Raw genomic sequence first — 127381 nt, 5'->3', positions numbered from 1 at the left:
GGTATAGCATTGCCCTGGAGCCAGTCACTAGGAGTATAATGCACAGAAGTACTTTCTTAACTGTTTTATAGTTTGTCTACAGCATTTTCTTATGCAAATTCTCCAGACAAAACCTCAAAGCTGCTCTTCATTTTCATTTGTGTATGTACGAGCATGCCCTCTTGTCAACTCGAAAAAATTCATTATACCCGGTAGCCTAGGAGGCCAGTTGTGTTGTTTTTTTTGGCTGCTTGACATCCATAGAGCCTGTGCCCTTATAAACTTGTTTCACCTGTATTTCAAACCGGCACATATTAGCTGCCTTAAACCAAAGCTTACCTGCCCAGAAATTTAATTCAGATTCTATATGGCCTTTATTTCTTACATAAAGGCTGCTTTTAGCGAACAAAGTTTAGCTCACATGGGTGCGGAGAGACAAACAAACATACATACATACATACATACATACATACATACATACATACATACATACATACAAACAAACAAACATACATACATACATACATGCATACACACACACACACACACACACTACACACCACACACTACACACACACGCACACACGCACACACCCACTCACATACACACACACACACACACACACACACATGTACATACACTTTTCAGAAAACAATTTCAGTAAACCAGATAGCCGATTTTTAGCCAGCTATGAGCGCACACATGGTTTTAAAAATTAAAGACAAAGGTTTAGGGATGAATTAAGCCCATTCAGATCTCAAAACTGGCTAAAATTAAAGGACATTTACAGCACAGGTCTTTATTCAACACCACGAAGCTGCACAGCCATACACAGCTATCACCAAGCTGGCCAGAGCTCCATTGGTGCCCCAGACCACTCGCATGGATTGCCATTGTGCTTGGAAAAAGCAGTCAGCAAAAACAGATCACTCAAATCTAGCTGATTTTGATTATGAAATTTGATAGTTTATAAATGTATCTTTGTGTTCTTGGTGAAAAATCAAATCTGCTATCATGGGTAATAAGACCAGTTTTCCCAGACCCAGTCACATATTCAGTTCTCTAGTGCTATGGTGTATCTAGCAATGGGTATTACAATGAACATCCCACAATGGTAGGAGGATTGATTTTTAAAAGTTGATTTTGACCACAGCATATATAGTACATGAGTGTACACAATGTTTTACTGGTTCAATGTATGAATATGAGTTGCGATTGAAAAGGAAGTCAATTGCAAGTGATTAATTACAACAAAGAATTCCATGACAACAGTGAGAACACTGTAACTACTTGTGATTAGTGGAAATTTAATTTGTAGCAATTGATGCTGAGTTATTATACACAACTTAAGATGCAGAATTAATTCTAGTGTGGGACAAGAGGAAGAGGAAAATGACTGGCTATTTGAGTAATGGACAGTTTGCACAGCTACATATTTAATTGCTGCTTATAATGTGGCCTGAGGTGTGGCCAACAATGCAGCAAGGTTGAAGGCATTGATATCAAGTGGCCACTGACTGAAAATGGTAAGCAGTTTAGTGAGCAATTTAAGACAGAGTCATTTGATTGGAATTAGTGTGCGTGGCTATTTATTTGTTGATAATTAATTTCTATGGTACGTTTGCTGACAGCTATATTAGTGGGAGATAATTGTGATCATTCTGGTGTCCTTGTGGGTTGTGGTTATGGTTGCATCATGTTCATGCTTTTCTGCCTTACAAACAAAAATAAATCTGGTGGAAAAGTATGGCACACTTTGGAACTTCATAAAAATATATACTTTTCCCTTTGAATGTAGATGTTGTCATACAGTAAAATGAATGTGATACTATTGGCTTGATCTTTAGTGATCCCCAAGACGTACTTTCAATACATTCATCATGGACTAACCTCAGTTATACTCCTGGTTTCTTTTTTTCACCAGTAATAAGTATGTGTGTATTCATGGGTAACACAGTAATGGTTCAGTTGCACTGGCTATCTTGATAATTGCATATACTTTCCAAGTTAGTGAATTAATAGCATACATTGGTGCTTCTCATACTGTTCATCAACAGGAGGAACATAGGTGAAAATAAAGGTGAATAGCCGCATCACTTTCATTAATTATTGATAGTGTGAGGCACCATTCTTCCTTTGATGTGGTATGTGATAAAACAAGTTACAAACAAGTAGTTATAAAGAAAAATAACAGATCATAGAAATAAAAAGCCACAAAACAAGGGGGATTGCCACTATACTAGTGGACATTAATCCCTACTTCAGTCATGGCTATTTATTATATGTGACTGGGTCTGGGAAAACTGGTCTTATTGCCCACATCAGCAGATTTGATTTTTCACCAAAAAACACAATGCTACATGAATAAACTATCAAATTTCATTACCAAAACTAGCTAGACTCGAGTGGTTTGCTTTTGCTGGCTGCTTTTCCCAAACACAGTGGCGATCCATACAAGCAGTCTGGGGCGCTAATGGAGTTCTGGCCAGTCTGGGGTTGGCTGTACATCACTGTGCTGTTGAATAAATACCTGTATTGTTAATGTGCTTTCATTTCAGCAACCTGAATGGCCCATGACTTGGCCTAATTCATCCCTACGCCTTCCTCTTTAAGATTTTAAACAATCTCTGACCCTCCTCCGGGCCCCCACTTCCCACCCCATTTGGAGTTCATCTGATACAGTCAACCTCGGTATAAAAACTATTTAAATGGAGCTGCTGGCTACTTGAACAGTGAATGCTCTGGAAGGTAAGGAGTTGGTGTAAAAGTTATGAAAATTTTGTATGCATAGCTTTAACCTTTGGCAAGCTATAACACACTGAAATACTTGAAACTGGCATTTCTCGATACTTTTAAATAGGCGATAAGAACAGTTTTCCCAGACTGGGTCACATATACTATTGAGATGCTATATGAGAGGTGTAGATTACCTCCCTCAAGTCGTGGCTTTTTATGTGTACAAGTATAAGTGACTGCTCTATTATTAAAGTATCTGCACAAAAACAGCCAAGCTGTGAAAAAACGTGCGGCCTTAACAAACCTGGGTGAAAAAAGTTGCAAAATCAAAGGTGGCGGCCAACAAATGGCTGCAATGATGTTAATGCTAATAAATTTTAATAATGCACATTATTAAAATTTATTAGCATTAACATCATTGCAGCCATTTGTTGGCCGCCACTTTGATTTCATAACTTTTTCACCCAGGTTTTTTAAGGCTGCACCTTTTTCACAGCTTGGCTGTTTTTGTGTGGATATCACTTGTTTTTGTAATTGCAAGTTCCAAAGCCAGTTTATATGGTTGGCCTTGATAATTCCTTTTGATCATTTCCCCCTTTATTATACGGGAATCATCAAAGACTATGTGGCAAATGAAGAACTGAAATAAGATAAATTTTTGAAGGCACGTATATCTTTTTAAATTTTACTTTTATTCCTAGGATTATACCAGCACCCTTTGCCACCATCCCTAGCACTAAAGATGTTAGTAGTGCTAGACAAACTGGTGCTCCTAGTGAAAGTGGCGGACAGCCAGCCCTGATGTGTAATCTAGCTCCTCTCAAATACATATAGCGCAGCGTAACAAAGAATAACTAATCCTACAACACAGCCATAACATCCCAGGACTCCTTCTGAAGAGACAAGGAAAGAAAGTCTTCTGTAAAATGCAGCAGCAACATGATCAATACCACCAAATATTGAAAATACAAGTGAGGTAAAAGAACCCATCTCATTTCCATAGTACTACGTTGTTCATAGTTGCGTTGTTTCTCACATTCAAAACATCGATAAAGTGAGGATACTTGGGTACCACGATATGAAGGTGCATTAGCATTAAACACTTTAACATCAAAAATGCCTTCTGTGGCTTACCGGCCTCCCCAGAATCCTGATACAGAAACGTCTAAACAAGCTCCATCCTCACCCATTTCATGAAGGCACATATATCCCAATGATAGCTGGACAGGTTCGACTCAAATTAGGAATGAAAGATACCCTATCCTGAGGAAGCTTCCATAACAGAAATTGTTATCAATTAAGACTATGGAGTAATGGATACATAAAACGGTGATTTTTGATTCCATAAAATGAGTATGTCTCTCACGCACCAGCTGTACTTGGCTACATGACACACTTGGTATAGGCTTTTTTCATAATTTTTGTAGAAGCTACTCTAATAGAGCACACATTTTTTCTGAGCGCTTCCAATACAATGCATGTAGAATGTTCTAGAATTTCCACTGATAGATCTACAAGTTCTATGAATTACAAATGTTGATGAACTTTCATTTATAAAGCAGAAATAAATTAAGGTGATTAGCCAAGATAGCAGTGGTTCAGTGGTTAAGGATGCGAGTGTTAGATACGTATGGAGATCCCTGGTTCGAACTCTAGTAAATTTTTTTTCTCAACATTTTTGTGTACCTTTTTATCTCGCGGTGACTGCTCTATTAGAATATCTCGATCCACAATTTTACACATGGTTGGAGATTTTGTTATAACTCCATGACCGTTAGTGCAATTTCTTTCAAACCACAAAAAGTTTACACTACGATAGTTACTCCATGTACAGACCGATTTTCAAGTTATTCTGTCAAGCAATTTACCCTGGAGGTGTGACAACAAATTGCCTTTGGAATTTTGAAAAATTGCGCATAACTCCTTTGTTTTTTGTCTAATCTGTACCAAAATTCGACTCTAAATGTGCAGTATTACACTCTTAATGCCATCCAAATTTTAAGTAAATCGACCAAAGCACGCGTGAGTTATTACGATTTTTCTAAAGTGTGCAAGATGAAAAAAAGAAGGTGGCTGCTCTATTAGAATATTTCGATCCCGCAATTATACACATGGTTGAAGATTTTATTATAGGTAGTGGTTACTGAACTGAAAGCTTTTTTATTTTCACGTCTAGTAGTTTCCCCGAGCATTCGACTTTAAGGGATGCGTCTAGTAGTTTTCCCGAGCATTAGACTTTAGGGGACGCGAAAAGTAACATTAGCGTTAGGGTTAGGCTCGGGTTCAGCTTTGGTTTCTTCTTCACCGTTAGGTTACGTTCTTCTTACTGTATTATAGTGTACATAGTGAGACTACTACGTAAGTAGCGTTTATAAGGTAGAAAAGTAGGGGTAGTGGGTAGCTAGCAGCGGTAGTACAGTGGTATGCCCACTGCTTACAGTTCCAGTAGTCCAGGGTTCAAGTCCAGGTTGAGTTTTGTGCTTTTTTTTTTGTTTAGTGACCCTTTTTTGTCTAAGTTTTACTGTCGGTTCAATAGCGAGCCCAGCTTATTGAACCAACGTTCGGTTCAGTAACCACTGCCTTTGTTATAACTCCATGACTGTTGGTGCGATTTCTTTCAAACCACAAAAGGTTTGCACTACGATAGTTATTCCATGTACAGACCGATTTTCAAGTTATTCTGTCAAGCGGTTTACCCTGGAGGTGTGACAACAAATCGCCTTTGGAATTTAGAAAAATGGTGCATAACTCCTTTGTTCTTTGTGTGATCTGTACTAAAATTGGACTCTAAATGTACAGTATTACACTCTTACTACTAAGACACACGATAGTGAGTCGTGCGGCCCAAGAAGCCGGCGCGCCACACCGTGGGTATATTGACAGGAAGAAAGAAAACGTAATTTTCACACCTTTGTATCTCGGTGATACCTTATCTGATTGGAACCAAATTTGCTGCAGAGTTGCCCGCCGCTTGGGGAGTCCACATTCCAAAGTTGAAGGAAATTGCTCAAGCCATTTCCGAGTTACGAGCTGCCAAAGGTTCGGGATTTTTTCTTCGTTTTTTTTTCTCTTCATGTTTTCGCACACTTGTAAAAATTGCTATAAAATGCAAACACGTACTCCGATCGCCTTGAAATTTGGCACACAGAAAGGGAGTCCAAAGGCGAATCCTAGTATCAAATGTGGTACAAATCCGATGAACGGGTAAGGATTTATGACCAATTATTCGCGTAAAACAAGATCTAATTGTTGTCACGCCTACAGGGTAAACTGCTTCATGGAATGAGTTTAAAATCGTTTTGTGGATAGATCAACCATTGTAGGAGTGCCTTTTGGTGGTTTGAAAGCAATCGAAATAAAGATCATGGAGATATGACACGAAACCGAAGGTGTGTAACAATTGCGCGATCGAGATTCGTGAATAAAATACCAATACTTTTCACGCCTACCAGGCAAACCGCTTAGAGCAGTGAGCTGAAAATTGGTATGTAGCTGGAATAGTCATCGTAGAAAGTCCTTGCAGTAGTACAGAACAATCGGATTACAAACCACTGAGTTATGATTACAAAGCCAACTCTGTGTAGCAAATGCGAGATCGAGATACTCTAATAGAACAGTCACCCTAATAGATAAAACAGTACATAATAAACAAAAACAAATTATCTTACATATGGGCCTCAGCGACCTGCACAGCAATCGGTGCCTCAGCAATGGGACAGTGCAAACTGGACCTGGCACCGCGAATGCACATAATTGCAGACCTCAACAAAGAGAAGCTCAATTTACATCTCAGCCATCCCATCACTATTCCATAGGAAAGACTGTGCTTTGCACTCAAAAGGTTGGCCAATCTCTTATAAAACTGAGTAGCAGCATCACCCATTCCACCAGTAGTAGTAAAAATTAAGGGAGTAAATGAGGCATTCTCTACTTCATGAACCCGTTGTTGGTATTCACGTCTCTTTTCCTTGTCATGACGTCGGTATGCAGAGTGTAGGGGTTGATTTGAGGGTGCACTAGGGTTAAAAATTCTGACATCAAAGTATGACCTCTCAAATCGTCCTCCCCAAAAACCATTAGCTGCAATGTCGAGCCTTGCGTTATCATCACGATTAGCTGTTTTGTATTGAAGGGTCTCACCAGAAAGAGCCACCCTAATAGAACATTCAGCTAGTTCATGACTTACCCTATTAGGCCACTCCAATTGGTAATTATGTTTCTGGTCCTTTGAAAATCAGTTTTAGGTGCGGGCGGGCGGAATTCAGCAACAATGAAATGACTGCTCGATTAGAGTATTTTGTGATTTACTGACTGTTCTATTAGAGTATATCGATCTGTACTATGCACTCTGCCCATTTCTTGAAGGTTTTCACTGATAAAATACAAATTATGATACTTAGATAGTTAGATTTAGCATACTTGTTGCAGCCCAATATTTGTTTCTGGGATCCAGGTTTTTCAAAAAGTTGATGCAGGCATTTTACCGATGTATTTCTGAAATTTCACATTCTCCAAAAAGGGATGCGGGCGGTGGACCAGAAACATAATTACCAATTGGAGTGGCCTTATAGATTTCTATTACATTGCAAGTTATGCTGTAGGGTAATATTGTAGACAGTTCAGCTACAAGCAAGTCACCCTGTAGAGAGTTCAGCTACAAATATATTACTGTATAATTATTACAAGTCACACTGAAGAGAGTTCAACTATCAACAAGTCATGCACCCTGTAGAGAGTTTAGCTAAAAACAATTCACTCTGTAGAGAATTCTGCTACAAACAAGTCTTCATGCAGAGAGTTTAACAACCAAAATCCACCCTGTAAAGAGTTCAGCTTTACTAACAAGCTACTCTGTAGAGAGATAAGTTAGAAACAAGAGAGAGCTCAGCTAGAAAATGTCACCTTGTAGAGAGTTCAACTACAAACAAATCACCCTGCAGAGAGTTCAGATACAAACAAATCACATTGTAGAGAGATCAGATAGAAGAAGCCACCTTGTAGAGGATTCAGCTGTGAACTGATCACCCTGTAGAGAGTTCAGCTAGAAACAAATAACCCTGTAGAGAGTTCAGCTACAAACAAATAACCCTGCAGAGAGTTCAGCTGTACACAAATCACCCTGCAGAGAGTTCGGCTACAAAAAAATCACCCTGTAGAGTGTTCAGCTACAAACACATCACAATGTAGTAAAAGATGCTACCTTGTAGAGGGTTCAGCTGTGAACTGGTGACCTTGTAGAGAGTTCAGCTAGAAGTCACCTTGTAGAGAGTTCAGCTAGAAGTCACCTTGTAGAGAGTTCAGCTACAAAGAAAAGATCATGTAGAGAGTTCACACTGCAAACAAATCACCCAGTAGAACGTTCAGCTACGAATAGATCACCTTGTAGAGAGTTCAGCTACAAACAAATCACATTGCAGATAGTTCAGCTACAAACAAGACACCCTGTAGAGAGATCAGCTTGAAGAAGTTACCTTGTAGAGAGTTAAGCTACAAAAAAACCACCATGTAAAGAGTTCAGCTACAAACAAATCATCCTGTAGAGAGATCAGCTAGAAAAAGTCACCTTGTAGAGAGTTCAGCTACAAAGAAACCACCATGTAGAGAGTTCAGCTGCAAACAAATTACCTGTAGAGAGCTCAGCTACAAACAAGTTACCCTATAGATAGATCAGCTAGAAACAAATCATCTTGCAGAGAGTTCAGCTACAAACAAATCATCCTGTAGAGAGTTCAGCTACAAACAAATCACCCTGTAGAGAGATCAGCTAGAAGAGATCACCTTGTAGAGAGTTAAGCTACAAAGAAACCACCATGTAAAGAGTTCAGCTGCAAACAAATTACCTTGTAGAGAGTTCAGCTACAAACAAATCATCCTGTAGAGAGATCAGCTAGAAGAAGTCACTTTGTAGAGAGTTCAGCTACAAAGAAACCACCATGTAGAGAGTTCAGCTGCAAACAAATCACCTGTAGAGAGCTCAGCTACAAACAAGTTACCCTATAAAGAGATCAAATCATCTTGTAGAGAATTTAACTACAAACAAATCACCCTGTAGAGAGTTCAATTACAAACATATAACCCTATAGACAGTACAGCTAGAAACAAGTCACCCTGTAGAGAGATCAGCTAGAAGAAGTTATCTTGTAGAGAGTTCAGCTACAAAGAAACCATCATGTAGTTAGTTCAGCTGCAAACGAATTACCCTGTAGAGAGTTCAGCTACGAAAAGCTCACCCTGTAGATAGTTCAGTTAGAAAAAGTCACCTTGTAGAGAGTTCAGCTACAAAGAAACCACCATGTAGAGAGTTCAGCTGCAAACAAATCACCCTGTAGAGAATTCAGCTGCAAACAAATCATCCTGTAGGAAGATCAGCTAGAAGAAGTTATCTTGTAGAGAGTTCAGCTACAAAGAAACCATCATGTAGAGAGTTCAACTACAAACAAATCACCCTGTAGAGAGTTCAGCTAGAAAAGGTCATCTTGTAGAGAGATCAGCTAGAAGGATCAGAGTTCAGCTACAAACAAATCACCCTGCAGATAGTTCAGCTACAAACAAGTCATCCTGTAGAGAGATCAACTAGAAGGATCACCCTGTAGAGAGTTCAGCTATGAACAAATCACCTTCCAGATAGTTCAGCTACAAACAAATCACTCTGTGGAGAGTTCAGCTACAAAGAAATCACCCTGTATAGAGAGTTCAGCTACTGTGTAAACAAGTTACCCTGTAGAGAGATTGGCTAGAAAAAAAGAAGGAGAGATCAGCTAGAAACAAGTCACCCTGTAGAGAGATCAGCTGGAAACAAATCACCTGTAGAGAGTTCATCTACAAGCAAATCACCCTGTAGAGAGTTCAGCTACATTTCAAGTCACCCAGTAGAGAAATCAGCTACAACCGTAGGGAATAATTGACATGTAATAAATGTATGTATTATGTATATAATTTGTATATTTACTGATAAAATCAGAATTAAAGTATTTAAAATCTACTTCATCTTTTCTTCTTCCTGTGGTAAAGAAAAAAAGATAGGTTAAAAAAGCCTAAAAGCCGGCTATAGGCCGGCTTTGGGGTATACAAATACAAAAAGAAGCGAAATCTAATCCAAAACAGCCAAGCTGTAAAAAGAGGAGTGCGGCCCTCAAAAAGGCTATGGTGAAAAAAGATGTGAAATCCAAGGTGGCGGCCAAGAAATGGCTGTAATGGTAGGTTAATGGTAAAAATTTAATAACGACAATTCAGGTGAATTTTGTGCCAAGACCAAGCAGCACCAAATTCGCCTGAATTATTGTTATTAAATTTTTTACCATTGACCTACGTACCATCACAGCCATTTCTTGGCCGCCACCTTGGATTTCACATCTTTTTCACCATAGCCTTTTTGAGAGCCACACTCCTTTTTTTACAGCTTGGCTGTTTTGGATTAGATTTTAAGTAAGTTGACAAAAGTACACACGAGTTATTACAATTTTCTAAAGTGTGTGAGATGAACAACAAGAAGAAAAAGACTAAGAAGAAAAATACAAAGAAAATATGACAAACTTTGAAGGCACATATCTCAGTGATGGATGGGTGGATTCACCTCAAATTTGGAATGAGAAGTGCCCTACCCCGAGGAAATTTCCACAGCAAAAATGGTTAATTTCTGTTCAGCCATTATCAAGCTATGAATGCATGAAAACGGCTTTTCTTGGTTCCTGTAAAATACATACTTGTCTGTCGCGCGCCTGCACTGGCTTTACTTGGCTGCACAACATACTATCATGTGTCTTGCTTTTGTCATTACGTAAATGTTCTATTAGAGTAGTTAAACAGAACTCTATATAAATGAATGGGCTTCATTTATCCGAACAAATTCACATATCTGAACACTTTTATGATTGAATTGGCACATAGTTGTTCTTATAATTGAGGTCCTACTGTACTAATTGATATTTAATCACTCTACTTCAGTCTGTGAACAATGAATGAATTAGGGATAAAATGTCAATTATATATATATATTTAGTAGTTATAACATGGCTGCGAGGAATTTTGCTGACATACACCCAAAGCCCGAGGGCCGCAGGCCCGAGAGCTGCAGGTGTATATGTCAGCAAAATCCCAAGCAGCCATGGTATAAGTGATATATATCACTTGGGGCGCACTCACCTAATACCGTATAGCGGGAAATTTTCAAAAGGTTAAATTTTCGAAAAATTCGAAAATAACTATGTGTTTTCGAAAATATGTTTTCGAAAATAGTACATCCCGGCTTTGAAGTGACAATCAAAGAAAGTATAGCTAGGTATATGTATATATAAATGATTTTTTCAAGTGCATGCATGCATAGTTTCTACTAATATCAGTTAGCTATAGGCCTAATGTATTATAGCTAGACACTGGGCCACACACAAGTAGCTAGCCATATATAGCTATAACCACCACATGCGCGCATATGAGCGAGCACGAATGACACCACGAATCTTGAAGTCTATAAGAACCCCAGACACCAGAAATTACTAGGAAAGACTATAATTATCAGCAAAAATCTATCTATATGGGCTAAAAAATGCCATGTACGTACTTAGCTATGGCTCAACGCTACTGAGGTAAAGTCTGCCAAACAACATGGTTCAACCTACAAAGGAAGACCCTAGGATAGCTAGATGAGATTCTATCAAAGCCAGATTGGGCGTTTATCTAGCTATACTGAACAATCAAAGCAGCAAATTCTAGCTATGTACTAATGTGATCAACACAACCACTGTTAGCTTCCTCCGTTAATTAATTATCTACGGTGCGGCGCGGTAAAGAGGCATTGTTTCAAAAATATATTTTCGAATTTCCAATCAAGCACTCTTTATCGAAAATTTAACCTTTCGAAAATTTCCCACTATATGGTAGGTGAAAGAATTAACGAGAACTCATCCCGTTTGTTTCATACAGTAGCATCTGAAAATCGATCATGGATTTAAAAGCGTGGGCTAATAGCCATCAAAACGTTGTCCATACATTAAAATGTCATTAATACGTTACTATGCTTCAACACGCTGTGTTAGAAAACTTGCAATTGTGGGATTGAGTTTATATTGTTATCATTTTTGTACTAAGTTAAGCCAACTAACTTCGCTATTGGGACAGTAGGTATGTAAGTTGTTATATTAAGTTAAATACTTAGGACTGTAAGTTACTAACCTATTTCAATGTAGCAGTAGTAGCTTTGCTGCTCCGTGGTCTGTTCAAAGGCTGATACGCGGTGGGTAGAAATACGCATCCACAATTGCCCAAACGATTATTTTATACCTTCATTATCTTTTAGTAACAACCAACTAGTCTATCTTAGCCTATGTACTAAGCTTAGCAACTACTACAAAATCGAGTCCCACAATACAAAGCTCTATGTCGCTCAATATAACGAGTCAAAGAGCATCGATTCTTTGAACTGGCTGGGTATCAAAGTCATTGGCAAACCGCTTTCCCATGATATTTCCCGGGCAATATGCGAGTTAAACACCGAGCGGCGCCTTTGAACGCCCACGCTAAAGTGGTGTATATATATATATATGGGTGCAGGCATAGACAACCTCTCTTATTTCGCTACATTTTAGCTACCCCCTATTTCACCTTTTCGATCCACAATCCAACTTAAAATTTCTAACATTAATTTTTTCTTTTACTTCATAATTATGACTACTGGAGCTGTGCATGTATTGTATGTATTATGGTTGACAAAAAGGCATGTCGTGGGATGAAGCAACATTGAGCAGTGAAAAAATCAACCCTGTAGCCTTATCCATTGTTGATGGCTGGAGGAATCAGTTAGTCAGGCATCGAAGGGTTTGGAATTAGACTAAAGACATTTTGGGCTTGTTTATGCCTAACCAATACTGCCATGCTGGAAAAGTGAGGCTGGTTTCTGGGTGATATTTTTGGTCAGACAAGCCCAAATTTCCATGATTGATCCCTAATAAATTCTTACTCACACTTGTACTTGTGGACCCTTGACACACAATTACTGTATATATAATATATGTAGTATAGTAGCAAATTGATTCAACAATCAGGCACCCAGTTATTGTACCCCTAGAAATAACACACATCAACTACCAATTTGTTTGTAACAATGCATATATTTCATATGTCACCAATTATTAATTTTAAGTATCCATGCTAGGAATCAGTGCTCTGCACCAAAAAAAACATGAGCAGGAAAGAGTATGTTTTGTGAAATTCATCAAAGAATTTTTAAAGTAACAATGTATGGGAGACCAAAGCATTAAGGTATGTAAACATTACCTTTACATACAGCCTAACAATTAATTTTACAACTATATAATATTATATATTATCTGAACAGTTTCTGAACTTTCTAGAACAAGATTTCTAATAAAGTCTTACTGTATGGTAACATTACCTTCAAAACTAGCTTTATTCATGACTCTTTCAAGCAATGATGTAAATCCAATATTTTGCAATGCTATTGCGAATTTCTTCTGGTTTGCTTGGAGGTCTGACTGAAGCCAAAATTGATACATCTCTGTGCAGCACTGTTCCACATTTCCTGGAAGATTAGCCTTTATGGTGTTTAATTTATTAACATTCAGTTTCAACTGCACTCCAAGATCATACCATTTACTAGCCACCTCGGGTCTGATGCATCTGTTGAACTCTGCCAAATCTGGCAGCAAGCCTGTATAGACACATGGTGTGATATACCATAATGAAAATTAACTATGTTGCAGCATTCAGAAATCCTATATGCACGGAGTATACAGTACTAGGTTTGTGACCCAAAACTAGTCTTTCCCAATATAAAAGTTTGATAGCTCATAATTTTCTAAGCCTTACATGTACATATCTGCTTTAAATTTTTCTGCATAATTTTGTTTTTTAACTGGCCAAGTTTTAAGCCACTACCTTGTTCACAAGACAAGTTATGAATTGTCAACTCATGCTAATGGGATGCTATATAAGATTGGTTCTTGTCCAACTGGGTCATATACGTATGTACATACACTTGTAGTATTGCGGGATATCTTAGGGGAAAATTTAGTTTGTGATTTGGATAGTAATAATCTGTAAAAAAATTCCTGTCAAAAAAAATCTGAAGTATGTATGTCATGGATCTGACTCACCTGAGTGACTTGCCTAATATGTACATTAAAGCTTGAGGGTGTGCATACAATCACAAGGACATGGCAGCCTAATCATTTTATTAAGGAGGAACAATCACTTAAGCCAATGCGAGTGCAATTATTCAATTTGCTGAAATCAAAAATATTATAGATTAGCAGCAAATACTTTCGTAGTTTGCTAATAGGAATATCATAGGTTTGCAAGTGTTTGAAGGCTGTTGCATTATTTAGATATAAAAAGTAATAGCACAATGCAATTTATTGTGGGGACATATACTATACTGTAACAAATAATGACAGTAGAAAATCATGGGTGTATATAGTACATAAAGACCCTTAATTTTCATCAATAATAATGATGTATCAGCACTAATGATGTAACTGTATCTGAATATGTATGATAACTGAGTGTATCAACACTATGGAATCCCATATTTATACATTTCTACTACAGTATCTATACATAAAAGTATAGTAGTGTTGGTAGCTACCTTAAGTGAGAAAATGTTGCATATGGGGAGAGAACAGAGGTATGTATGCCAGAGGAGTTACAAATGTAGTGAGAGAAAATTATTGGCAAGCCTCTCCTGGTAGTGTTTGCTTCAACCATACATCTGCGACACATGGAAAAACTCACACTACAAAGCTGTTTAGCATCAATCTAGTAACATAACTTCCAATGAGGGTTACTCCAAAAGGATCAGAATACCATAGACTCCAGTTGTTAGGTGCACATAGTTATTAAGTGTATATTGATCATTAGGCACACATAGCATACTTGCACTAGACACTTGTTAAGCACATGCATGTAGTTGAAATTCAAGCTCATACTACAAAGAATGGCAGCAAAAGAGCATTAGAACAATCATGCAGTGTCTTGTGAAAAAAAGTTATTTTCAGTTTAGTAGGGACCACAAAGGAGTAGGCGTGGCCCATGGAATAACATCACCCAAAAACCAGCCTCTAATTTCCCTGACAACAATGAGGCAGCATTGGTTAGGTAAAACTAAGCACAAACAAGCCTTCAGATCAACCCGAAATGCTTTCAACAAGTCACTACGGAATTTTTAAAATAATTTATTTAACACAATTTTCTATTGACTGAGTAACTGACTGACTGACTGACTGATGCCTTCAGACAAGCATAGCTCGATAACAGCTAAGGCTATGGGCTTGATGTTTTTCACTGTTCGACATTGCTTCGGCCTGAGAGGTGCCTTTTGGCATACTGCAGTACATACAATGCATTCTTCATGGGCTTACCAGTGTCCTCCTTAGTGTCCCATTCATCTTTCCTGACAGTGAAAAGTTTTGATTTGGCGGTAGCACATGATGGCTTCCCTTCATAATGGAAATCGTCTCTATTTTTCATCATGGCTATTTTGATTGCAGAGGTGCTTTTCTAACAGTTCTTTATTTGTACTGCAGTGTAACGGGTTGAATATAGCTGACAACGAAGCATATTGGGTACTTCACTTTTCAGATATAGCTGGGGCATGTGGCACCATGGTATGTGTGGGTTCACCAGTCATGATAATTATTTACAAAAAAAGTTAACAAACCAGTGCACAAAAAATTTGGAATTTTCAACTAGAGTAGGGACCATAGCATATCGATAAATAGTACTGAAACAAGTTGGAGTAGTCCATGATATTAAATCACAGTAAAACAATAGGAAGTGTTATATCCCCACTGTGCATTTCCGTTATGGTATCTTGAGCACAGTAGGGATATAACACTTCTTATTGTTTACTGTGATTAAGATCATGGACAGGACGGACTACTCCAACTTGTTTCAGTACTTTTTATCGATATGTTATGACCCCTACTCTAGTTGAAGATTCCAAATTTTTTGTGTACTTTACTGTATATAGATATAGGTACCTGTATGGGTTAAAGTTGGGATTTACATGCTGGTGATCATACTCCTTGTTTCAGCTATATATGTAACCAAATGTTTGACAATCATCAATCTACACACACACACACCATGCAGTGAAGTTCACGTTTCACCATGAATGGATAGCCACACCAATACATTACACATTTGCACCACAGCCATGCCACTGATTTGCTTCAGCTGCTTTTCACAAGTGGATTTCTAGAGATGTGTGCCAGCCACTGGGAACGCTTTGGTACCTTAAAATACCACTGGCCAGCTGAAATACATGGTTAGAGACATGAACAACCTTGAACTGTTGCCCAGATGTTTTCTACATACATTTCTTTCATTTTCAGTATCACAGATTGTCTTGAGAGCCCAGCCCAATGTGAAGGCTGGAGACACCATATGATTCACTTGGCCATTTTCTGTTCATATACTGATTGCTGGTTGGCTGCTTACTACCTGGTTGGCTGTTTACTAGCTGGTTGGCTATTGACTAACTGGTTGGCTGTTGACTAGCTGGTTAGCTGCTGACTAGCTGGTGGGCTATTTACTAGCTGGATAGCTGCTGCCTAACCAGTTGGTTGCTATCTAGCTAGTTGGTTTGTTACTAGCTCGTTGGCAATTGACTAGCTGGTTAACTGTTGATTAACTAGTTGGCTGGTAGTTAGCTGTTGACTAGCTTGTTGGCTGTTGATTAGCTTGTTGGCTATTGACTAGCTGGTTAGCTGCTGACTAGTTAATTTGCTACTATCTACTTGTATAGTTGGTTGTTGACTAGTTGGTTGGCTGTTGACTAGTTGGTTGGTTATTGACTAGCTGGTTGGCTGCTGACTAGTTGGTTGGTTGTTGACTAACTGGTTGACTATTAACTAGCTGGTTAGCTGCTGACTAACTAGTTGGTTGCTCTGTAGCTAGTTGGCTGTTGACTAGCTGGTTGGTTGACTAGTTGGTTGGCTATTGACTAGTTGGTTGGCTACTGACTAGCTGGTTGGCTACTGTCTAGCTGGTTGGCTACTGACTAGCTGGTTGGCTACTGACTAGCTGGTTGGCTGTTGACTATAACTGGTTGCATGCTAGCTGGTTAGTTTCTGTTGGATGACTGTAGCTGACTATCTGATTGACTAATACTGACTTCCTTCCTAGCTGGCTCACAACTTTTTGAAGTTTGAGCTGTTTTGTGCTGTAGTAGCTATTCATATGCAAAGCTAGTGATGATACATGTGTAGGTGACCATAGTGCAGATAGGGTTAGAGCAACAGTAGTATGAGGCAGTACAGTATTATAAGTACCAGCAAATAAGTGAATATTGATATGAGCATCAAGCATATTCAGTCATCTCCTGAGACAGTTGTCAGTGATGCCTAACTATACCAACACCGTGCTTGCGGGTATAGCCGATTTGGCTACTATTGTTGAGTCAAAGTAAGTATCCCAGGCTGTGGCAGCATAAACAGAAGCAAAGCCTCTAATGAAAGTGAGCATCTAGAATAGAGGATGGAAATATTCCTTATTTAAAGTAGTCAAGAGTAAAATATTTTTAATACAGTCCAGAATAAGTACTATGAATGTACAAATATTCTATAACATAGTCTAAGTGGTGCCATAGTAAAGGTACACATTACTGGAGAATTCTGGTACAATGATAATTGTGAGCATGCATCATCAGCAAAACTATGATACATATTAATTTTTCCAGCTTATCACCTTTCACCATCCTATGCAATTGCAAGTACAAGGGAAAAGGATTCACCATTGATTGTATTTTGTGCATGCAGTATGAAATGTATTGTTTACTTCACAAACCCATCAGGTGTATAGGTGTCTAGCCATTCAACATACCTTTTACCCTGACTTAGCACCACAAACGCATGAGAAAAGCAACAGAGTTATTACATGGACACATATACATGATTGCATGAATACATCAAATGAGTACAAAAGTGATATTAAACATTTATCACCTAACTTTTACTCTTAGCTTATTGTATGTCCTCAGTATAAAAACAAAATGGACATACTATCAACTATGCACACCACCACAAGTGCAAAAATCCATGAACATCATAATATAAAGAGTGTTTTAACAATCATTTGCACTGATTGTAAGGTGAATAAATCAGGATTTGCTTGTATGTGTAATAAAGGGGGCATGACCCGCAATGGCCCAATATCCAAATTTGCTTGTTATGCATTTCTCTACTTCTGTGCCCAATTTGGTGCTTTTTTGGAGGGTTGCAGCCTTTTTTCACTGCTTAAATGTTTTGGCATAGGTATTACTTCTTTTGTAATTGCAAGCCCCAAAACCAGCCATAGACTGGCTTTGTGGTTCCTTTTAACTTGTTTTTCAGTTTTTTTTCTTTACTTCAGGATTTTTTGAAGATTACGTGTTAATGCCTATATCATTAAGTTTAATTGAAACTAAAATAGATTGATTATCATGTAGCTACTAGGGTGACTTATTGCACAAATGAACCCTGTACAGGGTGTTACACAGCCAACAATCTACAGCAAGATCTATAGGATAATTTTTCAGGGCTGCAGTTGAACACTCCACAGTGTGACTTCTTTGTAGCTGAATTAACTCTCTGCTTGGTTGAATCACAAGAATACTAAGAAGAAAGATATAAAGAAAATAAGATGAACTGTATCTCAGTGATGGCCTTCCATATTTGAGTGAAGTTTGGAATGGAAAATGCCCTACCATAGCAAAAATGGTTATATTAAGCGATGGATATGTTTAAACAGTATTTCTTGATTCCTATAAAAAGAGCTGAAAAATATACACTTGTCTGTTGGATGCCTGTACCAACTGTACTTGGCTACACAGCATGTTGTATTCTAATAGAGCACATTTTTTTCTGAGCACTTCTAATAGAACACATGTACAATTTTCTATAGCAAACTAAAATTTCCACTGATAGATCTATAAGATTATAAAACCTTACCATTCTAGTGTACATGTACTAAATTAAAACTTTCATTTATAAGGTAGAAATTAAATGAGGTGAGCAACTGACAGCAGAGGCAGAGTGGTAAAGGGTTTGGGCATATAGGGGTGTAGGTCCCTGATTCAAACCCTGGAGAAAACTTTTCTGATGTTCTTTTGTGCACATTAGTTTGTACTCCTCAGTGACTGTTCTATTAGCATGTGTTGGAGGTAATTGTGAGTGTGTTTTGAATATCCTAATTATGGTTTTTCTCTTTTAGAAAAATACGTAAGAAACGGGTAAGAAAAATTAAGATAAACATTGAAGCACACGTATGCCTCAGTAATGCCTTAGTGGATTCAACTCAAATCTGAAATATGAGGTGCCCTCTCCTGAGGAACTTTCCATTGCAAAACTGGTAAATTTCCATTCAGGCACCACTGAGCTACAGATGCATAAAACGTACCATTTTTTGGTTTCCGTAAAGTACATACTTATCTATTGCGCAGGTGTACTGATAACAAATATTTTATGAAAATGTTACTCCATGCTCAGTTATCCACGTGGAGCATTTGTTACAGTGGAAGTGACCATCAAGTAGGGAAGTAGTCTTCACACATATAGTACCAAGTTGAAGCAAATCAGCCCAATGATTCACCACAACAGCTATGCACTTCAGCCTTTCAGATTTGTTCTTCTTTATGCAAACTTTACAAAAATTGCTATAAAGCACAAGCATGCAATTTGATTACCTTGAAACTTGGTCACACCAATAGTTGCAAATCTAGGTATAAAGTTTAGTATAGATCAAGTAAACATTTACAGAGTTACTGATCATTGTTGTTTTCTTTTAAAAACTGAGTTCTAGGATTTTTAGACCATATTTTAAATGTACAAACACTGATTGCAGTATTAGATGTATGTTCTATTAGAATGATATAGATTTACTGTAATACGTGATTTAGTTTACAACTGTTCTGTTGTCACTAAATTATCACTATTATGCTTGTAGAGAGGAAGAAACATGAATAACTAAAGTTAGACTCTATTTAGGCTGTTTTGGGTGGGTAATAAATCTCATATACTCCACCTTGTTTTCTAATATAATCTACGCCTTCAGGCACAATATAACATATGCTCAAAATCTAGGTTTATCCAATCGCTATGCATTGTTCACATGCAGTGATTTAACGAGAGCTATTATTTTGTCACGTGAGGACGCATAGTTGCCATGGCACTAGTATTATTGCAAGAAAACCAGCCGCTCTTGCCGAGCCTACAGCAGAAACAGCCGTGGATGAGGTAAGTAATCTGAGTGTAATGTGAAATAGAGTCTAAAGCAGTTATACGGGCACAATGTGGAGTATATGAAATTTATAAACTCTCAGGCCCTTAGTAGCGCCCTCGCTTTGCTCATACGCTACAGCCCGGGCCTTCGGGTTTATAAATTTCATAGACTCCACATTGTGCCCGTATAACTATTATGTAATTCCTTATGCTTGGGGGTTTGCAAATACAAAGAAACAAACAAGCTGTGCAAAAGGTGCAGCTTTTCAAATGCCTAGGGTTTAATAAAAAGTTGTGAAATTAATGGTGGAAGAATGTAATTATGTTAATGCCAAACTTTTGACAGCATTCTCATGTCAGTAAAATTAATATCATTACTACCATTAATTTAATGAAAGGGCCACACCATTTTCACAGTTTAGTTGTTTTGATAGATTAATAAACCTTGAAATAAATCTATATACCTACTGTGTTGCAACACAAATCCACTAAATACAGTATATATTTTAAAAGTGAACTCAAGTTGCTCGATACTGCCATGCTACATTATTTCACAACTTGGCTATTTTGGCATGGTTGATTATGCAACAAATATATGAAGGCATATAATGGGCTAAAGAAAGTAGTTAAATTTTCCTCTTACTTGTAACAACAAGTTCTGCAGAGGACACATCACTGTCTCCATACTGGTTCTTAACAATACACCGATATGAACCTCCTTGTTTCCAAGTTATATTGTTAAGGTTGAGAGTGTCTCCAGTTTCTCCATTCATCTCTTCTCCATTATGTTGCCACTGGTAAGTGAAGTTCTCTTCTCCAATGCCACTCACTGTAGTAGTAAACTTGGCAGATTGCATTGTATTAACACTCTGACTGGATGGTAGTATATTTAACCTTGGTAGACCTGTACAGCAATGCAATATATGACACATGCCAAATTGATGTTGTGACAATCAAACTGCATGCATATTTGGATGAAAACCACTACAAAACTAGTATTTTTTAAAAATTGTTAATTTAAAAATGAAGTAGGGATCTATGCAATAGAAAGTAGTTAAACAAGAGATGAATGATGGTGTTACAGCATAGCTCAATGGGAAGTCCTTACTTTGGCATTGAACAAAATAATAATAGCTAATGTGCCAAAGTAGGGACTTTCCCACTGAGCTATGCTGTAATACCATCATTCATCTCTTGTTTCACTACTTTTTATTGCATAGATCCCTACTTCATTTTTAAATTGACAATTTTAAAAAAAATACTAGTTTGTTTAGTTTTTTGTTGTGGCACAGCTGCTACAATGTAACTTGTATTAGTTCACTTGTATTTTCCACATCTGTAGGTATGGGGTAGGCTTGTGCCTATTATGCCGGCATAATTTTGAGAATAATAGGTCACCAATTTCGTGATAATAATTCCGGAATAATAGGATGATTAAAGGCATAATTTTAGAATTATTGATGTCCACGGGAATAATCGGTGGAATTAAAGGGCATGTCTATTCTTGATTAGCTAGAAGAAAGAATTAAGCTACTAAAAGTGATATATAGCTGATGTAATTATACGAGTGCTGGCTGAAAAGGAGGTGAAAGCCTTTAAAAGATCGATTTACTCTTATAGAATGCTAAAATACTCTAATAGAGCAGTCAGATCATGACTAGCTACAGAAACTAAATTAGAATTATTTTGGAATAATAGACTAGACAAAAGAATAAAAAAAGAATAATAGGTGAAAATTTTGGGAAATTCTGGAAAGAATAATAGGTAATATTTTGAGCATAATAGGCTCAAGCCTAGTATGGGGAAGGCAGATACCATCACTTATAAACACCTTGCCCATTTGCTCAGTGAGAAGTGGAGTTACCCATATTCTGTGGTTATGGGCAGGCTTCGCTGTAGTTTGGGGTTCTCTTTGCTGCACATGTGCATCAGGGGATTGCGTTCTAGATCCAAGCATGCTATGTACCTCCGGCAGTCGAGGTTGCTGTTGCTGAGGGGCACCTGTCTCCTTTAGAACAATAATGTAATATACTAATGTGCTTGCTTCTTTTCCTTATAAAAATAGCTATGTTTACTAATATGTAACTGTTCTATCATACATGACTGTTGTATTAGAATGACTGTTGTAATAGAGTGTATCTTGAGTCAGTGGAGTTAGATAGACTAATAAGGAGTGAGGTGATCTTGTTTACTGTTATGTAAATAGCTAGATTGTTAATAGATGGGATCTCCGTACTCTTTCGCTATTAGTCCACCAATAGGTCTTTATTTGGTGGGCATGGTTGCAAACCTATCGTGAACCGGATCCCAATCATGAAGCTGCAGATATCTAGCAAGTATACCTCTTATAGTAGTGCCAGGACTGAGGCACTTAACTGTGGCATCTAAATATGCTATTGAAAGAAAGCATTGATACGGAATAAACGCCTTAATATGGTTTCGTTGGATGAAGAAGAAGACAAGCAGCCTGACTGAAAATAAAAGAAAAGACAAGGCGCAAAGGGCCTGCACTCTTTAGAACCCCAAAAGGCACATCCCACTGGTGAGTTTATTATTGTGGTGTAAAATGGTGACCATGCACTGCTTCATTTAGCCTCTAGTCTTGCGGCTGTGGTCAGTGAGGCAGTGAGGCAATGAGATAAAATGAGTTTTTTCAATTTTAAAAAAATTCTATATCCGGCCACCTGTAGGTGTTTTGCTATATGTAATGCTGTATTATCATACAGTACAACAGTGCTGAATAGTAGGGACCACAAAGGAGTAGGCGTGACCCACAAAATAACATCACCCAAAAAACAGCCTCAATTTCCCCTAATGATGATGAGGCAGTATTGGTTAGGTAAAACTGAGTCCAAACAAGCTTTCAGATCGACCTGAAATGTTTTCAACAAGTTGCCACAGAATTTTAAAAGCAAGTTGCTATGGAATTGTTTTAAAAATTGATGATTTTCCACTGACTGACTGAGTAAGTAACTGACTGACTGACTGATGCCTTCAGACAAGCGTATCTCGATAACGGCTAAGACTACAGGCTTGATTTTTCACTGTTCGATGTCGCTTCAACCTCAGAGATGCCTTTTGGCATATCGCAGTATGTACAATGCATTCTTCATGGACTTACCAGCATCCTCCTTTGTGTCCCATTCATCTTTGCTGACAGCGAAAAGTGTCGATTTGGTGGTAGTACATGATGGCTTCTCTTTATAACGGAAATCGTCCGTAATTTTCATAGTGGCTATTTTGTTAGCAGAGGTGCTTTTCAACCAGTTCTTGATTCGTACTGCTATGTAATGGGTTGAACATAACCTACAACAAAGTGCAGTGGATACTTCACTTTTCATCCGGACGATAATTAATATAACTGGGGTGCGTGGTACCATTTCTTTTGGTATGCAGGGATTGCAGAGGTTCTTTTTGAACAGCTCTTGATTCAAAATGCTGTGTAATGGGTTGAAAATAGCTGACTACGAGTGTAATGGATACTTCACTTTTCAGACGATAATTAACATATATAGCTTGGGGGTACGGCACCATTTCAGGTGCAGTATGTGTGGGTTCACCAGTCAAAATAATTATTTACAAAGAAGCCAACAAACATATACACCAAAAAATTTGGAATTTTCAACTAGAGTAGGGACCATAGCACATCGATAAAAAGTGCTGAAACAAGTTTGATATTAAATCACAGTGAAACAATAAGAAGTGTTGTATCCCTAATTGAGCAACTCTAGTCAAAAATTCCAAAATTTTTGGTGTACTTGTGTATTATATGGACTAGTACTATTCCGTAAAGGTGATTTTTGTCATGCAAAATGTCTTTAGGATGATTTTTGAAGGAAGAATTTTGGGCAGAGTGCAAAATTTTCACTAAGATCCCTACTTAAACGGTACTATCATACCATTTGATTCAATGTTAGGAACAATCGATGTTTGTAAATAAGTAAAGGGAAGGACTGTTGCTGTGTGCAGTAACTCTAGGTTTATCCACAAAAAAAGTAATGGTGCTTGTTTATGGTATGACATTTAACATTAAAAAAATTATATCATGGCATCCTTATAATAGCCTAAACATTTATGGTAATCAAGACTCATGGTAGTGAGTCACGAGGTCAAGAAGCACAACAAAGGACGCGCCCACAATAATAAACACCCGACCACTACTATGAGTCATTTACACGAGAGATCGATTATGCAATCTTTTAAAATCCACATGGCGAAATCTCAGCCTTACTAAAAGATTCCACCTCGAAACCAGGGGCATGTAACCTTTGTATAATGAGTAACTACCACACGAAAAGTCAGGCGAATTGTTGGAGTAGTTTGTTCCATCTCCCATCCATTTACCATGCGTTAATTAAATTATTTATTCAAATGTGCATCGTTCTTTTTTTCATTTTCTTCATCATCGCATCCCATTGGGGCGATTTTCTTTCAACCATGAAGTCGTATTGTAAAAAGGCTGCGGCTATCAGGGGCTTTTTACACAATGTATCTGTACATTTAATTTCGCTAAAAGTTGTTTGTTAGTTTATGAGATCGCTTTTGTGCTCTTTGAAGATTTAAACTTGCCGCCATGACGTCGAGGTGTGAGGCGCCTGCCTTAATTCCCAAACAGCGTGAAAGTGGGCAAGGCCATTACATTAGCCATAGCGAGTTGGCTGATTTGATGGACACTGTGCTGTCAACTCCGGGTTTAATTATGAGTCCAGTCACCGATTTGTTTTAAATTCGCCACGGTGTGCCTCCACTGACTCGTTATAGCGTTACTCCCCCATGCAGGGCCGTACCAGCATATAGCTGTTTCATACCCGCTGTAGTGTTGGGATACAGTTGAAGTAATTTACTGCTACATTACCCGTGCACGGCTCTGATCCTGCTCCAGCCATTCAGTGCCGGTGAAACTTCGATTGTTCACTACTGAAAAGCCAGCATCAGCGCATCACCTTTCATTTACAGCCCTTGTTAGACCCTCATGCAACCACCCACCATTATAAAAACTCTTTAATGATAGCATGAATATACTGTAATAGTAAACGTTTACATTATGATGATCCCATAAAATAAAAAACAATGACTACAATAGCACAAGAATCCAGATACACTAGTGTTTGGCCATGAAGTCCACCAAGAGTTCATAATATAGTAGTGGGGTCTTGGTACCACAAATTAATGATTTGTCCATTCACCATAAATTCACCCACCAACAGTCACAACATCAGTATCCACCCTGCAAATACAGAAAGGGATACAGTATATGGTAAAGCACAGCTAACTAAAAAAATGTAAATATGTATAGTGTGTGTGTAGCATATGTGTGTACATACTATTATTCAAGTTGAGTATGTGTCTGGGCCAGTTCTTCAAATCCAGGACCCTGCCATTGTCCCACAACTAATATGCACTACACACATACACCAACATTCCAATTATACTCACCACATGTTGTAGTTGGACTTCAACAAGTGTACTTTACAAAAGTCTTTATTGTCAGGAGGTCCTACATAGGTTCCTTGGGTTGATCAGATTGAGGCAGGTCTTGTATGGGAGGAGTAAAACAGTGTGACTAACACCTATACAACATGAGCATTACATCATTTTATATACATTAAAGTGGGCATCCCACATAGCCATTCCCAAGATGTATTATTCGGAGCTGGTAGCAGTTGATGACCAATTTTGTAATATATTACTTGACTTATTTTGTGGTTCTCACCTATGCTACATTTTTGACATAACAATTTTTGTTGCTAGGAGACATATAAACTAGGAGGGACTAATGGTTATAGCATAATGGTAAACAAGTTACAACAGCAAAGGAAATTTTATAACCAGCAGTCATCTAGTTGATAGATAAAGGCAGAAGATTCTCCAGTCCTTGTTTAAGAATAAGCACATTAGCTGCTATAAACACAACAAACACAAGACAGCCTAACTGTTAACACAAGGTTTATGATGCAAACTCATTATGCACCTACCAATGTGTTGCCCCACCACCCCCCTTGGATGTAAGTGGGGTTTTGCAAGGGGAATTGACATGAAACTGCTGCCCCACTATGGGGGACAATCTAAGCCCCCAAGTATTTTTCTACGCTATGTCAAATCCCGAGTAAATCCCCACGTTGCAACTGGAGCCAATGGGTGGGGATTTAACACAATAGGTTTGCCCTATATACCATGGGGCTTTTAACATTCAGTTGTGCCCACTATAGCCCCATATATGCCCGAAGGGAGGGGTAGTGGGGCAATACATTGATAGATGTACTACAGGAGTAAATAGATTAAGCCTGTACCTTGCGGGCCTAAGCATGTTCCTCTCCTCTTTTGAAAAATAATCTTTTATTGCCTGGCCCTAACTGGAGTTTGCCTGACACCTTCAACAACACAAAAATTAATGCTGTCTAAAATGGTTAATTTAGCTTCGACCATTGGCAAACTACAACACTCAACAATTATATCAGAGTATACATAACTCTATATATCTGCCCAGTTACTATATAGTAGGGTCCATGGTTGTCTCAGATCTGCACATATTATCATCACATCAATCGATTGATGCATCGTAATTATGGTATACTGTATGTACGCATTGAGCTGAGCCCTCAAAAACATTAACTTATTAGTTTTGTAGTATTGACGTACTTGCTAATCATTCAAATGCCTGACACATTATTTATAGCCAAAGATTTCACCATACACTAGAGGAAGCCATAAAAGTATATAGCCTTATAGCCTTTGATCAAGGGGTAGTCACCTCCATACCACCAATTGATGCACTTGCGACCGGGATCAAGATTTAATCAAGTGATCAAGGGGTATATTTGCAGTGAATCAAGCGATCAAGGCATCCACAAAAGTGGCGATCAAGCACCTTTGAAAGCTAACTTTGGGCAACACGAGAATTTACTAAGCTTTCATGGTTGACAATCAAGAATCAAGGCTCTTGGAAAGATGAAATCAAGTGATCAACGCAATATTTTGGCAATCAAACTTCTTGATCCCGGTTGCGAGCACATCAATTGGCGGTATGGAAGTGACTATCCCTTGTTGATGGAAGCATTTGTCTGCTCTTGACAACTTTGTTGTCATCACCAACCATCTGATTGGTTGAAATGTTGAGAAAAAATCTTTCATTTTTTGCTGTTTTCTCACTAGGGTTCAGCTCAACTTGTTCGCAGTCTGACCCACACAGCCGCTAGAACAAGCCAGCTGCAAGGATCTGGCCTACAAAAGCATAGATAAATAATCCCAGGAAGCTACTATGGTGTGGGGGATTCCTGTCTAAAATTACGACGGTAGTTATATATATCCGTTTACAATGACTTATACACAAACTTACTTGGCAATTCGTTAGGAGAATAGTGTGATGTATTCAGCGTCTTCATGTCCATTCCGAGGCATACATTCAGCAACAACTCGCAGCCAATTCGCCTCCACTTGTTACGCACAGCGACTAGTTATATCACCAACCCACCGCTTCAGGAAGAACCATTAAGATGGTAGCCTTGACTTTGTCACTATCCCTGGTTATTTTCACGTGAAACATCACACAAAATATCACGTGAGTCCTTGAGGGAAATTTGAACGAGTTTTCTCTTAGCAAGTCACTTTTAGTAGTGCTTCTAAACACTGAACTTGAAGCTTTTGCTGATTTAGCTAGCTGATCTGATACTGAAGCTGTTATTATGCATGCATGCATGTATGCAGTGTCTCCTATGTAATATAATAGCCAATCTTCAGTAACTGTATGTTCTCCATTAAGTCCATTCAACAAAAAGTAGTGATATCCTGTGCCAAAAACAGCCCAGCTGTAAAAAAAGGTGAGGCCAAGAATGCATAAGTACATGTTCATGGAGTAACTACAACCAAAAGACATGATATCAAAATCTGGCCAAGAAAGCATTTACAGTATAGACACTTTTATGCATTCGTTTTCTATATGCTTCACATTATCACATCCAGCTAGCTGTACATATGTGCTTGCAATATAAACAATACTACTGAGACGATAAAAGATGATTACACTGCATTGTTACCAAAATTAATTTAAATAAAAATTTACAATTGGTTTCTACTTGGCCATCTTTTGCACTGTATATTAAAATAAAAAGATGGCCAAGTAGAAACCAATTGTAAATTTTTAGTTGAATTAATTTTGGTAGCAATGCAGTGTAATCATCTTTTATCATCTCAGTAGTATTGTTTATATTCCAAGCACACATGTACAGCTAGCTGGATGTGATAATGTGAAGCATATAGGAAACGAATGCATAAAAGTGTCTATACTGTAAATGCTTTCTTGGCCAGATTTTGATATCATGTCTTTTGGTTGTAGTTACTCCATGAACATGTACTTGTGCATTCTTGGCCTCGCCTTTTTTTACAGCTGGGATGTTTTTGGCACAGTACTGTTTAAGTACCCAAAAGTGAAGTGCACTACCTAAAATGCCACCTTTAAAAACCATCCTATATAGAGACATCTTACGCAAAATTATTTGCAACACACTTTATGGGGTACCACTCCAATTGTTAAACCTATTGCTTATTGGTGTATTGTGCACCCCTTTACTAGAGTATGGATGCCAGCTTTGCAACCACAAGAACATTCAGCTGCTGGAAAGGATCCAACATTGTGCTGCTTGTTGGGTATATGGTAGTAGGTGGGATCCATCTATTTCTACTTGGACCAAACCATCTGATCAGTGTTTAGAGGAGTTGGGATGGCCTTCATTAAAGTCACACCATGACTACCTTTCAGTAAGCCTTCTTTATGACATTATTCATAATAAAATTACTGTTAAATTTAATGACTTTTGCTCCTTTGTATATTCATGTACCAGATACCATTCATTTTGTATAGCTCTGCTACAGTCTATCATCATCTCATTCCATTTCTTTGTTTTTGGTAACACACCATTTATCTGGAACAAGATCCCATTTAGCATTCTATCCTTATCCAATCGTGATGCTTTTTGTCATGCTGTTTTGAGTGTTTTGGTGCCATGTAATACTTTGTTCGTGTTGTATTTTTGTAAATATGTTTTCTATTACATTGTTTGTATGCTTTTGTCCTTTGTATGTATCGAGGAAGCACCCTTGTGCAGGCCTAGCCTTTTGGCACCACATCTTCCTCTTCAGATAAATAAGATAATAAAAAAACTAGTATATTAAAAATTATTAAATTAAAAATGAAGTAGAGATCCAAGCAATAAAAGTAGTGAAAGAAGAGATGAATAATAGTATTACAGCATAGCCCTGAGAGAAAATCCCTACATTGGCATGTTATAACAATTATTTTGTTCAATGTCAAAGTAGGGATTTTCCCACTGAGTAATTCCATCATTCATCTATTGTTTCACTACTTTTTATTGCTTGGATCCCTACTTCATTGTTAAATTAATAATTTTTAATATACTAGTTTGTTTGTTATATGTAGTATACAGCTATACACGTGTGACTGTGTCACTATTTCATGTCTCGGTGCTAGCATTATAAATATCTAGATTGTTCAGAGGCATGCTAGATCACTAACCATCCATAATGGATCCAATCTTAAGATTACAGCGATTTACAGGTATTTACCAAGCATAAGCACTTTAAATAATTTTGTGTCATCTAAATCGGGGGGGTTAGAAAACCCAGACCGGACCGGACCAAAACTCAATTCTTGAAGTAAGCCAATTCACACAATAGCTATAACATACAATTCACACAATGGCTAGCTATAACATACACTCTTCACCTTGTAGCCACTCTGCCAAGAACACAATTAGCTAGCTCATGATGATGGCTCAGACTGCAACAGTGATTATGCACAAAACTTAATCTACCATAAAACAACCTAGCTAAGCTAAACTACTTTACTACATTTCACTATACAATCACTACAAAGCTACAGTACAAGCTCTATCTGCTGTGCTCAAATGTTACACACATGAGTAACCGCCAGAATTTATTAGAATCATGATATACAAAGTGAAAGGAACTAAGATAACAGCAAACCTTCTAACTTATTTAAGGAATGGTCATAGATGACTGGCTAAACTAAGAAAGATAAGGTAAGTGCACCTAATTCCAGACAGTTCCTAACTCCGGACACTTCAAATAACTATTTGGCATCATATCTCCAAAACTATCTACAGCTTTTACTTGAAAATTGAGGTCATTAATGCTTCATGTACGATGATGCTGTGATCCTAAATTCAGCTTAAAAGTCCAGTTAGATTTTCCAAACGAGGTGGTTATTTATTGCCATGTGTGGAAAAATTATCAAAGATTCTTTGATAATTGCTGCTTATTCCCAAACTCAAAGAGCTATCTCGCTGATTTTAATACAGTGTAGAGGAACACCTATAACTTACGAATGTACCAAGTTTGGTTTGCTAATAATCAGCCAAGCACTTGCTATGGATGATTTTGTAAGAGCCAGTCTCATTGATGCAGCATAAATATTTGCGAAAATACTTCTAGATTTGAAATACCCATAACTACACAACGAAAGGTACTATAACTCTCAAAATTGACTATGAAGTGGACAATAGATGCAAGTTAATGTGGCAGTGTTAAAAATTCGAAATCAACTTTGGAAGTGCTGTTTCAGGCATGATAAAAAGTGTCTGGAGTTAGGAGCATGCATGAAATTTACACATAGTTGAATTTTGAAATGCAGCCCCTTGACAGATAGAGATATTTTGATGAAACTTACAGGAATGATGTACCATAGGATAGGCTTTATCACCACATTTTAAGGTTTAAATAATTCATTTGCATGGCGCAGACACAACACTGAAAACAAAAACTGTCCAGAGTTAAGCACACTTACCTTAGGCTAGTGTGACACAAAGCTATATGCCCAGGGTAGCTAAATAGAGATTTCTGGAGTAGTAAGGTTTTATGATTTAAAGCTTACCTTGACATGTAGCTACAAATACTCCATTACTCATTTTTTTCCATTACTCATTCATCACCACTGAAATATGTTTGAAGGTTTGCTTTTATCTTAGTTCCTTTCACTTTGTATATCATGATTTTAATAAATTCGGGTAGTTACTCGTGTGTGTAGTACTTGAGTACAGCAGAAAGAGGTTGTAGCCTTGTAGTGATTGTATAGTGAAATGTAGTAGAAAGTAGTTTAGTTCTTAGTTAGGTTGTTTTATCAAGGATGACGTTTCGTGCACAATCACTGTTACAGTCTGAGCTATCGTCATGAGGTAGCCAATTGTGTTCTTGGCAGAGTAGCTACAAGGTGAAGAGTGTATGTTATAGCTAGCTATTGCATGAATTGTATGTTATAGCTATTGTGTGAATTGGCTTACTTCAAGAATTGAGCTTTGGTCCGGTCAGGTCTGGTTTTTCTAACCCCCATCTAAATCTGCTGCTCAAGGAAAGTGTTGATATAGTAAATTGACACCTTGATATGGTTTCAATGAATGAAGAAGAGGATGAGCAGCCTGATTTAAGATAAAAGGAAAGATAAGGCACAGAGGGGACACACTCGTCGGAACCCAAAAAGCACATCCCACTGGTGAGGTTGTTATTGTGGTGTAAAATAGTGGTCATGTGTTGCTTCATTTAGCTGCCAGCCTTGCGACTGTGGACAGGCAGGCAGGCAAGGCAGGCAGGCAAGGCAGGCAGGCAAGGCAGGCAGGCAAGGCAGGCAGGCAAGGCAGGCAGGCAAGGCAGGCAGGCAAGGCAGGCAGACAGGCAGGCAGACAAAACTCAAGTTTCGATAATTTTTCAAAAGTCTATATCTGGCCATCTGTAAGCGTTTTCTTGTTTTAATGCTGTGTTTGATGTTAGATGGACCAATATTATTCCGTAAAGGTGATTTTCATTGCGTAAAATGTCTCTACGATGATTTTTAAATGCAGGATTTTAGGTGGCGTGCATCACGTTTGGGATCCATACTTATCAGTACTACCATACTGCTTGATAGCAAACAAAATTAATAGACAAATATCATCTTTACTGAATAATATTAGTTCATCAAATATCAAAAAAAAAGAAAACACTTATAGGCGGCTGGATATAGAATAATAAAATAATTACCAAAACTCAGATTTTTGTCTGCCAGCCTGCCACAGTCGCAAGGCTAGAGGCTAAACAAAGCAGTGCACGGCCACCATTTTATGAAAAGCAGTGCACGGCCACCATTTTATGAAAAGCAGTGCACGGCCACCATAATTTTTATGCCAAACTCACCAGTGGAATGTGCCTTTTGGGGTTGTGATGAGTGTGTGCCTCTGTACTTTGTCTTTCCTTTTACCTTCAATCAGGTTGATAGTCTACCTCTCGATGCAATAAAACCATATTGAGGCATTAATTTTCCATATCAACCCTTTCATTGAACAGCATATTTAGATGCCACAAATTATTTAAAGCACTTATGCTCAGTAGATACCTGTATCTTCACAATAGTTTCAAGACAACACCCATTAACAATCTTGGCTGATAAATAAACAATCGAGTGCGGGGACCACACATCTTAATAATCAATTTACTTGATCACAATGAATATAGCTTTATTAATGCTAGTGCAGTAAAGAATTTGTTGAAATTAAGACAATCTAACATAAAATCCAGCAACAAACTTTGGCACAACTCAGCTACGTATATTGTTAAAAGCGCTGATCAAAGTTTTCACAATTATTTTGAAAAGTTGTGGAGTTATATTGCCCACACTAAACATGAGTAACAAGCCCTTGATCAAGACGCTCTAATAGAGCAGTCACACATAATACACAAAAAAATTGCTAAGACTACATGTATATGATAGCAAAATTAAAGTGGGACATGTTAACTTACATACCAGTAACTGTTAGTTGAACAGGATCTGATGTAACACTACCTCCATCATTACTAACTGCACAAGAGTAGGTGTTATCATCAGATGACCTCACATCTGGGATCACCAGGGTATTGGTGTTTATTCCAGTCACTTTACTAGGAAATGACCCTGATCCAATTGTCCATTGGTACTTCACATCATCACCAGTAGCAGAACATATGAATGTGGCAGTTTGTGTGGGGTCTGCACTTTGCGGTGATGGTGGTGTTGTAAATGTTGGAGCTGTCACTAAATTAGGAAATACGTGACATTGTGTATAAATGATATTGTGAGATGTTATATATATATATATATATATATATATCCCTTAACTACTAATAATGCAGCATCTCCTATTATAATATTGCAAACCCAACATCCTAGGTATGCTATAACATTGTTCATGCATTTAAATGAACCAATGCAACTATCCTTAAATGGCCACACCCTTCAAAAGGAAACAAGTTGATGTTGTGCTACTTCTAAAAACCAGGCGCCATGCAGCTAGCTAACTCATCTGGAATTAACTATAGACAGTATATGCTACTATGAATTAACCAACTATGTATTACTATTTTATAATAGGGTTTAATTTTTAATTTTTGTTATGCAAGACTCAAATATGAGTGTAGTGCATATCAAGTTAACGTACACTTTAAATGAATTTATAGAACTTTGCGTGGGCGAGATCAAAGGAAAAGTGTCCTTTAAATTTCATAAAGTACACTCTCAGCCGGCCAACTGCTTCATCGACCACAAATAGTGCTTTATTGCACCGCAAAGAGTGCTTTATTCGTTCAATAAAGCACTCTTTGTGGGCAATAAAGCACAGTTGCCCACGTGCCTTAGTGTAGGCTAATAGCCTACGGGACTCGCGCCAGTACAACTAATCACCCAAGCCGGTGAAGGCTGATAGCCTCGCCGCGCTGAGTGATCAATCACCCCAGCCAATACGAATTCCACCACTGGATTGCTTTTATAGACATACCTAAATGCTTTGCCTCGTGCTTTATTAGCATCTCGGCCACACGCCTCATACTTTATTTTTCATATAGCACTCACGGCTATGCTTTAACATATACGTAAAGTTAGGAGAATTAACTGTTTCTTCAGACAGAGAGTTCCATAGTCGAATAGTTGTGGGTAAGAAGGAGTGATAGTAGGTGTAGTAGGGGTTGTTTTGGGTTGTGCAATAATATTATTAGCTAATTCTCGTATTTTGTAATTCATGAAATTTTCGTAATTCGTTCAATTACGTTGCTATGCACTGCTAAGGAAGCGTTTGTTAAACCATAGATAATAGAGTACATAAAATGGATAGGAAACGCAATAACGTGACATCACAAAATACGTACGAATTCCGTGTATTACGTCACGAACATATTCGTTACGCTTGCTGCGCTTGTATCAAAGAGAAACAAATTGTTGTAACGACAGAATTGTGTAATCAACGACTGTGAAACTTCGCTACAGTGAACTCAAGTAAGTAATCGAGGGAACTAGGATGGTACCAACCCTCAAGGAAATTATACGCAAAATTAAAGGAGATTGAAAGTGAAAAAAACGGCCCAAAAATTACTTTAAACCACTTAACTTTCTTCGTAAATATATTCTATCCTTGTAACTGTGATAAACCTATTCCTTACCACTTAACAGGGAGAACCAGAGGAAATATCAGAGCAAAACAGGAACTGTTGCTTGAAGAAGCGACTAAGTATCTTCCATTATTTACCAAAAGTTTAAACCACCTTGCAGTACAACGCAAGGGTAAAAGACTGTGTTGGTGACATGCCTAGCTTACCACAAGATTCGAAAGTGGAACCGGCTATACAAGAAGCGGTATGGACGAGGCATGAAGGAACTATGAGCGAAAGTATGATGGCATGTAAATATCACGGTTTTTGTTTTTTATTATTATTAGCACTTTACAGTGACCAGCACTGAAGGTCTGACAGCAACATGTGCAGCAGCCTTAGGATTACCTAACCTAATTTCAGGGACTTAGACCTAAAGCGATACGCTTTGTTACAAAATCTACGGTCTGAATTCTCTCGCCAAAATCTCTCACAAAGGCCTCAATACTTGCTGTAATCTGTTGGATTACTATTTACGCTGCTTAGAACACTAATTTCCATGCTTGAGCACAAAACTGTTTTGTCCTTTCAAGTCACGCGTAACGGAAATCAAACCGGAAATCGCTTGCATTTCCTATCCCTTTTACTCTATGATCTATGGTTAAACAAACTGCCTTTATCAACATATTATGCACAGAAGTATCTTCTAAACTGTTTTATAGTGTGACTAACGTGTTTTTTCCCACAAATTCTCTCGATAAAGCCTCAAAGCTGCTTTTCATTTTCGTTCGCGTACGTAATGCACTTGTCAATTTCATGCCCCACCCCCCATCCCCAGGCGTCCCCACACCCCAGGTGGGGATTCGACATTGCTTCTTGTCCCCACCCCTGGGGCAATTTACAGTTGTCAAATTCACTGACCGATTTTCGGTAGTTGCATTTCTAAGCAATAAATCGCACTTGCTATAATTTTACTAGCTAGCGACAGGGCAGGTTTATTACTAGTCGCATACATGAAATATTCGCTTAGTCATCCTTAGGGTGTTGTCAAATCCCCTACTATGGGGGTGGGGACATAGTGGGGATTTGACAGCCAATTTTGCCCCAGTAGTGGGGAATTTGACACTACGATTTGTCAAATCCCCCGTATTCCCCCACCATCCCTGGGGTGGGACATACCATTAGGGAGAGGAAGTTTCCATAACACGGAGTTAGGATACTACTGTGTACTACTGTACTCTAAATGATGCACATTTTAGTAGTATTACACAATTAGGCGGTTAACACATTGGAGTGATCTGATTGACAAGTGCATAAGGGATATGCCCCCTTTCAACTCAAAGCGATAGGCTATTCCTGGTAATGTACGAGGCCTGCACCGTTGTTTTTCAGTTGTTAAACGCCTGAAAGCCTCAAGGGGGAGGTAATCTGAGGAAAGTCGCCACACCCGTATTTCAGTCCGCCCATAGATAGTAGAGTAATAAATCTATTACCGGACGGTCCTATTTCTGGACACCTGTAGTTGCCAAACCAAAGGACGACTGAATCTGATAATTGCAGTGTAGAAGGCCCAGTGCTAGAGTGCTTCGCATGCAAATCTCAGCCCAATTGCTTAAAACACGTAGGAATACGGAGCAAAATTATCTGTCCAAAAAACAATCGGTTATCGGACAAAAATATCAATACTCCGGACATTGGGTCTAAACTCTGCAAACGAAAGATCCGATTTCCCCCAAACTGTGGGGTGTGTAACCTCAGTCTATGGTTGTATGCTGACAAAAATCTGGAGACTCAGCTATCCACCAACTGGGAGATACAGCACTATGAAGCTGACGTGTTTCAGCGTATCAAGACACACGATAGTGTGTCGTGCGGCCCAAGAAGCCGTAGCGCCACACCGTGAGTATATTAACAGGAAGAAAGAAAACGCAATTTTCACACCTATGTAGCTCTGTGATCCCTAATCCGATTGGAACCAAATTTGCTAGAGAGGTGCCGGCCAGCAAGGGGAGTCTACATACCAAATTTGAAGAAAATCGCTCCAGCCATTTCCGAGATACGAGCGAACACAATTTTGTTTTAATTTCTTCGTTTTTTTTTCTACTTCTTCATTTCGCACACTTCACAAAATCCACCATAAAACACGAATGCGTGCTCCAATAGGGCTGAATTTTGGCACACTTGAAGGGCTCATTAAGGCGGATCTCAGTACCAACTTTGGTAGGAATCCGATGAACATTCGCGGCGTTATGATCGATTATTCGCGTAAAATAAGGTCGAAGGTCTGTCACGCTCACAGGGTAAACCCCTTGAAGGAATGAGCTGAAAATTTCTATGTAGATGGAGTAACCATCGTAGGAGTGCCTTTTTGTGGTTTGAAAAGAATCGAGATAAAGACCATGGAGATATGACACAAAACCCAACCAGTGTCACAATTATGCAATCGATTTCTACGAATAAAAAAACTGCTAGTTTTCACTCCTACCAGGCAAATCGCTAATAGCAATGACCTGAAAATCGGTGTGTATCTGAAATAATCATCATAGAAAGTTCTTGCAGTAGTACAGATGAATCTGATTACAAATCACTGAGTTATGATTCGAAACCCAACTACGTGTAGCAAATGCGAGATCGAGATACTCTAATAGATCAGTCACCCTAATAGAGCATTCGGCTACGTTTATAACTTAAGAATTATATTACATTGCAAGTTATTCTGTAGGAAGTTCAGCTACAAACAGTTAATCTTATAGACAATTCAGCTAGAAACAAGTCACCCTGTAGAGAGATCAGCTAGAAGAAGTCACCTTGTAGAGAATTCAGCTACAAAGAACTACCCTGTAGAGAGTTTAACTGCAAACAATTCACCCTGTAGAGAGATCAGCTAGAAAAAGATCATCCTGTAGAGAGTTCAGCTACAAAGGAACCACCATGTAGAAAGTTCAGCTGCAAACAAATCATTCTGTAGAGAGTTCAGGTACAAACAAATCACCCTGTAGAGAGATCAGCTAGAAACAAATCACCCTGTAGACAGATCAGCTAGAAGAAGTTACCTTGTTGAGAGTCCAGCTACAAAGAAACCATCATGTAGAGAGTTCAGCTGCAAATAAATCACCCTTTAGAGAGTTCAGCTAGAAACAAGTCATCCTGTAGAGAGATCAGCTAGAAGGATCACCTTGTAGAGAGTTCAGCTACAAAGAATCACCCTGCAGATAGTTCAGCTACAAACAAGTCATCCTGTACAGAGATCAGCTAGAAGAAGTTACCTTGTAGAGAATTCAGCTACAAAGAAACCATCATGTAGAGAGTTCAGCTGCAAACAAATCACCCTGTAGAGAGTTCAGCTACGAGCAGATCACCCTGTATAGAGTTCAATTAGAAACAAGTCACCCTGTACAGAGATCAGCTAGAAGAAGTTACCTTGTAGAGGGTTCAGCTACAAAGAAACCATCATGTAGAGAGATCAGCTGCAAATAAATCACCCTTTAGAGAGTTCAGCTAGAAACAAGTCATCCTGTAGAGAGATCAGCTAGAAGGATCACCTTGTAGAGAGTTCAGCTACAAAGAATCACCCTGCAGATAGTTCAGCTACAAACAAATCATCCTGTACAGAGATCAGCTAGAAGAAGTTACCTTGTAGAGAATTCAGCTACAAAGAAACCATCATGTAGAGAGTTCAGCTGCAAACAAATCACCCTGTAGAGAGTTCAGCTACAAACAGATCACCCCGTAGAGAGTTCAGTTAGAAACAAGTCACCCTGTACAGAGATCAGCTAGAAGAAAAGTTATCTTGTAGAGAGTTCAGCTGCAAATAAATCACCCTTTAGAGAGTTCAGCTAGAAACAAGTCATCCTGTAGAGAGATCAGCTAGAAGGATTACCTTGTAGAGAGTTCAGATACAAACAATTCACACTGTAGAGAGATCAGCTAGAAGAAGATACTGTACCTTGTAGAAAGTTCAGCTACAAACAGATCACTCTGTAGAGAGATCAGCTATGAATAGATCACCCTATAGAGAGTTCAGCTACAAGCAATTCATCCTGTAGAGAGTTCAGCTACAAAGAAATCATCATGTAGAGAGTTCAGCTGCAAACAAATCATCCTGTAGAGAGTTCAGCCATGAAAAGATCACCCTGTAGAGAGTTCAGCTAGAAGAAGTCACCTTTCAGCTACAAAGAAACCACCATGTAGAGAGTTCAGCTGCAAACAAATCACCCTGTAGAGAATTCATCAGTTACAAACAAATCGCCCTGTAGAGAGACCAGCTAGAAACAAGTCACCCTGTAGACAGATCAGCTAGAAGAAGTTACCTTGTAGACAGTTCAGCTGCAAACAAATTACCCTGTAGAGAGTTCAGCTAGAAACAAGTCACCCTGTATAGAGATCAGCTGGAAACAAGCCACCCTGTAGAGAGAATCCTGTAAAGAGTTCATCTACATACAAGCAAATCACCCTGTAGGGAGTTCAGCTACATTTCAAGTCACCCAGTAGAGAGATCAGCTGCAAATTATCCTATGGGGATTAATTGACATGCAATAAATATATGCATTATATATATATAATTTGTACATTTACTGATAAAATCTGCTTTTTCTTTTTCCTGTGGTAAAGAAAAAAATATAGGTTAAAAAACCCCAAAGCTGGCCATAGGTCGGCTTTGGGGTATACAAATACAAAAAGAAGTGAAATCTAATCAAAAACAGCCAAGCTGTAAAAAAAGAGTGCGGCCCTTGAAAAGGCTATGGTGAAAAAAGATGTGAAATCCAAGGTGGCGGCCAAGAAATGGCTGTGATGGTAGGTTAATGGTAAAAATTTTAATAACGACAATTCAGGTGAATTTGGTGCCGCTTGGTCTTGGCACAAAATTCACCTGAATTGTCGTTATTAAAATTTTTACCATTAACCTACCATCACAGCCATTTCTTGGCCGCCACCTTGGATTTCACATCTTTTTTCACCATAGCCTTTTCAAAGGCTGCACTCTTTATTTACAGCTTGGCTGTTTTTGATTAGATACTATTTCCGGACACTACAAATAGTTAATATTTCATTATTTGAAAAGCAAAACGTTAATTCATTGATATAGCAACACTTAATTTGACGTAAAGGTTATAACAAACAATACACTGCCATGTTTACATTCAAATAATACAAATCCCGCTACTTTTCATCAACTACTAATATTTTCGAGCAATTGCAAAAGTATAGCTAGCTGTATCTACACCTGTAGGTAGCTACCTAATTAATTAGTCTCGTGGCCGTGTCTTGTAACTTTCACCTGTTCAAGTAAGTCAATATTATGATATTGTACTGTACAAAACAATTTAAAATACTTCCTTCTTTAGATAAACAGTGACTTTGAGCAACTTCCTCATCAGTTGTTTTTACCTCGAGATTTAGCTAGCTACATGTAGCTAGTGCCTGCTTTAACTGTCTTATCATCACCCTGGCAGACTGACGCTGGAGCTTCAGAAAATACTCATTCAGGATAGTGTGTGTGATTACATTATCTATTTGATTTGTCGGTAAGGTGAAAGGAAGTACTTATAACTATAGGTGTATATACTAGGTATAATAATTATACATGTGCAGCTTATTATTAAGCTATATTTTACTGTATAGACATAATAATGGATGAAGTTCCACTTGCACAAAGGATTCTTTGTGATGCATTTTCTGTGACAAGAACCACTAACATAGTTCAATCTGCAAAGCATTGCAAGAGCAGTGCAGCAGTGCAGCAGGCTGTAGAGGCTGTAGGTAAAGGAGAAACCATACGATCTGCTGCACTTATGTTAAAGTTGCCAAATCAACTGTTCATGATCATGTCTCAGGAAAGGCAACAGCTGCATCACGTGGACCTCCACCTTATTTACCACCAACAGAAGAAGAGGAGCTTGCAAGCTTTTTTATATGATGCGCTGATATAGGTTATGGCCACACCCTACAGCAAGTTCTGGCTTTGGTCCAGAACATTCTTGATTCCAAGGGGATCAAGAAGCAAGTAACTAGAGGGTGGTGGCAAAAGTTTTGCCAACGCCATCAGAGTGTCACACTTCACACAGCAGTGCCATTATCAGTTTCCAGAGCTATGGCAACTGATAGTGATGTTTTAGATAGATATTTTTAAATGCTGCTAGACACATTTACAGCCAATGGAGTTCTGCACAAGGCACCACAAATATACAATTGTAATGAAACAGGGATGTCACTTGGAGCAACAAACCGTAAAGTTGTTGCAAGCATTGGTAGTAATCCTAGCTGCATTACAAGTAACAGTAAGCAGCAGATAACTGTTTTAGCCTGTGTAAGTGCTGCAGGGGTGACACTGCCGCCATTTGTCATCTTTCAAAGAAAAACTATTAATCATATAGTTTAACAATTGGGGAGGTTCCAGGAACTCTTTATGGTCTTTCTGCCAAGAGTTGGATTACCCGTGAGCTCTTTGCACAGTGGTTCCATCAACATTTTCTAGCTTACATACCTAAACACAGGCCTGTAGTATTGTTGATGGATGGGCATTCATCCCACTATTGCCTTGAAACCATTCGCATGGCTGCTAAAGAGCAAGTAGTTTTGTGCACTCTGCCACCACACACAACGCACCTGACACAGCCTTTAGATAGGGGGTGCTTTCGCGTCGTCAAAGCATCATGGCGTCAAGTTTGTCAAAGGTTTTGTGCTAAGAACCCAGGAAAAGTTGTAAGTGTTTATGACTTTTCTCAATTATTCAGTCAAGCATGGTTTCAATCCATGACAATTCGAAATATTACCAGTGGCTTCAAGGTCACTGGTGTTTTCCCAGTTGACTGAAGTGCTATTCAATTGCCTCAAGACAACAGACGAAGCCAGCGATTTCAACCCGAGGCTCTTGCAGTGCAGTCAGGACTTGCGTACATACTACTGTACAGTCCTGCTCCAACTAGCAGAACTGCATGCAGAACACTGCCATCTGACCCACCCTCAGCCTCATGCCACTTCTCTGCAACACCACTAGTTTTGGCAGCAATTCTTCATTTCTAGAGCGGTCACAATCTGAGGATAATCTGAGTATTGGTAACAGCAATAGCAGTAGTTATTGTATGCTGTCACAGCAAATAACATCAAGTGTAGGCAGGATGTTGTCCACATGCACACCAATAGCACCTAGCAAACTTCCCACAAAACGGCTAAAGTCATGTGGACAAGTTCTAACATCAGCAGACTATATGCAGAAAATGGAGGAGAAGGAACAGTCCCAGAATGCAAAAAAGTACAAAAAGCTAAGAAATATTCTAAGAAAGCAACATCTGGTAAGTGTGAAATGGATTTCTATTTATATATTAATTTTCCTAGGCAAGAAGCAGGCTAAAGCTGTGGCTGGTCCAATTCAAGGTTCAGATTCAGATCCAGAAAGTGAGCTATCATAAGTGTTGTGGCTATTGTCAGTGCCATTAGTGATGTGATGTATATATAGTTGTGGAAAGTTTCAGCCAAGCAGAACTTCAGAAATTTGTGAAACGTTATCAAAATGGATATGACTTGACAAATGACCAACACTACAACCAATGGTTGCAAATACACCATCCAGAAGATTATCAAAAACTTATTAACACAGGTAACTATTAACTAACAGCAACATGCACAGTTGCTATATTTTCCATTTACTTTAAATCTACCAGGCAACATGTCACCAATTCTGTTCACCCCATCTAGCAATTCAACACCGGCAAGAGCACCTGCAAGAAAAGGTATTTGCAATAGCAAGTGGTATTAACTCTTGGCAATATCAATAATTGTGGGTCTTATAGCCTTTTCAATTGCATGTACTTGGCAACCTGTAACTTGACTTGTGAATGAGATATCACTCTGAAATTTGGTCCCCTTATACCCCTAACGTAGCACTATGGCTTGATGTAATGTTAAGGTGATAGGTTGAAAATGTGAGGAGGTATGATCAGTCAAACTTGACAATTTGGAAAGGCTATAAGACCCCTTTTCGCAGACTGAGTCACAATTAATGAACTATGATGTGTGTGTCAATTAATTAAATAATAGTGTACATAACCGATGAGGTTGATATAGGACAGGAATTCTGCATAATAATAATACCGTAGATTCCCTAAAATTTTGGCATCTCTAAATATTCGGCACTCCCCATGCTTTGAACACAATGTGCTCTAAATTTTGGCAAGCGCAGGAAAGTTTCTAATTATAAGCGCGCTAATTTTTCGGCACTTGGAGTACTAGTTGACAAAGGTCTCTTGAGTACTGAGGATTCCCAGTGACCTCACACAATATGCTACCTCGATGCTGGATGAAGCACAAAGTGTGAAATTGTTCAGGGAACGTACCCAACGATATCATCGTGTGACATCACGGCTACCGCAAAACGATCTTCGTTTCTGTTCACAGAACAAAATCTTTCCTGACCCCACATCTCCTTGTAACATAATAAACCCTCAGATAACGCTTTGTTAAACCATGGAACACTTCATGCAGCATCTGGTAGCGAGATTTATCACGAGATCGCTTAATAATATTATTGCCGGATTGTGGTTTCTATTTTTATTAATAATAATTGTTGAAATCCTTAATAATAAGTATGGGTGATTGTATTCAAAAGCGATGTAGTAATGACATTGACCATCCCTCCTGGATAATTTAGACAATCATAGTACATAGCGCTGCGGCCAAGTGAGTTTTATGGTCATCGTCAGCTCCGCCTCAAAGCATTCCTGTTGGTCCCTGTACAAAGAAATCCAGAAATTAAGCAGTAAACGGATCGCAAATAACATAGCCATGAAGCGTGCAGACTGTATTAGGGGTAGATCCCTAAAAATTTGACAATAGCACCAGGTTGGTACATTTTTTTCCTAATTGTTCGGCCAGACACAAACGGAATTAATTTATTTCTGCCAAATTTTTAGGGAATCTACGGTAATATAATACACATGGTCATACATGTACATAGCTGTATCCAAGAAGACAGAGCGATCTAACTCGGATAAGAGCAGCAGGACAGATGACAGGAGAGGTACTATTTTGTCTACATTGCTGATAGCAAACTACACAATGCATTCTTATAGTCTTGAGGATTCCAAAGTCAACAGTCAAGCTTGGCCAGACTAAGACTAGAGGTACTAGCTATACTAGTTTGACACATGCACAAGTTACAACATTCTATGGCTAGCTATATAATTTGCGTATGTATATATACCTTTGCAGCTAAAGTTACTTGGAAAGAGCCGGTAGAATGCACTGCTTACCAAACTACATCTGATTTAAGTAGAAATAAAGGCTATCTAGAAGGTACTACCGCAAGATCTAAATCTACATGTGCAGCAACCAAAAGATGCTTACAGAAGAAGAAAGTACCAGATACAGTGCATGGGTATATGTGTGCATGCATGTATAATCTTACATATATATACATATCGTTTAGCCAACCTTGATGAAAGAAGAGATCAAGATGATCACAGTGAGCTTATACCCATTGTCAAAATTTGTACATTACTAATTGCTATAGAGTTGTGTGCAGCTGAACCCTGTATAATTGATGAATTTCTGTTGGATGAAGTGGGATGGATAGCGTGTGATGTGTGCTCTAGGTGGTATCATAAATACTGCTGTCACTTGGCTGAAGGGGATAACCTATGTCGCTTTCAATGCAAAAAGCACTGATCAGTGATTCGTACCAATGAGTTATAAAGAATTGCTGATTTGTGACACTTTGAATTAGCTATATACACATAACTTAAGCGTATTATGACATAGATATTATCCTGACTCTGGTAGGCTACAACAGTAAAACCGTGCATGTATCCCTGCATGGTCCCTGTAGCTATATGTATCTGTGTGCAGTTAAGGGGCTGGAATATGCTAGTAAAAGCAAAAGTGCTCTAATGCCAGTGCACTGACATCAATGATGTCAGTGCATTGGCCTTAGAGCACTTTTACTTTTACTAGCATATTCCAGCCCCTTAAGGTCAGTTTTTAGAACAAATTATGTAGCTACACAGAAAAAAACCTGGCTATTAAATTTCTGAATGACGAAGCCCAGTCAATAGACTCAGTTGGCATAGATTTACACAATGCAGCTGTTGTAAACAAGATGGACTGTACCTGGATCAAACAGTAGTAGTACAGTGTCTACAGTGGTTGCTCCTATAAATTGAGTGGCTGTGGAGATCCTGCAAACACTTGGCTTGCCGCAAACCTAACCCACGTGGTGTCCAGAAATAGTACACGCTGAAACACGTCGATTTTATCGTGCTGTATCTCCTAGTTGGTGGATAGCTGAGTCTCCAGATTTTTGTCAGCATACAACCATAGACTGAGGTTACATACCCCACAGTTTGGGGGAAATCGGATCTTTCATTGCAGAGTTCAGACCCAATGTCCGGAGTATTGATATTTTTGTCTGATAACCGATTGTTTTTTCGGACAGATATTTTTGCTCTGTGTTCCTACGTGCTTCAAGCAATCGGGCTGAGATTTTGCATGCGAAGCACTCTAGCACTAGGCCTTCTACGCTGCAATTATCAGATTCAGTCATCCTTTGGTTTGGCAACTACAGGTGTCCGGAAATAGGACTGTCCGGTAATAGATTTATTACTCTATAGGGGAATTTGTGAATTGCACATATTTACGGATTTTTTATGCGTCACGAAAATTTACAACACTGGACGTATAAAATTTGGCAATCAATAGACAAAATGTGAAAAAGCAGCTCTGTCAGATACTCTTATATATTAAAGAAGGTTTAGAATTAGTTGCTAATGTTTTTAAAACTTTCTAGCGAGATATTTAGAGAGAAAATTCGCTAAGAGGGCAGTTTTGCTCGTACCCATGCCTGATAACTTGCGATCTCACTAAAGAAATATACAAAGTTCTCTTGGCTGTCACTATTTGAGGACTGCTCCGTCGCAGCTTCAGCAGGCATCAAATAGTGACAGCCAAGAGAACTTTGTATATTTCTTTAGTGAGATCGCAAGTTACATACTGTTCAGTGATTTGGAGGCCTAACCTTATCAAGGACATCACACTTATTGAACAGATCCAGAGGAGAGCAACAAAGTTTATTTTAAATGACTACAGTTCTGATTACTTTGATAGACTCAAACAACTTAACCTACTACCTTTAATGTACACCTTTGAGCTTAATGAACTAGTGTTTACGCTAAAATCACTCAAGTATCCCTCTCCCTCTTTTAATATCACAGACTACATAACTTTTGCTGATGGAAATACCAGGTCCTCCTCAAGTGGTAAAATGATCCATGTTAGAAACAACAATAATGCAGATAGACATTTTTTCTTCAATAGAATCCCTCGATTGTGGAATGCCCTACCCCCTATTGACTTATCTTTATCTATCAAAACGAACAAGACAAGGATATATAAGTTTCTATGGTCACATTTTTTTATCAAACTTTAGACATGACAACCTTTGTAGATTTCATTTTTTATGCCCATGTTGGAGATGTTCCAACACACCCCGTCCCCCTTTAATGTAACTCTTTAAGTATAAGTAATGTAATTTTTATAAGTAATGTAATACGGTAAGTATAAATTTTTGATTTTTAATGGCCGGTAGTCTTGAGCTAGCGGACCATCAGTACTGTACCCTAAAGATTTTATTAATTGTACATCCCTTATTCTATACTTGTATGCAGTACTGTAAAGTTATAATCAATCAATCAATCAATCAATCAATCAATGATACAGACATTGACATAACAGCCTTACTGTTAAAGCTTCGGAGCTCAAACTCCTGACACAACATTGCTGTGAACTGGTTAACAACAAGACGTGTTCAATTACAAAATCGGGCTGCTTGTTCAGTAGAAATCTTGACTTCAATATCACCGTACAATTCCAATGGCGAAATTGAAGTCGAGGTTTCTACTGAACAAGCAGCCGGATTTTGTAATTGAACACGTCTTGTTGTTAACCAGTTCACAGCAATCTTGTGTCGGGGAATTTGAGCTCCGAAACTTTAACAGTAAGGCTGTTATGTCAATGTCCATATCAGGCATCAGGCATGGGTACGAGCAAAACCGCCCTCTTAATGAATTTTCTCTCTAAATATCTCGCTAGAAAGCTTTTAAAAACATTTGCAACTAATTCTAAACCTTCGTTAATACACAAGAATACCTCATAGGGCTGCTTTTTCACATTTTGTCCAGTCAACTCCTAAATTTATACATCCAGTTTTGGTTATGTTCCATATACTTCGAGTATGTGCAAATTACAAATTCCCTTATATGCTATCTATGGTCCACCGAAAAGAAACCACCTCAGAGCAAAGTTCACCTGTGCAGAAGTTTAATACAGATTTCATTTTGCTTTTTTGCTCACGTGGGTGCATACGGACAAACAGGTAGATAGGTACAAGAGTGATTTTCGAGATGCAGTTTGTCTTCGATATGGCTGGCCTTTACCTCATCTACCTACTGAGTGTGTTTGTGGTACTTCTTTCACAGTTGAACATGTGTTTACTTGCTCGCATGGCGGTTATTCAACTATACATCACAATGAGATCAGAGACCTTACAGCCCAATTAATGTCAGAAGTGTGTCCTAATGTAGCCACTGAACCTACTTTACAGCCTGTACCAATGAACGATTCTTTCATCGCTCTGCAAACACTGAATGTGGTGCTCGCTTGAACGTAAGAGCTCAAGGTTTCTGGGGTGTTCACCATCAACAAGCTTTCTTTGATGTTGTTTTCAATCCGTTGGCAGCCACAAATCGTTGCAATTCTTCGGCCAGCTGTTTCTGATTACATGACCGAGAAAAACAAAGGACTTATGAACAACGTGTTCGTGAAATAGAGAGGGCATCATTCACACCTCTTGTGTTTTCTGCTTTAGGTGGAATGAGCAAACCAACAGAGATTGCATACAAATTACTAGTTTCACTTCTTTTTGCAGCGCATGCGTGTGTTACAAGAATTTGAGTTGTGTTTCTTGTCGAGGGAAGGGTGGATGAAACATTCGACCTGCGCAGTGAATTGTGCTTTATAAGGTTGTTTATTTCCTGTCTGTCATTTTCTCGTCTGTTTTCGTCTCGTTTGCTTTTGTAGATTGATGCGCGTCATTTGGAGTAGTGGTCAGATCGACCATCAATAATCCAACATGGACGATACAGATGACCCCGAACGTTTGTGGTGCTACTGCAAACAACCAGATGATGGCCAGAGGATGATTTGGTGTGACTGTTGTGAGTATTGGCATCATTGTGATTGTTTGGGGTTAGAGGACTCACAAGTTGACTTCTTAGTCAAAGACAATAGAGACTTTATTTGCTACAAGTGTTCCAATTCTCCTCCACCATATGGTAGCCTGCCTAACTATCCTCCTCTATCCCCTCCTTCATTCCTGTGGGGAGATATTCCAGGAACTGTGTTTGTGGACATGGTTAATGATACATATGATGAAGCCATCCATTGGCGTCGTAATGTATTCCCTGTGCCAGTTGGTAAGGCAGGCACACATTTTGTGCTAGAACTGGCTAGATTGTTTCAGTCCTTTGCTGATTGCTTCGCCCTGGAGGAATTTGCTCTGAAGGTTGCCATGCTGATGTCCATTCTCTTATTACAGAAGACGCACTTTAAGTCAAGATCTAGAGAGGATGCTCGGGTTTTGGAGAGGCATTTGAAGTTTTGGCATAAGGGTGATTTGGACAGTTTGTTACAGGAGTGCCATGCAATACAACATTGTCTTCCCTCCACAATTTGTCATTCTGTTCCCTCCTCTGGGAAATTTGCACGTCGCTTTTCTAAGTTGATGATGGAGGGAAGACAACGCTGACAATGATGCAGCCACCCAATTGATTGAAGACAACGCTGACAATTTTCCACTCTCCTTGGATGCTCACTTACTATTTCAGGAGTACATCTACAGTTAGAGACATCTTGTTTGAGAAGCATCCTTCTCCTCATCTGCCAAAGCCTTCAGTTTTAGAATCTCCATCTGATTTTCCCCTCTTCCTTTCCACCCAGCCTTGTTTGACAATATAGATGGTATTCTCATATGTCCTACCATCCTATGTATGGACAGTGCTGCTGGGCCTTCTGGACTTGATGTTGCTTCTTGGAAAAATTTGTGTACTGCCTTCCAGGAGGCTTCTGATACTCTTTGTGATGCTTTCTCTGCTGTTGCTAGGAGGTTGGCTGCATCTCTTGTTGATCCAGCCAGCCTTTCAGCTTTTACTGCTTGCCGTCTTATTGTAGATAAACATCCAGGAGTGAGGCCCATTGGAGTTGGAGAGGTTTGTCAACGTCTTCTTTCTAGGGATATTTTGTGTGTTATTTGAAATGATGTGTTGCAGGCTGCTGGTCCCTTGCAATTGTGTGCCGGCCAACCTGCTGGCTGTAAAGCGGCCATCCATGCTATGAGGAAGGTTTTTGATTTGTCTGAGGCAGAAGCAGTCCTTCAAGTTGATGCCACCAATGCTTTTAACTGCTTAAATCGTCAAGCAGCTCTTAGGAACATTCAGTCCTCTGTCCATCTTTTGCTAGAATTTTGATTAATACCTATCGTGAGGATTCCAAACTTTACATTGACGGTAACTATTTACTTTCCCAAGAGGGCACGACCCAGGGAGATCCTTTGGCAATGCCAATGTATGCTCTGGGTGTTGTGCCTCTAATCCAGAAACTAGCTAACATTGATGTCTCACAGATCTGGTATGCTGACGATGTCTCAGTAGGTGGCTCCCTACAGAGTCTCCGCTGTTGATGGGATCACTTGATTTGTCTGGGACCTGATTTTGAATATTTTCCAAATGCCGTTAAGACTTGCCTTATTGTGAAGCTGCAACATCTACGTAAGGCTAGGGCTTTGTTTTGGGGCACTGGTGTGGTCATCACTGATGCTAGTAAGTGTCACCTTGGCTCCGCATTGGGCACTGACGAATTTCTGAACAGTTATGTTCAAAACAAGGTTTCTACATGGGTGGGTGAGATGGAGAAATTTTCTGAAATTGCTATCACCCAACCACAAGCAGCATATACGGCCTTTACACATGTGTTTCTGCACCGTTGGTCATATATTGCTCGGACAGTGCCTTTCACTCCTGAACTTTTCCATCCACTTGATGATGTCCTGAGCCTTCGTTTTCTTATTGCAATGACTGACCGACCAGAATTTGGTTCCATCGAACGAGAGCTTCTTTCACTGCCTGCCCGCCTTGGAGAGCTTGGTGTCATTATTCCAACCGTTCACTTTTCCTCATCATTTTTGTCTTCTAGCCATGTTGCGGCTCCTCTAGTTGACCATCTTTTAAGAAAATGTACCTCTTGTTCCTTAGATGTTTATCAGCAAATGTACCAGTACAAGCTTGCTTTACGGGTCTCACGCCGAAATGATCTGTCTGCTCAAGCAGACTTGCTTTGTGATAAACTGTCTCCACAATTGCGATGTGCCTTTGAAGCTGCATCAGAGCGAGGCACGTTGTGTTGGTTAACGACGCTACCTATTGCTGAATATGGGTTTGCCTTAAGCAAGGGGGAATTTCATGATGCCCTGTGTTTAAGATTTGGATGGCAACCTGTTAACTTGCCTCAGACGTGTGTTTGTGGTAAACCCTTTTGTGTGGAGCATGCCTTTACTTGTACTTGTGGCGGGTTTCCATCTATCCGCCACAATGAAGTCAAAGATTTAACTGCAAGTCTGTTGAGTGAAGTGTGCAGTGATGTTGGTGTTGAGCCTGCTCTCCAGCCTCTTGATGGTGAGCCATTGTAATTTGCTACTGCCAATGGTAAAGATGGTGCTCGCCTTGATGTTGCCAGGGATTTTTGGGGTCGAAATAGGCAGCGTGCATTTTTCGATGTCAGGGTTTTCAACCCTTTTGCGCACTCTTATTTTCACTCCCAATTGTCCAGATGTTACCAGCTTCATGAACGTGAAAACAGACAGGCATATGATGAGCATGTTAGAGAGCTTGCTTTTCACCATTGGTGTTTGGAGCTACTGGTGGCATGGGGTCCACTGCTACAACGGTTTTCAGGAAGCTTGCTTCAATGTTGGCTGAGAAGCGTAGCATTAATTACAGCAAATGCTTATTCTGGCTGCGATTTAGGCTTTGCTTTTCATTGTTAAGATCTGCAGTGATGTGTTTGAGGTGTCATCGCTCTTCAGTTGGCCGTCCATCAACCACTAATATTGATCTGGCCTACTCCGAGGGTCGCTTGGAGTCTGGCGCCTTGTTTGATTGCTGGTATTTCCAGCTGTCCAGCACCTTAACACCTAGTGCTGGGGGTGGTGGCAAGGGCAGTCCATCTAGCCCGGGGAAAAAAAGAAGAAAATAAACAAAAAGCTTCACTTCTCGCTACAAAGCAGAACCAGAAATACAATGTTGTCATCTCCTTTATTCGCTGCAGATTGTCTTTTTCCTTATTGTGATCAGCCATTATGTGTCTTCGTGGCAGTCGTTCTACTGCTGGTCGGCCCCAGAGAGATCTGACAGACTTCTCTCTGGCGGTGTGTGAGGGAATGCTCCCTTTGTCTGATTGAACTATTTAGGCCACGAAAAGTTAATTATATGTTTCTGGTTCCCTTCCTGGTCATTTTTGCTGAATGAATTGTGCAATCATCATACCATAATTTATAATATTTTATATCTGTTGAAAGGTTTTCATGCCTTGTAAACACTCTTTTCTTATAAAGATGCATTAACTTTATACTTTAACTTTGTTTTTCCCTATGGCTTCAATAATTAATAGCTTCATTCAGCTACAGCTAGCTACGTACTGGAAATTTAGGTATTTACAACTGCAAAATTTTGATATAATTCATGTCAACTGTAGTGTACCACATCAAAAAGTTGCAAAAAAAAAAGCCTGGTCACCTGGTCAATTTTTATGAATTGGTAGGACCAGAAACATATAATTAACTTTGCACGGCCTTATGTGTGCATTTTGATAATAAAGTAACAAAAAAAAAGATAGATAGGTACATACACACACACTTTTACGAAAACAATTTCAGTAAACCAGGCGCACACCCACAGCTGGCTGTGGTTTAAAATTTTTCCTCATGCACTATTGCAGTTAAAACTAGTATAATAATTTAAAAATGAAGTAGAGATCCAAGTGATAAAAAGTAGTGAAACAAGAGATGAGCAATGGTAGCTATTACAACATAGCTCAGTGGGAAATCCCTACTTTGGCATCGAACACAAAATAATTGCTATACCCTATACCATGCCAAAGTAGGGATTTCCCACCAAACTATGCTGTGATAGCTATCATCGTTCATCTCTTGTTTCACTACATTTTATCGCTTGGATCCCTACTTCATTTAATTCTTAATATACTAGTTTGTTTAGTTTTTTGTTAAAGCACACAGCTAGCCATAAACATGTGACTGTTCTATTAGGGTGACTGCTGTATTAGGATATCTCCAGTCAGCCTGCAAAGATGTGCACTTGCCCAAAAAGGGGCGTGTGTTTTTTTTTTTACTGTGCAAGACCTCAAAATAGAGTATAAGAGCACACTATAGTTATACAATTAATTAAATAAGGATTTAAAATGTTCTACACTTGATGAATTAATTTTTAAAAAATGGGCGTGATCTTGTGACTTATCGTAGGGTCCGCAATGAAAAATCGATAATCACAAAATTACTCCCCTACTATTTCAACCTGTAGGGAATATTTTCTACTTACCACCATAGATTTATAAGCCCCAGGTACGGGATGGCACGCAGACTAATTAGCGTAAGTGTGCACGTTATATCCTTGTCTTGTCACTTATATAGCGCACACTTGCCAGTTGGGATCTGAAGCTTTTGAATGGCAATGTCGTCAACGACGCCTGCCACTGGTAAGTACTTGCAATGTGTATTTTTTGTGTTATTTCACTGTTCCTGTATTTATAGGGGGTTTTCATGAATGCAGTAGAATCTGTTTTGACTGACTGCGGCCGCATTTTAGTCTGGTTCCTTATGGATTTAATCATGGCACGGCAGATTAAAGCACCAAATTTGTTACAATGATTCCTTAGGATGTATAAAATGATTTCAGAAGGGGTGCCACCGTGAACTCACCCTGCACCCCTTTGTATGGACAGCTAATTTTGACAATCCACGGAATTAAAACTCATTACATTTACTGTTTTGAATAATTTGTTTTCCTAACCACATTCCCAAAGGTTAATAGTTCCTGTTTTTTGTGAATGAGTAGTCCATGACATCCCATAATAGTTTTATTAAAATATTATATCTGTGTGAAAGATACATGGCCTAAACAAAACTATTGATTTAGCAAAATTTAAAATCACTAAAATTTAAACAGACTATTCACGAAGGTTTTATTATTATTATTATTACTGTATAATGTACAGACCTCAATCACGAGTATAATGTACATGATTAGTTAACAAACTAAACGTTAATTAAGTAGTTAGTAGAAATTTAAAATTATCAACATTATTATTATTCTTTTTCCCAATAATAACTAGTTACTTATTTTCTGTCAAAGCAATGTCTATGTTTCCACTACACCGGCTGAGTACTGTACACAGAACACCAGTTTCCTGGATACTTGACCTCCTGAGGTTGAAAATAGGTTCAACCTTTTACGCACATAACTACAGCCAGAATTTGCTATAGCTAGATATACATTGCACAGTTCTATTTGCTAATGAAATGTGCATACATTGCTGTTCTGTTATTGAAATTCTTTAAAGAGATGACAAAATCAGTTAGACTATCTGATTTTGTCATCTCTTTAAAGAATTTCAATAACAGAACAGCAATGTATGCACATTTCATTAGCAAATAGAACTGTGCAATGTATAGCTAGCTATAGCAAATTCTGGCTGTAGTTATGTGAGTAAAAGGTTGAACTTATTTTCAACCTCAGGAGGTCAAGTATCCAGGAAACTGGTGTTCTGTGTACAGTACTCAGCCGGTGTAGTGGAGACATAGATGTTGCTTTTGACAGAAAATAAGTAACTAGCTATTATTGTGAAAAGCCTTCATGAATAGCCATGTTTAAATTTTATCGATTTTAAATTTTGCTAAACCAATAGTTTTGTTTAGGCCATGTATCAGATGTATCTTTCACACAGACATAATATTTTAATAAAACTATTATGGGATGTCATGGACTACTCATTCACAAACAGTAACTAATTAACCTTTGGGAATGTGGTTAGGAAAACAAATTATTCAAAACAGTAAATGTAATGAGTTTTAATTTTGCGGACTGTCAAAATTAGCTGTCCATACAAAGGGGTGCAAGGTGAGTCCATGGTGGTACCCCTTCTGAAATCATTTTATACATCCTAAGGAATCACTGTACCAAATTTGGTGCTTTAATCCGTTGTGTACCAATCTTGGCAAAATTTTGTCATAGCAGACCCTACTATTTCAAGTTTGAAACTCCTGCTGCCAAAACTACCTACCAACTGGCGTCCATACTTGCTGAGAGTAAGGATAGCCACCAAGAGCGTATCATGCATTTTTCCAGTATATTGGAAGAAAAGCTGAAGACTTGTTTCATTACCACACACAAGTCCAAAAAATTGAAGCAAGAAAAAATGTGGGGGCAATATCATAACTTAAGAACTTCAGAAGAGTTTCTTTTGGAATGGAAAAGGTTTTTGAGTAAAATGACAGAGATAGTACCATGCTCTGCTTTCATTCAACACGCGACCCATCAGGTATTTAAGCAGGTACAATTCCAACCAACAATAGCACCGAGTGAAACTGCTCCATTACTAACTGACATTGAAATAAATGCCTTACGTTATGTAGCTAGTTATGTGTGTCGCACTTCCATGATCATTTGAAGGCATAAGTGTGGAAGGAAAAGACATGTTGGTTTTGTATCTAAGTGACTTGAATGGTAGTGATAAGAGTGGAGATGGAGAGGATTGGATCAATGCAATAAACCATGGTGGATTGTGGCAAGTAAATGATGAAGTCTTTCAAACATTTCTTACAATGGAAGAGCTTGTGAGGGATGAGCTGTGCCTTGAGAAATGTACATTTGATACAAGGAAAGAAATATCATAGATAAAGTGATCCAGTGAATTATCACTGGGTCCCACCACATTGCTGATAGCTTCTTGACAGACAAAGTGCTTTCTGGGCATCCCAAAACACCCTCCCAAATGTTCCATCCATACATGCTTTCCACATCTTTAGACTTTGCTGTCATTATTTCAGTCAAATGGTCATCCAAATCATCTTCCACAGTTGTACCATGCTCTTCAATTAGCTTCTCAACATGCTCCTTTAATTTCTCCACCTCCCTCCTAGAACATACAACCTGTTCGTGCATCTGCTTCATTCATTCACACATTTCATCAGGTGTTAAACGATGATAATTTGTGTGACTATCAGTCGCAGTTCTGTCCTTGCTCATTTAAGACACAATAAAGTATCCTATTTAGTGTTTGGCAGTGTTTCTCACATGGGTCACATCTATGGACATCACCACTACCTTTATCAATCACCACAGAACAGTTATCTGATTGCATGGTCTTCCTTTTCTCATCATAGAAAGCAATCCTGTTCTTTCCTACAAAGAACAATATACATTAACCCTTAAGCCCGCATAATCCAGAAAACTGGATTTGATGAAAAACGAATTGAAAACGCACAATACTTTTGCCAATTTACACAGGCAACTACAAACAAGCATATCTCATGAAGCATTCATCTGATCGGCAGTGATCGCTTCGAAAAACAGATTTTATTAATTGGCAAAGAGTAAGCTATCTGCCTGTATATAAACTTTCAACAAACAAGGAACTCACCCATTACGATGCGCTGAATCATTTTGCGTCCTTCCACATTTATATCATCATTGTGCTCGTCCGAGAGTGACGTTATCACGTGGTATCTATATATCCACTGAATCGCCATCATGTGAGGAGTAATATGACACCAAGCAAAAGGCGATTGGATGATGTACGGCCGAGTTATGGCCTTTTGTATATCGTTATGTGAAAAAGGAAGACGAAGGGATAGTTCTTTTACTCTTTCAGAGTGAAGCGAGTATCTCTGGGTTGGATGGACGCAACGGAGTATGGGACTATTCAAACCAAAATTTAACGGTGAGTAAGATGGTATTTGTTGTTTTTAGATAGCTTTAACAGTTTTTGTGTTATAGAATTTAGTTTTACAAGGCATGCATGCAATCCAGTTTACTGTATTATGCATTTTCAGTGCTTGCATTTTATAAAACAGCTGCGGGTTTAAGGGTTAATACTATCATCACACAATTATGCACATGCATGCATACCAGATTGATCCATAAATACCCCTTTTCTCTTCTCGACCAGTATGTCGTATTTGGCATCATTGTTGCCACAACAAAACACCATACCATTCAGAGAAGTCAATAGTAGCTTTAAATCTCTCAGTGTAGCCACAATTTTGGGGAAAGTTGAAAGAGTGTCAGGTTTCAAAGTCAGATTAGTGACTACAACCTCCCATGTTCTGTCATGGCTAACCCGAAGAGAAAGTGCCAAACAAAAATCCCCAGCATCATTCAATTCTAGCTTTAAGAAGCTGATAGATTTTCCAGGACATGTAGCATCAACCCATCCTAAAATGATATGGTACGTACCAATACTCACTGTAACAAACCGGTACACTTACCCTTTGGCATTATCTGAAACATTTTTACACTGGTCTGAATCACATCAAAATTAAGTTCTGCTTGTTCGATAAGGTCGAATGAAACAGAGATCTTCGAAGGCTCTGACAAACTTGACACAAGGCTCTGGCAAACTTGACACAAGGCTCTTGCATTGTCCAGAATTTTCCAGTGATACCAGATGTAAGGGGATTCTAACTGGAAGTTGGGTAGTCACGGTGATACTGTAGCCTCGCTGCTTAGCATACTTTTTGCAAAACTCGTTCTTTCGGTGAACCGAAAGCCGAAAATTCCGGCTCATCAATGTTGAATGTCTTGAGCATCACAAAAATATAACACAAAAACTATAACTCAAACTGAACGCTTGAAATAACTACTTTTGTCTTAGTAGAATGTTTATTTTGCATGTTCCATACAGCATTATATAAAATTGTCAAAACATGGATCATGTGTAACTTGAGGAAATTTAAATTACACCATGCAAAGCAGATATACTCAATCTCTCACTTTCAAGTTTTATATGTACATTTCTTGTACTACAACAGCCTTCACAGGAGTGCAACAAATTTGTTTATCTACCACTACAATACAGACTAGAATACTACACAGAGAAAAATTCATCATTGTTTATTCAAACAATTTATATAGCCTATGCAAAAGTATAATAATTTTCCTACATTTTACCCCTAAATATAGCTTTCTAGGGCCACTCATACCATAGTACAAGTGTGACAAAAATGATAGAGCAGTAAAAGTCAAACCAAAGGCACTACTTCAGTAAAACTAAATCCGTTTAAACGCAACATATCCCTTTCATATGCTTTTGTATATAGCCTAAATATGATTACCTGGAAAACAGAGCAAGAAATTTGAGAAGACACTCGCTTTATCTCGTAGAAGAATCGATCTTGCTGACACCACCACCTGATTACACGTGTTGAATTCTTTGTGGTTGGCAGACACGGATATTTTGTACTGGGCATATGGGGCACGCCACTTGCGTGCCATCCTGTACCTGGGGTTTATAAATCTATGGTACCACTAACTTTATTTATCTTTCTTCATACGACGGGAATCGTGATTGTTTTGTGCTGGAAATCGTGAAAAATTGTGTGCTCTCCGGATGAAGCATGGGTTCCTTCCCATACTTGGCATATATAGTCCAGGTCTATACCTGATTATAACCCACAGCAGAAATAAATTGATTTGCTCCTGTGGATTTGGTATGGAGCTACTCTTTGCCGGAAATCACGTATTTTTGGATTCGGAGCAACCCAACAATCAACAAAAGGAAAGCCAACAAACCTTCACTATACAGAAATATAGTTTGGTTATCACTTTATACGCAGCACAAGCTTCATATGGATCTGAGCTTTCCTTCCATCAAACTAAGTGGCATGAAATTTCTTCCTAGCACGTTTAAGACTAAAACAGGAGGCGTGGCTGTAATAACTCCAAGTTTTGGTTTCTCCAGCAAGTTATTTAGGTTTCAATATTAAGGTTTGACCACCTAGTGGTATTAGTTTCCAACCAGAAATGGATCACGTGATTATCGATTGATTTTCGTGCGCATTATAGCTACATAGTTAGCTACGTAGTGGTATAATCCAGGTTAAATTTCTCTAGTATTTTCATCAACATTTGACTGAGACACCACTGACGAAGCATAGAGTTAGGCATAGTACAACTTGGGTCCTACCAAAAATGGCAGGGTTGTTTGTATGTAAGATTAAGATACTCTAATAGAGCAGTCATGCAAACAGTATCCAGTCTCTCTGCTATTCTGTTCTCTACAGTAAGAAAGCGAAATCCAAAAGTAGGAAGACTTAAATATCAGCATAAAGTACAACTGGAAAGAAACCTCAAGAGTATCAGATTGTTGCACACCATAAATGACTTCACATTATGAGTGCATGGCTATACCTAGAGGCAATATTTATGGATACAAGATTAGCTATAATAAGAATAATTATGCTGCTAGAGTTTCAATTCACTACAATAGTAATTTGATATAGTTGCAGGGGCATTTCAAAAATAACTATTGATATGAATTGGCCACCATGCAGTACTAAATAGCACAACATTCACACACTTTTGATTAATTAGCTATTACCTTCATACTAAACTGTAACTGTAAGTTTTGTACAACCAATAATTGTAATGATGTGTATAGGTAGGTACTGCTAAGCAACAATTATCACACAAACTGGCTGTAAAATTTTAATGGTACAAATGCATAACTATGTAATTACAATTTTAATGGTACAAATCCATAACTATATAATTATATTTGAAATAAAACAAATACAACAAAATCATAATACACAAGACAGTTTTGTTTCAGCCTGGATTAAGTCAATTGGCATTGATGTTAGCGATTGTTTAGAACATCCCTTAGAAGATCTTGATCCTCATAAACATCTAATGGATGAACGCAAAAGAGAAAAAGATAAACAGCGTCTCATCCATCTCATAACAGCAGCATAAGGTGTGTCCCATTTGTTGGAAAGGAGGGAGGCAAGACGTTTGTAAAACACAGTAGCTTTGTCAGCCATTCCTCCAGTAGCCGAGAAAATTAAAGGAGTAAATGAACCATGCTCTATTTCACGTATTCGGGTCTCTTATGATCACTACTTAGACGTTCATGTCTCCTGTAAACTGCCCTAGAACTGGTGGAACGGTTAGATGGAACATGGGGGTTGAAAACTTTTACATCAACGTATGTCTTCTCACATCAACCTCCCCAAAAACCATTTACAGCAATATCTAGATGAGCACCATCATCAGTGTTTGAAGAAGCAAGGATGAACTGCTCGCCTGTAACTGGTTGCAGGTTGGGCTCAATTTCAACTTCATGACAGACTTCTGTAAGCAAACTGGCAGTTAAATCATGTATTTCGTTATGATGGATGGATGGAAAGCCACCTTTAGGGCAAGAGAATGAATGTTCAACTGAGAACTTGGTTCCACAAGCACAATTCTGAGGGAGCCTAGCAGGATCCCAACCATATCTAAGTGCAACAGCATCGTGAAAAGCAGTTTTGTGCAAGGAAAAATTGTCCTCTTCCAAGGGAAGTATAGTAAGCCAATTTGAAGCTCCTTTCTCAGAGACCAACTCAATTGATCTTTTCAAAACAGCATTGGCACCATCAAGTAGAATGTTTCGAGTAGAAGAGATCATAGAGAACTTTGCACGACGGATTTCAGACTTGATGGCAAGCTGTGCATCATGAACACTGCCACAACAAGCATTTGTCTGAGACAACAGAAGAGACTGTAAAGGCAAGCTAACTTTTTCAGAAGCTAAAAATTCAAAAAAAACACATTTTGATTGGATCAATAATACCCATGCCATCAACTCAGGTTGGCAGAGCCAACAAATCTCTCTCAAGATCCCCAGGTGGTGATGGCCTGTCACAGCTGGAATAAAAGTATGTCTAATGCACTCCTCAAGTGGTTGAAGAAGATGATCAACATCAGGAATAGTTCTAGCAATAAATAACCATTTGCTGGTGAGTCCATGAGTAAAGGCAGCAAAAGCTGCATGGGGTTGGGTGGTAGCAAATGAAGATAGCAGTTGTAGTTCCTGAACCCCAAGTAGTGATTTTACCAAACGTATTGAGTTATATAAGTAGCAGATCCAATAGCTGCTCCAAGATGTGGCCTTCCATCTGACACAAGTGTCAGCAAACAATGATTTAGCATGGTCCAAGTAACATTCTTTAACAACAAGCCATGTTTTAGAAGTATTAGGGAAATAAACATAAGGTGGTCCAAGCACTGAAAGTTAGTCCCACCATAGACGCAAATCAGAGATCTTTCCACAAGCACTTGCATCATCTGCATACCAAGCATAAATAATGTTGTCGGAAAGTTTACGAATTAGAGGTATGGTAGATAAGGCATACAAAGGCATAGCCAGTGGGTCTCCCTGCGTAGTCCCTTCATTGAAGTAAATAACATCTAATCCAAAACAGCCAAGCTGTAAAAAAAATGTGCGGCCCTCAGAAAGGCTATGGTGAAAAAAGATGTGAAATCCAAGGTGGCGGCCAAGAAATGGCTGTGATGGTAGGTTAATGGTAAAAATTTTAATAATGACAATTCAGGTAAATTTTGTGAAGCGGCACAAAAATTCACCTGAATTGTCGTTATTAAAATTTTTACCGTTAACCTACCATCACAGCCATTTCTTGGCCGCCACCTTGGATTTCACATCTTTTTTCACCATAGCCTTTCTGAGGGCCGCACACTTTTTTTACAGCTTGGCTGTTTTGGATTAGATTTCATTTCTTTTTGTATTTGTATACCCCAAAGCCGGCCTATGGCCAGCTTTGGGACTTTTTTAACCTATGTTTTTTTTTTCTTTACTACAGGAAGAAGAAAAGATGAAGTAGATGTAGTTTAAATATTTTATCAGTAAATGTACAAATTATATATATAATACATATGTGACTGGATTTGCGAAAAGGGGCCTTCCACACACAATTTGCCAACTTTGACAATTGATAACTTCAGATTGGAAAAAGCTATTGCCTTGAAATTTGGGCAGTGGCGATTTCTTTGCAGCTGAACTCTCTACATGATGGTTTCTTTGTAGCTGAACTCTCTACAAGATAATTTCTTCTAGCTGATCTCTCTACAGGGAGATTTGTTTGTAGCTGAACTATCTACAAGGTAATTTCTTCTAGCTGATCTCTCTACAGGGTGATTTGTTTGTAGCTGAATTCTGTACAGGTGATTTGTTTGCAGCTGAATTCTGTACAGGTGATTTGTTTGCAGCTGAGCTCTAAACAGAATGGTTTCTTTGTAGCTGAACTCTCTACAAGGTAACTTTTCTAGCTGATGTCTCTACAAGGTGACTAGTTTGTAGCTGAACTCTCTACATGGTGGTTTCTTTGTAACTGAACTTTCTACAAGGTGACTTCTTCTAGCTGATCTTTCAATAGGGTGATTTGTTTGTAGCTTCACTCTCTACAAGGTAACTTCTTCTAGCTGATCTCTCTACAGGGAGATTTGTTTGTAGCTAAACTCTCTACAGGTGATTTGTTTGAAGCTGAACTTTCTAAATGATGGTTTGTTTGTAGCTGAACTCTCTACAAGTTAACTTCTTCTAGCTGATCTCTCTACAGGGTGATTTGTTTGTAGCTGAATTCTGTACAGGTGATTTGTTTGCAGCTGAGCTCTATACAGAATGGTTTCTTTGTAGCTGAACTCTCTACAAGTTAACTTCTTCTAGCTGATCTCTCTACAGGGTGATTTGTTTGTGGAAGAATTTTATACAGAGTGATTTCTTTGCAGCTGAACTCTCTACATGGTGGTTTCTTTGTAGCTGAACTCTCTACAAGGTATATAACTTCTTCTAGCTGGTCTCTCTACAGGGTGATTTGTTTGTAGCTGAACGATCTACAAGGTAACTTCTTCTAGCTGATCTCTCTACAGGGTGATTTGTTTGTAGCTGAACGATCTACAAGGTAACTTCTTCTAGCTGATCTCTCTACAGGGTGATTTGTTTGTAGCTGAACGATCTACAAGGTAACTTCTTCTAGCTGATCTCTCTACAGGGTGATTTGTTTGTAGCTGAACGATCTACAAGGTAACTTCTTCTAGCTGATCTCTCTACAGGGTGGTTTCTTTGTAGCTGAACTCTCTAAAACGTAACTTCTTCTAACTGATCTTTCTACAGGGCAATTTGTTTGTGGCTGCATTTTCTACAGGGTGATTTCTTTGCAGCTGAACTCTCTACATGGTGGTTTCTTTGTAGCTGAACTCTCTACAAAGTAATTTCTTCTAGCTGATCTCTCTACAGGGAGATCTGTTTGTAGCTGAACTATCTACAAGGTAACTTCTTCTAACTGATCTTTCTACAGGGCAATTTGTTTGTGGCAGAATTTTATACAGGGTGATTTCTTTGCAGCTGAACTCTCTACATGGTGCATGGTTTCTTTGTAGCTGAACTCTCTACAAAGTAATTTCTTCTAGCTGATCTCTCTACAGGGTGATTTGTTTGTAGCTGAATTCTGTACAGGTGATTTGTTTGCAGCTGAGCTCTAAACAGAATGGTTTCTTTGTAGCTGAACTCTCTACAAGGTAACTTTTCTAGCTGATGTCTCTACAAGGTGACTAGTTTGTAGCTGAACTCTCTACATGGTGGTTTCTTTGTAACTGAACTTTCTACAATGTGACTTCTTCTAGCTGATCTCTCTACAGGGAGATTTGTTTGTAGCTGAACTCTCTACAGGTGATTTGTTTGAAACTGAACTCTCTAAATGATGGTTTCTTTGTAGATGAACTCTCTACAAGTTAACTTCTTCTAGCTGATTTCTCTACAGGGTGATTTGCTTGTAGCTGGACTATCTACAAGATAACTTCTTCTAGCTGATCTCTCTACATGGTGATTTGTTTGTAGCTGAATTCTGTATAGGTGATTTGTTTGCAACTGAGCTCTTTTAATAATGGTTTCTTTGTAGCTGAACTCTCTCAAGGTAACTTCTTCTAGCTGATGTCTTTAAAGGGTCACTAGTTTGTAGCTGAATTCTCTACATGGTGGTTTCTTTGTAACTGAACTCTCTACAAAGTAACTTTTTCTAGCTCATCTTTCTACAGGGTGATTTATTTGTAGCTGAATTCTGTACAGGTGATTTGTTTGCAGCTGAGCTCTTTAAAGAATGGTTTCTTTGTAGCTGAACTCTCTACAAAGTAACTTCTTCTAGCTGATGTCTCTACAAGGTCACTAGTTTGTAGCTGAGCTCTCTACATGGTGGTTTCTTTGTAACTGAACTCTCTACAAGGTGACCTCTTCTAGCTGATCTTTCTACAGGGTGATTTGTTTGAAGCTGAACTCTCTACAAGGTAACTTCTTCTAGCTGATCTCTCTATAGGGAGATTTGTTTGTAGCTGAACTCTCTACATGATGGTTTCTTTGTAGCTGAACTCTCTACAAGGTAACTTCTTCTAGCTAATCTCTCTACAGGGAGATTTGTTTGTAGCTGAACTCTCTACATGATGGTTTCTTTGTAGCTGAACTCTCTGCAAGGTAACTTCTTCTATTGATCTCTCCACAGGGCGATTTGTTTGTAGCTGAACTCTCTACATGGTGGTTTCTTTGTAGCTGAACTCTACAAGGGGATTTTTTCTAGCTGAACTATCTCTTTCCACAGTTGCATGAACTCCCTACAAGGTAACTTCTTCTAGCTGATCTCTCTACAGGGTGACTTGTGTGTAGCTGATCTCTATACAGGTTTCTTATTTCTAACTGATCTCTTGAATTCTCTTCAGGGTGACTGCTCTATTAGGATGACTGCTCTATTAGGATGACTGCTCTATTAGAGTATCTCGATCTCGCACTTGCTGCACCAAGTTGGATTTCGTGTTATAACTCGGTGGCTTTAAGTCTGATTCTTCTACACCATTGATGAACCTTTCTAAGATGATTACTCCATCTGTGCAACGATTTTCAAAGCATTACCCCAAGCGGTTTATCTGGTAGGCGTGGCAAGCAGTCGTTTTTTTATTAGCTAATCTCGATTGCGTAATTGTTATACACTGTTGGTTTTTTCGTTGTATCTTCCTGTTTTTTAGCTCAATTTCTTTCAGACCACAAAAGGTTTGAGGTTCAATAGTTAACCTATTCACCCACCGATTTTCAGCTTCTTCCCATACGCGGTTTACCCTGTAGGCATGACAACATATTGGTGTTATTTTTTGTGAATAATCGCTCATAACTCTTTGCCTGTTTATCGTATTCCTGCCAAAGTTGGTACCGAGATGCGCCCTTATATCCCCCTTCTGTGTGCCAAATTTCAAGGCAATCGGATACGGCGTTCGAGTTTTATAGCAGTTTTTGTAAGTGTGCGACAAGAAAAAGAAAAATAAGAAGAAAAAAACGAAGAAACTCAGCCAATTTTTGAAGTCGCATATCTCGGGAACGCGCGAAGCGATTTCGCTCACATTTGGAATGTGGAGTGCTGCAGTTGGGGGGAATGTCCACAGCAAAAATCGTCTTGTTTCATCAAGGAAGCACAGAGCTACGGAGGTGCGAAAATTGCGTTTTCTTTCTTCCTGTCAATATACTCACGGGTGTTACGCGCCGGCTTCTTGGGCCGCACGACACACTACCGTGTGTCTTGATCACCATCAACATAATTATAATGGTGCAGGACAGCAATACATGTTGATTAAAATGGTAGAAAAAGCAAGACAGGTATACTGGATGTTCTGTAAAGCAACTGCCCTGTTAAGTAAATTAAAAGCATTACTGGCATCAATAAGTAAGAAACCCTCAGGTGTCCTCATCAGTGAAAATCTTTCTCATGGAATGGATGGCAGCCTCAACACCCGAGGTCTGACTAGCACAAAACTGGAGAGGACCAGCAGCACGCTGAATATCAGATCTAATAATAGGTAAAACAGCCTTAGCTATAATGCGTCTCACAACTTCTCCTACACCGATTGGACGGACACCAGGATTCTTATCTAATGCAATAAGTCTACATGCCACAAGGGGTACCACAATTTCAGGATCAAGATAAGATGTACACAGTTGATGAGCAAATATGGCAATAGAACAGCATAGTTCAGTAGAGGCAGACTTGAAAGCCGTACACAAACGCCTCCAACTGTAAGCGTCCACACCAGAGGGTCCAGCAGATCCATTAGTACAGAGGACTGCAGCACGGATTACAGTACCATCCAAAGCCTAAAAAAGAACTGGATGGTAAATCAGAGAAGAATCAGTATCAGTATCCAAACATTCTGGATTATTATATAGTACGTACAAAAATACTTTGATGTGCTCTACAGGTTGAAATAGTAGGGGAGTAATTTCGTGATCATCGATTTTTTCATTGCAGACCCTACCTATCGTGAAGATACAGGTAGCTATCTAGTACCAGTACCTCGGTACAGTAGCGTAGTCTAAGCCCCTTAAATAATCTTGTGACATCCATTATGCTGTTTAAAGAAAGTGTTGATATGGAAAAGTAATGCCTCAATATGGTTTTGTTGGATGAAGAAGACAAGCAGCCTGATTGAAGATAATTTACCAGTACCTCTGTACAGTAGCGTAGTCTAAGTGCCTTAAATAATCTTGTGGCATCCATTATGCCGTTTAAAGAAAGTGTTGATATGGAAAATTAATGCTTCAATATGGTTTTGTTGGATGAAGAAGACAAGCAGCCTGATTGAAGATAATAGAAAAGACAAGGGCACACACTCATCGGAACCCCAAAAGGCACATCCCACTGGTGAGTTTTTTTATTGTGGCATAAAATGGTGGCCGTGCGCTGTTTCGTTTAGCCTCTAGGCTTGCAACTGTGGTCAGTCAATCAGTCAGGCAGTCAGTCAGTCAGTCAATCTAAAATTTAAGTTTTGGCAATTTTTAAAAACTCTATATCTGGCCACCTTAAAGTGTTTTGTATTTAATGCTGTATTAGTTCTGCAAAGGTGATTTTTGTTCCGTAAGATGTCTCTAAGATGATTTTCTAAGGCAGAATTTTGGGTGGCGTGTAAAATTTTCATCTGGATCCCTACTTAAACGGTACTACCGTACTGTTTGATATCGTCATTGGTTCTTCTTCCACTGTGTGCTACTTAATATGATGTAATGTACATGACAGTAGCAGGAGGTAAATTGTAAGAATGTATATATGTTTCGACATTTGTGACCGGATTTAGCAAATGGGCACAAGAGCCAAAAGTGAAATAATACCAGCATGAAGTTGCTGCATATCAGGCTAACAATTTCCACATCAAACTTGCCTTCATCTTGTCAGGTCTGCTTTTTGGTGGACTGTTTTCTGGCAACCTGTATAACCATGCCAGACATCTGTACAGATCTGTGAACAACAGGAAAGTGCTTGGGGGGTTCATACACTCTGGACAGACAAGCAGGGAGCTGAGTGAGTGATATAGTGATATATGCCTGTTTTGTGAGATTTCAGTCTATTTTCTGCCTCTGGTGGGCTGTTTTGTGGTCTGGTGCCTTCAATTACTATCCTTGTCCATTTTGTAGTCTATCTCTTGCCCACCCCCACCCTCCACCCCTTTTTGAAGACTCGTGATAGAGCAAAACCTATCTAAAATGGCAGAAAACTCTATAGGGATTACCTTGGACACGAGGTGTTCTTAAAAATTGTGAATTGCTCCATCTTTTGTGAAAAAATCCAGATGTGTAGCTGCCAAGGCTGGTGGGTAATAATGCTTTAAATTATTAAAATACGTTTTTCTCAGAATCAACAATGCACCCATAAAAGGTGATTTTCCAAAATCCAGTCACATACAACCATCACTCTTCCATTATAACTCTCAACCTTCTTGGAATCTCTCATATACCTCCAGTACACAATTGCTGGTCCTCAGGAAGCTCACAGTAATCTTATCCACAATGACGAGAACAAAATGACCACGTTAGTAGGGGGACTGTTATACAGGCATCTATAGAAATAAATTTTTGATCACTCATATTTCAGCTAGGTTTGGAGATATTGACCATTAGCTGACAGGTGTGGTAACAAAAGCTATTGTAAATGTACGCTATTTAGAAAAATTTTTGAAACGCAACAAAACTCGTTTATCATATAAAACTTAACTGTAACTGTTGTTTAGAGCTCGGTAGCTTCTTTCCTTGCTGAAATTTGAGCAATTAAAAGGTTTTCTCCATAAGCGCTTATACAACAGTCCCCCAACTATCGCGGCCATTTTTATTCTCATGATGTCATTAAACATCATTACGGATAAGGCTCATTCCACTTTGTCAGCATCTCTCTGGATCACGTGATCTCACGTGAGATCTATCTTATCCATTATTACAACCATCACTCTTCCATTATAACTCTTGGAATCTCTCATAGACCTCCAGTACACAATTACTGGTCCTCAGGAAGCTCACAGTAACAATTCCACTTCGTCAGCATCTCTCTGGATCACGTAATATCACCACGTGAGCTCACGTGAAATTGATCTTATCCATTGAATGTGACTGGATTTAGCAAATCAACCATATGGGTGCAAGAGCCAAAAGTGAGATAACACCAGCATGAAGTTGCTGCACTATCAGGGTAACAATTTCCATATCAAACTCGCCTTCAACTTGTGAGGTCTGCTTTTGGTGGACCGTTTTCTGGCGGCCTGTATAACCACGCCAGACACAGAGCTCTCAACTGGTGGAAAATCACTTTGAGTGAGAACATAAGTGAAAATGAGTGAGATTATGTAGAGGGCAGGAGACTCACCTGCAGAGTGTGAATCACACTCCTAAATGCAATGGATTTTGCCTCTAGTGGGGTCTGGGGCATGGGAAAAGTTGGGAACTTAAGATGTTCTCAGATGCAATTCTGATCAAAATTTATAATTTTTGGATAAAAATCATAATCACATACACTAACTAACAGTATATAATTCATTTCATTGTTTGCTGCTGTGTTCCCTATTATATTCTGATGTTGCTTTCTTCGCAGATTTGAGCACTGCTGCTGCAGGACTGCATTTATGACAAGGCTCTGTTTTTGAATATAACAGATAATGACCTGAATACATACAATAACCACACAGCATGGAAATGACTACATATAATAATTGCATGTTTAAAAAATAATGTGAAGTCAGTTAATTAGCTAGCTATAATAGTAGGGCAGATTTTAGAGAATTTGGGGACAGGCCAGATAAAAGCACCAAACTTTTTTTGGTAGTTTATGAGTATCCATTAAACATTTTTTTGCTAGGATCCAAATTCAATTAATGCCCCAAGTCAATTAATTGCTGGTGACTGTACTATTAGAATTATTTAATGCATTTTCACCACCATTGTATTTTAATGGATTCAAATAATGTTAAAACAACTGCGTCATGTTGTAAATGAATAAATAAAATAGAGAATAATAGTCAACTTTTTTATTATTTTACGAAAAATTAAAATGACGAATTCAATATTAATCAGGGTTCTCAAGTAAACTAGGGATACCACAACATAGAAATTTTTATGTCACATGTCATAGAGGTTTATGTCATGACATGTCATATGTCATGACATAAGTAATTCTTAAAGTTTCACAACTGAAGCTGTTACGTATTAAACTGTATAGCTATTTTTGCAAAAATATCAACTTAAATATCAGTAATACTAACTATGACATCAACAACCAACATTGCTCATACTTATTTGTCAATTTTCTCATATTTATTGCATCAAATTTGATCAAAATGAATGGAAAAGTATGCATTATTAGGAAATATTTATGTCACGACATAAAGAAGCCTATGTCGTATCATATAATGGAGCTTTATGTCACAACATGTCATATGTCACGACTATCATGGCATCCCTAAAGTAAACCCATTACATTTGCAAAAATCAGTACATGACCAAGTGGTTTTATGCAACTACATCTAGCCTATAGTGCCATACCCCTTTTCACTTTTACAACTGCACTTCACCAGCTCCATGCATGCAATGTAAGCTATTGGCTGGGTATACAGTCCAAACAGGGTTCTGTTTCCATCCCCACGACTCTGGAGTAGGCTGAGAAACATGACTAGTAGTGCAAACACTAGCTTGATAAGTGGTTCTTTTTGCATGCTGCAATAAGACATCTGATGTTGGTATTTTCCATTGCTTTGTTTTCACAGCAAAACAACATCCTGGCTTGTTTTATAATGCTGTTTTATTGCATAATAGAACTGTATATCTTTCCATCAAAGTTTGTAAATGGCTTCATTGCTACCTGGGAAAATGCTGTTGTAACTTCTGGAAAACTGTGCCAAGCTTTCCAGGCCTTCCTAAGCCATGTGCACCAGGCAGGTCCTCAGTCCTTTCTTCAATGCATCACCATGTGAACAACAACTCTTGTATCTGCTTCCGCATGGTCACACTGTAGCATAGCTTGTGTAGCGCAATTTGTCAACACAACTGAGCCATCAGTAATGAAAACTTCTTTGCTATCAGAATACTTGAATGACATGACCTTAACAGGTAGAATCTTAAACAATTCTTATTTCTTTCAGTACAAAAGAAACCCTTTCAATTAGTTAGTACTTTATTCTTTCCTGCCACTTTCTGTCTAATAGCCTGACCTCAAAGACTGTTGTGTATGTCCCAGACTAGATCAAGTTATGATTGTCTGACAAGATGAGGTATAAGTCTAAATCTGCATATTCATCAAGTGTTGCTATATATTTGCTGCGCCATCAACAACAGCTACATCAAAAACACTATGAGGCTCTGGTTGGTCATCTTCTGGTAAAAAGTTTAAATAATAGTTATACGTCAAGAACCGAGGGTTTTCTAAATCCCGTAGAACCCAGTGGTTCTTGACGTCTAACTTATTTAGACTACAACTCGTTATTGTACCTTGAGTTGACAGCTGCTTGTAAATAGGAAATGTATGGCTAATTACTAGAAACAAGCCCTCTACACCTCCCTACATGGCGGGACCACAGCGTGGCTGTTGCTACCCGTTTAAACGCCCATGCGTTGCCAATGTTACAGGCGCGTGCTATGTATCGAAGTACTGGACTCAGCGAGTGGACTACAACTCATTGTTGCTCTTGTTGTGCCTCGACAGCTGCTTGTAAGCAAGTAATGTAGTGTTGATTAGTACAAACAAGCCCATTACACTTCCCTCTAATTCAGTACGGCTGTTACTAGCCATTTAAATGCCCATGCGTTGCCAATGTTACAGGCGCGTAATTATCGTGTTTCGTATCGCCTCAGAGCGTGGTCTCTATTGGACACGACCGTGGCTCTACGAGATTTAGAGACCACGTTTTCAGCCAATCAAATTTCAGTATCAAACTTGTTGTAGTCTAATAGATCATAGATCTGTCAACCGCAGTTTACCATTATCAGATTAGGCTGGTTTTAAATTCATGTTTGAAGAATGTTGGCATATCATGCATTCCCTGTTTTTCACTACAATGTTAAGTTGTGAAAACAATGACACACCATTTTTCAAGTTTTCAACAGTTATGTGTTGTTTTGATTTTGTCTTCTGTTTTGAGCTTTTAAAAAGCAAAATATTCTTTGAATTATTCTAGTACAATCAACCAATACAGATTTGTAGTAACCATTGACTACTCTTTCCCCAACATACAAACAGTGTCCCGACAATTCCCATGTCCATGTTGAACAGTTTTCAAATTGATCCTTAAGAATGCTTCCACTAAAGAAATAACTTGTGATTTAAAAGTAGTAGTTGAATATCCTTCATCATGACAAAAATTGTCATTGTCTTTACTTTCCTCTTTACTTTTCAAAAACTGCTTTAGCCGCACTTGTTCTGGTTCAGCAAGTAGCCATTTCCTGATAGCAACAGGGTTCTGCATGAGTTCAGTAGCATCACAAGACCCTTTTGTTTTTGATCTGTGGGTATTGCTGAGAAACATTTTTTTTTGTTTTCTGAATAACCCAATGACTATTTTCATAAAATTCATTGTAAATTGATTAGAAAAATTTTCCATGTCACAGAATGTGCACAGGCACCCAGTGATAGTGAGGCAAAAAAACCCATGGCACGATTTGTTTTAGAGAATCAAGGTAAATGGAAAATTCCCAGTCAGCTCTGACAAAATTACATCGGATAGTTCCAAGTTGACTATAGTGTCCCAATTATATAGACATTGGACTGGTTTTCCTTATTTCCACTCTTGTTTAGAATTAATTAAATGAATCATTTGCTTGTGAGAAAGCCTATCTTGTAGTATCGCTAATGCTAATACACTAATTTGGTGAGCATTTCTCATCTTCTTTCAATGCGATGCATTGAGAAAATTCTCTACAGTAGAAATGGCTTTGTGGAGTACTTTTGGAGATTACCTTGATGGGTCTGGATGGGTATCTGCACTGAGTGTGGCATCAACAAATACTATGTGAAGATCACCCATCATATCCACGTATTTATCTTCCCCATGTGTATCTGGCCATTTCCATTACAATGACTTGGCTTAAGCAAGTAGTTGAGCATCAAAAGCTATAACTGGAATCTGACCAGGGTTTGGAATTGTATAGCTTGAGTTTGTACTGTGATTCAATGTTTTACCATTGCTGCAAAAGCTGCATAGTCATAGGACAAAGACATTAACTGAGTAATGCTTGTGCAAGTAGCTTCAACTTTATAGGATAATGCATGATATGCAGCCCATGATATCTGTTCTTTATTATCAAATTCATCTTTGTATATAGTTTCCATGGCATCATGTTCCAGCCAATTGTGTTCAGTCTGCACTGCCTCGTTGAAATGTTTATGAGGTAATAAATGTGGACTAGCTAGTTGAAATATGGGAAACTACAACACCTTCCTTTCCAAAACAATAGAGCTCTTTTGTACCAGAACACAATGAAAATGTTAAGTACAGTTAAATGTAAATTACTCTAATAGAATAGTCACAAGCTGTTAATGAAGTTAGAGCATTAATTGAATTTGGATCCTAGCAAAAAATGATTTAATATGCATTGAATAATTATCACACAAAGTTTGATGCTTTTATCCAGCATGTCCCCATTTCATCAAAAATAGCCATTTATCTGCCCTATTATAAGGTGTGTGCAATGAGTTCAATAATGGCTATGGGAGACTTTCTGTTTACATGGCTTCTGTTGATGGTTGGTGGCTGAACAACCCAAACATGTGAATACAATTACACTCTTGAATACAAGCTGTAATATAATTAAGCGCACCATTACAAGTGATCACATGATGCTAAGAAACTGCTGCTTTGGTTCAAGATTAACATTACTGTGAGTCAGAGAGATTAATGCGTGAGTTTAGAGGTGTTATGAGTAAGAGAGTGAGATTTTGCTTCAATACGTGAGACTCACACAGAATACGTGAGACTCACGTAGAATGCATGATAGTTGAGAGCCCTGTAGACATCTGTACAGGTCTGTGAACAACAGAGAAGTGCTTGGGGGACAGATGAGCAGGGAGCTGATTGTGTGATGTATGCCTGTTTTGTGAGATTTCAGTCTATTTTCTGTCTCTGGCAGGCTGTTTTGTGGTCTGGTGCCTTCAATTACTATCCTTGTCTATTTTGTAGCCTATCTCTTGCTGACCCTGCCACCCCCCACCCTCCACTCCTTTTTTAGGACTCGTGATACAGCAACATTGGTGAAAAAACCTATCTAAAATGGCGGGAAACTCTACAGGGATTACCTTGGTCACCAGGTGCTCTTAAAGGTTGTGAAATGCTCCATCTTTGGTGAAAAATCCATACGTGTAGTTGCCAAGGCTGGTGAGTAACAATGCTTTAAATTATTAAAATACATTTTTCTCTGAATCAACAATGCAACCACAAGGGTGATTTTCCAAAATCCAGTCACATTTTACAAAGTCTGTAAGCTACAAAGTCCTTGCACTCATCTCAGATGAGCCAGACTGTTTGTGAGATACATGTACAGGTAATCACAAGTTACCGAAATGTATTTACTCACATATGCATCAAGTCATTAAAAATGCTAGGTACAGAATTAATATTGTCTGATTCTTACAATACATGCAGCTTGACTAATTGTTTGAGTACTGTATTAGAGTATCTCGATCATACATAGTGAAAAGGCTGAGAATCCTGGGGGCTTCAGCTAAAAGTTAATAAGTAAGAAAAAATTAGAGTATATTCTTTACATATCATGTGGGCAGTGTAAACTGTGAACTAATTTTTCCAGCCTTAGTTAGTTAGTTTGTGTGTGTGTTAGTTACTGTATTAGTTAGCTAGTCAGCCAGTCAGTCAGTAGAAACTTCCACTGAATTAAAAATAATATTTATTGGAACTATTTCAAGTCATACTTAAGGAACTTTTGGACTTGGCTATACATAGCTGATAGGGCCCAAATTAACTTGAATGAACTTGAAGGTTTGTTCCAATGAATGAACATCCACATGTGGGTTGAACAGTTCAAACTATAGCGTTAACCTGTCAATCATGCTGCATTCTATAATGATCTGGGAGAAGCTAGACTTATGGTATTTTGGCTTATGTGTTGATGGTTTAGCGGTGGTCACAGGCCAAGCCTAAAGGTAAACCGTGAAGTTTAAGGCTTCCATGTTGTGCCAACCACTTGTCTCAACTGTAAACCAGTGGTAAATTGCATTTGCAATCTAGTAACCATGAGTATTGAGTATCTTTACTTGTGGTATTCAATTTCAAGTTTTCTCAGTAAAAGTGTTGAGTCAGTACAACCCTGTGTGTTGCAAACTTGTAAATTTGTGAGAAGTGCATATGATATGCTGTAATTTGTAATTTTGTATGCAGGAACTAGTTCTATTAAAAGTTTGAAAGATTCACGAATTTTAGTTAATTAATGCTCGAACTCTGACAATCCAAATTTTTTGGGCCCTAATAGCTGACTGATATTGCCAAGGAACCATGAAAGTATAGTGAGGCTGATTTCTAGTCAATATTTTTTATAAGAAAGTACAAACATAGATAATAGAGTAAAGGGATAGGAAACACAATAACGTGACGTCACAAAATACGTACATTTCTATTGGAATTCCGTGTAGTACGTCACGAACATACTCGTTACGCTTGCTGCGCTTGTATCAAAGAGAAACAAATTGTTGTAACGACAGAATTTTGTAATCAACGACTGTGAAACTTCGCTACAGTGAACTCAAGTAAGTAATCGAGGGAAATAGGATGGTACCAACCCTCAAGGAAGTTATACGCAAAATTAAAGGAGATTGAAAGTGAAAAAAACGGCCCAAAAATTACTTTAAACCACTTTACTTTCTTCGTAAATATATTCTATCCTTTTAACTGTGATAAACCTATTCCTTACCATTTAACAAAGGGAACCAGAGGAAATATCGGAGCAAAACAGGAACTGTTGCTTGAAGAAACGACTAAGTATCTTCCATTTTTAACCAAAAGTTTAAACCACCTTGCAGTACAACGCAACGGTAAAAGACTGTGTTGGTGACACGCCTAGCTTACCACAAGATTCGAAAGTGGAACCGGCTATAAAAGAAGCGGTATGGATGAGGCATGAAGGTACGATGAGCGAAAGTGTGACAGCGTGTAACAATCACGGTTAATGCGATACGCTTTGTTACAAAATCTACGGTCTGAATTCTCTCGCCAAAATCTCTCACATAGGCCTAAATACTTACTGTAGTCTGTTGGATTACTATTTACGCTGCTTAGAACACTAATTCTCACAAAACTGTCTTGTCCTTTCAAGTCACGCGTAACGGAAATCAAACCGGAAATCACTTGCGTTTCCTATCCCTTTACTCTATTATCTATGGTACAAACCTCTAATGATCTCTGATGTGTAGTACTATCATACTGTATGATAATGAACTTGCATTTGCAATTGGTGGTAACTGCATATATAGGACATACATGGCCATAACATTTTTTATATAATTTGCAAAAGGCACAACACTATTTTATTGCATTATGGCCTAGTCTGTAAATGTGGTTTTAGGATAGCAAACTCACACCCTATTTAACTTATTGCTGCAGATTTGTCAAGCAATACAAGCGTATATATGCTAATACAGCCAAGTTGCAAAAGGGTGCAGCCTTCAAAACACCTGGCTTAAAATTGAAAGATCAAGTGACAGCATGGCTGGAATGATTTTAATATATTAATAATGCATAGCTATTGAAAAACCCCTTTACGGAAAAGGGACACAAGGGGGTGGTGCCTTATCACAAGACATATGCGCGATTACTCATGCGTCATATATGAGTCATACTCATGAGTCATGCTTACATAAGACTCACTTTTAGGTGTTGATTGTTTCATAATGTCTGGAATCATCACAATAATTGCTCACATAAAACTTCTTTTAACCCTTAAACCCGCAGCCATTTTACAAAATGCAAGCACTAAAAACGCATAATCCAGAAAACTGGATTATACGCAAGCCTTTTAACAAACTAATATAGAACAAGAACTTTAAAAGCTGTCTAAAAACTACAAACACCATGTTACTCATCATTAAATTTCAGTTTAAATGAGTCTATCCTTCATCGCATCCTTTCATCCCAGAACTTCACTCTGTACCTTTAAAGTACAAATGAACTATCTCTTCATCTTCTTCCGTCGCATATCGATACACCAAAGGCCATAACTCAGCCATATTGCATTGTAGAAACATTTTCCTGATGTCATCTTGGTCATCACATGATGGCGATTCCGTTGATATACAGCTATCATGTAATTGACAAAATGGCCGGTAAGAACACTAATGATACAGATATGAAACGAAACAAACTGATTCAATACTTCATAGCACATGAGTTCCTTGTTGTTTGTTAAAAGTTTATATACTGTTACAAAGTGTAGGCCTTCCCAAGTAAGAAAATCGCTATTTCTAAGCGATTGGATAATCGCAGCGCAAGATATGCCTGTTTAAAACCATGTATGTAAAATGGCAAAAGTATTGTGCATTTTTTTCGTGTTTTATCAAATCCAGTTTTCTGGATTGTGCAGGTTTTAGAGTTAAAGGCTATCATGCATGTCCTGTTTAAAACTTCTTCAACCATTTCTTTCATGCATAAAATGAGTGGTTTAGTTGACTCTCCAAAAGCTCTGTGAGCTAAAACTCAATTTCTATTACTTATGCATACTAGAATATGGTATTATCCTGTGGACTGTAGTATGTTTACGATATAGTAGTAACAGTGAATAAAATGGTTGGTGATGTTCTTAGAAAAACCTTTTCTATGCACCTTTTTGAAAAGTGCTTTGGCTGCTATTTTAATAGAGTAGGCAGTAGTAAGCCAGTCATGAACAGTCAAGTAAGCAATTAGGGGGTCATCAAGTTAATTGCCTGGTAAAGGTCAATGGCTAATCGACATAAGCATACAACAATTGTAATTATATAAATATCATAAATTACTCATATCTACTATATGGCCAACCATAAAAGTCTGTAAATGAAGCTAGAAGGTATTATGATTGATTCCAAACTTAGCTTTAACACTCAAGTAAACTTGGTATGTAAGAAGGCAAATAATGCTCTATCCTTTCTCTATTCTTGCCAACAGGAAGTGAAAGCCAAAGCCTACCAAATATATGTGAGTCCTATCTCGGAGTATACTACTTTTGCCTGGGCCCCCATACACAATGTAATATTGATGCCATTCAAAGACGGGCTGCAAGATTTGTGACTGGAGACTTTCGCTAAACTAGTAGTGTGACACAAATGCTTACCACCTTAAAATGAGACAGTTTAAACCATCGTAGAAATATATCAAGACTTCAAATGATGTATAAAATTATTCATGAAATTTTAGATCTTACACTACCAGAATACTTTACATTCAACAGAGGAATTACAAGAGGGCACGAATACAAACTTACCATACCTATAATGAGAATTGATCCATACAGATTTAGTTTTCTTCCCTTTCACTACCAAACTTTGGAACAACCTATAACCAGTAACCGTCCGCTCACCTTCTATCACAGAATTTAATAACCTACTACTATATGAATTATAGAACTTTTAATTATGTGTATGATTTTACTTATTGATTTTGTGTACTGTAGATTGCATTATACTAGCTGTGTGAGGTTCTGCAATTATAATAATAATAATAATAATAATACTACTACTACACTGAAACACTTTTAATGGTGACTAGAATACTATACAGTGAGATGACTTTATTTTAGTCTAATGCAAAACAGTCAAGCTGTGAAAAAGGGTGTGGACTCCCAAAAATAGGCCATAAGCAGGGGCGGATCCAGGATTTTTCAAGAGGGGGGTATCTGAGCTGGGTGGAGGGTAACCCCTCTAAAGTTCACATAATAACTTGGCACATCCGGCCTATATACGGCTGTACGTAACATTCATACATAAAATGTGCCCTTAGGCAAACTTTAACAAGCATGATGTGTGTAGCTATAACTAGCTGGAAACCTACACTGCTGTTTATACAGCTTATTGCTATACTATGCTATTGTAGACTTATAGCTTACTACATACACAACTTCCTGGCACACAGTAAAAATGACGAATGGTGGAGCACTTGTTCACCACACCATAGATTTTCGATCTGTTACGTGACAGGATTCGGCGTGGCACGAAGGATACACACTAACATCCACAGTAGACAAACTCAGCGGTTTACTCTTATTACAGCCCCCTCCACACATGCGCACCATACCATAACACTCCCCTCCTACAAAACTACCCCTACACACAACAAAGGTATACGCACACACATGTGGGTATAAAAATTAAAGTTGTCTAAAAATTACATGATAAAAGACCTAAATACACCAGCAAGGTATGGAAAAGGTTAATAACTAAGTGAAATGCACAAGTCAATCAGTCACCGGTATTTGTGATGCTTATGTCAGGGTGGTGACCATGAATAAGACCTCCTTCGAGAGTATCTGTGATCTCGTCCTCCTCTGTCATAACAATTCCGATCATGAATACGGCAGTCATATCGATCATAACCACGTATGCTATTCTTGTCCTTGTGTCCTCTAGACCATTCCACAACTATCCTAGTATCCATGATCTCTCTGCCATTCTCCAGACGTATTGCATCCTCAGCATCTCTTCTGTTTTCAAACTCAACAAAACCATAAGCTAGTCGTATTCCTTGTTTCACTTCACAACGTGTCAGTTTTCCATAGGGAAAGAAAATGTCTTCCAAGTCCCTACTGCAAATGTGTTTGGGTAACCGCCCTACGAAAATTTGGTTGTCCACCATTTTCTTTCCTGGAAAACATCTAACGCGACCGATCTGCTCTCTACTGAGATCCTGCTGTGAATTACTGTTACTGACCCTATACACCTTCATTGAGACTTGCTCTGCTGCAACAGTTGGCGACACTGAGTTTTGTGGCACCTTGGAAACACATGCCACTTGTCCTCCAGCTAAGTCATTACCAAGTATGAGACTCACACCCTGGACTGGTAAGGAAGGTCTCACTCCGACAACTACAGCTCCAGTCACTAGACCACATTTCAAGTGAACCTTATGAAGTGGTACACGAAAAGTTCCTAACTCTGCTCCTTGTAGTAACACAGTCATTCCCGTGTCCGAATGGGAACTGAAGGGAAGGGCACCCTCCAATATCAGAGACTGCGTCACACCAGTATCTCTGAGAATAGTGATCGGAGATTCCACTTGTGAGCCAACAAGGGACACTACCACATGAAATAAATGGAGTGTATTCATCTGGCAACTTACTTGTCTTCTTATGGTCTGTCTGAAAACTTGGGGAAACAATGAGATCAGGCTTTTCAGACCTCTCGTTCTTTCTTGGTAAGGCTTGACACTCTGACATTATGTGACCCTTCTTCCTGCAATAAAAGCATGTTGGTCCAGCAGGTAGGTGGTTGCTACTGTAGTTCCCTGATGGGCCTCCACCCGTAAAGTTACTGGTGATAAGAGCACGCGGCTGACCACCTTTAGCTAATTCAAGTGTTATATCTGCTGAGTTACCATCACAGGGATGGGGCTTTCCAAAGGAAGTGGTATGTGTCAAGGAGTAGTCTTCAGCATAAACTGCTGCTTCATGTAAATTGTCTACCTTCTGTTCATCCAGATAGGTCCGAATATCACTAGGAAGGCAGTTTTTGAACTCCTCCATCATCAACAGTTGTCTGAGCTGGTTAAGTCTCCATCAACTCCTTTAGAGGTACACCAGTGGTCAAACAAAGTTTCCTTTGCCCGTACAAACTCCACAAAAGTCTGAGTATCTGTCTTCTGGGTGGCTCGGAACCTCTGTCGGTAGGCCTCAGGAACAAGCTCATAGGCCTTGAGAATAGAGCGTTTTACTGTGTCACAGTCAGAACTCTGTTCTATCGATAGGGCTGAATAGGCTTCACGGGCTTTACCTAACAGAGAGCTCTGAAGGAGTAGTGTCCAAACTTGTTTAGGCCATGACAGACTTGATGCAACTTTCTCAAAATGCAAGAAATACTTATCCACCTCTATCTCCTGGAAGGGTGGAATAAACCGTACTTGCTTAGTCACATCAAATTCAGCCTGTTGACTGGTACGAGGTACAGGTGGAGCTGTAGAAGCTGCTGCAAGTTCCTTAAGTTTCAACTGCAGAGCAAGCTCCTGCTCTCGTAATTCCATCTCTTTCATCTTCAACTGGGCTTCACGCTCCTTCTCCTTGTCTTGCAGTTCTACTTTCTTCAGTTCGATAGTATCAGTGGTTGATGGTATTTCATCTTCAGACACGATCTCTTCCTCAACTAAATACTCTATGATCAATGTTCGAATTTCACCCTTTTTCATAGCTTGAGTGGCTTCCAACTTGTAGTGTTGAGCAAGGGAGAGCAGCTCCACTTTCTTTAAAGGATTTAAGGACAATATACTGGGCGATTTTACAAAAGAGTCTACTGAGAACGACATAATTATCCACTCCACAACAACGTAATAGGAACGATGAGAGTAACGACGATGAGAATGATTTGTCTGACTACAAATTTGTAATTCCAAATAATGCACACTGGCGCCGATAACAACAAATCCTGCCTAGTCGAGATGCACAAGCAACAACACCAACTGTACAACTATTCACACCTGTTGAGGTACCACTCGCCCAGTACTAAGGATTAAAAACTTGTGGTTAGAATCGGACAGGGTAAACACGAGGGAGCAGTGAAAGTAGAAAACAAATGTCTCCGCGACCAAAATCTTTAAACAACTTGTCTTCTGGTGCTCCCGGACAAGCCCCCAATTTGTTACGTGACAGGATTCAGCGTGGCACGAAGGATACACACTAACATCCACAGTAGACAAACTCAGCGGTTTACTCTTATTACAGCCCCCTCCACACATGCGCACCATACCATAACAGATCACACTTCTTGCTTGCCATCACCCTCACAGAAGAGGCACCAAAAGTGAACCTCGTGCAAGTGCGAGTGAAGTTGGTCTTCCTCACCAAGTTGAAGAACTACTGAAGTAGCTAACTCCTGTGTCACTTTGTAATTCATACCGTCGAGTGCGGGGACCGGCATTCTATGTCTTCTGCATGAGGTCTCAAGAACAGCCGAGTGATATCACGTGCCCATATTGACCAAAGGCGGAGTCAGGTGTATTACCACAAAAGAAAATTACTGGCAGTAAAACACTCTTTATATACAAATCAGACGTACGTTTACAACAATATCAGTGATTACAAATGCCATTTCTCCCTTGCAGCTGCCAGCTCTTCTACACACAGTAAGCATGTGTCTTCCGCTATTTACTGAACTTTAAACAATCCATATCGCATGAGCTATCATCACGTGATGCTAATCAAATAGTTCAGGACTGCTCTATTAGAGTATATCGATCTTTTGTGATCTGTTGCTTTCGTCTGTGCAGTTTCTGTCTTAGATTTCCTGTTCGAGGTTCAACCTGAAGGGGGTCTCGAACCCCAAAGACCCCCCTAGATCTGCCCCTGATAAGTATGAAAAAGATGGGGATATCAAAGGTGGTGACCAAGAAATAGCTGCTGCAATAATATTGTACTTTTAATTTGGGAGTACAATATCATTGCAACCATTTTTGGCTGCCACCTTTTGATATCACATCTTTTTCATACTAGCCTGTTTTTGGAAGGCTGCACCCTTTTTCACAGGTTGGCTATTTTGGATTAGATATTATTTTACTATTGTATTTGTTTATGCTGGAATTTGTCTATCTTTTTTATTTTTCTACAGAAGCTAGATTTTAAAAGACATTTGATTGTATGTGTACCTGACTGTTCTATGAAGAGATCTCAAAACAGATTGCGAACATGTGTTTGGTTTTCACATTATAAATCATTGATAATTCCAGTACATTACTGAAAGTATGTACCTTCATGGTTACCTGACATGTGCAAGAAAATTAAACTAGTTTACATAAACGTTTTAGCCAGTAGATTTGACAACAAATCACAGTGGGGGTGACTGCTCTATTAGAGTGTCTCAATTACCTGACTTTTATGTATGTTTGGTATATAGCTTTTTTTATTTATAATTTTTTGTAGTACTTTAATAGGGCGCACATTTTCTGTGTACTTCATGTAGAGTCATGGCCACCACGTAGAGTAATGACCACCACGTAGAGTCATGGCCACCACGTAGAGTCATGGCCACCACGTAGAGTCATGGCCACCACGTAGAGTCATGGCCACCACGTAGAGTCATGGCCACCACGTAGAGTCATGGCCACCACGTAGAGTCATGGCCACCACGTAGAGTCATGGCCACCACGTAGAGTCATGGCCACCACGTAGAGTCATGGCCACCACGTAGAGTCATGGCCACCATGTAGAGTCATGGCCACCACGTAGAGTCATGATCACCACATAGAGTCATGGCCACCACGTAGAGTCATGGCCACCATGCACTAGAGTCAGGATCCTAACCAACAAAAAGAAGAAGCCAAAGCTGAACCCAACACTAACCCTAATGCTAACTGAGGTTTGCCTGTTAAGCATAAGAATGTATTTCATTGTCTGTATGAAAGCAAGTTTTTGGTGAGTTTGAGGCAAGCTAGGGAAAGGCAAGCTATAGGCTTTCTCCAACCCTAGCTCTTCTTGAACTTACGTACCAAAAACTTACTTTCATACAACTAGTGTGCTTTATAATTGAGTAGCTTTATTGACACCTATGGTCAGTGGCTTTTTGCCACTGTATATCATGTGTCAGATATCTTCTTAGCCTGATGTTAATAACCAAAACATACCACTTCTATGAAGATGACACACAAAAATAGGACAACAAGTATTACGTGGGACCACAGATTAATGATTATCAATAGGCTCCTCAGCCTATGTTTAAATTATGCTTTGAGGAGTGTCCAAAAATCAAGCCTATTATGCTCAATATTATACCTTCAAAACAAAGATTATGCTTAAAATTTGTTTTACTAGAGTGTATATGATGGATTAAGTGACTGTTCATCGAATATCTTGATCTTATTTCTGTAAAGTGTAAGTAGTCAACGAAGTTACAGTTAATATATTATTGCATGTTTTTAAACAGGTTTGCATTGCAAATCTTAATTGATTTTTGGAAAGCCATCTGACATAATACTGGATGTTTTTGGTTACCTGGTACACTTTATAATTGTGCCAGGATAATTAGCCAGGACCTAATTATTAAGGTATCCTGAGTGTGTTCTAGTTGAGAGGTCCACTATATGCTATAGTGATAAAAGCAAGATGAATTTCAAAACTATTTATATCCTAATACATCCAGCACATGTGGTCACAGCTTAAGATACAGGCAAGTCCCTACCCAAATTGATACACACCTTCCTTCCTACCTACCCTCAACCATCCAGTTATGGAATTTACTACCCCCTGATTAGGGCTGGGTAGTATTGAAAATCTAATGATATGATATATCATGGAAATAATATCAAGATATTACTAAATATCATGGTACTTTTATATAGTTGATATTCACCTTAATGAAAGTGTGTGAATGCTTTAATAGGGTAAGTGACTGTTATATTAGAGGTTGACTGCTCTATTAAGGTATGTTGATCTCAAATCAGCGATGGATGCAATCCTAGAACATACATTGCTAATATATTAGTCCCAAATACTATGGTAGTATCAATATCATGATAATATCGTTCCACAAAAAGTTTGGACAATACGATCATTTGTTTCATTACTATATTGCGATTTTATGGTAACACCAAGTTTCCACCCAGCCCTACCCCTGATGTTGTGTACTAACAATCTTTAATCTATATGTACACTATAATCAGTAACTGAGGTCTGTACATTACCCCCAAATTAAATATCTTTTTTTTTTAATTTGTATATACCTGTAAACTGTACTTCTATAGTTGCAGCCACTTCATTCATTTCAACACCAGGTGCCCTCAATCCTACCACTAGATTATTCCAAGTAACATCAGGATGAGTTTCAAGCCAGTAACTTAACATTGCTGAGCACCGTCTTGTTACTTCATCATAATCTGTAGTGATGACTTCCAACTTTCCCACCTGATCATCATCCAGGAGTTCTATACCAAGCTCATACCATTTCAAACTCATTGGAATTATAACTTTTTTACTCTGTAGCAGTTTTAAAGTTGGTCTAGAATCACCTAGAGGACAAAATCATCAATAGTATATATATAAACAATCAAAATATTTTCTATAAGATCATCCTCCACCACAATCAGTAGAGAATTAGCTATGTAGTGTAGATACACACCCCAGATGTGGAACTAGCATAGTGCATGTACATACTGACTACTAGCATTATCATAGCACCAAGTGCAAAATGATACTAAACATTAGTGTCCATTGCAATTAAAATTACAATAGAAGGTTAATTAATTAAGTTAACACTCAGGTGACTACAATGCACATTGCAGGGTAAGCATAATTCGAGGAAAATGGGAACGGGACAGGAGCGGAAAGCGGGAATGAGAACAACTCATAAAATTCCTGATAAAGGTTATTGTGGATTTTACAGCACAATGTTACTGTGCAGCATTGCTTGAATCCTTTTGCTAAAACAATCAAAACACTCTAATAGAGCAGTCAACAGCATCACAATACTATAATAGAGCAATCAAGAATGTTTTGTTAGCTATCCCACTGGAGACCCACATTGGTGGCCTGTGAATTGATGGGTTATAGTTGCCATGGATTAGGTATATGGACTAGTTAAGTCATCAACATTGAATGTTAGCTAATCCCTTGAAACCATAAAAATTTACTATTATAACATGAATAGGTTTATAAAGGATTCTAATTAGGTTGACAGTGCCTGCATATAGATAGATGAGGGAAGTTGTACCTGCAATTTTAGGAAAAAAGTCACATGGTAAGTATGTGGTATCTGTAGTATGTGTAGGTACAAGGCTCAAATGAGGAGGCTAAGGACAACATGACCAGTCATGACAACTTCTCTTGGAGCCACTTCATTTTGACAAGTGTACCAGTGCTGCATGTATACTCCCATCTATGACTTCTAATTAAGTAGGTACAGTTTTTGAAGCCTACAACAGACACTGTCAGTTAACTAGAAAACTTCATGAATCTCAGTTTTCATCAGTATTAATTTAATGGTTGAATATTCTACTGGTTTCAAAGTAGTAGCTAACTTTCAATATTGATGACGTACCATAGATTCCCTAAAAATATGGCAGAAATTAATTAATTCCGTTCATGTCTGGACAAACAATTAGGAAAATATGTACCAACCTGGTGCTATTGTCGAATTTTGAGATCCATCCCTAGTACAGTCTGCACGCTTCATGGCTAAGTTATTTGCGATCTGACGATACCACAACACTTACTTGGCCGCATCGCTATATACTATGATTGCCTACATTATCCAGGAGGGATGGTCAATGTCATTACTACATCGCTTTTGAATACAATCACCCAGACGTAATATTAAGGATTTCAACAAGTAATAAAAATAGAAACCACAATCAATAATATTATTAAACTATCTCGCTACCAGATGCTGCATGAAGTGTTCCATGGCTTAACAAAGCGTTATAACAGGGTGTATCATGTTACAAGGAGATGTGGGGCCAGGATAGATTTTATTCTGTGAACAGAACGAACGAAAATTGTCTTGTGGTAGCCGTGTAGTCACACGATGATATCGTTGGGTGCATTTCCTAAACAATTTCACACTTGGTGCTTCATCCAGCATCGAGGTAGCATATTGTGTAAGGTCACTGGGAATCCTCAGTACTCAAGAGACCTTTGTCAACTAGTACTCCAAGTGCCGAAAAATTAGCACACTTATAATTAGAAACTTTCCTGCATTAGTCGAAATTTAGAGCACATTGCGTTCAAAGCACGGGGAGTGCCAAATATTTAGAGATGCCGAAATTTCAGGGAATCTACGGTAGCTAGTCTATATCATACAGTACGATAGTAACTGTATAAGTAGGGATCACAAAGGAGTGGGCGTAGCCAACAAAATAACATCACCCAAAAAAACATCAATTTTCCCAGACGACCATAAGGCACTATTGGTTAGGTAAAACTAAGCCCAAACAAGCTTTCAGATCAACCCGAAACACTTTCAACAAGTTGCTATGGCATTTTTTTTTTAAATATTCAACGGAATTTTCTGATGACTGACTGACTGACTGATTCCTTCAGACAAGCATAACTCGATAACAGCTAAGGCTACGGGCTTGATTTTTTACTGCTCGACGTCGCTTCGACCCAACAGGTGCCTTTCTAGACTCTGGCCTATTATGCCCAAAATTTTACCTATTATGCTTTTGAGCATTGCTCAAAAATTAAGCCTATAATGCTTAAAATTATGCTTTCAACACCAAGATTATGCTCTAGAGCTGACTGTTTTATTAGAATATATCAGCCTTTCCTGACTGCTATATTAGAGTAAGTGACTGCTCTATTAGAGTATCTCGATCTTATTTCTGCAAAGTGTGAATAACCAACAAAGAAAATGTTTAGTAAGTTATTATGTGTTTTTAAATATGAAATGCACTAATAATACTATTGGCAGTGAATACTTGCTTTCTTTCAGGCGCGTGTATTGCGCATTTTAATTAAATTTTCAAATGTCGTCCCTATTATGCTGGCATTATGCTTGATGCTTTTGGTCACCTATTAGGCTTTAAATTATGCCGGCATAATCGGCCGGTGCCTATGCCTTTCACAGTACGTACAATGCATTCTTCATGGTCTGTTACTAATGATGGAGGTGACTTTATTCCCCTAGTTTGTGAATCATTCGGTGTTTGGTCTCCTTGGTTTGTCTCGGAAGTTGGCTCGGAGGCAATTGTTGCAAAGGTTATCAGTGACTTTATGGAAATACAATGCCAAAATGGTCCTCATGTTCTTTGCTTGGAGGACACTAAAGATTTTGTTTAGGTTTTATAATGTAGTTAAGTAGGTGTAGCTTGTAAGTAGTTTAGTTTATTGTAATTAGTGTGGTAGAGTTTGTAATTAGCTAGTCTTTGTACTCTTTTGTGTTAGTTAACTATTTCTTCATGGATTACCAGTCTCCTCCTTTGTGTGCCATTCATCTTTGCTGACAGCGAAAGGTGTCAATTTGGTGGTAGCACATGATGGCTTCCCTTTGAAACAGAAATTGTCCGTATTTTTCATAGTGGCTATTATGATTGTAGAGGTGCTTTTCAAACAGTTCTTAATTCATACTGCTGTGTAACGGGTTGAACATAGCCAACAGCGAAGCATAATGGATACTTCACTTTTCAGACGATAATTAATATAATTGGGGTGTACAGCACTATTTCTTTCTTTTGGATTGTAGAGGTGCTTTTCGAACAGTTCTTGATTCCAAATGCTGTGTAACGGGTTGAACATAGCTGATAATGAAGCGTAATGAATACTTCACTTTTCAGACAATAATTGATATAGCTGGGGCTTGCAGCGCCATTTCAGATGTGGTGTGCGTGGGTTCACCAGTCATAATAAAATTATTTACAAAAAAAGTTAACAAACAAGTACACAAAAAAATTTGGAATTTTCAACTAGAGTAGGGACCATAACACATCGATAAAAAGTACTGAAACAAGTTGGAGTAGTCCATGATATTAAATCACAGTAAAACAATAAGAAGTGTTATATCCCTGCCAGGGGCAGATCTAGAAATTTTCAGAGGGGGTTTCTGGTTCTCTGGAATTGCAACTTCAGCCTAGCTGCAAGTTGAAGACCAAAACAAAAAAAGAAAGAAAGAAAAAAGATCACTACGTGGTTTTGAATGCTGTGAAGATGATCTCAAAGGCAAAGGTATGAAGTTTAGCCAATAGAAAAAGCCATAATATAATACAGTATGTATTACTCTTTGTAATTTTTATCACCCAGACGAATCGTAGGGGTGCGCACTATTCCAGAGGGTTTTTTTATCTTTTTGTCCCTACTCTAGTTGAAAATTCTAATTTTTTCGTGTACTTGTATATATATATATATAAAGAACTTTGTGTGGGAGGATCAAAGCAAAAAAGTGTTCTGTGTTTGCCATACAAGCACAAGTGTTCTATATTGTGCAGTTATAGAACACTTTAATAGACTACGGTTCTACATCAAGTATTTATAGAACTGTCAAGTCTATTTTGCAGGCTGATAACACATCAATAAAAGGTACTGAAACAAGTTGGAGTAGTCCATGATATTAAATCACAGTAAAACAATAGGAAGTGTTATATCCCTACTATGCTTAAGTAGGGATATAACACTTCTTATTGTTTTACTGTGATTTAATATTATGGACTACTCCAACTTGTTTCAGTACTTTTTATCGATGTGTTATGGTCCCTACTCTAGTTGAAAATTCCAATTTTTTCATGTACTTGTGTGTATATATATAAAGAACTTTGTGTGGGAGAATCAAAGCAAAAAAGTGTTGTATGTTTGCCATACAAGCACAAGTTTTATATTGGGCAGTTATATAGAACACTTTAATAGACCACAGTTCTATATCAGGTAGTTATAGAACTGTCAGGTCTATTTTGCAGGCTGATAGCCTACTTTGTATGAGTAATCACTCATTCTGGCCAGTACCAACCAATCAACCAAACCAGTGTAGGCTGATAGATAGCCTGACTGCGCTGGCTGACCAGTCAACCCAACCAGTAAGAGCAAAACCACTCAATTTAATTTATAGATACACTTGAAGATTTTGAGTATGGTTGCTTGTGGTCAGCAGCAGTGAACGTTCTTATTACGTTTTGTTCGCATAAACGGACAAGTCCCAGGAATATCACAGAAATATGCTTATTAAAGTACCACAATCGAAAACTTTTAGTTGTTGAGAAGACAGACTAGACAGGGGCGGATCCAGGAGGGGTTCAAAGGGTTCCATGGAACCCCCCTTTTGAAAGAGCCTCTCTTACTCGAGATACCCTAATAGAGCAGTCAAATCGAGATACTCTAATAGAGCAGTCACAGTAGTCTTCTGAGGAGCAGTATAGCAAGCTATGTATCCAATTATAAATAAGGAAATACAGTTGGTGAGGGAATCTATGGTGAGGGAAGCTATTGTCAACAGGTGACCTTTTTTGGGGTCTTCAACTTACAGCTAGGCTGAAGTTGCAATTCCAAAGTGGAACCCCCCTTTTTAAAAGTCTGGATCCGCCCCTGCTAGTCTCACAAAACAACTAGTGCAGGTGCAGCACAGGCGAAATGCAGGTGCAATGCCTATTCTACTGATGATAACACTACTCTGTGAGTTTCTAATTGTTTCGTGTGTCTTGTGTGTATCTCAAGTTGACAGTTCTCTATACCAGATAAAGCACTGCCTTCGCTCATGCTATACGGGAAACATTGCATTCAAAGAGTGGTCTAGAGAAGAAATATAGCACTCAGCTTTACCTCATGCTATACTTGTCTCTTGCCTAGGCTTGCGTCGATTATGCCAGCATAATTTTTGGCATAATAGGGCTGGAAAAGCATAAAGCATAATGCTGACATAGCTAATAGAGCATAATTAGGAGCATAATGTGCAAATTTCTGCCACAGTAAGTATAACTTCTGCTATAACAGTCAAAAAGTCAAGGGCAAACCTGTTTTAGATTATGAAATGATTCCTGACAAAGAGTAGAATAATGCACTACTACAAGTTTACAGTGCTCAACAAAAGTAATGCTTTTCATTGTGGGTTTCAGTTTTATGGGACACATGTAGTCATGTTCCAACTAAGGCATGACAAAGCAGTTTAGCTGAGCTTCAATCATTGAATTAGGAATTTGTGACATGTACCATTGTCTGATTTTGAATAAAATGTGATATGATCATTATGATCATTATTGCATGGAAGCTCGATTGGAAGATGCTCTGAGAGTGATGATGATATTTTAAAAGGTTAGTGTTGAGTCAAATAGCTAGTGAATGTGTGGACATCGAAAATAGTGAAGTCTCTGCAGGTATGGAGTAAGACTGGTGTTAATAGGAAAATATTCAAAAAGATTGAGATTCTCTAATAGAACAGTCATCGCATGCAACACAGAGAACGAGAACCATTTAAGTGTTTATCCCCAGGAGGCTAATATTTTTTGGCATGGCACTGCAAATCAAGACACACGGTAGTGTGTCGTGCGGCCCAAGAAGCCGGCGTGCCACCCGTGAGTATATTAACAGGAAGAAAGAATACGCAATTTTCACATCTATGTAGCTCTGTGATCCCTTATCCGATTGGAACCAAATTTGCTAGAGAGGTGCCGGCCAGCAAGGGGAGTCTACACACCAAATTTGAAGAAAGTCGCTCCAGCCATTTCCGAGATACGAGCGAACAAAATTTCGTTTTAATTTCTTCGTTTTTTCTTCTTCTACTTCTTCATTTCGCACACTTCGCAAAATCCGCCATAAAACACAAATGCGTGCTCGGATCGGGCTGAACTTTGGCACACTTAAAGGGCTCATTAAGGCGGATCTCTGTACCAACTTTGGTAGGAATCCGATGAACATTCACGGAGTTATGACCGATTATGTGCGTAAAATAAGGTCGATGGTCTGTCATGCCTACAGGGTAAACTCCTTTGAGGAATCAGTTGAAAATTGCTATGTAGATGGAGCAACCATCGTAGGAGTGCCTTTTTGTGGTTTGAAAGGAATCGGGATAAATACCACGGAGATATGACACAAAACCCGACCTGTGTCAAAATTACGCGATCGATTTTTATGAATAAAAATGCTATTAGTTTTCGTGTCTATCAGGCAAACCGCTTACAGCAATGAGCTGAAAATCAGTATGTAGCTGGAATAATCATCATAGAACGTCCTTGCAGTAGTACAGAAGAATCGGATTACAAACCACTGAGTTATGATTCCAAAGGGAACTACGTGTAGCAAATGCGAGATCGAGATACTCTAATAGAACAGTCACCCTAATAAAGCATTCAGCTGCATTTATAATTTACTTAATTATATTACATTGCAAGTTATTCTGTAGGGGATTCAGCTACAAACAAGTCACCCTGTAGTCAGATCAGCCAGAAGAAGGTACCTAATAGAGAGTTCAGCTACAAAGAAACCATCATGTAGAGAGTTCAGCTCAAACAAATTGCCCTGTAGAGAAATCAGCTAGAAGAAGTTACCTTGTAGAGAGTTCAGTTACAAAGAAACCACCATGTAGAGAGTTCAGCTACAAACAAATCACCCTGTAGAGAGTTCAGCTACAAAGAAATCATCATGTAGAGAGTTCAGCTGCAAACAAATCATCCTGTAGAGAGTTCAGCTATAAAGAAACCACCATGTAGAGAATTCAGCTACAAATAAATCGCCCTGTAGAAAGATCAGCTAGAAGAAGTTACCTTGTAGGGTTTTCAGCTACAAACAAATCACCCTGTAGAGAGTTCAGCTACAAAGAAATCATCATGTAGAGAGTTCAGCTGCAAACAAATCATCCTCTAGAGAGTTTAGCTATGAAAAGATCACGCTGTAGAGAGTTAAACTAGAAGAAGTCACCTTTTAGAGAGTTCAGCTACAAAGCAACCGCCATGTAGAGAGTTCAGCTGCAAACACATCACCCTGTAGAGAATTCAGCTACAAACAAATCGCCCTGTAGAGTGACCAGCTAGAAACAAGTCACCCTGTAGACAGATCACCTAGGAGAAGTTACCTTGTAGAGTGTTCAGCTGCAAAGAAATCACCCTGTAGAGAATTCAACTACAAACAGATAACCCTGCAGAAAGTTCAGCTAGGGTCAAGTCACCCTGTAGAGAGAATCCTGTAAAGTGTTCATCTACATACAAGCAGATCACCCTGTAGAAAGTTCAGCTACATTTCAAGTCACCCAGTAGAGAGATCAGCTGCAAATTATCCTGTGGGGATTAGTTGACATGTAATAAATATATGCAAGAGTTCATAATATAATGAACTCTTGATATGTGCATTATATATATAATTTGTACATTTACTGATAAAATCAGAATGAGTTAAAGTATTTATAAAATCTGCTTCATCTTTTTCTTTTTCCTGTGGTAAAGAAAAATATATAGGTTAAAAAGCCCCAAAGCTGGCCATAGGCCGGCTTTGGGGTATACAAATACAAAAAGAAGTGAAATCTAATCAAAATCAGCCAAGCTGTAAAAAAAGGAGTGTGGCCCTTGAAAAGGCTATGGTGAAAAAAGATGTGAAATCCAAGGTGGCGGCCAAGAAATGGCTGTGATGGTAGGTTAATGGTAAAAATTTTAATAACGACAATTCAGGTGAATTTTGTGCCAATTGACCAAGCGGCACCAAATTCACCTGAATTGTTGTTATTAAAATTTTTACCATTAACCTACCATCACAGCCATTTCTTGGCCGCCACCTTGGATTTCCCATCTTTTTTCACCATAGCCTTTTCAAGGGCCGCACTCCTTTTTTTTACAGCTTGGCTGTTTTTGATTAGATACAAGTTACAGAATATACTGAGCAGTTGTTGTCCTTTGAATACCAACTGCTACAACTCAGAAGATCAATCAGAAACAATGCATGATATTTTATTTGCATACAAAACTGCAAAGATAATAGGCAGTAAAAAAATGCTGCTGAGGGACTATAGACATGCCTTCAGACCTCTACTCTAATATGCCTATGAACTCTGGAGCACACAACATTTCTCCATTTATATGAAGAACGTTCCTACACATAGAAAAAACACAAAATAAAAGCATAATGAATTTCTGAAAAGCATAAGAACAAGCATAATAGGCAGAAAATTGGAGAAATGCCAAAAAGCATAATAGGCAAATTTTGGAGCATAATAGACTCAAGCCTACTCTTGCCCACTCTTTTCGTGCTATATTTCCCGTATAGCACTCGTGGCAGTGCTTTATCTAGTACATATATAAATATATTATTATTTATATATAATTACATAGCTCAGTGATGTCATGGCTGCATTGCAGAACTAGTTATTCTTTGTTATGATCAGTGGTTCAGAGGAGCTAGATCACATCAGGGCTGTCCGCTTTCACTAGGAGTACTTGACTGCACTAACTGAAGGTCAGGTGGCTCTTGTAAATTGAATTTGTCTAGCACTTTTACCACGTTTTATAGTGCTAGGGGTGGTGGCAAGGAGAGCTGGTAGCTAACCCCTCCCCCCAAAAAAATGTTGTTTTTTTTGTTTTTTTTTCAATTATCATACATGGTTAATAAAAAGATAAACACTTTAACAGTGGGCAGAGGGGAAAACTCTGCCCAGTCCTGGGATGATGGGATTGTTGCCATTACAGAAGCAGCATTGCCACGTTGAACATCAATGGCAACCTTCTGAATCAAAAATTGGGTGGCCCTATTATCACCAGACTGTTCCATTACCCGGGAACCTATCCGCATCACTAATGAGCGTGCACATGATCCCCAAGCACCCAGGGTCTCAACACATAAAGGGGAGAAATGAAATGATGGAATCAGAGAAGATACTTTCTGAACTTAGCTGACTCTGCAGAGTTTGCCAGCCGGCTGGCACCACTTGCAGAAGTAGATAAACTAGATGGGGCCAGGGTGTCTGAACAGGTAAAGTCCCAGAGCAAGGGTAAGCCCGTGACCAAGGAATCAATGACATGCCATCTGGCCTCTTACCATCATTACGACACACACCGACTGGCAGCAGGTACTCCAGACACCAGAGCGCGACGAATAGTTTCATTCATTGTAGCGTGCCGAGGAATACGGCCTCCACTATGCCTGCAAGACAAACTGTGAGTTCCAAAAACATTAACTTTTCTGCCACATACACACGTATGGTCGACAATGATGAGAACACCTAGACGTAGACCAAGAGCAATCCTCAAAGATTCATTATCCAGCTTAGTGCCCAAGGAAGGTACAGGTAGAGCACCAAGCCATGCACCAGACTCTGAGGAGGAAACTGACAATAGACGAGCCTTTGTTTTAGCATCAGAGGCAGAGTCCAAGAGATGAAAAATGGTGTTTGTGAAGCAGTTCGTCCCAATTATGTTGATAATGTCTGCAGTCTTCAGGGGGCATAGGATACTCAGCAGACCATTGGTCAAGAGCCTCGTGGAGGAGAGAAGATTCAACAGTTAGGCCAGAAGGAGTCAAGATGGAAGAAACTAGTTCGGAGGTACTATGAAGGGAAGAAAGATAACTGGGAAGACTTAAATCAGATTCCCAAACCTCCTTTGGCAGCAGGGAGAATATACTGAGCCCACACAGAAGAACTGCTGTTTATGTTAGTAACAGTCTGGAGGGAAGTGCAGATTAAATCATCAAACTTCTCTAAAAGTCCAGAAACCCTCCAGGATGGAGAAGTGCACAGGAGATAAAGGAAAAGACAATAGTTAATGAGAATATTTGTAAGTGTGAATCACCACAAGGATTTGAAAGTAAGTTTAAATTGTTTATGCATTGGCATATCAGTAAAAACATATTATATAAATTCAGTATAGGGCGTGTCCTTCGGTATTTTATTTATTTAGTATGATGTTTCAGGACACAAGTACAGCATGGCCTGTGCTTTTTAAGACTATATCTAAATATAATATCACTGCATGCGTATCCGAGTCAGCACACATTAATTATTACTAACCAGAAATTTGTTTCGTCGGAGGGCGTGTCACCGTCCGCCCGCCAGGATCAGCCATTATCAATACCGCGTCACAGTGATCACCGTTTCAGCTACTGAATGTGAGTCGCAATGTGAAGAACAACAGCTGTTTATAAAAAGACCCTGCCGGTCAGCAGAACTGATAAACCAACAATTAGCCACCGCAAAACCAAAATAAATTTTAGCTCCGCTGCTCACTGAATTTTATAGGAAGTGGTTACTGAACCGAAAGGCTTTTATTTTCGCGTCTAGTAGTTTCCCCGAGCATTCGACTTTAGATGACGCGAAAAGTAGCATTAGCGTTAGGGTTAGGCTCGGGTTCAGCTTTGATTTCTTCTTCACCTTTAGGTTACGTTCTTCTTACTGTATGGGGTGGATCCGGATGGGGATCCGTTCTTCTTACTTTAGGCCACACCAAGTCAAACGTTAAACCTTAGTTTCTGGTCACCCGCCCGCATGGTAAACCTGGAACCCTAGTTTATGAGGACTATTATTAATATTACAGGTGCTTAAGTGCATGTGACCCAGCAAGACACTTATTTTTTACTGTAAAAGATCGAGATACTCTAATAGAGCAGTCAGGGATTCCAATAGAGCAGTCACACTACTCTTAACTCTAATATTAGGTATATATGCCACAGTAATAAAATGTTTCTAACTATAGCTAGTTTTGTCCTTGATTATATAGCTGTTCAGATTATAACTGTTACTAATGCTTTTGTAACCAAAGTAATTTTAGTAGTATTAACTACTAGCCCATGCAGATGGGCCATAGCTTTAACTTTATAATTCAAATGTAGTCCTCTAATGATTAGTCTAGTAACTTCAAATTCCTTATCACTGAACACTGCAGGGGTATGGAAAGCCGGCAACATTCGGTGAGCTTAAACTTAAACTTTTCCATAACTAAAATTAGATTGGCAAGTAGAAACCCTTATAGTTTAAACATTCCCAGATGATCACTAAAAAACACTAGTCTGGAGCACTCAATGACTCAAAACTTTGACAGTTACTTTTCTCAAGGTTACTGAATAGAAGGCTGGAAACACATAGCTAGTGGGCTACGACTTCACATCTGAATGAAGAATTTCTGATGTGAAAATAGAAGTTAAATTTCATTTTGGATCATGATTATTTGAACAACTTAGCTATATAAGTCATAGTAATACTTTCCTGACATAGCTAATGAGACATTTATTTCACTTGGAAAGCATAAGTAGCTACATGAGCAAAACATTTCCTATAGTATATTCTAAATAAATAAATAAATATACTTAAATGCTATACATCAGTGTATAGCTAGCCATGATCCATCAACAACTTTCCTAGTGCATTTTTTGCCGAAGCACAACTACTTATGTTGTTGGTTAAGTTTGACTAAAAACAAAATCAACATGAATTTGCTAAATTGAGCAAATAATAATACCATACAGTATATTGTCACAGTAGAGTCTATAGTCCTGAAGTCCTGATCATCCGCCCGCCCGCATCCATTTGTAGGCTTGGGAGTGACCAGAAACTAAGGTATTACTTGGAGTGGCCTTATGGGGTGGATCCGGCTGCTGTAATGGGGTGGATCCGGTGCTGCTTGTCTTTTTCACTTCTGAGGTCAGCAATTAGATGTCTGGGAGGTTCTAGATCCTCAAAGGGGTCCTTTGGCCACTCTTTAGGATCAGCACCAATTGACCTCATTCAAGTAGAGTCAAGACTCCCATCATTTAAGCAGTAACTCTTATTGTTTGTTTGTTTGTTTGTTTTTGTTTTGTTACTTTTAATTTGTTGCTCTTGTTATTTTATTGGTTGTGTAGGGGTAGTAGGTAGCTAGCAGCGGTAGCACAGTGGTAGGGCCCGCAAACCAAAAAATCGATATCTTCAAATCAACTTACAAAGTATAGTCATGTGTAGGGGTAGGTCTAATCAAGAAAACACTGGAGTGGCAGCAAATTTCGTCCATCTATTCTAGTGAAAATAACGCGAAATACCTTGAATTCGATCGATTTTTCGCAGTCGTAATTTGCAATGTTATTCTTTTGGGCCAAAACTCTCTCTCAAGTTTTGAGAGGTTGTCCACTCTTACTATGGAGTTTAGGTAGTTTAATAAAATTAATCAATATTTGGTGGTGGCGTCGCAAACATCGCCGATCGGCGAAAAAGAAAGACGTTTCGTGATCTGGAGTGCAGCAGACTTGCAGGAAATACTACAACATTTACTAAAGTGATCACCTCCAAGTCAAGTACCTGTGTGCAGAATATGGTGTGGATCGAAGTTTGTTGACCATCTGGCTGAGACCAACCTCGCCAGATTCATAGTAGGAAAAATTCCTCCGCTTCAACAAATACTGCAGTTCCGTCCACATAAGCACCTTTAAGTGTGTTGAATTATGGAAATGATTACTCAGCACAAGTACAAACTTCCAGCGAAGGCTAGATTACGAACACTTTAATCAATTACGGCGTGTGAAACGCGATTTATCATTTGCACAAAATCAAGCCTCTCGTAGTTTATTGTAATATAATTTTGCTAAAATATTGTTGAATATACTTGACAACTACTCTGAGTGCAGTTAAATAATCATTTTTGTGATTGTTGATCAATTCCAGTAACATTATGTATGAAAAATCAATTTCTGACTGTTCTATAAGAATTTCTGACTGCTCTATTGGAGAGTTTCCTTCAAGTTATACATATTATAGCTATGTTGCATTGGTGTAAATTGACCTATATAATTTAATGTCGCATATTGCATGCTATAGTAAAATCATTGTGCCTTTTTCTGAAAATATCTTCTTCCTCATACTCAACAGGGTTAAAAGGTATAGTCTAGACATATAGCATCTGCATTTTCATTATGATATGTGATGTACTATTATTTGGTATGTACATGCTGAGCTCACTTATATGCATGGGGGCAGTATTAGCATTAATTATAGTAGCTATCAAAAGCAGAAACCAAGGGTTTGCTCCAATTCCATAGTTGATGGTAAGGAAGAGTGGCTCTGCCGACTACTGTGAGGATAAGTACAATAAAATCAAAAGTTGAATATACGCCTGAAAGCAATCTTCAAGCCAACAGTTTAATATATGTACATTTTGTATATCCTTTCTGTGTGGGCCACTCTTATATATTCCATGTAATTTTCCAAACTACTAAAATTCTACCTCATAAACTTTGAAATCATGCAGGACCCAGTGAAGGACAAATTTTGAACTGTTTGAATTTTGTGAAAAGATCTTAATATATTAATATGACAATGTCATTGCAATAATTACTCTAAATTCAATGACATGTGACTACTGCTCTTATTAAATGTTTGATCTAATCCATTATAACTATGTCAATTTTCAAGTTCCAGTAAATCATCCGATTGGCATCTCATTTCTTCCAAATCACAAATAACTAAACTTCATTTTTAGACATTTTGTGTCATGAAAGCAGGGCCGCCCACAGGGGGGGGGTAACTGGGGCATTTTTCCCCGGGCCCCAGCCTGAAAGGGGCCCCAGGAGGCCCCCTTGAATACCTGTTAAAAGATCGATATACTCTAATAGAGCAGTCAGAACTAAATACTCTAATAGAGCAGTCACAGTATTCTTCAGAGGAGCAGTGTAGCAAGCTTGTAGATAAGGAGATATGGTTGGCGAGGGGTAGCTATTGTCATTGTCAGTGGGTTGTGACCTTTTTTTTTGGTATTCTAATTCCAGAAGTTGTGATTCAGACAGAATGGAAACATCCTTGCCTCTGGGGCCCCACTTTAACTCTTTGCCCTGGGCCCCTTAATTTCTCTGGGCGGCCCTGCATGGAAGTAATACTATATATATTTTTAATGTCTTGCACAGGATATGATAATAGCTACTAGACATAATTGAGAATGAATAAGTTGCAATTGGTACTTTAGTACAAAATTGGCTACCAGGAAATATCACGGCTTTGTATGATAGTTTTCCATGCAGATGTGATTTCAAGGCATGTAAAAACTTGTCTGGGGAGCATACCATCTGACCTTGCATGCTACTGCACGTGAGTATCACATGAAAATAGATGACTAGATAATTATAAGCTCTGATTTAACTATCAAAAAGGTGTGCATGATTATAACTATGCTACATGACCTGCATAGTTATAGCTATAGAGATCTGGCCATGCACTCAAGACCTCTGGACTCCATCCTTGCTACAGAAACGATCATCCTACTGTGCTCACAGTGATTTATAATCATATCAAGTCAGCAATATTATGCTGAGTCCCGTAAAACTTTCATTGCAAGTGTTTTAGTTTTGAACAATAAATTGCGTTATTGGCTAACTGTAAAATTTACCGTCAGTAATTGAGCCATCGCTGTAAGTTTATACTTACTCTGAGCAATCATTTCCATACTTCAGCACACCTAAAGGTGCTTATGTGCACGAGACTGCAGTATTTGTTGGATCGCGGAGGAATTTTTCGCTAAATCGGGCGAGGTTGATCTCAGTTAGATGGTCAACAAACTTCAATCCACACCATATTCTGCACACAGGTACTTGACTTGGAGGTGATCACTGCAGTAAATGTTGTAGTGTTTCTTGCAAGTCTGCTGTGCTCCAGATCACGAAATGTCTTTTTTTTGCCGATCGGCGATGTTCGCGACGCCACCACCAAATATTAATTAATTATATTAAACTAGACTACCTATACTCCATAGTAAGAGTGGATAACCTCTCAAAACTTGAGAGAGAGTTTTGGCCCAAAAGAATAACATTGCAAATTACGACGGTGAAAAATCCATCGATTTCAAGGCGTTTCGCGTTATTTTCACTAGAAAAGATGGACGAAATTTGCTACCACTCTAGCGTTTTCTTGATTAGACCTACCCCTACACATGACTATAGTTTGTAAGTCGATTTGAAGATATCGATTTTTCGGTTTGCGGACCTTAACAGTGGTTAGCCCACTGCCTACAGTTCCAGCAGTCCAGGGTTCGAGCCCAAGTTGAGTTTTGTGGGGTTTTTTTCGTTTAGTGACCCTTTTTTTGTCTAAGTTTTACTGTCGGTTCAATAGCGAGTCCGCCTTATTGAACCGACTTTCGGTTCAGTAACCACTTCCTTTATATAACCCACTGCAAATAAACACCTATGCCATTCAACTCGATCTTGCGTTTATTGGGGCGAGCCTGAGCGAGTCCCACACTAGCAGGACCTTCGTAGCATGGCTCATGCACAAAAGACTACGACAAAAATCGGAAAACTTACACGTACGTCGTTGATAACACAGAGAATAATCGGTGTCATTTACTAATCATCCATAGCTATAAAGTAGGTAGTGGCTATTCGTCCGGTCCCCGACGCCAATTTCACCACGCTATTCGTCCGGCTCGGATCACGTGATCCTCTTTTAACATAATACGGCGTTAGTATACTTGAGCTATCCTGAACTTGTGTGGGAAGATGCAGATGGAATCCTATGACTATGTGTCCTGTTGACGATAGGTTCGCGATTTTTCCTAATTAGAAGAAAAAATTAAGAGAAGGCCGGGTTTGTGCGAGATTGAAGCTGCTAGAAAGAGAGTAGCTAACCCACAAGTGTTTAGCTGCATTCAGAGAAGTGATACCCAATTAATCAGCAGTAAGCTCAGTTGATATGTGATTGCTGCCTCTCTGTGTGTGGGTGTGTAATAGTATTTAGTATTTGTGTTACAGGCGAAGAAGGCTCAAGGAACCTGTATGTATGCCAAGGAGCCTGTATGTATGGCTCCATACTGCTACGTCCATGTCATCATGGGCTAGTAACACACCACTTCATCATGTCTAATGGCACCACCCCATATCCCTGTTTTAGCAATTGAGACCAGACATCATAGGCCTCCCTTTCCTCAAAGTTGAGTTGCTTTATGTACACCTCTCACGAGGAGAAGCATCTGCTTCCATAGTTCCCAGCTATCATCCACATGCAGCCATCCACCTTCCTAGAGGTTCTCTAATTAGCTACTAGGCCTAAATTCAAAGCTTGTGGATTGGTTGCTATAGCATCCCCTTGATTGGAAGTGGAGATTGATATCCTAGTGTGTAGCGCTTACTGTGTCCAACTAATAATTGATAATGCACCAGTTGAACAGGACCGACCGAGAGAGTATTATTCCATTGTAACTAGCTGTACAACTACCTGCTGTTACAAACACTAGAGCTAATCATCACCTAAAATTCTCTCACTACCAACCCAGCACAGAAAGTTACCGTAACTCTTTTTTCCCCAAGACGACTATTGAATGGAATTCTCTACCCTACCCTGATCTACATGAAGTTGACATAAAAATATTTAGGTTGTACTTATTTACATAATGATTATTACTATGCTTGTACATTAGCGTGTTACCCCTAAGGGTTTTACTAATAAATAAATAAGCTGTAGCTAGAAACTTAAAATATGGCACATGCTGGTTAGCTCTATAGGGAAGAACCTGGCATTAGTTATATGACATAATTTTGACAATTTGTGTGAATTATATTATATGTGTGTTTTGTGAACAGGAAAGGTGTTTTAGTTGAAAAAAATTAAACTCTGTGTTTTGTTTTTTAATCTGCTTTACCAGTTAGGCACTGGAGGGTGAACACTAGAGGAAATGCCTGTATGAGGTGTTTATCACGAGCCAGGGAACCTATAAGCTAAAATCATTGACTAAAGTAAAACGGTGCTTCAGAGCTTTTTGTAACTTTTATTAACACTGATCACAACCATGAACTAAAGAAGGTACAATATTTGTTGATTAATTGAATATGTTTACATAGTTATAGACATGTACCAATTTCTTATGTGCAAAAGTGATCATGCAGTTATGCATAACTTGCGAAAAGCTGGCACTGAGATGACTATAGGATAGTGTTTTTGTATATTTTAATACAGCCCATTGGTTTTTTTAGCACTATTTTGTATCAGTGGTAATTTACATGGATTCTAAACTAAAGTCCTACATTCGCACAGATTATACTGCAAAGAAGGCTAATTGTAATTTAGGTCTTATTTCTAAAGTATTTGAATGTATGGACTTGGATGATATGCCAAATCCCTAGTCTGTCCACTGCTTGAGTATAACTTGGGCTGAGGTAATTATGCTCATGATTCATTACATTATTCTACTCAGAATTTCCTGGGAAAAGCTTGCATTATTCTCAAAATTATTCCAATAAATTAAAATAGAAATGTAGAATTGACTGTTTATTAAAAATTCTATGGTTAATTATAGAGTATAATTACATAGGTGAATATTCTATTAGAGTATCTCAATCTGATGACTGTTCTATTAGAGTATCTCGATCTGGTGACTGTTCTATTAGAATACATCGATTGTTCATTCATGAAATCTTTAATAATTCCAAAATGCTAGCATAATGCTAGAATAATGATTTTTGGCATTATACTGAAAATTATTCCGGCATAATTACCGCACCCCTAAGTATAAAAATGCAATTTGGGGGCCATATTACATCATGGATATAAACATAAGATAGAAGCTATACAATGAAGAGCCACTAGAATGATTACCACCTGTTGTGATTTGTCTTAATATGATCAATTGCACTATTTAAATTTACCATCTCAATTTCTATAACAAATACAGAGAGCTTTTAGTCATTCTCCACAATCACAACAACAAGAAGGCACAACATGAAATTATTCAAGCCATGCACATACAAATTGCTTGTCAAAATCATCTTTCTTTTCAGTTAGAGTGATTAATGATTGGAATTCTTTATCCCAATCAGTGATTGACTCCAACTCCCCTAGAATCTGCTGGACAGACACTATAGTAATATAATATATAATTTTTAATGGATATAGCTACTTAATTGTGTGTATGATTTGGATGTACAGGTTATGCAAAATAATTTAAAATAATTTAAAATTTCAATTTTTTGTGACAAAGAAGTTGCTATACATATACTTAAAATTATTGTCCATGCTACCCTAAATTAACTGTACAATGTGCTATATGCTACAGGTGGAATTTGCTCGTCTTCCTCAACAACGTCACCTGGATGATGAGAACAAGAAGAAAACGTTAAAATAATACACTTGCTTTGAAAGTTTAAAAACTACCCCAACAGCCTATGATTGCAGAGACAGGCCATATTGAAGGATTAAGGAATACACACTCACTCACTGAGAAAATTGTGATCAGTTGTGCATGTGCTTATATGACCAACGTTTATTGATATTGTATAAATCTACTGTGTGCTGTTACATGTCATCCAGACATTAATAAATTGTAATGTGTTTTGAGAAGCTGTATTACTTAGGTAGCCAATGCCAGTCTCGCTATGGAAAGTATGGTTATCTTTCCAATAGCTGGGATCAGTAACCTCGCACACTTTAGCAATAAAAGTTTTCTGATATGGATTGACTACAGCAAGCCATCTATATTATTATTTCCCACATCTATGTCATGACTGTATTTTTAGTTTTACAACCATCATAATATATATATATTTTTTTTTTTTTACTGATGTTTGTAGCTACTGTATGCACAGTAAAATTAAGAAAAGTTGTAAATAAAAAAATCTTAGATAGATATATACACTTATTTTGCAACTTTAATTACATCATCAATCAAATTAGATTATTTATGACCATCCCTTACCAATTCTGGCTGGCTGTTCAATCTGACCACATTAAAGTTGTCAGATCTGAAAATGGATGGCTACCTTAACTCCATACAGCCTGCTAGTCTCATGTAGCCAGACCACTTATTTTTCCTTTTATGTGGAGGCAGGGAAAATATTAATGAATGCATTATTATGAGAATTCTGCAGTCAACATGAATAATCATAACTTTAGATAAATAACCAGCCCCCACTGTAATATAGATTACATACAAACAATATAACAAATGTACGTAACTCACAACAATATATAAGCACACAATTGGCCTGGTTGCTCAATTTGTTCCTTAATACATGCAGAACAGTACCACTTGGAGGGTAGAATGTCTTATCTGCTTGAATGCATGACTGGTGAAAACGTTCTAAGCATGGATGACATTTTACCATACCATCCCAAATGTCAGGCAGTCGACAAGTGCAGGATTTTTAGTAATGGTTTTGCAGGAGCTCTTCCTTGTCAAACAACATAAAAAGTGTGACATAAGCTCACTTTGATTATATGTCATTTTCTCTGGAACTGCTCCAGCACATAAAGTATAAGCAAATGCAAGAACAAACAATCCACTGTCAGAACCACCTGGACACCCAGAAACGTTAGGGACAAGTACTTTCCAGGTGTGATTGGAACACTCCCATACAACTGCTACCATTAATGTTAACTAGTTTAATTTTACAGTTCTTTTTGACACAAGAATCCAATAGGATTCATAGCAATTTAGTACCAGTACAAATTCATCACTCTTATTATCAAACATACATGTTTGGCTTCACTGTAATCCTGATACGTTTTGAAACTTTCTCTTCAGCAAAGTTTGCCCAGCATTCATTAGTCTTGCATTAAGCCAATCCATTTGATTCTGTAGAAATTTAAATCAGATTCATAAACCTTTACTCCTGCAGCAATTTCAATGACAGTTCTATCTGGTTCCTCATACTCTTCATCTGAACTTGTGGTGCTCAGCACCTGTGTTTTTTAATCTCTCCTTTGCTCTTCTTTCACGTGATCTATTTGCAAATGTTCCAGGCGGAAATGTGACATGTAAAGCATTGTGTTTTAGGGATTACTTGTGGTGTAGTATTTTCACTGTACATGTGTGACTTTGTTTCATTACTGTGGCTCATTTAGCACAAGTGGCAAAACCATTCTTTTCGCTTTGGTGTAGACTTCAATCCAACATGAGATATATGACAATCACAGCATATAGCTGTGCATTCCAATAACTCCCTTTCACACACTTGGTAGCTGGGGTTAAACTTCTTCTTCTCCATGACCTGACACAGTTGAGCCCATCCACCATCAGTGAAATGTTTTCTGATTCGGAACAATTAACATTCTCGTCTATGCAGGTATATCATTTGGTATCTTCTCATGCCTTGCATGTACTGATGCTACATCCAGTACGACACCATCATTCATAACCGTGTTAGCATCAGGAACAGAAACAAACCATTTCAACATTTCCTGAAGAGTAGTGCATTGCTATAGTAATGTAATCAAACAGATAATAAATATACCTCTTTCTTGATACTTGGGATGCTGTCTAAGAAAAGCAAAAGATCCTTCTGCTAACTTCATTTTCTTTGGTAAGCCAATAACTGTTAAGTCTGAACTTTTAGGCATCCCTCGTTTTAGTACTCTACCAGGCAATCTTATATCAGACAACTCGACGTCTGCAGTGGATGCATATACACATAATACATGGTGGTATAAGCTCTAGAAAAATGTGGGGGTCAAGAAATAAATCCTTCCTCTCATAAGACATAAAGCCATAGATATACTGATGTATAATATCTGTGATAAAGCTGTTGTAAATTGCAATCCCTGACCCTGCCTGCACTGCAGCAGGGACAGGGATACTGGTGTTAGCTAGTCAAACCACCAAGAGGTGCCGGGTCATCATGCAGCCCTATGACGTGGTCATGGCAGAACAGAGTTATACTCACTCACTCACTCCACTCACACACGCACGCACGCACACATGTCACACACACACACACACACATGCAGAAACACACATGCAAAAGCATGTAGGCTAGGCCAACAACCACATCAAACTTACCACTGATTGGGTCTCTTTCCTTCAGTTTTACTTTTAAATGTTTTTCCTCCGTGAATTCAGCTAAAACAGTCTGAATATACTATCTCTTCCTTGAAATTCTTGTGGGTTTCTCTCTCGGTTGTTCTATTTAGCTATCTCTCAGAATTGCACAAACCAGTCCCCTTCTCGTATCTGTGAATTTTTTGTTCTAATTCAGAAAAAGTTGCAAACCTATCGCCAACTGTAAAACAGGAGTCATCTGATTCCATCAACACATTAAGTTCAGGATACTGTAGTTCAGGTATACTAAAGCCGTATTATATATTAAAACCGGATCACGTGAACAGAGCCGGACGAATAGCCTGGTAAAGTCGGGGTCCGGAACCGGACGAATAGCCACTACGTATAAAGTATGTACGTTGTTGATAACACAAGATAATAATCGGTGTCGTTTACTGATCATCCATATAAGGTACGTACGTCGTTGATAACACATCCATATAAGGTACGTTCGTCGTTAGTAACACAATGAATAATCGGTGTCGTTTCATAACACAGAGAGTAATCATGAACAGAGAAGACCAGCTTAGAAGAAGTGACAGATATAGAAGAATAAGAGAATCACCTAAGCAAAGAGAATCTAGATTAGCTAAGAAAAGAGAAAAGGACAGAACTAAACGGGCTGCAATCACTGAACAAGAGTGAAGAAGAAACCAAAGCTGAACCCTAGCCTACCTCTAACGCTAAGGAACTACTTTTCGCGTCCCCTAAAGTTGAATGCTCGGGGCAACCTACTAGACGCGTGCCCTAAAGTTGAATGCTCGAGGGAAACCTACTAGACGCGTGCCCTAAAGTTGAATGCTCGAGGGAAACCTACTAGACGCGTGCCCTAAAGTCGAATGCTCGGGGCATATTGGACGCGTACCAACTCTAGCTCGCCTAGACACAACTGGTTTGTTTGATAGTCCAGCAAATGATGGACTTGTGCCGGTAAAATAGCCGTTCACGTTCGTAACCGGTGCAGGTACTATATCCACTTTGTTAATATTATTATAGCATAACACAGCAGCACAATATTACAGCATGATAAACAAACCAAAGTATTTATACATTGGTTAAGTGATAGCCTACCACCTGTTGGTTCTTTGTTGATTTTCCAAGGGAAGTGCTAGAAATCTTTTGTTCAAGATGGCCAGTGCCTCAATTTCTGCTTCACAGAGAATATTTTATGGTAGGAACTCTAAAGAATGGACAATCAACCCGGACTGTTTTTAATCTGTATATAATTTAAGCTGTAACTTTAGTTTTGTACTTAAATATAATTTTTTTTTTCCTTGCCATGCCCACTGCTGTCCACTGTTGGTCAGACATGTGGTCGCATGTTGTCCGAGGACACATAACACATAATATATAATTTGTTTGTAATCATGCATGTTTTCTCATCAATTATTAGTGATGGTTCTCTCTCAGTACGTAGCTATGGTTCAGTAGGCACAAATGTATGGGTTTAACATGCCAATACACTCACTCACCCTACGAAGTCGGTTGAATCTGTTAGTTTTCAACTCATCATTAAGATGTAGGTTTAAATCAACGCTAAATACAGCCATCTTCTTGTGGTTCTAGGTCGTCCATAAACGTGCAGTGATGCGCCCAATTAGAAAGTACTTCTCTGACGTATTGACGATGTCATTCGTCATTAATAGGCAAATCCAGCACTGACCTTACTTAGAAAGCTCAATCCAACTAATTATAGGTGTTCTGTTATCCCCTACAAGTAAACTTCGAAAGTAGTAGCTAGCTGAAACTGGCGCCAAATGAGATAGTCTACTTTTCAAGGTATAAATCACATACATCGAGCTAGAAAAATGCCCGTGATAAAATCAGCAGATTATGATGGGTGTTGTTTAAAACTAAGAGGTTTTGAGAACATACGTACACAGTGCAAAACCTAGAGCATGCATTAGCATGCTCTCATCTAGGGGGGTCTGGGGGCATGCCCCCACAGGTAATTTTTTGAGAATTCACCCATCTGAGGTTAAATCTGGTGTAAATTTGGAGCAAAAATTGCTTGATTAGTTACACTAGCAATGACAACAAAGAATAACGACTGAAGTATGATGTGATAGACCAGCTTCCTCTAGGACAAGACACTTCACACGGCATACGCGTTGTGATACATTACTAAATTATAGTTCAATTAACTTAGAAATGTAATAACATCTACAATAACACGCACACATGCATGCACACTATAAACAGTTAGCCTCTCCATCAGTTTAGTCAGTGGCCTGTGGCTTCCTGACGACTGGTTTGTATAGACGAGCTGCAGGCTATAAAAGAACATGTACGTACTTGTAAATGGTGAAAGAAAGACAGAAAGAAAGAAACTAACAAACAAACAAACAAAGAACCAAAACAAACAGTTTATATGTCTCACAGAATGCTTCTTAACTAAGAAAGTTAAACCACATCAACAGTTATTTCAAGTATCCCTTTGATGTGGTTACCACTCTAAGCGATGAGGTAAAAATGTACCATGATCAAACCATACATTAGCAGTTGCACCCACGCACGCACTGTTGTTCACATATGCGATATTAAAAAGCTATTTGTACTCAATACATATGGGCATACACACACACAACAAACAGTCGCACACAACACGCGCGCGCACACACACACACACACACACACACACACACACACACACACACACACACACACACACGCACACACACACACACACACTCACACTCATACACAACACACACACAACACAAACACAGTATGGCTTTGTAGTGTACTAATTGTATAGAAATTTTGTAAGATATTATTGTGGTCAGGGACTAACTGGCTTCAAACCCTTTGGAATGTGTTGGTTCCAATGATCAGACATTTATTCCAACATAGACATAGTTTTAAAAGCATAGCATTCAAAAGTGATTGTATTATAAGAATATTTTACACAGGTGGTCTACACTAATGCACACAACCAAAAAATGTACTAAATGTCTGGTAACAGTTACAGGAAGGCTGAACTTGACAACGTTCGTTCCTGTAAAATCCTCACGTGTAGTAGTTGCATCATTTATTGTCCGCGGCGTGAATTTCTGCTTTACTGGCTGCATGACTCACTACCATGAGTCTTAATAATCCTGGCAAAAATTCGAAGTCAAAAATGTACAACATTGTTTCTTTCACTACTTAGAAGGTGTACAAATCAAATTGTGAGTTTTAGTTTTCATAGTGATCATCCCACCACATTACTTATTTTATATCAAAACAATAAACAGATCACAATAATAAGTCACATGTCTCTTCAATTATAGCACGAATTCAGTATGTATGTAGTTTAGTGTATCATACAATACAACAGTACTGTATATTAGGGAACATGTAGTTTTGAGTTTTCTAGCATTTCAAAATTACTCCAGTTTGGCAGTTTTGTATAAGCTACATAAATTAAGAAATCAACTGCTAACCTAGCTATATATACTGTATGACAATAGCGCAAAATAGCGCAAGCATTGTACGTTGTTAATACACCAGCGGTTTCTTCTTAAGTGAATTTAAAATGTTTCTGTGAAAGAAGTAGGGCTGTAGCTGTAGCCAGTTTTCTGCTGCACTTGACTGAACACATCAGACAGGCAGTAGAAAAAATTTTAAAATTCTGTAGCAATTTGACAAAAACGTTTTGGGTTGATCTAAAGGCATTTTTGGGTTTGATTTTACCCAACCAATACTGTCATGTCATTGTGAGGAATAATTGAAACACTTTTTTGTGGCATTTTTTAATGTGGGCCATGCCCACACCTTCAATGTCCCTGCTCAGAACGATAGTACTGTATGATGAAGAAGTTTGTGAACATTTGCTTCAGGTGCACAAATTATTTGTTCACTGTAAAAATGAAAAGTTTCTATTGTATTGTCACTTTCTACTCACATATCTTCTCACTCAAAATACATTTGTAACTACCTTGGGAAAAAGCAGCTCTTGGTAAACAGGATGATAACCGGATGATTGAAAATATAATATCAGATGGTTGTTGTACAAGATTTCAGTCATCTGCAATACATTTCCTTTAGAGGATTCTGATGATTCCTATAATATTCCATCATCTGTTAGAATAATTCCATCTAGATTCTTATAGCTTATTCTTGAGCGGTAGTGACAAGCCATAGCGAGCACTGATAGCATGAACTATAGCTCACCAAAATGATGTCAAAGTCAGTGGTTGAATAAGCAGGCAATTCTCAATACTGTATTTTGGCATGGATTCTATCTGTCTCAGTCTGATGAATCACACACAGCAATGCTTTATCTATAAATAACTCCTTAGAATTAATCCAGTGCTTTAGTAAGATTTTATTCTGTATGTGTGCAAAACTTCAATGCTCCAGTGCACTTGTCATCAGCTGTTACTAATATCACTATGTAGTCTGTGGTGATTCATCACATCAGAAATGTCCCAAAACCTATATATACACAAAAATGAAAAAAAATCAGCAACAGTAAAGCCTTTATCAATGAAATAATTAGTGCAAGCTAAATTATTTGCAGCTGCTTAATTAATTGCTTTGATATTAATTAGACTATTCACCTAATTTGTCCCATGCACAAATTTATGTTTTAAGCCAAACTTAATGATATGACTGTTCTTATTGTTGCCCCATTGGGGTTCACTTTGAACAATGAATGTAGTAGTCACAAAACAACTTCATACTGACTTGGTTGTGGTGTAATATGTAGATATGTAGTGTTGTAAAGAAGCAGTAATGGGTAATTAATCAAATATCAATGATAATTATGATGCAACAAAATATCAATATTACCCATCCTACTGTATATATATATAAGTGTTATGATAATTGTGTAAATATGGAAATACAGCTAGTGTGTGTGATAATAAAATATCAAAAGGTACTTGTAGTGATTCTGTTATTATGTGGTGTTTATAGTTGTGGTTGAGACAAGACTGATGTTGTAGAATGTTGTTTTGATATAGAACAAATAATGTGGTGGGATGATCACAATGAAAACTAAAACCCACAATTGATTTGCACATCTTCTACTATATAAGTAGTGGATAAAAGTTTACTAACAGGCACTCCATCATATGTTAGTTTCAGGCATTTGAATTTTTGGCAGGCTCCAATGGGCCTTGAATACACAATTACAATGTTTAATTTTAAACTAGTCCCACACTAGTGAGTGCTTTGTGTGATCAGTGGTACACAAAATGTTGTGTCTTTAGTTAGACATTTTCCTATGCACATGTAACTGGTATAACCCTGGTCTGTGTTCACCTACACTCTCGTAATCCAATTACACAGATCGTAGTAATAAGTCACATGTCTCTTCAACTGTAACCTGAATTCAGTATGTATGTAGTTTACTAAAACAGTGTAGCGCATATTAGGGATCATCAAGAGTTTTATACTTTCTTGCCCTTCAAAATCACTTGAAAACGTCTCGGTTTACCTTTAAAGCAGCTTGGCAGTATTCATTAATCATCACCAAGCCTAAAATACCTTCATGCAGAGTGACCCTAACAAATTCTATGAATTAAAAAAAAATCTGTTGAACTGAATTTTCTGATTGATGCCTTCAGCCAAGCTCAACTCCACTGAAATAAATTAATTATACCATATATACCATCAAATAGGCAGAGACTCTCCAATTCTCATATTGTAGATACCTCAGAAAGATTGATGACTCAACAGCACACAACAGGAGACCACTTTAATTAATTTCACCAGAGTATACGTACAATGAGATGAAGTAGGGAATTGCACAACAGAACTGGTGTAACAGATTTAATAAGGTACTTTGATCTGCTAGAGTTATTGATGAGAAGGCTAAAATCTCTTAATTGTGGTTAGAATTTTAACTGAGCTAAAAAATTTTGTAAAATTTAGGCAGGCTCCAATATGCCTTGAATACACAATACAATGTTTAATTCAAACTAGTCCCACACTTGTGAGTGTTTTATGTGATCAATTTTACACAAAAAGTTTGCTGGTCCACACATTTTAGATATTTTCCTTTCATATTTGGTTCCATAACATGTAACTGGTAAAACTACTGTAGTTGATTTGCGTTCATCAGAACTTTTGTTTTTGTTCATAACTCTTGTTACAAGGGTCAGTTGCTCAAAGATTTAGCAGTACTATAAGCCCTTTAATACCATAATGCCATTGATATTGGCAAGGATTATGAGGTTTTAAAAATATTCCATACATTCAGTTTAGACCATTTAGGTATGCAAACATACTTGCAACACACACAAATACATGTTTGTTCCATTTGGAGTGAGTGTAACTTTTATACTATACTGTTTTTTTTGGGTGGGGGGACGGGATGAATACAGACTAACTGTGGTTCAGGTGTTATCAGGTAAAGCCAGGCTGTGGTGTGTATTTATAGTGACCAACAGTACAGTACTATGGGTTGATTATGCTCGTATTACAAGTATAAGAAAAATAAGAAACTTTATGGATAAAACAAGGAAAGTTGCACATACTTGTAGCTAAAATTTAATTCTGCAGGTGTTGACAACCTGCTTTGTTCAATTTATATTTTCATACTTGTTTGTTTACTTTTTATGTCTGGTGAACCAGTGCATACTGCATCAAAAACAGAACAATGCCAGACTTGTTAGTAAATAACTGAACTTGCTTGAAGTGAAGTGACTATTTCACTTTGTTTTCACCTCTGTTCTACCTTTTGTACAATGTTACAAGCAAGCAATAAGAGAAGAGTCTCAGTAATCAATTACAGAATCAAAGTTACAGACGATTCTTGTGATAGCTGTATACACAGGACACAAAGGAGGACAAAGATACGTTTTAGATATGTATGCAGTAGTAGGCAAAAGGTACATCTCAGGTCAATGCAAGCACTGCCAAACAGTGAAAAAATCAAGCCCAAATCATTTGCCATAGAGGAGTTATGCTTGGTTGAAGGCAGTCAGAATATTCAGTTTTAATTTGAATTACCTAACCAATATTGATGTCATCATGAAGGAAAGGTGAGACTGGTTATTGTGTGATTTTTATGGCAGGAAAGTGGCAAGTCTTTGTGGTCCATGCTCAACAGTGCTACCAAACTGTATGATAATACATACATACGGTATTAATCAATTTTGTCAAAAGACCAGGTTTTAACTAGATACTTTGTAACTAAGCTACAATAGTTACATTGTAACTAAGTTACAATAGTTACATTGTAACTAAGTTACAATAGTTACATTGTAACTAAGTTACAATCACATTTTAAAAACAAGTTAGAGCACTTCAATGTTTTTGCTACAGTCACATTAAGTAGACGCATTCTGTGTACAGTGGAACCTCAGTTATCCGAACTCCTTGGGACCAGGGGTGGTCCATAAGTCTGAAAAGTTTGTATTTCCGAAACTGTGTATAAATAACCTTTAAAAATTTATAGTATTATCAACTACCCTAATAGAACAGTCACTACTCTAATAGAGCAGTCATTCCGTAGTTCGGTTAACCGAGAATCCGGATAAGTGGGTCCAGATAACTGAGGTTCCACTGTACTGTCCTTCATAATTCAGCTTGAGTAATAGACGTAACAGTTAAAACTGAGCTGAAATGGCAACAGAATTGTTATTTTCAGAAAGTGTACATATAATTATTATAATAGTTCTCTTCTTCCCTTGCTCTGGGCAAAGTAATCATGTTACAAAAGTTAACTAACAAACATAATTTATTTATGAAAGTACAGGTAACTAACTAGTAATTAGATACTTAGTTACATAATAGTAACTGTAACTATAACTAAGTTACATGAGATAAACTACTTACTTTACTGAAGTAACTACTGTACCCCAACTCTGTGAGTTCACCAGTCACAATAATGTTACAAAAACGTAAACCAACAAGTATACAAAAAATTATAAATTTTTTCTTATAGCTACTATATGCAATACCAACTGTATGATATTGGTAAACATTTGAAGTCACTGTGTGGTGGTGATATAAATAATTAATGAATATTCCCTTGTCTGTGGGCTAAAATCTATTTAGTAGATAATGACATTAGTTGTAAATATAGCTCAACCTTTAGTTTTACATGGTTAAGTGTCCAGAGGTGTCAGGAAACCCCTCTGTACATCATACTTGCCAATTTGGTTTTTAACTAAATAATTTAACAGAGGAGAAACAAATTTTAAAGTAAATTGATATATTCTTACATGAATTAAAATAATGTAATCAAAATTTGGACTACTCTAATTGAACAATCACTCAGCTTGAAACTATCAGATAATCTCGATGCATGGAAATATCTTTTTAATGTCTTATAGCTAAAGGTACTACACTACATTAACATATTTAATTTATCTTGAGATGTTATCCCTCTAGGGACCTGTGAGAAGGTTAGAGTCTGTTAATACTGGAGTGAGAAACATGTTACAAAACTTTGTGGAATGTAGTAAAAAAATCACTGACCAGTGTTGATCATGAGTTGATCCCAACAACATGCAATCTATAGGAATACCTCAACAGCTGCAGGGAATGACTCTGGAGTCTTCTCTGCATCCGGCCTATAAGTTAAACATTGACATCTTTCCAGTATTTAACTACATTAATGTATGTAATGGAACTTGTAATGTGTCACATTATGTAAAAAAGAAATATTATTATTCTCTATATGTATTATCAGTTCTAGTTGTGCATTTTGGTGGGGTTGCTACATGCATGGTTGAGAGTAATGGAGAGGAGTGGGGTACAGGTCAAAGCTTTGGACAGTATACCTGTTTTAATACTCTAGCTGATCACATTATTCTATAGAATATTCAACTTCAAGGAGATGCTTCCAACCTCAGAATGCCATGCAACAGGGGCGGATCCAGACTTATGGAAAGGGGGGGGGGGAGTCAAAAATGAGGCACTGCATTGTCTCGGTGAGACCAAAAAAAAGGTCACAGCCAGCTGACAATAGTTCCTCACCTCACCAACTACGCATTTATAGCTGATAAAGTACATAAAATTCTTAAATAGTTCACTACACACTGTTCTAATACCGTGACTGCTTTATTAGAGTAACTGCTCTATTGGAGTATCTTGATCTTGGTATACTAAAAATTTTTGGAGGGGGGGTCAAGAGCCCCCTTTGACCCCCCCACTTCTATCCACCCCTGCCATGCAAAGCTACTGATGTATGCTAACACCACTATATATCTTCCATTGTCAAAGCACCACCTCCACCATCAAGTGATGCATGCATGTGTAGAGAATATATCAATCCAGAATCAAATTATTGGATTGATTAGTAGGATAAACTCCAGTACTTGGACTAGCAGTTCTTCTGTGATGGAGTACCCACACAGGAATCACACACAATTAAAACACCACACACTGATCATGACATAACAATATATCACAAATTTTATATTTACAGTCCTCAGTTTACTGCTTAAATCATGACAGCTGGCTTGTTACAATTTACACAAAACTTCATAGCCACATGGACACAATGTTGTCAGGTGAAAAAGGATGAGTATATATCAGTCACCATTTTGATCAGTTGAGAGGAGAAGACCAACAATCTGCCAATTACTGAGGTCAGACATGTTGACCACTTGGGGTGTATATGGAACATCAGTGATCTGCAGAAAAAAACTTTTTTTTTGAGTGTATACACTTTTAGTGACATTGTTCGAATTTAGAGCATCAAAACTTAAAGGCGTAACTGTCATTTTAGCTATGTAGCTAGCTAGCTATATGTATAATTGATGGTCTGCAAATAGTCAACACTTATATACCAGGTTAGGTAGCTATTTTACAGATTGGAGAAACTGATTTGAGCTCCACTGCACAGACAGAATCTGTTTTCTGTTAGCTAGCTAGCTATAGTGTAGCTACTGTTCATAAATGACCTGTCTTATTATGTCAGTTATGATCACACTGTTAAGCTATAGCTAGCTTACTGATTCCAAATCATTAGAATACTCAATGACCCGGCCGGGATGAATCTTGCTATTACTAAGCTGAAAGTTGTTCACGTGCTATTCCGTAACTCTGTATGATTATCCAATTAGAGCGAGCGAATTAGAGTATTTGAGTCCTCGCTGTTGTTTTCACCATGCGTACTCACGTGCCTATCTCTGCTGTAAAACACAAAAACAAGTTGTTGGTATCTGAAGAACTGCCAGATATTAGAAGTCTAGCGAAATATGATATAAACGTTTGCCTTTAAATTAGTTCAACTCAGCCGGACCACAGTAAAGTCAGTAGATCGAGTGAAAACGGGAAGAGGAACCAGAACAAGGAGTGTGGCTGTGAGTATATTATTATTACAGCATGTTGTAATGAGGGACCAGTTGTATAATTGATATAATACTTTTTAAACGACCCCAAGGCCTTGAAGGGGTAGAGAGTGGCAGCGCTTGATCCCAGGATCACTGAATGTCACCGCAGTATCTGAATCGATCCCAGGTCTAGTTTAATTCAAGCGATCAAGCACTACAACGGGCGATCAAACAGTTGTAAGCCTTCAGGAACATTCATAAGGCTTTTGGTTGATCAAGCACAATTTTCTGACTGAATCAACTGGTAAAATTAATACAATTTGTTACCACAGTACTTTTAGTTCAGTATAGTTAGACACTACTCCTCAGTTCATGTTGCATCATTCTACATATCAAAACTTGTATATTCCAGATTTCCGAATGGGTTATGCCCATTCCATATAAAATAACACCATCTTCTAAACAAGGCACCACAACTTCCATGTACTCTGGTTGACAGACAAAAAGTTTGGTTTATCAGATTCCTTGATGAAAGGCGATTTGATTCATGTGTAAGTTCTTTGTGTAGTAATGAAGGGGAAGCTAAAAAGGAGCCTTGTACTGCAAAATTTATGTGTTCAGAATGCCCGTAAAAACACATGTTTTTCAACATATTTCTGTAAACTAACCTGTTTAACAATTTATACGGTCAGAGTCTTATTAAACATCCTTCGCTGCGTAGAGTGATACCAAATTTAGCGAATTTGGTTGAGGACAAAAACTTGTAAATTGGGATTTTCATGCCGAGATAATTAAATTTTCCAATAGGTTAATGTATGGAGTGCGTATTATGTCATCATCAGCAGTAAATAACTGTCGCTATGGTGATATTTTCCCATTTCTATGGTTGGAATTAGATAGAGAAATTCAAGGGCTTTCTTTTATTGTATGGTGTGCTGTAGAGATTTTGTGAGTAAATCAGTGTTTTTGTATGTAGTGTAAAATACCATAAGAGTAGAAATTTTCGTGGTGTATAAATTTTCATGGATTTCGTGGTTTGTAGCTGATCCACAAAAATTAATCCACATAACACGAAATTAATCCATTTAGAAACTATGTCTCAGCTCGAGCAGACCTATTAACCATTGCCACCAATGCACTTTCCATACTCAGACTATAAACATGCATAATAGCTATATTAATTCTATGGAATTCGCTATGTACGACCTGACGACGACACGTGTACCTGTTTACCACATGAATAGATACTGATGGCCTTGTTCAAGTATGTAAGACTCGCTTCCTCAGATTCCAGCTGGCAAGATTCTTTTGTGGTGAATGGTTGCCAGATAAGTATGCCAGCTTAAATGGAGTAGCCATATGCAAACAATAGTAAGCTGTTATTAAGCTGTAAACCTTAAACGCGACCTTAAAGTACAACTTTTGTTCCCCATGGCTCCTCGAGAAAATAAACTGGCTCATCGACATTACACCACAAAAATTATACCCACAAAATTTAATACACTTGCAAGCCTGTCTATTTGGCAAACCACGAAAATTTTACTCATGAAGTTCAATACACTTATGGTACATATATTTTATATTGGACAATGAATGACAAAGAATGATGAGATTAATTGTTTATGATCAGCCTGTTTTACCAAGTTGAGGTTTCAAAAACGATATTTAACAGATATTAGACACAGAAAGTGTGTTTGAAAAGCTGAGAAAAAATCCATGACTGGACTTAGGTGGCCTCGCCATCCAATTAACACTCAAACGCTTACATGAGTCTACCAGGCAGTCAGGATATTTCTCCTTGTCAATTTCATGTGTATGTATTCAAGAACTCTAGAGAGTGACTTACGTATCTCAAAAGTACCCCATGTGGAACCAAATGGATGTTAGTTTATTTATTAAGGCTTTACAGCACAAGTGCTGAAGGTCTGTAGGACACCTGTAATGTTGGCCACCTGTAAATGCTTGATTTGACAAATCCCTTACATATGTTTTGATACGAACACCTCTTGCTCAGTATTTATGCCTTGAAGATGTTGGTATTTGGTGTCCAACTGTTTTAGAAAATGGCCAGCCCAGTGTAGTCATGCTTGTGCCACAGCTTTGCCAAGTCAGTGAAGAGTTTACGAAAGGTTGTATAGGAAAGTCTGCTCAAAAATGTACCTGCCCGGTTCTGAATACTGAGGCAGATGTTTTACTGTGGTAGACTGGCGATACACGCTGCTTGACTTTGGTAGCATAAACAAGTATTGCAACAGTTTAAGCATAGAGACCCACCGATTATGCTGGCGTAATAATGAGCACAATAGGTGCCTTAAAGCATTGAGCATAATGCTAGCATAATAGACAGAACACTTGTGCAGTACCATAAATTCTTGCTTGTCAAAATACATATCACAGAAAAAGATCGATATATTCTAATAGAACAGTCAGTAATAATCAGGTAGCTGACTGTTCTTTTAGAGCATATCGATCTTTTCTGTGACATGCATTTTGACAAGCAAGGATGGCATCTGTGCTTCAGCAACTCACTGTTTTCCCAAATTTGCTAGGAAAACATGCAAACTGAGGTATAAATATCGAGCGTAATTTGAGCATAATAGGTAAACATTGAGCATTAATTTAAGGAAAAATTTGAGCAGTGCAGCATAGCATAATAAAATGTGCATAATCAGTGGGTCCCTAGTTTAGCATAGATGCTATGTGACTAATGTAGATCTATGGTTTGAGTGAGGAAAAAGTGTATGCAAAAGTAAGTCCAGACAAGTACCTCACAACTACTATGAGTAAGCCTTAATCAGCTAATGGATCTCTTCACCCTGCTCGTGTAGAAAAAGTGAAAGTGGGTGTGTATAGGGACCATAGCACATTGATGAAAAGTACTAAAACAAGCTGGAGTAGTGCACAATATTAATCACAGTAAAACAATAACAAGTGTTGTATCCCTACTGTGCTCAAGATACCATAGTGGAAATGCACAGTACATTTCTTAAATCCCAGTGCGTGGGAGTATCAAAACGCTGCGCTGGGTTATAACTACCATACAGCTAGACACAGTGGCGCTGCTACTGTACGATGTATTAGTTATCACCCAGTGATAACTAACTTATCACCCAGTTGTGGAGCCACTCAGTCTCATTCATGACATCGTAATAACCGCGAATGGTATTGTTTACTAATGGAACAAAGAGCCAAATAAGGAAACATTGATACAAAACACACCAATACAGCACTTAAACCAGCTAAATCTTACAAGAAAACTGTTAATCCTTTACACAGTACCACTACAAGTTACCAATACGATAGTTTAACAAATATCAAGAACAGTCTGTGATGATTTTCGCTCCAGCAATCACTCCTAATGGTCACTATGGTGAAGAACTAACTTCCTCTAGCTTTCATCGTTCTATCTCAGACTACAGCGTAGCCACTTGTTGGTCTTTTGTTTCTCTCGACACTACCATACCAACTTCTGATGAAGGCAAATCGTACCTGGAACCGCTGCTTCGTAACACCGCCCTTCACTACAGTTTGTAGACAGTATGCAAGGTCTCTCTTGTAGCTACGAAGTAGAATCTCCACACAATTTGGATGAAATCTTGAGCACAGTGACAGGAACTAAAACCGGAACTTAATTTACTATCCGTAAACTTCCGCACACTGGGATATAAAATAGTTAATGATATCACCCTCGTAACAGGATATAACTATAACTTATTGTGATTTAATGTAGTGTACTAATCCAGCTAGTTTATCAATGCTCTATGGTCCCTACTCTACTCCAGTTGAAAATTTTCTTGTGTACTTGCATAGAAGTGTTATGATAATTGTGTAAATATGGAAATACAGCTAGTGTGTGTGATAATAAAATATCAATAGGTACTTGTAGTGATTCCATTATAGTGTTTATAGTTGTGGTCGAGACAAGACTGATGTTTGTAAAATGTTGTTTTGATATAGAACAAGTAATGTGGTGGGATGATCACCACAAAAACTAAAACCCACAATTGATTTGTATACCTTCTACTATATAAGTAGTGAATGAAACTTGGCTAAGTGGCTCCAGATGTCAACTTTTCACAGAATTTTTGGCAGGCTCCAATGAGCCTTGAATACACAATACAATATTTAATTCAAACTAGTCCATTTTAGGCTTGGTTATGACTATCCAAGCTGTTTGCTATTTTGAAGGAACGCTGAAGTTGATTTCAGGGAATTTTGAAGGGCAAGAAAGCCCAAACCTTCATGATCCTAAATATACAGTACTATCATACTGTATGATAATATGATACATGTACACTGTTATAGTAAACTACATACATACTGAATTGGGTGTCACTAAAAGGAGGAATGGGAAATTAGGAAACCGGAAATGGGAAATGGAGCATTTCCCTATAGTGCATTTTTATCGTATGGGTGGTATTGCTAGCCAATGAGGGCGTCAGAAGCTGTCAGTGATGGTGCAAGCTGGACAAAGTCAAGTGCATGGTCAAAACTTACTATTTCAATCCATTATTTGGCATTCCACAGTCTTGCTAGGAGTAGTTAGAGTGCATGACAATGAAAAAGACTGATTGAAAGCACTAAGTAGCTCTTCAAGTGTTCTCAGTCAGTAATGTGTGAACTCGGCCTCATTATCTTATATTTGTGTACCTCCTGCTGTGATTACTATAGTGTGATTACCCAGTGTCACAAGTTCTCCTATCACTGCTGCTAACACTGGTATATTGTACATGTGATGTTGTAGCCATCAGATGATAGCTCATGACATTGTGACATGCTTAATGTAGTCTCAGGTGTAGTGGTCGGTGAAGGAACTTAATAGCATTACACCTTGCAATGTTTGTAGTAGCTATAGTACCTCCTACATCATACCCTGACTACACCATACACCCCACATATACTCTCTCACCCAATGGGGTTGTGCCACCACAGCGGTTGGCTAATGATAATGGTTTTGTAACTATACACACAAGCAAAAAACACATCACACCATACACTGCATATACACTGTGATGATTGACAATTTGCATGAATACTCGGGAGGCAGAGTGGGGGCTAGCATAATAATAATAAACTTAACAAAAAAATCCAGAACTGCTCAGCCCAAGCAGCCCTAGGAAAAACATGATGGTATTTTTTTTTAACCATCAGGGAAAAACCCAAAATAGTTCCACTCTGCCATGTATGCAAAATGTGACAATGAGTTATTTAAAGTCCAAATTGTTGATCCATTTCATCGCCATCTGCCTCATCTAGAACAGAGCTAAGGAAAATAGGGTGGGTGGGTGGGAGCCAACCTGTACTAAACATGTGACGTAGAATGAATTAAAGCACACCATACCAACCTTATATACCCCCCTGCGTCACGTGAGGTGTGATGCAACACATTATGTATTCTTGTGGGAGCTTATTTTCTGTCTAATTCACTACACTCAACCACCAGAAAATACATCTCCCACATCATACCCTGACTACACCATACACCCCACCACACATGCATATACTCTCTCACCCAATGGGGTTGTGCCAGCACAGCAGTTGGCTGTTGATACACTAGGGCCACAAAGAGTGTGTTACATTGAAGATACAATCCAATTTTTCTTGAAACCTCCAATTGGTTCTCCAGCCCATATCCATCTTTAGCATTCTCACTTTTCCATCTCCCATGTCTCTTGAAAATATGGTCTGGCACATTGGCATTAGCTGCAGCAGTGGCACCCCCTGACCTCATACTGTGAAGGCCGAACTCTTGAGCTGGGAAATCCAGACTTTCCAACTTCTTAAGATATAGATAGCATAACTTATCTTTCCAGATTCTCGCAGACTCTCTCCATTCTTCATTTTTTGGATTGCTCGAAATAGAAATCTGCTGTCACTTGTTGTCATTCCCACTCTCTGTAAGTAACGCTCAAACATAGCAACAGGGCAGGTCCAGGACCAAGTTCTGGCAATAACCACCTCATCACCCTGCCTCAACTGGTCGTTCTTGCTGCGCCTGATACGAATTGACATCATCTCCCCGTTGACAACAAAATTAGTTGGTGTGATATCTACTAGCTCACTGAACCTTAGAAATGCAGCATACCCTAGAACACATGCTGTTGCAAGCCTCGAATCCGACAAAGAACCTGATTGCTCAGCATCTCTAACAACTGCCTCGTTCATCCCAATGGTCATTTGTTCTTTTTTCACCACTGGCTTAGCTAAGGAATGCTGCAGGCCTGCCAATGTATTTTTCACCAGGGGGTGAGTTGCTGGTAAGGCTAATCCTGATATAGAGTGGACCCAGGACAATGCATTGCAGGCTTCTTCTGCTGCTGACTTTGATCCCAATTGCTCACCAATGAACTGAAGATACAAGACAAATTCATGTGGCCTGGCTGGAATGGGTGGTAGCTTGTGTGCCTCCGCCCAAGTTTTCCACCTCCTGACAGCACCACAGTACTTTTTAACAGTGCTGTTTGTACGGCTGTGCATTATTATGTGTGGCAGCCTGCTGGTGAGATCCTTTAGCTCTGGGTCCTCTAGGTCTTTCACGAGTAACCAGCTCCCATGTGCTAGCATACCTACAAAACAAAACATGCACATGTAGTGAAGTTACTCAGCTCAAGCAGATACTGGCTGCAGGCTGGATTCTTGTGGGGCCATGACACCGTGCTGTTGTGGAGTAGATCGACTTTTTAACTGTTGAATTGACTAATTATTGTGTAATTAGACTAAAGCTAATTATTATGTTGTTTATTGTTCTTATTCTGGAACTATCTCCAGACTTCTAGAATTGTAGTCTATAAAAGAGCATATTGTTGTACAATTTGTTAATCCACTTGAAATCAGTCATTAAAGTTGCTCTGTGGAAACTTTTCTATTACAACAGGTTATGGGCCCAGAGTGTCTTGCTGCGTTTTTTGGCTTTGAAGACTGACGCCTCGACTGGAAGAGGAAGGCAAGGCTTCAAGCAATTCGTCTGGAGGAGATGAGAGAGAGAGACGCGCCAGGCTACCTTCGTGACCTTTGACCTTCTGGCTTACAGCACTTGGGACTGGTGGAACGATGGCTGAAGTCGACAGGTGGTCGATAGACAAGCTGGATTCATCGAACTGGCCGATGTGGAAATTCCAGATGAAGCATCTTTTACTGGCGAGAGAGCTGTGGGGGCTGGTCAACAGAACGGAGACTCTACAGGATGAAGCAAACGCCCAGCAGCAAGCGGACTACAACAAGAGATCCCAGAAAGCTTTCTCAACAATGGTAATGGCGATAGGCTTGTCGCAACTCTACCTAGTAACTTCGTGCGAAGGTCCAGTAGCAGCATGGACGGCTTTACGGAACCATTTCGAGCGTGAAACGCTCGTGAACAAGTTAATGCTGAAGAAGCAGTACTTTCGCATGGAGATGGAGGAAGGAACTTCTGTTGAGGAACACATCAAGAGAATGAAGGAGTTGACGGACAGACTAGCAGCTATCAATGCTCCAATAGCAGAAGAAGACCAGATAGTGACGCTCTTAGGGAGCCTACCTGCTACTTATTCCACCCTGTTGACAGCTTTGGAGGCCAGAGACACAGTTACTCTTGGCTATGCTCAGCAGGCTCTAATCAGAGAGGAGCAGAGGCTGAAGGGACTGACAGATGGAAGTGTAGCTACAGGAGGTAGCACAGGGCAAGCACTACTTGGAAAGCAGTCTGATAAGGGCAGAAAACATAGCCAGAAGAAGGTATGTTTTTGTGTGGAGAAACTGGTCACTTCTGTAGGGATTGTCCAAGAAATCAGCAGAGTTCCAGGCCTAAGCACAAGGCAAAGCTTGTTAGTACTGAGTCTGTGAGATCTCACTCCGATTGTGACACTGATGATGGAGCATTTGGAGCGTCATCTAGTTCATGTGAACCTGGGAGGTGGATAGTTGACTCTGGAGCATCAAGCCATATGACACCAGTAAAGGAGACACTGGTCGATTATGTAGAGTTCGACAAGCCCCAAATGGTTTGTCTAGGGGATGGCCAAACGGTAGAGGCCTTTGGAAGAGGAAACGTCCACCTCTCTATGGTTTTTAGCTCATGTAATCCTAAGAGGATTACTATGTATGATGCTCTGTATGTTCCTAATTTGAAATGTAATTTGTTCTCAGTTAGAGCAGCTGCCACTAAGGGAAATGTTGTCAAATTTGGAGAAGCCAAGTGCTGGATTCATGGGAAGAGTGGCAAGCTGTTAGGAATGGGAACAGTTGCTAGCAAATTGTACTATCTAGACTGCCACACTGTTGCTCAGAACCATGTGACTAATATCAAGACCTCAATCTGGAAACACTGCTGACCTTTGGAACCAGCGTTTAGGTCACTTGAATGGAGGTCAACTGAAAGAGATAGGTACCCATAACATGGTGATGGGAATGAAGATTTCCAAAGCTGTGAAGATCTTTCTTTTTGTGAGAAGTGTGTGGAAGGGAAGATGGCTAAGATACCTTTTAAGTCAGTGGGAGAGATTCACCCGGTAAGAAAGTTACAGTGTGTGCATAGTGATGTGTGTGGGCCTATGCCTATTGTATCAATTGGAGGTAGAAGGTACTTTGTTACCTTCATTGATGATTACACAAGATGTTGTAAGGTTTATTTTATGAAGAATAAATCAGAGGTGTTTGACAAGTTCAAGGAGTTTGAGCTCTGTACTACTAATGAGTGTGGTAATTTAATTGGAACCTTGCGTTCAGATAATGGTGGAGAGTATCTCTCAAAGGAGTTTGAAGAATACCTACGAGCTAAAGGAATACACCACGAGCTTTCAGCTCCATATTCACCTGCTCAAAACGGTGTTGCTGAGATGCTGAACCGCACCCTGATGAAGTCTGCACGTACTATGATAGCTCAAGCAGGACTTTCAGAGGAATACTGGGCGGAAGCTGTGGCTACTGCAGCCTACCTGAGAAACAGAACAGCTACCAGATCTCTGGAGAAGATGACACCCTACGAAAGATGGTATGGTCGTAAGCCAAATCTTGCACATCTTAGAGTGTTTGGTTGTGTGGCTTACGTGTATATTCCTGACAGCAACAGAAATGGAAAGCTGAGCAAGAAGGCTGAAAGGTTACATTTTGTTGGATACAGTCTTCAAACAAAGGGATACCACTTGATTGATGAAAGCACATCGAAAGTCATCATACGTCGAGATGTCATATTCAGTGAGGCTGATTTCCAAAATGACCGAGGTATCAACAAGAATTTGGAGTGTTTCAATGATGATGTGATTCCTGAGGGAGAGAAGTCAGTTGTACAACAACCTGATGACCAAGGTCAAGGTCAACACCGGTATCCTGCAAGACAGAGACGTCCGCCAGTAAGGTATGGCATTGATGAGTACACAGACATGGCATTGTTAGGTGGAAGCCAAACAGAAGATCCTCAGAGTATTGAAGAAGCTCTACGGAGTAGGCTTTCTAAGAAGTGGCAAGAGGCAGCTGATTCAGAGTTCCAGTCACTGACAGAAAACAACACATGGGAACTAGTAGAGTTTCCCAGTGGAAGAAAGCCAGTTGGATGTAAATGGATCTTTAAGACTAAGCGTGGTAGTAATGGAACAGTAGAACGTTACAAGGCACAACTAGTAGCAAAGGGATACACTCAGAAGTATGGAGAAGACTACAACGAGACGTTCTCACCTGTAGTTCGGTACTCATCTATACGTGCGATGTTGGCTTTTGCAGTTCAGAATGGTATGATCATTCATCAGATGGATGTGGTGACAGCAATCCTAAATGGAGTGTTAGATGAAGAGATCTACATGGAGCAGCCTCCAGGGTATGTTAAAGAAAGTGAAGAGCATCTTGTCTGTAAGTTGAAAAGGTCTCTATATGGGTTAAAACAGTCCTCTCATTGCTGGAATACTGTATTTACAGCACACATGGAGTCTGGAAACTTCAAGCAGTGTTCAGCTGATCCTTGTGTTTTTGTTCGCAGTGAGAGTACTGATTTGGCCATTGTTGCTGTGTATGTTGATGATCTAATCATTGCTACCAAAACCTTACTAGTGATGAAGAAGATGAAAGATGATTTGTCCAACCACTTCGAGATGAAAGATCTGGGAAAGATCCACTACTGCCTAGGGATTGCTGTGGAGTATGATGAGGAGAAAAATACCTTGTGGATGCACCAAAGGCAGTACATCCTAACACTTCTGGATAAGTATGGGTTAAGTGAAGTCAAACCATCCGCAACACCAGCTGATATTAGTGTTAAATTAGTAAAGGATGATGGAGTCAGTAAGTCTGTTGACCAAATAATTTATCAGTCCATGGTGGGCAGTCTGCTATATGCAGCCACTGCAACAAGACCTGACATAGCCCAAGCAGTGGGAGCTGTGTCAAAATTTAACTCCTGTCCCACTGAAGCTCACCTTACTGCAGTTAAGCGAATAATTCGCTACCTTAAGGGCACCATCAATCTTGGTCTGATGTACAACAAATCAGCTGATCACAAGCTCTTTGGGTTTTCTGATGCTGACTGGGCCGGGGACATAGACAGTAGACATTCCACAACAGGAAATCTGTTCATTATGTCTGGAGCTGCGATTAGTTGGCTGAGTAGGAAGCAACCAGTGGTTGCTCTGTCAACTACTGAAGCAGAGTACATTGCTCTCTGCACAGCCACTCAAGAGGCTGTATGGCTCAGGAGATTGTTATTATAGAAGCAGAACCAGAAAAACCAACCGTAATCAGAGAGGATAACCTAAGTGCTATTGCCATTGCTAAAAACCTCATTACTCATGCTAGAACTAAGCATATTGATATTAAGTTTCACTTTGTGAGAGAAGCTCTAAGTAATGGATGTATTGAATTGATTTTTTGTCCAACGGAACAAATGGTGGCAGATGTGCTTACCAAACCTCTCTCACGTGACAGATTTGAACGTTTTCGGCTGGAGATGGGACTTACCCAGTGTCAAGTCAATTTAAGTGGGAGTGTTGTGGAGTAAATTGACTTTTAACTGTTGAATTGACTAATTATTGTGTAATTAGACTACAGCTAATTATTATGTTGTTTATTGTTCTTATTCTGGAACTATCTCCAGACTTCTAGAATTGTAGTTATAAAAGAGCATATTGTTGTACAATTTGTTAGTCCACTTGAAATCAGTCATTAAAGTTGCTCTGTGAAAACCTTTCTATTACAACACGTGCGACCAGTACAACCCTGGGACTACAACTGACACAGCATGCTTTAACGAGGAGATGAGACTGATCCACCTTACATTTCTAAGCTGTGACCGACACAGCATAAACCTCTGAGCTGTAACCAACACAGTAATTTACCTCTAAACTGTGACTGACACAGCATAAGCCTCTACGCTGTGACCAACACAGCATAAGTCTCTAAGCTGTGACCAACACAGCATAAGCCTCTAAGCTGTGACCAAGACAGCATATAAGCCTCTGAACTGTGACCAACACAGCATAATCTTCTAAGCTGTGACCAACACAGCATAAGCCTCTGAGGTGTGACCAACATACCATATATTTTTGTGCAGCGATCGACAGGATATGCATTTACCTGTTCACTGTCTGTCTACACATCTCTACACTTGCGACTCCTGTATTGGCCAGCTATGGCACCCCATTTTTATTTAATAAGTTTATTTATGCTTTTAAACTACTTACAACTTAACAATGAAACCTGACAGCCAAGATTGGTGTATTTGGAAGGCCAAAGCATAAGTTCGAACCAGAAAGGCCTGGTAAAATTAATGCATTGCTTAGTGGTAATTCAAGCCATTCTATGATGAAATCTGCTGGTTCAGTGCTGTTTGGGAATATTAAGGGCCAGAATGGAGCAGAAATCCATTGGGGAACTATTAGAGTACCTTTAGCAGCTGCTGCTGTGCATGCCTAATCACCCTTGGGACTAAGTAGACAGGTGGGAACAACCAGTTGATGTCGGTGCCCCAGTTACACGTAAATGCGTCCACCGCTTCTGACCCAGGAGCCCTGGTATTAAATCTGTCAAGCTGGGCATTATTTGGGCTGGCAAATCTATCAACGCTGTGTGGACCCCAAAGCTCATCTAGCCAAGCAAAAACAGATGGATTAAGCATATAGTCATCATGGTCCACAATACGGCTATAATAGTTGGCCAACTCATTCTGTTCCCTTGGTATCCACTTGGGCTCTAGTCTGATTGAGTTATCAACACACACAGAAAATATCTCTAAAGCTTCCACTTGCAGATCTCCTTGGGGCTACCGTGCTGTACAATTCTAAGCACATTCTGATTATCTGTGAACCAGCGGACTCGCTTATTTGCCAGCTTTCCCTGAAATGACTCTAACACCAATCTGACTGCTCGCAATTCCCACCATGTAGACCTTTGGGCTGCCTCCTCGACTGACCATTGACCATTAGCCACTAGCCACTAGGTTACCATACTCTACTGTATACCCACCAAAGTGTGTAGAGCTAGCATCTAAATAAACAATGCGGAGGGCTGATGGCTTAGGCCATATATTCTGCCCGCCTACCTCATCCTGTGCTTGTTTAGTCAGGCTAAGTTTTTGTCACCATGAAATTCTACTATTGAGTACAGCAAACAAGCTGCGAGTCATTAGTTTGGACACTGAGCCAAGGGCTAGTGACATTGAAATTATTGATCCTGTAATACTAGCTATTTGTTTTGCACCAGCTGATTCGGCATTTTTCAGCTCTAGCAATTTACTTTTTAGTCTATTTATTTTGTCATCTGGAACTGAGAACTCACCTTGAGACAGGTCAACAAGGAACCCAGTCCATTCGATACTATGGGAAGGGTCCCACTGGCTCTTTTCTATGTTATCAACAAAATCAACACTCTCCAAGTCTCTTTTCACTGAGGCACTTTCCCTTATGGCTCTCTCTTTCCCACGTACAGCCACAATACCATCATCAAGGTAAATAATAGCTTTCGGACCTCCACCTCTCCACAGCTGAATAAGTGGCTGTAGAAGCTTAGTAAATAAGTAGCAGGCATGAGAACGCCCGAAGGGCAACACTGTAAAGACATAGAAAACTCCCTTCCACTGAAAACCTAGGACTCAGGGTGGATGTCCACATGGTGATAACC

The 127381-nt window shown here is 38.7% G+C and overlaps 1 protein-coding gene and 1 pseudogene across 1 annotated transcript; one reads left to right on the top strand and one right to left on the bottom strand.

Moving 5' to 3' along the window:
* Positions 1 to 28313: 28313 nt before the first annotated feature.
* On the bottom strand, positions 28314 to 93493 carry LOC136257068 (uncharacterized). The gene is made up of 4 exons (XM_066050180.1): positions 93341 to 93493; positions 82659 to 82943; positions 32732 to 32998; positions 28314 to 28844 (listed from the first exon to the last, which is right to left on the bottom strand). The coding sequence occupies exons 1-4, from the start codon at positions 93393 to 93395 to the stop codon at positions 28807 to 28809; spliced, it is 645 nt and encodes a 214-aa protein (XP_065906252.1). The 5' UTR covers positions 93396 to 93493; the 3' UTR covers positions 28314 to 28806.
* Positions 39954 to 46975, top strand: LOC136256471 (uncharacterized; annotated as a pseudogene).
* Positions 93494 to 127381: the final 33888 nt, after the last annotated feature.

Source organism: Dysidea avara, chromosome 5 (genome assembly GCF_963678975.1).
Source record: "Dysidea avara chromosome 5, odDysAvar1.4, whole genome shotgun sequence".
NCBI lineage: Eukaryota > Metazoa > Porifera > Demospongiae > Dictyoceratida > Dysideidae > Dysidea > Dysidea avara.
Note: the sequence above shows the minus strand (reverse complement) of the source record. Positions and strands in the feature narration are given on the sequence as shown.

Coding starts and splice junctions, on each gene's coding strand:
- LOC136257068 (XM_066050180.1), bottom strand. CDS start 93,395: ATGGCTGATCCTGGCGGGCGGACGGTGACACGCCCTCCGACGAAACAA. Junction 82,944..93,340: donor TCCGACGAAACAAATTTCTG/GTTAGTAATAAT, acceptor TTTGTCCTCTAG/GTGATTCTAGACCAACTTTA. Junction 32,999..82,658: donor TATAGAAGTACAGTTTACAG/GTATATACAAAT, acceptor TTCCTAATTTAG/TGACAGCTCCAACATTTACA.